General features: G+C 35.2%; 1 protein-coding gene across 2 annotated transcripts; it reads right to left on the reverse strand.

Moving 5' to 3' along the window:
* Positions 1–20,848: 20,848 nt before the first annotated feature.
* IBTK (inhibitor of Bruton tyrosine kinase) lies at positions 20,849–102,030 on the reverse strand. 2 transcript variants are annotated; one of them, XM_032484514.1, is made up of 29 exons: positions 100,463–102,030; positions 90,701–91,397; positions 86,647–86,743; positions 85,447–85,571; positions 82,170–82,280; positions 80,657–80,827; positions 79,364–79,481; positions 79,093–79,273; positions 77,057–77,180; positions 75,103–75,280; positions 72,314–72,488; positions 70,546–71,145; positions 69,378–69,464; positions 68,458–68,540; positions 68,337–68,374; positions 67,817–67,913; positions 63,075–63,176; positions 60,483–60,600; positions 57,942–58,002; positions 51,358–51,479; positions 49,613–49,725; positions 46,800–46,948; positions 45,247–45,410; positions 43,970–44,062; positions 43,283–43,426; positions 32,208–32,357; positions 23,365–23,436; positions 22,835–22,967; positions 20,849–22,134 (listed from the first exon to the last, which is right to left on the reverse strand). In XM_032484514.1, the coding sequence occupies exons 2-29, from the start codon at positions 91,019–91,021 to the stop codon at positions 22,003–22,005; spliced, it is 4,059 nt and encodes a 1,352-aa protein (XP_032340405.1). In that variant the 5' UTR covers positions 91,022–91,397; positions 100,463–102,030; the 3' UTR covers positions 20,849–22,002. The 2 variants fall into 2 exon arrangements, with proteins under 2 accessions (XP_032340405.1, XP_032340404.1); XM_032484513.1 differs by having other exon boundaries at positions 72,314–72,491.
* Between the last annotated feature and the right edge of the window lie 6,491 nt (positions 102,031–108,521).

The following is a 108,521-nucleotide window of genomic DNA, read 5'->3' on the forward strand; positions in this document are numbered from 1 at the left end:
GCTACTGCTTCCCGTGGCACTTCACCTGCCTGGAGTGAGTTAGCCAAGGAGTGGGATGCGATTGGCAGGGAAGGATGCCTAGGGTTCTGCGTGGTTGGTGGCAGTGCTCATAAATGTCTGTAAGGACAAGGAAGGGTTACCAGGCATGCTTTGTCTTGTCCAAGTATCCTCCCCGCTCCCCCTGGTGTGGCCCAGAAAGAGCATGTGACTGAGGGGCTTCCCTGCCCCTACCGTAAGGCCAGCCGACTGGCAGGGTCCTGGGAGCCCTTACCAACAGTGAGTGGTTCAGTGAGAGCTGGGAAAAGGCTTTGGTTGTTCCCAAGGCAACAGACCCTCTGAATACTTTCATAGAGAGTCCAAACCCTCCTGGCTCCTCGGTCTCTTGAGTTTCCTGGGTTTTCTATCAAGGTCATTTGCCAAAACTACCGTTACCACCATGCTTTGAGATTTCCATGCTCAGTAAACTTGGCTGGAATCTTCCACTTGACATTGTAAGAGGTGTGACATAAAGCCTCTAGGGGAGAACGTGGTTCTTTGTAGGAAGCCCTAACCCCTACATCACACCCCACTTCAGGCATCAGTCTTCTTTTAACTCACAACATCAGTGCTTCTGGCTTTAATTAATACCAGGAAACCACCTGCAGTCCTCACTACCACAGCCAAGTGCGTTAGCCTTCCCAGGGTTCTGCCGTGTTTTTCACCCATAGTAAATTTTGCTAAAACACCTAAATCCCTCACACTTGTAACACGTGTCTTTTTTGTTTGTTTTTGGGGGGAGTTTAGGGGTTTTTTGTTTGTTTCCCTCACACGTCTTAATGAGGGACTTGCCATCAAGAGGATGTTCTCTGAAAAGTAAAGCCATTCTTGACAACCTAGTGTGTAACAGCATACACTGGTGAACGCACGTTACTCCTTTGTATCACTTACCATGTTGCTTTGTCAATTATTGGACTGTGAGCTCCCCACAAGATAACTGTAAAGTATCTACTGTATGTAACCACCTTGGGAAGGGATAGATTAGAAGTCTGAGATTAATAGATACACTTTACTGTATTTAAAATAGATAACAAGGACCTACCGTATAGCACAGGAAACTATATTCAATTTCTTATGACATAACGGAAAGAATCTGAAAAGAATATATATGTGTATAACTGAATCGCTTTGCTGTACACATGAAACTAACATTGTAAATCAGCTACACTTCAATAAAAAATAACAACAACAACAACAAAAAGAATAACCCTTCTATAGTGACAAAGATGACATTGCTATATTACCAAGTCAGAATGTTCTACACTGCGCTGCCCTACTGATTATAAACATCTTTTGGGCAGAGTTAGGCCAAAGTAAGTTACCACAACGAAGGCTTACTAATGAAGACCAGTCCACTCCCTGCTTGGTTACTAAAATCTTTACTCAGTGCTCAGAACAATGATTGATTGATTCCCTGATGACTTTCAGAACACACACAGAATCCTTATTTTTCTTTTTAATTAAAACATGCATTGATTAGCAGATCTTGACAATACATCTTCAATCACTCAAATCTTTTTTTTTTAATATCGCAAAATGCTCAGCAGGCAAGAAGCATGAGACCAAGACTCAGAGTCAAATATAAAATGAGGCATAACTCTTAGGCATATTTCTTTTCTAATAAAAACATATTTTCAGAGCTCTCCTTTTGTGAAAAAAAAATTTATTGAAGTATAGCTCATTTACAATGTTAGTTTCAGGTGACCAGCAAAGTGATTCACTTATACATATACACACATACATATATATATTTTTTTCTTTTCAAATCTTTTCCATTATAGGTTATGACAAGAATTGAATTTTGTTCCCTGTGCTGTACAGTAAGTGCTTGTTGTCACAGCTCTCCTTTTGACATAAAGCGATAGTTTGGGTTCTCCTGGGAGATGGTTTATAATACCAGCTGGCTCCTGAGGGTTTCCAGTGCTCCTGGTCAGGGCTGGGCTCTGCTTTTCTACAGAGGAATCAGGGTAACTGAACGGCCATTGATAATATGTGCTGGGGGACTCTGAGCTATTCCTTACTGCCTCAGCCCAGAATAGCCTATTTGAGAATAGAAAATAAAAGCTAATTCCCACTTTGAGAGCTCAAAGAGCTTTGTGATTTTAAAAAACTATCTTTGATGGCAACTCACTGAGATAAGGAACAAGTTTTAAGCAGACCCTGTTGGAATGTTGCAGTGCTAGGCAGGAAAGGGCTCAGGGTGCCAGCAGGCAGGCTGCAGTACAGTCAAACAACTGGGGTTGAACCTCTGCACTAACTTCCGGGCTATGCGCCGCCAGCCTGGCTTCCTGCTGAATCATCACTTCATGTTTTCAGGCAATACCCTGACCCACTATGTGAAACTAAATGCGGAATCATCTTCCTGTTGGTGTTAAAACTTTTGCTAATTGAAATCCTGGCCTTTAGAGCCACTACTGTCATTGTTTAAAATACTGCCATAGTGATGTTTGGGAGTGCTTGGAATTATGTTCTAGTGGAAAAATCTATATGAAATAAATGCCCAGTTTAAAAGTCATAAGGGCAGCAGAGCAAGGGCATTTGTCACTGAAACTATGATTCACAGAGGCTCCAGGTTTTGCTGTTCCAAGTGTTCTGTTTAACTAGGAGTATATGCTTAAATGCTATCCTTCACTAATCCAAGATTTTGAAGCACTGTTTATTCAGTAGCCAATGAAGACAGGCCTCTCATCTGGGTGGGAAAATGGACTGTCAAATTGAATTTTTAATTCTTATTTTTTATTGAAGTGCAGTCAATTTACAATGTTAGTTTCAGGTGTACAGCAAAGCGATTTGGTGATACATATACATACATATATTTTTTTCAGATTCTTTTCATTACAGCTCATTACAAGAAATTGAATATAATTCCCTGTGCTATACAGCAGGTCCTTCTTGTTTATCTATCAAATTGATTTTTTTCAGTGTCCTCTGTGTTAAAGGCAGGCATTCTGACTATCATCACTGGAATTCAAATTAGGTCCTAAGAGTATTTGGATTGCGTGCCCACTACCTGACGTCTCTGACATTCAGATAGGCGCCGAGTCACAGCTGTGTGTGGGCAGACGGAGCGGAGCTGGGGCAGCTGCAGGGCTGTGGAGGTCGATCTATACAAAACGTTCTTCCTGGGGATGGGGGGAAAGGCAGAGATGCTGAACAAGACGACCAGCATTTATTCACGTGACCATTTACAATTCAGCATGACCATGTACAATTTGTGGGAACACAAACTCAGCCTATTGGCTTATCCCAGTATCCTGGGGTGCAGGGGTGGAAGAAAAGAGCAAATGACACTCCAGTTTACTATCCTGGAAAGTGCACAAGAGAGCTGCTTGGTCAGGGAAAATTTTAAGCTTTAGTACTTAAATGTATGGACATAGCTTTGTTGGGGGGTGCATTGAGATTCTTTTAAAAGCTCTTCTTTCTGGTTCAAAATAAAAAGCAAAGACAGTGTCCATGAGGCACACTGCCATTCAGAACCATCCCCTGTCCATAGAAACGGTATGACTTCAGTCCCCATGTGTGGTTTAAGTCTGCAGAAGTATAACCTTAATTCTTGGTAAAGCAGTATCTTAGTTCTATAAAAAGAAGTATAGGACTTTGCATTCATCTCCTAATTGAAAACATGTTTGGGAAATGCAATGGTAAAGGAAAGGAGGTGAAACTTAGGATCTCTGGGAAAAGGAAAGTGCCCTAATTCTCTGCACACTTGGACCCTCACTTGATTTCTGCCTGTGCTCTCGAGCCCTCACCATGATACCCTCTGTGAGCACAGGTCTGAGTTCCAGGGCTCTTCTGCCTCTGAACCCCACCCAGTTGGATTTGGTGATGTCACACTGTCAGCACAAGACCCACTGGCTCAGACGCCCTGCTGCCAAAACTCCTGGAGTCTCAGGCTGCCCATTCTTTCTCTAGTTTAGCCTCGTTTTCAGGATTGAGTCTCTGTCTACATTTCCCTTTATTTCTTGTCAGTTACCCTGTCTGCGAGGCTCCTGAGCCCAAGTGAATGGAGGTGGGGACCTGGTGGTTCTCACCAAGCCATGTCTGGAGATGACTCCTGCCCGCCCTGTCCTCTCGCCCAAACATGGGCAGATCATCCAGGATCACGACTCTTGTTTGCTGAGTCCAAGAGCCCAATTCTCAGTCTCTGGGCCGCTGTTGACTTCAGAGCTGTAGGACTATGTCACTTGTCACCCAGATGGTGGCAATAATCCCTCCCCTCCCACGTGCACTTTTTTTTTTAACTTTGTATTTTGAAATAATTATACGCTCACAGAAAGTTGCAGATATGATGGAGTCCCCTGTAGTTTTCAACCAACTTTATAATATCAAAAGTGTAGCTATAGAGGGGAGGGGATAGCTCAAATGGTAGAGCCCAGGCTTAGCATGCAGGAGGTCCTGGGTACCATCCCCTAATTACGTCCCCCTGCAAATGAATGAATGAATGAGTATAGCTAGAGTATGCCATCACAGTTGTAGGACAGTATATCGTGATACAGCACAATATCAAAACCAGGAAGCTGATGTTAGTATATTACTGTTGGCTGGACCACAGTGCTTACTCAGTTTTCATCACTTTTAACCTGTATTCGTGTATGTGTGTGTATGTGTACGTACAGTTCTGTAGTTTTATGCCATGTATAGATTCACGTAACGACCACCACAATCAAGACACAGAGCTGTTGCATCACCAGAAAAGAGCTCCTTTGTGCTGCCTCTGTGTGTCCGTGCCCCTCTCCCTCAGCCACCCCCTCCCCACCCTGAGTCTCTGTCCCCCGCCAACCACTGAGCCATTCATCTCTCTACTTCTGTCATCTTGAGAATGTTATATACATGAAATCACACAGTGTGTAATCTTTCAAGACTGATTTTTTTTCCACTAAGCATAAGGTCCTTGAGGTCTATCCAGGCTGTTGCTTGCATCATGAGTTTATTCCTTTTTATTGATGAGTAGTATTCCGTGGTGTGGGTAAGACAGAGCTTGTTCCGTTGAATGAGGCCTAGGAGGGTTATTGCTGCCACCTCAGAGACGAGCTACACAGTCCTCCAGCTCAGGGAGCACACGGTGGGAGACGTGGTTGAAGACTTAAGTCTCTTCCAGCACTTCACCCTTACAGTTACAGCGACTATGAACATTTGTATACAGGTTTTATGGAACATAAGTTTTCAGTTCTCTAGGATAGATGCCCAAGTGTGCAATTGCCGGGTCATGCGGTAAGTGCGTATCTGGTTTTACAAGAAACTGCTGAACTGTTTTCCAGAGTGGCTGTACCATTTTACATTCCCACCAGCAAATAAGAGACCCTGTTTCACCATGTCCTCCCTCACCAGCACCTGGTATCATCAGTATTAGCCTCCTTTTCATTGTAGCCATTCCAGCAGGCATGCAATGATACCTCGCTGTGGTTTGAATACGTTTTTCTAATGGTTACTGATGTTGAACAAGGATTCGTGTGCTAATTTGCCATCCGTATCTCCTCTGTAGTAAAATACCTTTCACCCGTTTTATAACTGGATTGTTCTTTTTTAAAATATTGTTCTTTATACGGCCTAGATGGAATCTGCAGCTTTTCTTTCATCCTCTTAACAGTGTCTTTCGTGGCTCAAAGGTTTGGGGTTGGTTTTTTTTTTTCTTTTCTTTTACGGTAGTACTTCTGATGTCATGTCTACGAACTCTGCACCTCCAAAAGAAGCAAAAACATGTGTTTGTATGTGTTTAATTTGCATAAAGGAACTGGAAGGACAACTGATCTAATAAAAGTGTGGAGAGTCTGTAGTGGGAACAGGAGGATGCAGGCGGGAGGAGGGGGTGTGACGCTTCATCTTTTTGTATTGTTGCAGTTTGTAGATATATGAATACATTAATTTTAAAAATAGAGCATGGGTTTTAGAGTCAGATCACAGCTACAGTCCAGGCTCTACAGATCCGCTGTTGGAGCTTGGGAAAGTTGTTTATTACTTCAGTTTTCTCATCTGTAAAATTGAATGTAAAAAATAGACATAATAATTCAACAGTTTTTAATGAAGACTAAATGAGATAATGCATGTGAAAACACTCACTTTAATAAGTGGTGAATCAGTTATGGAATCAAACTATGAATCATGAACCAGAGCAAAATTTGTATTTTATGTAAAATAGTTCAGACTTAACCCGTGACTTCACGTTGTCTTTGGTGACACACTGTGCAGTTTGCTAGGCTTGTCACATTCTGCCGAGGAATTCAGTGGCTGCATTTGCGATCTCTGCTTCTCCAATTTACGCTGTTTTGATGAGTAAGCATTTTTAAGTGCTTAGAATAAGCTTTGTTCTTTACATGAACTGGAACCTCTAATATTCCCATTAGGTAGGGATTATAATTCTTAATGTATAGGAAAGAACCCAGGGCTCAGAGAGGTAAAATGACTCACTAGTTTGTCTAATTGCAGAGTTTTTATATCTAACTTTGATGCCAGTGTGATTCAAAATATTCTCCATAGAACTCCAGTCCCTAGGGATATTGCTAAAAAAGAAAAAGAAAAGAGTTCATTGGTTAAATGAATTTACATTTTAAAATAAAGTAAATCATGTTACAAAGGTCCCTTCTTGAGAGTTTTCAATGCATAGTAGCAAATTAAAGGTCCTGAGACATCCTGTATTATTTAACCCAGCATTTTCCAAATTAATTTAGCCACAGGGTTTTTTAGAAATATATAGGACTATCAACACTGCTCAGAATTAGCATTTGCATAGAAAACATTTTAGGGAAACCTGCACTGAGCATATATTCTGCTGTGCTTTAAAATGATCTTTTTGTAAACTGTCTAATCCTGATTGTGATACCAAAGCGCTAAAGCTTCACAAGAACTCTACAGACAGTTCATTTATATGGTGCTATAGCATCTTACTGATGAAAGTAGTAATCCTATGGCAAACTTAGTGAAATTTTATAGACACACACACACATTTATATATGTGTATGTATACACACACACACACACATACATGAATACCCCTTTGGTTTCTGAAGATAACCCTAGAGGAGTAGCAAGTTTGCACCAACAACTCTAAGGGTAAATGATGTTAAAGAGAACAGAAATCTGTTTCCTAGTAAGCCTGCTTTTCACCTTGAATGGTGTGCACACAATTCTGAAAAGTCTAAGATAAGGTCATTTTGAGGCTCTAACTAATCCAAAATAAATGTTGTTTAACATACAAGCAAAGAACAAATTTATTTTCTTTCAGTCTCAGTCACTACTTTTGATTGTAGTACTTATTACAAATGTCTTCTCTTCTAGGCTCTCAGAACACTCTGCGTGCTGTTATTTTCCGCCACTCACCGCTGTCGGTCCCCAGACAGGAGACGCGCACTCCCTAATCCCTGTCCTTGACTTCTGCCCTGTGTGTAGTAGCCTTTTAAACAAGTGCTCAGTAGTGAATGTGATGGTTTTAGATACATACCTATGGATATACATCTAACATGAAATCATACTCAGTCCTCTTTACTACCCCTAAAAATTTTCCATTTCTAATGATGCAAAATGAGTCAAATACGCTATTCTATTTTATAGTAACAGCATCAGAGTAATGAGCAAACCCAGGCTTGTCACTGCTGTGTTATTCTTGGAAGGTAAAGGAAAATTCATCTTTTCATTCCAGCTTAATGTTCTTTCCATCTTGCTGGGATTGGAAATAAAAGGAATACTGAAGTTATAAAATTTGAACGTTTTTCTATTTTTATTGATAAGTGCAATGAGTAGTTTGTTTCAAAATTATTTTTAAAACCTATAAATTACGTAATTGAATCTAGTGACATATGTAACAAACAGCACTTTAGAGGTACAATAGCTATGAACTCATTTTCTCTAGGGTCTAAACTAAGCCATTTAATAGTATAAGGTATAAATTGTTAATGAATTGAACTTAAGATGCTTTATTTTCTATCGTATTAGTAAATAATTTTTTCTAGTGAGGGAATCTATTACTTCCTCTTTGTCCTAAACTACTTGAAGTATGCAAAATACACTTTTATAATATTTTAGGATGTATTGTTTCCTAGAACTTTAAGACTGAGTCATTAGACATAGAAAACCGACTGTGGTTACCAGTGGGGAGGAAGAGGGAAGGGATAGATTAGGAGTTCGGGCTTAACAGATACACATTGCTAAAGTAGATAAACAACAAGGACAGTAGCACAGAGAACTATACTCAATTTCTTGTAACGAGCTGTAATGGAAAAGAATATGAAAAAATATTTATGTATATATGTATAACTGAATAGCTTTGCCGTACACCTGAAACTAACATTGTAAATCGACTACCCTTCAATAAAAAGCAAGAATTTTTTAAAAAGATTGAGTCATTAGAGTAAGCTACACAGTGGTGTGTAGCAAAATTTAGCCTGATTTGAAGTACATGACTTGATTTACAAAACAAAAAAAGGGCTTTATTTTGCCTTCTGTTTAAAGCTTATTTGGCTCACAATAAAAAGAAAACAAAAATAGGTAATTGCACTTTGTGTAATTCTGTTTAAACATTTATCCACCTAGCAACTGTTCTCATACAGAATACAAAAACAAAAAAACAAAACCAAAAAAACCCCCAAAGAACTAACTGGTACTTTTTCAATTCTTAAGCTAACAATTGTGAAACAATTCACAACTTAAAATTCTAAACTAACATGCCATCTGTTCCCATGAATCTGAAAGATAGTGCCGCATTTGGAGACCTTTATTATTAAAGCATGACATTTGGACTTTTGAACTCCTGGTAACTTGCTTTAAAAAAAAGCTCTAATTTCTCATTTTGGAATATCTTTAGGATGTTTCATGTTCTTAAAACAGTGATTCCAAAGAAGAATCTGAGGCCCAAATGAAACATAAAATTAAAATCAATTTTTAAAGTGTTTAATAGAAATCAACTTGAAGCATTCATAAATTTTAAGTGATTCTCTTAACTTCCTGCTTTGGCTTTATCTTCTTTCCTGCCCGATAGTCCATTTAGGAAGACACAGCACTTCACATGCTTGTTAGGAAAGGGTTTATTCAAGTCTGCTTCTCTACTGCAATAACTACGTGGCATATACTGGTAATTTATCAGAATACATAATTTACCTCTCATCATATATTAATACATCATAATAGGATTTAAAAGTTTAATTTTACTTGAACAAATATAAAGAATATTCAGGGCCATGAACAAGATTGCATATGTGTAAATAATCCAAATGTTTGTTACATTCCACCACAGATTTCGCCTTAAAATACCTACTACAGTTACAACACAGACTGAAGACAGATATTTTATGCTTGGACATTTCCTGAAGTTGGGGCTTACTTTATGAAGGAAACTTGGCTGAATAATTAGAGTGGTCGCGTTAACCAAGTTCGGGTCACTTGCTTTACCCAGTCACAAATTTTCAGATTAAACAATCAATATTTAAATCAATATTTACACTGAACAAGAATTCATGTCTGGTTCTCTTTTCTGTGAAGCCGTATATCTACTTACTGCATTTTTGAGTTTATAGTTAATTTTACAATCTTTAAATTGTTATAAAAAAAAAATACACTTGCAGATTCTAGAAGTCAAACCCTGCTAAAAAGATTTGTGCCAAAAGTTGCCCCCTGGTCCTAGCTAAGAGATGATCACTTTCAGCTCGTTTCTTGTTTCTCTTTTTTCATTCAACTTATTCTTTGATTGCCATAAAAAGCAATACCTATTTAATGTGTACAACTTGATGACTTTGGGGGTATGAAAAAATCCATAAAACCATCATCCCTATCAAGGCTACAGACATACCCATCACCCGCCAAAGTTTCCTCCTGCCCCTTTATTAGTAGTATTTTGTATGTTGTGTGATAACAACATACAATCCACCCTCATGGCAGACTTTAAGTGTACGATCATTGCAGGTGCTCTGCTGAATAATAGATCTCCAGAACTTACTCATGCAAGGTCCGTTAGTTTGGCCCTTTCCAGTTGACTGAGGAAGTAGCATGTACGCGTGCGTGCGCGTGCGCACACACACACACAGTCACTGCAGGGAAAGAGGCCATGCTTTGTGAGCTGCAACATGGAAGCCCAGAGTAGAACTGATGGTGAGCCAGTGAGAAGCTGTTCTGTGGTCAGCCTGATGCTGAGATGCTCTGGGTCATGAGCAAAGCAGCATGCAGAAGTGTACTACAAGCCAGCTGACCCACCATTCCTGAGTTTCACCAACGTGGATGACCAAATCTAGCTGGAAAAACTTTGTTATCAAGGTATAATGGACATACAACATTATATTAGTTTCAGGTGTACAACAGAATGGTTTGGTATTTGTATATACTGTGAAATGATCACCACAATAAACCTAGTTAACAGCCACCACCATATGTAGTCACAAAAATTTTATAACAGTGCTGTATATTACATCCCCATAACATACTTAGTTTATAATTGAAAGTTAGTATCTTTTGGATCTCTTCACCCATTTTGGCCATCCCTCACCTCCCACCCCTGGCAACCACCAGTCTGTTCTCTGTATCTATGAGCTTTTTTCTTGTTTTGTTTGTTTGTTTTGTTCCAGATTACACACATAAGTGAGATCATACAGTACGTCTTTCCTGTCTAACTTACCTCACTTAGCACAATGCCCTCAAGGCTCATCCCTATTGTTGCAAATAGCAAGATTTCCTTCTTTTTATGGCTGAATAATATTCCACTTGTGTGTGTATGTGTGTCACATTTTCTTTATCTATTCATCCATCAGTGGGCGCTTAGGTTGTTTCTGTATCGTCACTATTGTAAATAATAGTGCAATGAACATGGGGGTGCATATATATTTTTGAATTAGTATTTTCATTTTCTTCAGATAAATACCCAGAAATAGCAGCTGGATCATGTGGTAGTTCTATTTTTAGTCTTTTGAGGAAACTCCATACTGTTTCACACCAGTTTCATTCCTACAAAACAGTGCACAAAGATTCTTTTCTCCACATACTCACCAACACTTATTTCTTGTTTATTTGATAATAACCATTCTAACAAGTGTGAGTGATAACTCATTGTGGTTTTGATTTCCATTTCCCTGAAGATTAATGATGTTGAGCATCTTTCCATGTACCTATTGGCCATCTCTGTGTCTTCTTTGGGAAAATGTCTATTCAGGTCCACTGTCCATTTTTAATCAAAAAAATTTTCTTTCCTACTGAGTTCTTTATACATTTTGAATATTATCCCCTTATCAGATATATAATTTGCAAATATTTTCTCCAATTCAGTAGATTGCCTTCCCATCTTGATGGTTTATTTTGCTGTACAGAAACTTTTTAGGTCGATGTAGTCCCACTTCTTTGTTTTTGCTTTTTTTGCCTTTCTCTTGGTGCCAAATCCAAATGATCATCACAAAGATCAAGTGTCAAGTAGCTTACCGCCTGTGTTTTTTCCCAGGAGTTTTATGGTTTCAGGTATTAAGTTCAAGTCTTTAGTCCATTTTGAGTTAACTTTTGTGTATGGTGTGGTAGTTGTCATGTTTCATCATTTTATATGTGGCTATCCAGTTTTCCCAACGCCATTTATTGAAGAAACTACCCTCTCACCACTGTATAATCTTGGCTCATTTGTAATCAGTTAACTTGCCAATGGGCGGGCCCTCTATTCTGTTCCATTGATCCAAGTGTCTGTTTTTATGCCAAAACCATACTGTTTTGATTACTATAGCTTTAAAACCAGGAAGTGTGATACTACTTTGTTCTTCTTTCTCAAGATTGCTTTGGCTATTCCTATTCGAGGAATTTGTGGCTCTGTACACATTTAGGGATTGTTTGTTCTATTTCTGTGAAAAATGCCATTGGAATTTTGATAGGGATTGCATGTGATCGATAGATTGCTTTGGGCAATATGGACATTTTACTAATATTAATTCTTCCAATCCGTGTACACAGAGTATCTTTCCATTTATTTGTGTCTTCTTCCATTTCACCCATATTTTATTGTTTTTAACAGGTCTTAGTTATATTAATCCCTAGGTGTTTTATTCCTTTTGATGGAGTTGTAAATGGAACTTTCTTAATTTCTCTAATACTTTATTATTAATGTACAGAAACATAACAGATTTTTATATATTGATTTTGTATCCTGTAACTTTGCAGAATTCATCAGTTTTAACAGTTTTTTGGTGGCATCTTTGGGGATTTACATAAATAATATGTTATCTGCAAAGAGTGAAGTTTTACTTCTTCCTTTCCAATTTAGATGCTTTTTATTTATTTTTGCCTAATTCCTCTAGTTATAACCTCTAATACTCTGAATAAAAGTGGTGAAAGTGAGCATCCTTGTTTTAATCCTGGTCTTAGAGAAAGAACTGAGCTTTTTCCCATTAAGTATGGTGTTAGCTGTGATCTTGTCACATATGGTCTCTATTATTTTGAGGTATGTTCTCTCTAAACCCACTTTGTTAAGGGTTATCACAAATGGATGTTGGATTTTGTCAAATAACTTTCTGCACTTATGCATATGATCAAATGGTATTTATCCTTTATTTCGTTAATGTGGCATAACAAATTGATTGGCCCATCTTTGCATCCCTGAAATAAATCCCACTTCTTCATGATGTATGATCATTTTAATGTATTGTTGAATTCAGTTTGCTAATATTCTGTAAAGGATTTCTGTATTTGTGTTAATCAGGCCAGTAGTTTTCTTTTGTTGTGACATCCTTGCCTGGTTGTGGTATCAGAGTAATGCTGGCCTTGTAAAATGAGTTGGAAGTGTTCCCTTCTCTTCTATATGCTGAGGGTTTGATGATTGGTATTAATTCTCCTTAAATGTTTGGTAGAATTCACCAGTGAAGCCCCCTGTTCCTGGACTTTTGTGTGTTGGGAGGTCTCTGATTACTGATCCAATCTACTTACTAGTTATTGGCCTATTCAGGTTTTCCATTTCTCCATGATTCATTCTTGGTAGGTTGTATGTGTCTAGGGATTTATTCATTTTGTCTAGGTTGTCCAGTTTGTTGGCATATAAATGTTCACAGTAATCTCTTATTATCCTTCCTATTTCTGTGGTATCAGATGTAACGTCCCCTCTTTCACTTTTGATTTTGTTTTGAGTTATCTTTTTTCTTGGGGAGTAAGTCTACCTAAAGGTTTGCCAATTTTGTTTGTGTGTATATATACACATATACATATGTGTGTGTGTGTGTGTGTGTATATGAACAGCTTAGTTTCATTGATTTTTTAAATTGTCTTTTAAGTCTCTAATTTATTTCCACTCTAATCTTTATTTCCTTCTTTCTGCTAACTTTGGACTTTGTTGCCCCTTTTTCTTTCTTTCTTTCTTTTTAGTGTTTTTGAGGTGTAAAGTTGGACTGAGATGTTTGTTTCTTGATGTAGGCATTTATTGTTATAAACTTCCTTTTTAGAACTGCTTTTGTTGCTTTACATAAGTTTTAGTGTATTTCTGTGTTCATTTTTCTCAAGCACCTTTTTTACTTTAATTTCTTCTTTGATCCATTTGTTATTCAGTAGCATGTTGCTTAATATCCATATATTTATGAATGTCCCAGTTTCTTCTTGTAGTTGAATTATTATTTCATACTAATATGGTTGGAAAAGATGCTTGATATGATTTCTGTCTTCTTAAATTTATTAGGGCTTGCTCTGTAGCCTAACATATGATCTATCCTGGAGAATGTTCCATGTGCACTTGAAGAATATATATCCTGTTGCTTTTAGATGGAATGCTCTGTATGTATCTGTTAATTCAATCTAGTCTAACATGTCTTTTAAGCCCAGTGTTTCCAAACATTTTCTGTCTGGATGCTCTATGGAAAAAAATGGTTTTCTTAATAGCAAGTATAATTAGAACTAGTGGATTTTAGGGCACCTAAGGAAATTTCTGAAGAAAATTTTAAGCCTACTAAATATTTAAATTTTTTTTAAAAGTAAGCAATTTACAAATATCCCCCTTTTGTTATCAACTAAGGAAAGCCCCCTCATTTGGTAATAAACAAAATCTAAGGCTTTTAAATTTATATAGCAAGTGATTTCCACTCTCTTCCAATTACAAACCTTTACTGCAGTATGGACAGTAATTCTGCCTAGATTATCAAGCCTAGGCATGTATCTCCACTTTTCTTTCACCTCATAGTATCTGTCTTCAGTGATGCGGTTTTTAAACTTCAGCATGCATCAGAATCACCTGGAGGGCTTGTTAAAACATTGATTTTTGGATCCACTCCCTGCATTTTGGATTCCATAGAACTGGAGTGAAGCTCAGTAATTACCATTTCTCATAAGTTCCCAGTGATGCTGATGTTAATGTGGAGAACTAACTGAGAGCCACTGATCTATGATTAGCCTCAATTCCTTTCCCATAATTTGAGAGAAATAAATAGTACTTGTTCTTCTTTCCAACAAGTTTTACTTTGTACTCGATTCCATCTTCATCCTCATTTTGCAGTTATTTCTTCTTTTCCCAGCAACTCCAGTCTCTTTCTATACACACTGAATTCTCACTTGCTTTCTTGATGCATAGACTTCCATTTTTTAAAACACAAAACAAGTGCCCCATCTACCATTTCTGTCTCATTCATCTACCTGTTAACTGCCAAACTTCTATATAAAATATCCTTGAAATAAAACCTCTACATTCTCTCACCTTTCATCATTACTTGGATCATCTCTGAATCAATTAGTCCCAGCAGGAAACAGACAGCACTCTCAACTTAGGCAAATTGGGTGAAGTGTGGGACAGGATGTAGGGAAACTACAACGGATAATGCAGTAACCTGGGTTAGAAACAATGGAAAATCTCCTGCCATTCCTAGATCTGAATGGGTGAAGGAAAGCAACATTGACCAGCATCTGCAGACAGGGTGCTGTGCGGAAAGTGAGCTGCCTGATAGGAGCTGTGACCTTCCTGTGAGGAGTGTAGCTCATAGCAACACCATGGAGGTGGTGATGTGTGTTTGCAGGGGGAGCTTCTTACTCTCCTCCAGTCTGTATGCTATTATGCTAGTGCTCCCAACTGGCTAACGTAACCAGAAGCCAGAGGAAAAATGAGCTGGTTGATGAAGTCCTAAGAGTTCAACCTCAAAAGATATAATGGGGAGAAGAACAGAACGGATCTGAGGTGCCAATAGACGGTATCCAGCATGGTTCACCCCTTTTGCTCTTCAGCATCTATTCTTGTTCTTTATTGAGGTAACAAATTTGTATCCTCAACATAGGAAACATACAAAGTCCTGTAAGCTACCATTTCATAAGGGGTTGATGTCAATTCAGTCATATTCTTCTCTTGAATACAATAAAACTTTCTCTAGGATAGACCATATATTAGATAAAAGATGTCTTAATACATTTAAAATTACTTGAAACAATACAAAATAAGTTCTCCAAATTTAATAAAATTAAATTAGAAATCAACAACAAAAGGATATTGGGGAAAATTCCCAAATATTTTGAAATTAAATAATACAACTTTAGAGTAATCCCTGGTTCAAACAGGAAATCAAAAAGAAATTTTTAAATATTTTGAACTGAATGAAAATGAAAGTACAACATGTAACAACTTAGGGAATGCAGCTAAAAAAGTGCTTACTGGTAAATTTACAGCTTTAAATGCCTAGTATTTGGAAAGAAGATCTTAAGTCAATAATTAAAGCTTAAACATCTAGAAAAAGAACAGCAAATTAAAGCTAAAGCAAGGAGAAAAAAAGGAAATAATAAAGATCAGGGTTAAAACAAATGGGAAAAAGACAAATAGAGAAAAGATCAACGGAAACCCCAAAGTTGGTTCTCTGGAACAATAAAGTGGATATGATCAAGGGGAAAAAAGGAGAAACAGACTACTAAAATCAAGAATGAAAGTGGGGACCTCACCACCAACCTTACAAAAATTGAAAGGATTAGATGGAAATGCTGTGAACAACTTTATGCCAACAAACCAGACAATTTAGATGAACTGGAAAAATTCCTAGAGACATAAATAATTGAAAATGACTCAAGATATAGAAAATCTTAACAGACCTGTAACATGTAAAGAGAAAGTAATTGAATTAGTAATTAAAAATTATCCCACAAAGAAAAGCCCATACTCAGATGGTTTCCTTGATTAATTCAATCAAACATTTAAATAAATAATGTCAATCTTTATAAACATTTCCAGAAAACAGAAGAGAGACTACTTCTCAATTCATTCTGAGGCCATTCTTTTTTTGTATAGTTGATTTACAATGCTGTTAGTTTTTAGTGTACAGTATAGTGATTCACTTATATGTATTTTTCCTAGTCTTTTTCATTATAGGTTATTTACAAGCTATTGAATATAGTCCCCTATGCTATACAGTAGGACCCTGTCTATTTATTTTATATACAGTATGTTGTATCTGCTAATCTCAAACTCCTAATTTATTCCCCCCCACCCCACCCAATTTCCCCTTTGGTAGCTGTAAGTTTGTTTTCTGAGTCTTTCTGTTTTGTAAAAAAAAGTTCATTTGTGTCATTTTTTTAAAGATTCCACATATAAGTGATATATGATATTTGTCTTTCTCTGACTTACTTCACTTAGTGTGATAATCTCTAGGTCCATCCATGTTACTGCAAATAGCATTATTTCCTTCTTTTTTATGGCTGAGTAGTCCATTGTATATATACAGCACAACTTCTTTATCCAGTCATCTGTGGGACATTTAGGTTGCTTCTTTGTCTTGGCTATTGGAAATGGTGTTGCTGTGAACATTGGGGTACATGTATCTTTTTGAATTAGTTTTCTCTGGGTATATGCCTAGGAGTGGGATTGCTAGATCATATGGTAACTCTATTTTTAGTGTTTTAAGGAACCTCCATACTGTTTTCCACAGTGGCTGCACAAAATTACATTCCCAGCAGAGGAGGAGGGTTCTCTTTTCTCTAAACCTTCTCCAGCATTTATCATTTGTGGACTTTTGAATGATGGCCATTCTGACTGGTATGAGGTGATATCTCAATGTAGTTTTGATTTGCATTTCTCTGATAATTGGCAATATTGAGCATCTTTTCATGTGCCTGATGGTCATCTGTATGTCTTCACTGGAGAAATGTCTGTTTAGGGTCTTTTGCCCATTTTTTTGCTTGGGTTGTTAGTCTTTTTGTTATTGAGTTGTATGAGCTGTTTCTATATTCTGGAACTTAGGCTCCTGTCAGTCCTGTCATTTGAAAATATTTTCTCCCATTCTGTAGGTTGTCTTTTTGTTTATGGTTTCCTTTGCTGTGCAAAAGCTTGTAAGTTTAGTTAGGTCCCATTTGTTTATTCTTGCTTTTATTCCTATTGCCTGGGTAGACTGCCCTAGGAGAATATTGCTAAGATTTGTCAGATAATGTTTTGCCTATGTTTTCTTCTAGGAGGCTTATCATGTCCTATCTTATATGTTTAAGTATTTAAGTGTATGGTGTGAGGGAGTGTTCTAACTTCATTAATTTACATGCAGCAATCTAGTTCTCCCAACACCATTTGCCAAAAAGACTGTCTTTTCTCCATCGTATAGTCTTTCCTCCTTTGTCGAAGATTAACTGACAGTAGGTGTCTGGGCTTATTTCTGGGCTCTTTATTCTGCTCCATTGATCCATATGTCTGTTTTTGTGCCAATACCATGCTGTTTTAATTACTGAAGCTTTGTAGTATTATCTGAAGCCTGAAAGGGTTATGCCTCCAGCTTCATTCTTTTTTTTCAGTGTTGCTTTGGCAGTTCTAGGTCTTCTGTGATTCTACATAAATTTTAGGATTATTCGTCCTAGTTCTGTGAAAAATGTCCTGGGTAATTTGATAGGGATCACATTAAATCTGTAGATTGCTTTGGTATGGTATAAAGCCATTATTAAATTGATTCCAAAGCTAGAGAAAGACAGCAAGAGGAAAGAAAACCACAGACCAGTATCATGAATTACAGAAGCAAAAAATCTTGCATGAAATATTAGCAGTCAAATCCAGCACCTCGTTCCAGGGTGCTATTAGTGGTCCACTTCTTACTAGTAAATTACTGAACTAAACATTTTTGTCTTGTGCACTTAATCTGTTTTGTGTTATGGTTCAAGATGTAAAAGATTTAAACACATAAGAAAGAAAAGAATGCCTAGTCTATGCCTTCAAAAATATAAATGATTTAGTAAAAGATAAAGGCTAACAGAAAAATGTAGCAGAGTATGACAAGTTCCCTAAAAGGAATAAAGTGTTAAGAGGAAATGGGAGCATAATTGATCCATGAATGCTACTGTCTTTATTTTATTTTTGAGGACATATGAGAAGAAAAAAGCCAAGAAAAACTTTATAAAGGAAATAGAACTGGGGTTGCCTTCATCATAAATGGGTACAATTTCAACAGGTGAGGAGAAAGAAACATTGAGGTAGAGATCTGCATGAGCAAAGCTTGAAGCCCATTTGGGAGAATCATCAGGTCAGATTTGGCTCAATCACTACATGTATAGATCCAAAAAAATTTTTTTTCGCTTGAAGGCGAAGCTGAGGAAGTATGAACTTACTTGAAGTATAGAGGGAGTAACTTAAATTTTCAGAGCGGGAGAGAGACAAGATGTATGCTTCGGGGGTATTAGCTTGAGATTAAGGAGTTTAACATCTTTAACCAAGGAGAGGGAGAATGGGGTAGCAGTTACAGAGCTCAGCAGTCAAGTGGTTCTCAACCACTTCCTCAGCCTTTCAGGAGCTGGAGAGATGGACACTATTTTCATAACAAGTTATTTGCGTTTTTCAATCTCAGTCATGTTTTCCGGACATATGTTATCACAACAGATTACATGCAGAAGCAGATGAGAATCTTAGGAGTTCTCTATTAAACCTGGCAGTAAAGATCTAAATCTAAAATACTGTTATGTATTTTTATATATGAAAATATAAAACAAGACCATTCTTATTTTGTAAAAGTTACATTTTCATTAAAAATGTCATTTATGTTAGTGTTGGTTTATGATTTTTAAGTGAATTGAATGTTTAAAGTTTATTCTAATTTGGAATACATTAATATGACTAGATATAATCAGTATAAACAAAAGCTCTTCAGGGCCCTCAATAATTTTAATCTGTATAAACGGGTCCTGACACTAAAAAGTTTGAGAGATTAAGGACATATAAGTATTACTATTACTCTAGTAATTATTTATACTACCTATTTATATTACTATAGTAATTACAGTAACTACTACTATAGTAATAATGATTAGAATGAAATGGAAAGAATTAAATAAAAGATATTATAGTGACAGAATTGACAGGAGTTGGACAGTAAATGTGGGGGCAAAGTGGGGAGGGACACAAAGAAGAATCCAAAAGTTCAGCCTGAACTCAGACTTGTGACAATGACAGATAAGAGAAATAAGAGATAAGGAATTGAGCTAAGAGAAAATAAAAAAGATCAGAGACTTTGAGGATGGCAAGAAAGCAGCCGACTAGGGACATCTAAGAAAATTAAGTATGTATACGGGGTCTAAGATAGACTTTGATGGTGATGTGTGCAGGAAAGACCGGTTGCTGTGGCATCTTACATGATTCCGCATCATCTCCTGCAAAAAAGATACATAAACATTACCGTGAATATCTTGGGTCACTTGTTCTCAGCTTCCTTGGTGGAAATTTGTTGTAGTTTATTCTGAAAACATCTTATACTGCCAATTCTGGGAGCTTCTGGGTTCCATTTATTTTTTTTACTAAGTGCTTTTTACTGTTTTCTTTGTCTTGGCTGAACTGCTATAGACAACTAGCAGTTTCTAAGAGGCAGTCTCCTGTAGTTGTAGGGGAACCAGACTGAAAAGACAGAAGACTTCATTCTCATTAATTACTTCCTCTTGAGTTCACTCACTTTCGTCAGTTTATAAACTAAAGAGAACATACAAGGTTAATCTATTAGACTTCTTCAGATTGAAAATTTTATGAATCAGATATCAACCCTCATAAACAAACCAAAAAATACATCCCAGCCTCCAAAGGAGTTATAACCAACCCAGATAATAATTAGCAGTATCTTTCTCAACTGACTGAATCTGATGTTGTTTCTCTATAAAGCAGAATTGTCTTAAATTTATTTTAAAAGCTACGTCTTTAGAATTTAACAGGAAGTTCTGAATCCTAGTATTTTGTTGGCAAATGTGACTTGACTTGAATGGTAGACTTCTCGATTTTGCAAATCTAAGCATATTTGCTCTGACATCTCTGCCCGCATGCCCACTTCCCCATCTAACCATCACCTTTCCAGGCTAAGGAGTTCTGTCATTGTTTTGGTCAATCTTGAAAACCTCTCTGTCCCACTGATCCCTTAAATTACCCATTTCTGGATTCTATTAAGTCTTGAAGTTATGGGATCAAAGATTAATTAATTATTGTAGGCCAGAATAATGTTAGGAAAAAACCCATCACTTTCCTGGGCTTTTTGGTCACAGTGTGTCAGGCTGCTATCTTCATGGGATCATTTATAAATTATAGTTTATAGTGGTGCTTACCTTTCATTTTACTAGAAAAAGAAAAAATTTTTTCAAAGGAAATTTTATATAATAGCCCAGTATGTAAAAGTCATTCAGTGCTCTGAATGAGGCTTGTAAAGACCTAAAGCCCACTCCCCCTCGCCACAGCAACATCAATAAAACAGTACAAAATTCACTGCTTCTCAATTTACTCAAACACACATAATATAAAAGTTTTCACACGTGCATTTTAGGAAAACTGCCCTTTTTTAAGCAGTTAAGGAATGGACAGAACCATCAACTTCAACAAATACTGGCTACAACATATGATATCAGGAGGAATCATTAGTAATTCCTCCTATAACAGATGTCAGCATAGCACAAGATAACACACACACACACCAGCAGCGAAATGGGTCAAAATGATTTTTTATTGCACATTTGCTTACAAGTTTGCTGCTCTTGGGTGGAGCTAAAGCTCAAGTGTTGAGTTAGTTTCAGCCGTATTTCCATTATCCTAATTATAGCAGTGATTTGCCTGTATGTTCTCCTAGGCTTATTATGTCCCAGAAACTACAACATTAACCTTCCCAATCTGTCCATGTACTAGGAGCACAGGCTTAACAATTAAAAAAAACAAAACTGAACCACTCAAAAACAACCCAAACAGCACACTGTAAAGAAAACAATGTCTATGTCTATTCATACAACCCAGGTTCAGGGAATTTCTGATTATGTAACATTGTAAAGGTATACACCAGTCTTCTTCCAGACTATTCAATTCTTGTATGTATAATTAAGCATTTATTTTAAAAAGTTTTAACACTTTGACAAAATGATTCTCTCACAATTTGGCTTTTATAAGGCCTCCTCTCCCCACAATAACTCCAAGTCTTATAGAAGAACTATCATCTTGGAATAGGCTGTTCAGAAAAGTGTTCTTATTTCCTTTCCACCATATTCCATAGTTTAATGCAAAATGGAGAATGTGCTGTTCAAACTGAAATATGGCATTCAAGCTTTAAACAGACTTAGAATTCTGTTCATAGCCTGATGAAAAGACTCAAATGGAGACATAACTACTATAGCAAACACACAATGCTGGCCATAATGCATCAGAAGTAATCGATGCTTCTACTGTAAGCTCATCAGTGTCCCATTAAAAAAAAGAAGAGCGACAACAGATATTTGGCAAAAATCTTCTAAATTATTTATCCCACATTCTCAAATGGAAAGTTATTTTTAACTGCATCACTCTTAAATTTTACACTGCAATCACTCATGTTTTCCTTTTAAGATTATTTAGAAGAAATAATTCTATTAAACTCAACCTAGTAAGTTTTTCCTCACACACTTTTACATAAAAAGTTACTAAGATCACAATTCTGAGGAATTTCTTTGTAATCATACAAACATTATATGCTTAAACTGCAGTAAAGAAATTAGATTCTTTCTTACTCTACCTAGAATGATCTGTTACCAAATTTGTAAGAACATTTTTTCCACAGCATTTCTTTGTAACAATCACAATTCATGAAAAATGTATCTCAACTCCATGGTGAACTAGCACCCATGCTTATTCCACATGGGCACCGCCAGTGGTCCCTGCGGTGTCCTCTCAACGACGACGAACTCATCAGGGTTGCCAAACGCCTCATAGAAAACCAGTAAATCCTGTATCGCGCGCTCCTCAATCTGGAAAGGCGGAAGGGGAAGGAAACTTCCTTTACTTTTTTTAATTATAAGCTAAGCAGGGTTGTGTTAGCTTTCCAGTTTCCTGCTGTGGAACTACCATTTTCTATGCATACGATACAGCGGAGTTAAACTAGACAGTCCCGCTAGCCCCTTGGTAAGGAAAAGGGCTGTGGCCTGAGCTAGAATAATCAGATACCCTACCTTCCTTTGAATTTTAATCTTGAGCAGAAGGAAAAAGAAACTGAAAATAGTTATTCAAATCCATTTATTCCAACAGCTCGTTGTGTGAGGTGCTTTCTATTACTGTACGAGTTTTCACTGTGAGTCTCACGTTTCTAAGCCTGGCTCTCTGCTTTTTCAGCTCAGCATCTCTCCAGTTAGCCCCTAAGTTCGCCTAAGTTGGTGTCTGTTGCCTACAACCTAAGAACTCTTACTGGTACAGAAGCTAGATGTACAGCTAGGTAATGCCAAGTTCTCTACTGATCACTTTTAAAAACTAGAACAGTCCAAAGCAACACCAGTGCAAAAAATATTTAGCATTATTTATTAGTTCTAAATTAATTATCCTGAATACTTTCAATTAATACTTGCTGAGTGCTTCAGTTTTTGTTTTACACTGTATTCACATTTTAATGTGACAAATATGTGCACCTATGCAAAGCAGTACAGTTCCTACCCTAAGTTTAGGCATGTTATTTACCTGAATCAAAGCCAAGGGTTTTTCCCGACTTCTGATAAGAGCTGCTTCCTGTTGTAGTTCTTCTTCTACAATAGATGCAAAAGTGACTGGAGCCACCACGGAAGGAGCAGTCAGTGAAGACGACAGCCAGGGGCTGAAAGGACAGTAATGATGAGTTTTCATTGACCTTCATAAATTTTTGCACACAGTATCTCCTCTGAAATACTCTTTAACAGTGTTACGTTTTTTTCTTGTGACCCACGACATAAGGGGACCTGGAAGCTTTTGCATTCCATTTATAGAACGACGTGGTGCGAAACAGAAACAAGGAGAACGATGTTTTATTTGATCACTGCTGTAAAGAGAACTTTGGAAACACCAAAAAGTGTAATGCAGTGAAGCAATATAACTAAACAAAGTTAACTCAAGCTAGACAGAGAAGAGTATTCAGCTCACTCTATTCAATATCATTCCCAATTTCTTAATATTCTCTCTCTGTGCTAAGCAGCAGTCTAGCTTTGGAGGTCCCAGAGCCAATCAATGAAACTTACTTGGGACTGTCTACAAGTGGCACATCCGAAATATGGTTGCCTTCTGGTCCTGGGGTACCATGAGTAGAGCATCTGCAAGACAAATAGCAAAACTGGAGATTAAAGCCCCTGGTAACATCAGTAAACCTGCTTATTAATAGAAATACAGAGGAGGAGTTGCCAAGGCCCTAACTCAGGAAACAAGTTAATATATGCAGTCAAACTTACCTTTAAAACTATAAGTGAACAAAAAAATCTGTAGGTAGCCTTAAAATCTTGTGTATAAAATACCATGGGGGAAGATCTTGCAAGAATGGTCCTTTTTTCCCTAATAATATTCATAAAGCCATTTACTGTAATCAACATATATTAGGAAATACAGCCAACTTTGTGAAGAATGTTTTACATTAGTACTATTTTATGAATAAAGTGACAAATTAGCACCGAGTTTCAAAATACAGAGAAACCAGGTAATTAGCAGCCAAATTTTGTGAGTGATTAATATATAAATTTGTAAGGGATTTAAATACAGTAAATATTTTGATACTCTCAGGATTATCAACAGGACCAAAATTCAAGACACAGTCTGTCTCCTAACTCACAAACTACATGAGAAAATAACATATAAAATGACATAATATACAACAGAAAAGAATTTTGGTCTTTTGAGAGGGCCTCATTGAGAAGATGATAAAAGGGCTATAGGATTGAGGGCGGGGGGCTGGTGGGGAGAGGTGGTAGGGGTAAGAAGCATTCCTGTAAGGAGAAGAATTAACAAAGGAACTATATGGATTGGCCTACTTGTGGAATTCTAGGCTTAGAAAGATACCTAGAAATTACTTAGATTAACCCAATGCCCTCTTTCAGCTATGAGGGAATTTAGGTCTTGCTAGGTTTAACAACGGAAAGTGAACAAACAGGACGTAAAATATTGACTTTTTGATTCACTTATGTGCATTTATTGAATATGTGCCAACACTATGGTACTGAATAACAGGCTGATTAAAACTCAGTCCCCTCCACTCAAAAAAATGGTAAGAGAGATTTAAAAAGGTACTTAGGCAATGATAAAACAACATGAGATTATATAATTGATATATTTATAAAAATATATATACAAAGTACTACTGATTCACAGGAGAAATTAACACCAGATGAAGGAGAGTATATGCTGCTAATTTCACTGAGGAAATGACATTAAAGCTGAGGACAGTGGCATGTGAGATAAGGTTTTGATTGTACAAATACACAGAACTGTTAAAGATTTTGATGGCTTAGGTAAAGGTAGGTTCTTCTCAATAAACGAAATGACTGGATTAACAGTACAAAATGCACTAAGAACTAAAATGTTGAGTCCTGATATGGGCAAACAAACTCACTAAGAGCATTTTTATACACATTATCTCATTTAATGTTTGCAATATTCTGTGAAGAAAACATGTATTGTTTCCATTATACTGATTAGGAAATTAATACTCAAAGAATATTAGAGAATTTGCCTGATTCACAACTTGGCTAAATGACAGAGACAGAACTCAAATCCAGGCCTTTTTACTTTTACAAAAGTACACTGTATTTTCCGTTATCACAAAGATACCTTTATTTCTACTATTCCTGGTGGTCTGGAATACAGTCCACTACAAGTGTGCTTCATTCTCTAAGGACTGGCTCAAGGATCCCCTTCTCTCTCCACCACAGCATTTTGACGACTATTCTAGAACCTCACACGTGGTGCTCTTGTTCTTTACATGTCTGTCTTAACTGCTAGATTAGTCTCTCAAGGCACAGAACTGTTTCTTTCATCTTTGTATATCAATGTCCAGCAGCCACCTGGAACATAGTTGTTTGTGAAAATAGTAACTAGAGAATAAATAAGTGAAGCAGAAAAGCCGAAGGATTTTAAGTATGGGACAGAATAAAAGCAGAGGGTTTTTTTGCTTGTTTGTTTAAGTTCTTTATTCTTTTGAATTACTGGTAACTTCTTTCTTCTAGATGCAGGTACTGAAATAAAAAATGAAATGAAAATAGGTATAGTTATTAGGTCAGGTATCCAGCAGGTTTCAAGTCATAAGACTTCATTAAACTAAGAACCTATGGCATCCAAAAAATAAGAGAAGTCTAAGAAGACTTGTGGCCAGAAGGAAAATGAGACCAAGGAGGTGAGCTAGAAAGCTGCTGGGATAAGCATGTGGTGAGATGATGAGAATCTAAACTAGAATGAGTGTAAAATAAATAATGGAACAGGATAACTACATTAGCCAGACTAAATGCAAATCCCCTTGGTTAAGTCCCTTGAAAGATCCGTAAGTCAGTCAAGGCTAGAGAGCAGAAACTCTAGGACAGGTATAACATAGCGTAGCAATGGCAGATCATGACTTAACTGGAGCTCAAAAATCGTCCTGGTGTCTAGGGATCAGCTAAGTGTTTCGACACTTTCAAAGAAAGGTAAAAATGATGGAGAACCAATTATTAATAAATAAGAAGCAGCAACTACAAACTCTTATCTTTGAAAATATGTCAACAGAACTGAATATAAGGACTAAAGTATCTTGTATAGGCCTGTTGAAGCAAAGTTAAGCAGTCACAGCTTATGTTATCTATGTAACATTTTATAATTTATAAAGTACTTTCATATAAATTATCTGATATATGCCTTGTAATAAACCTATATGATAGGTGTTACTGTTCTCATTTCAGAAAGGTTCACAGAGGGCTACTGTCAGCATTAAATTGAAACTGTTCGATAAGATTATAATGCTAGAATTCTTTCCCCTGATGATTTTCCAGTGGATAGTCTCATTAATTATAAATTTACTCAAACAACTTGAAATCTCTCAAAATCTCATCTTAGAATGAAGCAAAACTGTTAAATAAAACAAAACTATAATTAAATATAAAAAACACTGTAAGCTTTCAGATGATAAATATCAGCATTATTAGGCTTTAGGTATTTGCAACACAGAAATAGACATCTCAATAGATAATCTGTATGAAAGTTAGCTTTCTGAAAACAGAAACAACATAAAAGGGCTGGCTAAAATCTTTCAAAGAGTTTGTTCAAACTGAAGAACATTAATCTTGCCGAAGTCAGACTTTAAGAGAACAACTAAATTACTTTTTGCTCATACAGGTTACTACTTTTTAAAAATAATTTTGTATTTTATATAAGATTAGAGTTGATATAATGATTTTTGTCTCACAGGCAGTTTTTCCTACTAATTAGAAACACAAAATCTTATTTTCTGCCCGGAATTATATCGGGGGTACTTAAGTGAAAAGAAAATGAAAGAAAACACATTAGAATGAAAAAGAACACAGAAGTAACAATAAACAAACAGAAATGCCAAAAACCCTTCTTTTCACATCAGTAACAATGCCACTCTTGGGTTTCTCTAGTCTTGGGGGAAAAGAAAAAATCACATTTTCTACAATTAAAACAAGAATTTCCTGAGATGAGCCCTACATCGCTGCCACCCTGATTCCCTGAAGAACCATTAGCATTCCTGTCTTCTTGCTTTAATTTCCACTATTTCCTCTAATACTGCCCTTTCTCCTCTCTTCTTTTAAAAATCCCATCCTATATTCAAAAATGTGTACCAATGAAATCAGTATTTTTCTAATACTATTCGTATGACTATAAATATAATGATCAAATATTTGGGGTGGAATAGAAGTGTTTATGAACTAATAGAAGCCTTTCTTTCTCAACAAAGTTTTTCCCAACAACTCCAGTTGGTCATTTTTTCCTTCTCTGAACTACTCACACAACACTTAGTCATATATTGCTTCGTGACTTCATTAACACTGTCATATTTTACTGTAATTTTAATCCTGTTCTTTCAATTAACTTCCACATGTGCACATTTAAATTTACCAACTAGATTTCAAACACATTTAAGGCCAGGCCTGTGTATTATACTTTTATATGCACCCAAGAGATATCTCAAGTGTCCCATAATTTGATGACCTAATGAAACATAACAGATAAAGTGAAATATTTATTATTTCCTTTAAAAAGCTCTTATGATTACCTATTTTCTATGACAAAATTAAAAATGAAACTTAAGCTGTTTTTTCTCACTGATCAGATGACAGCACCCAGCTATTTAAAACATTAACTTCCACTTAATTACCAAACACCAAAACATACTATCAATACATGCCTTTAACTAAATTTCCAAAGAAAGCACACACAACTTTTTCTCAGTTAAGAGCGCTGATGTTACAGCACACTCTAGTGGTCAACTATGAAACCACAGATCCTTAATATTTTTAAAGTTCCATGATAAAAATATTTATCCAAGGAAAATAAAATTTTAATAATGTTAAATTAATGTTCATATCTTAAAATTTATACATTAAAGGCATTCAAAAGAACTCACTACATTAAAAAACAAATGTTACCTGAAACAGCTACAATTTTGTTTCATTGATTCATCCCCTCATTCGCCAAATGCTCACTGACCACCTACTACATGCTGGGGAAACATTTTCATCAGTGATGAGCAAAGAGATCAATCTTCCTTGCTTTCACTAAACAGACAGCTAAATATACAGACATTAAAATACTTGTAGTAGAAAACATTAAAGAATCACACTAGTAATAAGTTTATAGTAGCCCCCTTCCTTATCCACAGGGAATACATTCTAAATCCCCTGGTGGATGCCTGAAGCTGAACTCCACGCATAGTATGTTTTTACCCATATATACATATCTGTGATAAAGTTTAATTTATAAATTAGGTACAGTAAGAGTTATAATTGTTTTATTTTATTACAGTTATTATAACAATATACTGTAATAAAAGTTATGTGAATGTGGTCTCTTTCAAAATATCTTGTACAAATGTAATGCCTTTCCCATCATAACCAGGCACTTACGCACTGTGGCTGTAACTTCTGCAGTTTGAGGTACGATAGCAAAACTAGCATGAATTTCTCTTTTCTTCACAATTTCACGGATAGAAGATTCAGTCTTACCATAGATCTTGGCAACCTCAGCATACAATTTGTTTTCTCACCTTACTAGGCTGAGAACTTCCCATTTTTTCACTTAAAGGAAGCACTTTATGGCTTCTCTTTGGCACATCTGAACTGCCAACATCACTCCTCTTATGCTTTGGAGCAATTTTTTAAGTAAAGTAAAGGTTACCTGAACACAAGCACTGTGCATCCCAACAATAGATCTGATCACTGAGATGGCCACTAAGTGACTAAAAGACAGGATACGCCGGACCAACGGGTGATTCACGTCCCAGGAAAGATGAAGCAGGAAGGTGAGAGATTTTGATACACTACTCAAAACAGCACACAATGTAAAACTTACATGGAAAATTCCAGAAATAAGTTTTAACATTTTTAGACTACAGCTGACAGCAGGTAACTAAAACCACAGAAAGGGAAACCACAGCTAAGGGGGTACTACTGTAACTGTGATAAATGTGATGAGTGGGAAGTGCTGTGAAGACATAACAAGAAGCTGACCCAGTAAGAGAAGTCAGACACCTCCAAAGAGTAATAAGACTAAACAGAGATTGGAAGTCAGGCTCAACTAGTCAAAAGGTAGGTAGATGGGAAGAAGTAAATGGCATTTGAGAAACTAAGGGAAGGCCAAGTTAGCTAAAATACAGAGATAATGTTAAAAGATAAAGAAGTTGGAAGGCAACAGACTATGTGGGCCTTGAAGGCATATGAGAATTCTAACTCTTCTCATATGCGGTAAGATCTGCATTTTAAAAAGGACACATTAGTTCAATGTACTGTCGAAAAGTAAGAAAGGCCATGGCAAGACAAGTTAGGAGGCTTTTTCAGCTGACACAAGTGAAGGATCACAGTAGTCTGAAAGAGGATGGTGGCAGTGGAGATAAAATATATATATGGATTTGAGAAATACTTGAGAGAGAAAACAGGTATGTCCTGCTGATAGACTGGGTATTGCTGAGGGATATGGACATGTCAAAAACTTGCAAATGACATTTATCAAGGAAGAAAAATCAAGAAGCAGCTAGTTTTATGTTTTTCTGTATTTTTGTTTGATATCGGTATTATGAGAAGCCTACAAGGAAATCGTTAAGTTGGGTTTTGGACATAAAGTTTAAGATGTTTCTGAACGTCTGAACAGGATGGAGATATCAAGGCAGATGGAGAACTAAGTCTGAAGCTCAGATGACAGATGTAGGCAGGCAATTTAACTTGGAGTCTTTAGTGTATAGCTAATAACCGAACAAAGAAGCTCATGAAATAGCATACAAAGAACATAAGGTGAAATGAGAAGATGACCTATAAGTGAACTTCAAGTATGATGAGTCATATAAAAAGTCCGTGGTGTTGGCAATAATGGAGGTCACTGCTCAACTTAGCCTGAACTGTTCCAGCTTAGCAATGGGACTGGAGGCCAGAATGGATTAAGAAGTGAGTGGGCACTGACAGCTCTTTTGAGAAATATGGCTGTGAATGGAGCAGGGAATTGGTAATAATAGGACAATTGCTAGAAAAAAGCATGGGTGTTGCATGAGGGATTAATTATTCCATCCATTCCACATGAGAGAGACCTTAGCATATTCACAACCAGATGGGAAGAGTCTACTTAAAGGGAAAAGGCTGAACATCCACAAGAAAAGAGAGGGTAATTGATAGTTTAAGGCTTCTGAAGTGGAAAGGGGTTAAGAAATAAGTGCAGGTATAAAGCCTATCCTTAGATGGGAAGGATCACTTCCACTGCAGAACAAGAAAGGAGGGAAAGATGAATACAAATCCAGGCAGACTTGTATCCCTCACATTAGAAAAATAGAAAAGTTACATGTCTTCCTATTTAAAAGCATGGTCTATAGGACATTACTCATCATATAACTTACAAAACTAATGGTATTCTTGTTGGCTTTTTTTTTCTTCTATCAAAAATGACCATTACTCTCAATTTTTTAAAATACTATAATAGCTCATAGAAGATGACAAATTACCAATTTTTAAAACATTTTTTCTAATTAAAAATTTGTCTTAATAGAAAACCTTCATGATACATATACATGACTACTTTAGAACATTTTATAATTATAATTATGTATGTAATAGACACATCTACAAAATATGTAAGTGTGTATATGGACAAGTGGTACGCAAATGTAGTCTGGACATAGAAGGCCAGGAGGAGCTCATTTTTTTTTTTAGTCATTTATAACAACTTATTTCAATCAGGATTTTCTTAATTCTAGACAATTAAAATGAGAAGTAAATTGAATGTTGAGGCTGATAAACTTCCTCTTTGTCATGACTTGTACACATTTAACTAATCATTTCTGTAAGGCTGTTCTTCTCCTTTGGACTGTAAGGTCTCTATGAGCAGGGGCTATGCTAATTTTGCTCCCCAGTAACTCTTGTACCTACTGTAATGTCTGATCCAGAACAGCTAATAAGTATTTGTCAACTTTAAGGCTACAAATGTCTTACATTGCACCCAGTTTGTATTTATGAGCCCATCAAAACAGCCTCAACATTCTCACTTTATCTGTTTAGGGTTCCATGTAAGATTTTTACTTTAAAATAGCATTCCACTGCTAAAGTATCTGAAAAGTTAGACCAGATGACTTCTCCAGGTCCTTTCTGATCTCTGATTTTCTATACTGTAAGTAAACGGCTCAAGAACTTTGGTTGCAAATGTACACAGTTGTACTAAGAAAGCCATCAACAATAAAACTATGCTTAAATAGTTCATCTAAAGCCAGTAGTTTCCAGTGCTGTTCCAAGACTGACAGTCCCTCAGGAGTGGCTTGAAACAGGTAAGGTGAGGTTAAACTAGTATGCTGCCTGGATCGCTCTCCTCACTTCAGTCCGAGAAGTTTGTATTACCCGTCTGATATATCAGAATTGGATTTAAGATTGTATTTTTAAAAAAGCCTTAAGGGGAAAAAAGTTTGACAAACAGTGAAAAAATGTTTGTCATTATGAAAAACAAAACCATTAATCTGGTCACAATGGACATTTTAATTACATTTTTTGTCTAAAATATTCTAGGGAGTGTATTAATATCTTTGAGAGATGTCATACTAGTAGAAATAAAAAATTCCATTTAGTCAGCCAACTTGAAACAGTTTTTTCTTCCAACATTGGCCTACCTAACATTAAGAATGTTCACTTTTGAACAATGATTAAGAGAACTTACATACCAGGGTGGAAAAGCTAGTTATAGCAAAATATCAAAACTATATTTAATTTTCATGTTTCGTGTAGGCATTTAAAATATGAAACATCTTTTTAAAATACAATGGACTTTAAAAACCAGTATCAAATATAGCTAGAGAAAAAGCTGGAAACCCCCAAAGGTCCACCAACAGATGCAAATAAACAGATGGTTTTATATCTACACAATGAAATATCACTCAGGAAAAAAAGAACTACTGATACACATAACAACTTGGATGAATCTCAAAATGCGTGCTAAGTAAAAGACAGATTAAAAAGAAAGTACATGCTGAATGATTCCACTGATCTAAAAACTATAGAGTATATAAGCTAGTTTACACTGACGGGAGCAGGTTAATAGCTGAAGGGGAGTAGGATGGGGAACGAAAGACCACAAAGGGGCATGAGGAAACTTCTGAGGATAAGGGTTCTATTCACTGACTTGAATGGTTGGTGATGATGGCTTCACGACAGTATACATATGCCAAAACTTCAATTTGTATATTTTTAATACATACAGCTTACTGTAAGCCAATTATACCAAAATAAATCTTCAAAAAAGTAAACATGGTTAATTTTGAATTTAAAAGAATGTATAAAAATCTGCCTCATAAATTTTTAAAGATTATTTCAGAACGTAAAACCACCATAGAACATTTTAAGGAGGAAAATGTTTATTTTATTACCTTACAACTTTTGGAGCCTGGGAATTTTCAATTCCTTTAAAACACACTTTTTTGACATGATCTCCTGAACTATGGCCAGTAACAGATTTTTTTTCTTCTACTATGAAATCCCGGAATGACTTGGATGAAACTGAATGTGGAGAAGATGCCCTGTAAAAGACAAAAGAGATCATGTAAAAACATTTATGTTTTAAAAAGGTTGTTGCTGGAAGAGACAAGGGGACAATGGATGTATATCATTTAACCATCAATATAATTACAGTTTCCAATGTAAGACTGGATTCTTGCTGTCAACTGTAAACTAATTAAAACAATGTGATAAGAAAAAACAATCAATGGATACCAACACTGGCGATAACCCAGATGTTGAAATTAGCAATGTCTTTAAAAACAGCTGGTGTAATTATGCCTCAGGTAACAACAAAAAATATGCTCAGAATAAATTAAAGAATACATAAGCTCAGCAGAGGAAAGAAACTATGAAAAGAACAGAACAAATTCAAAAACTTCAATATTCAAAAACAAAATTGACCGGATGGATGTAACAACGAATTGGAAGAGTCTAAACTTGAAGGTAAATCAACAGAAATTTTTGAATCTGAAGAACAGAAGGAAAAGATTGAAAAAAAATTTAAGTGTGCCATGGTGAACTATGGGATAATATTAAAAGATCTATCATAAGTCTAATTTGGGGCCCAGAAGGAGAGGAGAGAAGTATGGCAGATAGAAGTATTTAAAGAAACAATGGTCAATAAAACATTCTCCAAATTTGGTGAAATAAATGTAGAGATACAAAAATTGTAGCCAACCACAAAGAAGATAAACACAAAGCAAGCTACACTTAGGCACATAGTGGGAAACATGCTGAAAACCAGAGATTAAAATTCTTGAAAACAGTTGCAGAAATACAGCACAGTATGAAAGCACCTACTTTATTATTAGAAACAATGAAGGCCAAAAGAGGAACAGCATCCTTAATGTGATGGAAGTGGGGAAAAAAACTGGTCAATCCAGAATTCTATATCCGTATGAGTGAGCATGGACAAGGATCCTCTCCAAATCAAGCTCTCAAAAAACCACAGCCCTGGATGAAGCTTGACTGCAGCAATGTGGGAGACCTCGAGCCAGATGCACCCACCTAAACATTAACCAAGCTAAGCCATACTGGATTCCTGACCCAAAGGAACTGGGAGATAATAAACACTGGTTATTTTAAGCCACTGTTTAGGGATAACTTGTTATAAAGCAATAAATAACTAATACAAGATAACACATGAGTTAAGAGGATGATAAAGAAATATTATTATAAATAACTAGGCAAATAAATTTGACAATTTACATGAAATGGATATATCCTGAAAAAAACAATTCAAAGATAAAAAAGCTATATACACCTATATCAAATTTTTAAAAATTGAATTATTTGTCAAACATGTATCTGACAAAGGACTTATACCCAGACTCTAAAAAGAAATCCTAGAACTCAAAAATTAAAAAACAAAAAGACAAACAGGACAATTTCAAAAAGCATGCAGGAAGGATCAGAATAGACAGTGCACAGAGGAAGACATGTTAGTCAAACACATGAGAAAGTATTCATTACCCATCAAGGAAACAAACTGAAACCACTATACACCCACCAGAATGGGTAACACTGACAATTCCAAATATTGGCAAGGATGTGAAACAACCAATAATCTAATACACTGTTGGTGGAGGATAAAATGATACAAATGATGTGGGAAAAGACCTGGTAGTTTTTAAAACAATAAACATAAACTTTCTATAAAATCCAGCAATTCTTCTCCCTAGTATTTACGAAAGAGAAGTTACAATGTATGTCTGCAAAAAAGGACTAAACAGGAAGCAGCTTTACTCATAAGAGGCCCAAACTGGAAAGAGTCCAGGTGTCCATCAACAGGAACAAACATAAATTGTGGTATATTCATACCTTGCATACTACTGAGTAATGAAAAGGAATAAACTATTGGTATATACAATCCAGATAAATCTGAAAACTTGCTGAGTGAAAGAAGCCAAACAGAAAAAAGTACATTATGTTTCACTGTAATTACATTAAAGTTCTACAACAGGCAAAACTCATCTATAGTCAAAAAAGAAAAACCACAAGAGTAGTTGACACTGGGGTGAGAGTGAGGCAAGGAGTAAAGAAAACTTTTTGAAGAAAATTTTCTGAGTTAATGGTAATGCTCAACAATTTATTAAAAAGGTTAGTAAACAATGACCAAGTGGGGTTTATGCGAGGTTGTTCTAATACTTGAAAAATCCATCCATTTCATCAGATTAACAGGACAGAGAAAAATCCTATGGAAAAGTTCCATGATCAAGTCAATGGATGCATCAAAAAGCTGAAATTTAGGAATACATTTTAACAAATCATGGATTCACATGCTATATACTAAACTGATATAGTGAAACTGTAAAATACTGCTGCGAGAAATTAAAGAGGATCTAAAAGATTCTATGTTTATTCTTGGGAGACTCAGTGACTCAAAGATAACCTGTCAATCCTCTTCAATTCATGTACAGATTCAAAGCAACACCCAACAAATCCCAGTAGACATTCTTCTTTTTGACAAGCCAAATCTAAGATTTATATAAACATGGTCAAAACTAAGAATAGAAAAAACCTGATCATTTTATTCCTAGTTATATACCCAACAGAGATGCAAATATGTTCAACAAAGACAGGAACTAGAATATCCACAGCAGCACTAACCCTAATAGTGGAAAAAAAAAAAAAAGCTACTCAAATGCCAGCAAGAACTGAATGAGTAAAATAAATTATATATATTTACACAATGGAATATTAGCACTAATTAAAATATGAATGAATTTATAAATATAATGCTGAGCAAAAGAAGCTACAAACAATAGTGATTCTATAGATAAAAAAGGAGAAATTACTCTATGGAAATAGAAGTAAGTATAGTGAATTGCAGGGGAGGGGACCTCTGATATGCTAGCAATGTTACTTCTTGATTTGAGAGCTGGCTGCACAAGATAGATACATTCGGTTTGTAAACATACAACAACCTGCACACTTATGATAACTGCACTTCTAAATGGATTATGTTTCAATAAAGTAATTCAAAATTTATATCTAATTTTACATGGATAACACAGAGGAAACAAAAATTAAGTTGATCTATGAAAAAAAATTAAGTTCATCTTAAATAATCAAAACACACAAAATTAATCACACCCATCAGAGTTGTAATACTTTGAGAATCAGTTAAGAGTGGAATGCACTTTAGAATATCCACTAAAAAACACGTAAAGAAATTAAAAATCACCTATACAGATTAATTTAGTTTCCAAAAGATTTCATGCTAAGATTTTTACAGTATCAGAATCTTAAATCAATGTTTTACTTTCCCATAAAAAATGTAAAAAGGATGTGCAGGATAGTAGTTAGGGTTAGGCACACTGGCTCTGCTGCTGACTGTGTGGGTTCAAATCCTGGCTCTGCCATGTACTAGCTTTGACCTTGGGAAGATACTTAATCTCTGAGTTTCAGTTTCTTCATCAATAACATAGAGATACTAACACAGCCTCCTTTGTTATCAAGGTTACGAACATCAAATATTAATTTATGGTAAAATATTTAAACAAAACCTGACACATAGAAATCCTATGTAAGTCTGTTACTATCCACAACTTTCAAAGCATTTAACAAAATTACCCTATTTTGATATAAGAGAAAGATAAAACAATGAGAACACAAAAGTTCTGACATGAATACAATTAGTTAGCAGGCTTAGTATTTCCTTCCTAAAGACTGACTTAGAAAAATTAATTCAAAAAAACCTTTAATTATTTTGTACACTAGACCACATGGTACCCTTAACATCATTTTCAGAACCCTTAATAATAAAATTATGAATAACAATGTAAACAGTTTCCTAGTCTACTAATTTTCTTCCATTTTATTTACTCAGAAAACAAAGTGAACACAAATGCTAACCAGTTAATTTCCCAAAAAGTTAAATTCATAAAAAACCATAAAATCCACACCCAGATTAAATTTATAAACTATTTGGGGTAACTTATAGAAAATTAGCAAGGACTTCTAAAATCCTGTATGTTGTTTGAATCTGTACCTGACCTAACCACCAAAACACTTTTATATGCATTGTCTCATTTAATCGTCACAATAACAATCCTTAACGGTAAGTACTTTAACCACCACCTAAGCTTAAGAGTACAGCCAAAGTTGAGGGATCGCGATGAACTTAAGATCACCAGAGATAAGGCAGAACTGGGATCCAAACCCAGTTCTTAATGATCACAAAACTCATGCTTTGCCATTTAGTCTACCATTGGCTTCAGTAAGAAATCAAAACAGTACTCCTTATAAAGTGCCAAAGATGACACAGATGGGAGGAAAATGATGACTCACGCTTTAATTTTATCAGCATATGAGCTAAACATCTACTCATAACAAAATCATCTAATGTTTACCAAATTTCTATCTGCTCTATAATCGAATCAATACGAATTACTTCACATAAGATTTTTCTTAAAAAAAGATCATCAAAAACTTAATACATGTTAAAGAAAACAGTTAATCATGTGAACATACTACCAATTAAGTTACAATTTAAGTCTATGATAATTGTTAATATTTGTACATTTGTGATTATACAACGTTGAAGATGCTGAGCTAATGTGTTCTCTTTATTAACTCAGTTCACTCTACATAATACCCCTGTGAAACAGGCACTGTGCTTAGCCCTATTTATGAACAAGAAGACAGAGAAATAACTGATCTAAGTTCACACCGCTACCAGGTAAACAGATCTACAATTCAAAGGTCAGCAAGGCTCACCCCAGAACCCAGGCTTAATCACTATTACTCTACTGCTGTGTCCACATTTAAAAATCCTTCACCAATGTAAAATCTTAAATCATATGAGAGAAATTTTCTTTATAGATTTGCCTCAAAAACATGACCCACTAAGATAACTCATTTTAAATATATTTCTTCAAAAGGAACTTACCTGTCTTTGACTTTAATCATAAAATTTCCCCCACAACATATGCAGAACATTAAAAAATTAAATACATATACAAAGAACTACTCCCCATGTCCACATCAACTCCTCCCCAAAACACATAAACTCGAAGGTTTCTATTGGCAAACAAGGTAACTATGGTGTGTACACTACAGTGTATCATTAGTCATTTGGGAACACTGTGGGCAAATAAATATTCTTGCCAGAAAATCCACTGAACGTCTTTTGTAAATGATTCATGTCTCTAAATACAGAGATTTCACAATGAGTCTGTATAAAAACCACAAATTGTCAGATTCATCCTAATCTGGCAGTAATTTGGCAGCTCCTAAATGTGGTAAATAATATACACCCTAAAAATATATTTCTTTAATAGCGACTTACAGCATCTCCTTAAGAATAAAGGTAACAGTGCTTATAAAATATCTTAAACTCAACATATTCCTTAATCATGCATAGCAGTTACCTACAAAATGTCTTACGAAGATTTCTTTAAATGAGTTCTCTTATTCTTTCCACTGATCATGCCATAATTTGAAACAGTGTCTGATTTCCCACGATTTTACTTTCCTAACTCATAGGCTATGGCTATTTTCCATTTTAGCAGCCAGAGAAACGAAGAAGCATTTGTAGCCACATAAAAATTAATCAAGATTTTGCTCCTCAACTACAGAAGCCCTGAAATTTTTGCTTTAATGAATGAAATTCCTAGCTCTAAAAGGTTTTGAAATTGAATAAATAATTGAAATTAGTTTATAATTTATGGGTTAGCTCTAAATGGAATTTGGGAAAATTTACATTCACATCAAGCCAGGCCACAAAGACTGTGCATTTTTCCACTCAAGATGACTTGTGAGAAATGTATTATTTCTCCAAGTAAAACACTTGATAATGAAAAGTGACCAACTCCCATATACACTTGGTGTTTTTGTATTAGATTTAAAATTCAACTGGTTAAAACTTCATTCTAATGCAGAAATCAGTTTATCTTTAATGTTTAACACTGCCACACCTAACTGCATACAGCAGGAGTCCAGCTGCATACTGGGAGTCATACAGACTAGATTAATGAATGTGTGGACAAACTAAGAAAATTCCTTACCAGAAGCAGAATCAGAGGGCTAATTTGTGATTTGCTAACGAATTGCATGTTAACCTTAGTATTAAGATCAACAAAGTATAAAAACATCTTCTAAAAAATAAATAAAATTACATTAGATAACTCATCAGGATGAAGATGTATCTTTGAAAAGTATTTAAAAAAACAAAGATAAATCACTACAATAATGAATACATTTTATAAACACAATCTGTAAATCAGATTAAAATGCTAATTTCAGATTAATTTTCTACTTTTTTCAAAGCAGAGCAAAGTTTAAATTCTACCAATTTTCTTTAGGCCAACATTTACAAGAGATATTCTCAGGAAAACAAATCTATTACTTTGTTTCTTCAAGCATATACCACATGTGTTTATATTCTATGTGTATCTGATTAAAAATAAACTGATATACTAAAGTTGTAGCCTTCTAAGGATTCAAGAAAGAAAATAATGACTATTTTCAATTATACTAAATATACATCAAAATTCAGGAATACCAAACACCAACCATTTTACATAAATATGTTCTTAAAATTTCTAGCAAATGTTTTCTGATCCCTGACATTAACTTATGATAAAATTTCCATAACTAAATTATATGCATATATTATATACATATATGCTTATATCTTACATGTTGACATATATACTAATATACACATATTGATATATACATGTAAGATATTGTACTGTTAGCCCATTATTTACTGCTTTCACTTATACTCAAGAAGTACATAAATGCAAAAGAATTTAGCAGATATGAACTTTAAAAGATCCTTCAGTTACCAAAAGGTCTTAAGAAGTCATAAAAGGGGTATAAACTATTAATTTTATGACAATTCTAGATACCCCTCACTTGGACAAAAATTCAGAATACAATTATTCATAATTGGTCACTTAGATAAATTTCTTTGGTCCCCTAAAATACCTAAGACCCATTACTCATTTGTTTGTATTTAAGTTTTCCAACTGCATTTTCATAAAATAAACCTATAATAAACATCACTTATGTTTCATAGTCATCAAATTACTTTTCAAAGAAATATACCGATTACATTTTTGGCCAAATTTTATGGCATTTTTCTTCCCACATTCCTAGAATTCTCCTTAATATGCCACAGTAGATTCCTTTTCGAAATTTAGACAGCCTTTTCAACAAGGGAGTCTGAGCTCGTGTTGCTAATAACCACTGGGGAAAGTTTCTTCCTAAATCGGTAAGTCAAAGTCTGAAGTTTCAGATAAACGATTACTTTAATCCTTTCCTCTGAAATCCCATATAAAGTGAACAGGAAAGTAGTCAGTAAGGCATAAACCCACAAAGGCCAAAGAATAAGGCATTAAGACAATGGCAGACTAAAAGTAATACACTAGCGGAGGATGGAAAAGAGCCAGAATGATCACTAATGTAGTGGAAATAAAGGAAAACTAATGGTTAACAAGTGGGGTGTGAAGCTTGGAACCCTGAAAAGGCTCATACATTGGAGACATCTCATGTATCAAATCCAGAAGTAGCCATGAATATGAAAACATGAATACTGGTTCAAAGATTACTTGTATAGGCGCTAAGAATGTCAGATGTCCTCCCTATCCCCACATGGTCAGATGACTGCACCTCCTTCACCTTGGTAGAAGAAAAATTTGATTGAAAATCATTAGTAACAGAGGCAGGTAGGATTGAACTGTTGTGTTTAAAATCTACACACTAAACAGCGAAGTATATGAAAATCTAAACCATACAGTGAGAATCTCAGCCTCAGCCCTAACTGCTTTGTCCTGATCAGCTTTCAAATTCTGGCAACTAAATATAAAAATGAAAAGGCTCCTCTTTAGAGAAACCTGAGACCAAGGAGAAAAGACACCGAGATAGTGCAGTATGGGGTCCTCTAAAGATACTGACAGGTCATCCTACAGTCACACTGAGTGGTCAACCTCTTCCACACAGGCACAGAGAGCTTCCAATCAGAACGTAAAACAACCAACCAAATAAAACAAAACATAGTTCAAATGAGCTAAAACATATAAAAAAGAGTGAATAAACATGAATGTAAGTCAATGATTATTTTTAACTTTTATAAATGGAATCATACAGTTTTCCCTGATCGGCTTCTTTTGCTCAATATTACATTGATGAGATTCATCCACAGTTGTATTTAGTCATAATTCATTTTTCATCATTGTGTAGTATTCTACTATATAAGTAAACTGTAATTTATCCACTTACTGCCACAAACATGTAGGTTGTTTCCAGTTTTGATATTTTTACAAATGATGACATAAACATTCTGATACATGTTGCCTGGTGCACATGTGCCTATATTTCTGCTTTGTATCCACTAGAGAGTGAAAAAGTTTACAGAGTACAGGTATCTTTAACAGCTGAATGTTGAACAGGATACTATTAAAAGAGCATTATCAGCAAACAAGAAAAAGAGCTCTTGGCAATTAAACATTTTAATAGTTAAAGTAAAACATTGTTCAGTAGAAGGGTTACAAGATAAAGTCTGGGAAATGTTCCAGAAAGTAGAATAGGAAGATGATTATGTGGACAATAGAAGAGCAAAAGTAAGAAAAATGAAAGAAGTCCAAGGAGAGCAATTTCCAACTCACATGATTTCTAGAGAAAACGGGAGGAAAGTATCACACGTACAAGACATTCCCAGGACTTTTTAAAGACGTGCTTTTCCCACTCAAAAGAGCCCATCAAGTACCCAGCATAATGTATCAAAAAAGAATCCACATCACTATGAAATTTCAGAACACTAGGGATAAAGACCCTTTAAGCATCCAGAAAAAAAGGAGAGGGGAAGGAGGGAGGAAACTGGTAACATATTAAGTGTTAGGAACTGGGATGGCATCAGACTTCCCAATAGCAATGAGAAAGAAAAAGGAACCTACAAATGATTTCCAACTCAGAATTCTATTCCAATCTAACTATCAGTCAAGAATGGAGAGAATAAAAATATCTTCATAGATATAAGAGCCCCAAAAATGTATGTCCCATGTATGTCCTTTATCAGAAAACTACTGGAGCTGTGCTCCATCAAAACAGAGAGTAAACTAACTAATAGAAAAACATAGTATCTAGGAAACAGGATCAAACACTGGAAGGAAGCAAAGGAAATTTCCAGGATGGCAATTCAGGGAAGTCTCAAGATGACACATTCCAGCAGGCCTGGGAAAGACCTAGTTCAGACCAGAGAACTCAGAACAGAGTTCTAAGGAAGATGCTTCCAAGAAATAAATAAAAGCAACAGATAACCTGCATACTGCAGAGAGCTATGTTTTAGAGAGTAGTGATGGGTAAGTACACAGCCAATAGGGAAAGCTGAGAGAATTACTTATTCCAGGAAAAAAAAGAAAAATATTTTTTAAAAAATGGAAATACAGTGATACTCACAATATGACTGCGGTGAATCTCAATTAACGTCACAAAATAGAAGGCTTAGGGCAGAGGACTACTGTCTTTCACTACAAGCCTTGAAGTATTACCATACTTTTAAATTTTTTAAATTATGCATTTTAATTTAATTTAAAACATTTTTTATTAGAGCTGGAAGAAACTCCTATATATGAAATAGATTCTGAACCAAGAGTATTTGTCCATTAGTTGGATTTCCTAATTTGAGTGATCACTGTTTTGTTCCTTCTTTTGTTCACTGATTTTTTTGTTTTTAAGGAAGCTGGTTGATGGCCTGGCTAAAACTGTATTTACTAAGCCCAAAGCTTCCTCATGTGCTTAGTTAATTCTCTGAAACTGCAATATATTTAGTATCTTGAGAGCTAATGAAGAACTTTTTCGTGTGTGTTTTCACTTTTGTTCAGGGAGAACACAAGTCAGTGTTCTAACAGCTACCCTTTAACCACTACAGAGGCAATGCTCCCGTCAGTTCTGTAAATCGCCTCACCCCCAGAAACTAGAACTGTGCCTTGCATGTAGAAGGTACACATCAAACACCAATGAATTAAAACATTTTACTCAACCCATTCTCTCAAGCTTTACTCTCTTTTCTTTTACTTGGGTTTTCTGACTTCTTGTTTTATTTTTTTCTGTGATCATGTTTTAGATCTACTAGTGGTTCTGACTGACATTAATTTATCCCTATTGGTGGCACTCAAAATAAAATGAGTTGCTACTCCCTTCAAAATAATTTATATTAAATTTGGGAAAAATATTCCCTCTTACAAATATAAAAAGGTACCATTAGAAGCAATGAAGCCCAAACCAAGGTTCGTCTCCAATACTCTCTTCAATGCTTGTGAGAGAACAGAACTCTACTGATCTTTCTTGCCTTTCATACTATCCATGTATTTTTCCTGTAAAATTGGTTTCCAATTAACGTATTAGTTACAAAGAAAAGGGAGGGTGGGAAGGGAGCAAGAAGGACAACCTATTTTACATATCTCAAAATTGCTATGTGACCTCTTTGGAGATTATTCCTATTAATGCTGCATAAATTATGGGTAAATTCTAATTGAGAAAAGTTATATAACAAAATGTTAATTAAGTAAACTGCTCTGCTTAAAAAGACAATGACAAGTATGATTATAACAATGTAAAGATATTCATGATGCATACAAAAGAACAAAGAAACTAAGGTGGTAAAAAAAGTTTGCTTTTATCAAACTTTTCTATGATAAATATTATTTCTTACTAAAAAAAAAAAAAGTAAGAATGCTCCTTTAAATTGCTCTAGCAACAAACATTAATGAGAATACTAAGAAGAAATTTTACCTACATATACAAAAAAAATTTGAAAATCATGATGTATTTGTCAACAAAATAAATCCAGTCTTTATTTCCCAAGGTCCAATTTTTAATTTAAAAGCAAAGAGGGGAATGAAATATTTAAAAAGCCCAGGGGGGAGGCCAGAAATACATTAAAAGATAATGTACAGATATATACTTAATTTAATAAAAAAAAATCAGAACATACCATGCATTTGCTGGTTTGGGGGCTCTTGAAGGAGCAGTTAAAGCTGATTCCATGCTATTCATTCCTGAATTATTTTCTTTGGTAGTCATTGCAATCATTTTTCGTTGCTTCTGAGAAAGTTTAACTCCATGGGAAATCATTTTTCTAGAAATTAAGTTAAACTAATCAGTCTCACTGCTTCTGAGAAAGTTTAATCCCATAAGAAATCATTTTGCTAGAAATTAATCCAATTAGTATTCATTTCTACTTAACGAAGGCTACGGGTAATTATCTTGCTTTCTGTTTATTTGATGAAATTTTACTACTACTAGATCAAAATGACCATGTAAGTTTCAACAGATTGTCACTGTATAATCAGTTTATACTATCAATGATCAAGAAATAGCTACATAAGCCCTCCTACTAACACACTTGCATCAGAAATAGTCCAATCATCATTTTAGAGGCAAATTTTTAGTATACAATATTATATTTCACAAGAGCCTGACTATCAGCCCAACTCAATCTTCAGCATATATTTAAGAGATACTTTTATAGAGGCTAAATTACCTAGAAAAGAGCTTATGATTAACTTTAATATCAAATGCAGAGTAACAACAGGAAAGGTCCAGTAGGTCTTTCCAGTTCCTTAGGGCAGAACTATATAACACAACATGGTCTTTACTTTTTTATGATTTTGTAACCAACCCCAAATTTGTCTTTGGTGTAGCTCCACACTTTTGTCTGCTTTCTTCAATTTGCATGATGGTTCTGAGGTCCATGACGGGAGGGCTGACAGGACTAAAAAACAACATAAAAGTTGCTTTACAACACATTCATTTATCCATAAAGTCCGACCCACAAACTTCACTGAAACTGCAAATTATATAAAAAATCATTAATGAGAGGATAATAGGTCTATTTTATCGGCTGTGGCCAACTTTAAAAAGGATTTTTGAATGAAAGCTACTTTTATACGTACATAGATAAATAATAACCAAAATGCATCCAAAGTCATAATGTTAAGTGATACATGTTTAATAATAGTCTAACATTAGTAATTAGAAGATGCTTCTAGGTGTTCCCACAAATATGTTTATTTGGGCAAAAAAATTGAGAACAGTGTCTGAACTATCTTTAGACCATGAAGCATCATAAACCGGGACATCATAATCTTTGTTCTAACTGTGTGAAATATAGCATATTTCAAAACAATTACACAAATGGTCCAGATGATAATATAATTAAGTCAATAAACAGTTTTAGCCTATTATAAGCCATACTAGGTGTATAAAGATGAAGTACAAGCTCAGTATTTGAAAAAATACTACGTTAAATACTCCTTCAGATTCAAAAACTAACTTTTCTAAATAAAAGAAAAAATATGAAGAGAATATAGGTTAAGTTAAGGGGGGAGGGTATAGCTCAAGTGGTAGAGCACATGCCTAGCATGCCTGAGGTCCTGGGTTCAATCCCCAGTACCTCCTCTGAAAAATCAAGTAAGTAAGTAAACCTAATTACCTACCCCCTGCAAAAAAAAAAAAAAAAAAGAGAGAGAATATAGGTTAAGTTAAAAGCACATAATTGTGAATAACAACACATTTTGTGAGATCTTAAATACCCCTTAATGTGCTTTAAAAAAAAAAAAAAAAAGCTAAAATAAGCCCTCAAGTGACAAAATGGTCTCCCTGAGTGGGATTTTTAACTAATATATACTAGCCATTAAAAAAAAAAAAAAGCTGCTATCAAGTGACTGTGTGTGTTATATAGCATTTACCAGAATTCACTGATGACGTTACAAGGCATCTGAATTTTGACGAGAAAAGAGCCTTTTAGCTGGTTAGGAATTTGTATACATTTAGGTAACTGTATATTAGAAATTTATATTAATAATTTTTGAATGTGCTTCATTAAAAGTTTTTGTTTAACTAAAAATGAACGGTATTTCTCAGACTAACAGGTACAGAACAAAATGAAAACTCTACCTGAAAGACCCAGAAACCCAACTGGAAGAGCTGGTAGTGTCAATTCTGTTACTGGGAATGGGCTGTGGAGCAGATATTTTAAGTACTGGTGATTTTTCCCATGGTTTTAAATCTTCCCGAAAATATGCAGACGGCGTACCATTAACATATGATTTACTTTTCCCCTGGGGGTAAGAAAAAAAAAACATTAAAAAAGTGACTAATGGACACCTCTAGCACAGCAGCTAACACACAGTTTATACTTAGGAAATATTGGTTAAACTGTATTAAAGAATAAAATCTTATGACAATCATCATCCAGAATTTTCAATTCAGTTCTTCCACTGAATTTTTAAATAACTGATCAATTCTCAAACCACACTGGTGACTATAACCCAATTATTGTAAGCTTTGGGAGAAATTTTTAGGGAAATAAGGTTGCATATTAAATCCCTATTTACACAAGCACTAAATTAAAATGTTAATAAATGAAAGTTTCTTAAATACGATATGAAGCAGTAACATTAATGTCCATGACTTTAAAATGAAACAGAATGAAAGTTTGGTATAAATGTCATATAATTCACTATGGGTATAATTAAAGGACTCTGAATAAAATTAAAGCCAAATAATATAAACACTTCAAAAAAGACCCTAAATTAACTATTGCTATTACAAAAGGTCAAGGAAGTTACTGAAATGGTATTTCCACTGCCAGGATAGACTCTTATACTACCGCTAGACATTCACAGCATGTCTTCAACCTTCCTTTAAACCTCAACTGTCTTTCACACCAACCTCAGTGCTAGTATGAAATTGCCCCCAAACTTCTACCCTGTATTAAAAATCACAAAAAATGTGTCAAATCAATCCTTGAGGCCTAGAAGACTCTAATAAGAAAGAGAAAATTTTCTATTGTCTCATAAATTTCTAGAAGTTTTAATACGTTCAGTGGATGTATAGAGGTTAGAAAAAAATTAGCTACTAAAGCAAACATTTTCCTTCCCTAATGATTAACAATTATGGAGTAAAATGTTAAGAGATGTCTAAAAAGTGGCCTCCCCAGAGTCGACCAGACTAGGAATTTAGCAACTCAGTGTCAGCTGTGCTAGACAAGGAGACTTTCACTCCAGCTGCGCTGCCCCAGCTCCCTCCATGGAGGGAAGACACCATACAGATTCTGAAATTAGGCTTACTTTCAAAAAGCATCTTCCTTCAACAGTTTTTAGCTGGTGTTACCTGACAGTTCACAAAATAAATTTCAAGTAATTTAGTCATAAATATATACTTCAGTATGTCTATACAGTATTGCTATATTTTAACATCAATATTACATTTTATTGCAGAAAGTTTAAAATTCAACATAATAAAGGGCTCAAAACTGCCACTGAAATCTTTAAAACTAGAAGTATTAGGCAAATTTGAGAAAACTAATACTACATGTCATTAAATTATATTTTCTTATAAACCAGTCAGAAGTGTTTTAAAGTTAGAGTAAAAATAATGAAAAAGTAAACTGTCTATAAACTAAAGTCTGACGAAGATAGTGCATTTATAAACAAATAAAAACAAACCTCAATCTTATCTGAATGAAATCCTGTTGTGAAATCAGGGGACTGTAAATCTCTAGGACTACCCACTCCTGCGTAGCTTCCTTCAGAGTCTGATGTCAACAGTTCTGGAAGAGAGTCTACAGAATTGGTCTTACCAGACTTTAATAATCCTAAAAGGTAAAACAATTTTAAATATTAAACACATATACATTACACATATATGTATTACATTTAATGAACTAAATAGTGCTAAAAACTTCCATTTATCCAGATTCAGTAACAATTAGACTCTCTGTACCAAAAGCTTAATAATTCAAGCTAACTGAAGAAATCAGTTGAACTGAAAACCTGAAATGGAGATTTTAAACAGTTTTATCCATTTCAATTACACATCAATTATACAGTGAACCTGAGGAATACAGTTCTTTGGTATCTAATTTAAGAAGTGATTCAGAACTTTTTCCCCCCTCATAAAAATAAAGAAGGAAGACAAAATTAATAAACTCCAGACCGCTCCCCTTTTGCACCTGCCTCTGCACTTATGCAGAAGGGGAGCAGCCCCAGCCTGTGCGGGAGGCTATAACGCTTCTGTCTGCCACTCATCTAACCAGCAGACTGACCCAGCAGCAGAGGCCTTGCTGAAGCCAACGGTGGCCTGTCTGAGTTTTCCTTCTGCAAAAGACCTACAGACGGAGAGCTATTTTCAATTAGCTTATCACCTAGAAGCATGAGTTGTTATGAAACGTGTAAACCATTTCTTCTCTTAGGCAAGATAAATACTTATCTCCCTGCTACACCTGGTCCAAGTTCTTTAGCAGATCAACTATTTCAAGTAATAACAGAGTAAAAAAACTTTTGCTTTGGTTCATGCATTTATTTTCATATTTAAAATGTAGTACAGTCTAAATGAAGTGGCAAAATAAACTCATTATATGAACTGTAACTAAAAGTTGTACAATTGATTTGAAAATAAATAAAACATATCATCTCGAATAAATTCAGTAAGTTTTGTTTTTTAAAGTAAATCACCTTGACAAGACACATGCCTTTTTTTGTTGTTATTGTTAAAACAGTTTGGAAATAACATCAAATATTTTTCCCCCACAATCTTTTAAATATTTTTAAGAGTAGCAATTTTTTATAAAAGAGAATATATTTAATACTGGAACGCAGTCAGTTAGAAATAAACCTAATGAATTAAAAAGATGATTTAAGTAGCCAACAATTATTTTTGATAAAAAACGTTTTCACAGAATGCCTTCTGTCTAACTTTAAGGATCGACACAAACTAAAGATAAGCCTTCACACGACTGTCCTTGATGAAATTTGCTGAATAGGTTTTTTGGGACCCCAATTAAATTTAACCTTTCAATCATTATTTGCTTTGGCCTAGAGAGAGTGGTACAGCAGGAAGAATACAGAATTGGAATCAAGAAAATAAATTATATTTCTGTCTGTTACTACCTCAAATCACTTAACTTTTGAGCTTGTTTCCTCAAATTTAAAGGAAGGAGCATAAATCAGTTCATTACTGTATTTTCCAGCTCTGAAATGCTAAGACTCTAAAACATGCGCTAACAATAACATCATTAAAAGCAAACCAAATATCCACTTTTTCTATAAATCTTTTAGGTATCTGAAAAATCACCGGTTTCACGACTGCCTGTCCATTTATTAATCCTTCCATCAACCCACCTATGCCTCCTTCTAATGATTAGAGGTAATTCATGTAACACAGAGAACATAAAATTACAGAATTTTAAACTTTAAAAGGTCCTAAAATAGGAATCAGGGGATACAGATGTAAAACAACTATTCTTGATATTATTTATTCCTTTCAGATTTATTGAACATGTCAAGTACCTCATTTGTAGTATCTTGTTAAACATAAAAATATGTTTTTCTTTGCAATGAATAATAGCTATTTTTTTTCACAGGGACAATGTGCACTTGTTTTTTTCAAAGTTGCTTGTATAAGGCTGACTGACTATGAACATCCTGCTGATAGAAACTGCACCAATTTGTGTTTTATTGTTAAAGATATTACTAGTTCTGAAAGCCACACTGTAGTCTCATTATTTTTTTGTCACACTTCAATTTTTGTCTAAAGAAACTTATTAAAATTTAGGTAGTTTCAATCTGGATCTAATCAGAGATATCTAGAATGTGGGAGAATCTACAGTATCACTGGCCTAATGATAATGGTACTGCGGTTGTATAGAAGAATATCCTTATTTTTAGAAGATTCATATTAGCAAGGGGGGGTGGGGGAGTCATGTCTTCAGCTTAGTTGCAAGTGGCTCAGGAAAAAGTAAAAAGTGCACGTGTAGAATGTTTGGGGGATGAGAGAAGACAGCATGCAATACAAAGCCTGCAAGGAAAAGCAAATGTGGTAAGAGGTTAGAAATCTGGATAAAGGGTATAAAGGTATTCGGGGTATTTTTCTTTCACCTTTTTAGTAACTTGAAGATTTTCAAAATAAAAAATTAGGAAAAAAATTTTAGAAAAACTACATAACCTTACTTTCAAACAGGCTCACATAATGCCTGATCCAAAACGTGTTGTATTGTACTACTGGATGGCACCTCCTTATGCACATCCCACTTGGCATCTCACCTGGATCACTGATACTTGTGTGTGTGTGTAAACTGAACCCACATGATAACAGTATCCCTGCCATGTTTTGCCTACCTCTAGCCCTCTATGTCACTAGACAGAGTGGTCTTTCTAAAAACATAAATCTTATTCAGTCACATATGTTAAATGAATTAGATAAGGAATAGAGATTTGAAAGTTTAGATCAGAAAATATACCCTAAAACACTTTCCACTCACCTGTAGATGGTGGACTCTGAATAATATCTGAAAGGTTATAACCTCCAGAACTATCTGATCGCTTACGTGGCTTCTTTTTTGCTTTTGTTTTTGTCTTCTTGAACATACTTTCCCTAGGAAAAGAGCAAACAAAAAGTCATTTAAAAAAAATAAGTTAGAGATGAAACAGCAGAAGAACGATGCCTTTTGAGCAACAGAATCTAGCATGCTGGTCAAACAGAGAACACAACAACATGGAAGGATATGCACGCTCTGGGACCATTTACCTATGTGGTGTGGAGCAAATCACTCAATTTCACTGAACCTCAGTGTGATACTATCACTTGTTCTAACTCTAGCATTTCTGTAAGTCAGAAACAAGTTGGTATATATGAAAATATTTTGAAAAGTAAAATACTGGACACATTCACACACAATCTATTATAAACTATGATCTTGAACTAGAAATATTTGATGATAATTTTTAAAGTATTTCAAGGGCTGCATAATTCCCTGAATTAAGTTTTACTGATTCAGGAAAGGGAAAATAAAATTATCTAAGAACTACAATTGCCTTGTTTCACATCTCATTATATAACTCATCCACAGTTACACAGGGTCAGCTGTGGATACTATTATTTTGTAAAGGTTAATAGATTTATGTCAATGTTAATTTTATTATAACTTTTAATATAATAATATGCCATACGTCTAAGTCAGATATCTATAAACTTCAACTATCCCAAATGGCTAATACCAAACTCTAGAAAAAGAGTTTAAAAAAAAATTGCTGGAACTAAAAAGTGAGCTACACAGCTGATTATTATGCACACACATATATACACACTCACACATATATATAGTAAATGACTTTAACACCCCCTAATTTTATTTTAACAGATCATTTACCAAATAGAAAAAAAGTAATTTTATAACCAGCTGGTAAGCGAGTCTAAAGTGCAGACTGGAAATTCTAAGCAGGACTTGTCGAATGGTCAGCAGAACGATCATGTAGGACCTGGGGTATTTTGTTGGAGGACTCCCAAACGCCAGCCACTGCAGGTACTCTCTCTTGAGCCAGTAGGGCTCTCTTTACAGAGGGATCCAGAGGAGTGGCTGATGCACTCCCCTTGGCTCACCCTCTCCAGAAGGAGACCCTCTAGTCTTTGGCCAAGACGGAAGAGGGGCAATCACTTGGTTGAATGGGCCTCAGGAAGAGACTGATGCTATTTGAAAAAAAATCTCAAAAAATGCTCTTTTCCAAATTCAACTACTTACCCCGGTCCTTATAAACCTAGTGCCTCTAATTCTTAAGCCTTTCCAGAATTCAGTTTTTCTATTTTAAGTCATTACTGCTCAGCTGCCACTTTCCAAGGTCTAAAACTGTTAACATCCGCTGACTGCCATTTACTCTTTTCCTGTTCTCTCTGCTTAAGCACAACATGCCTTTTTTATTTCTTTACTATAATCTCAGCAAGGTTTTAAAACATAGTTAACATGAACGCACTTACTTAACCCAATATACTTAACCGTAAGGCTACATTCCTTTCATATTTATACTTAATTCTGTTATACCTGCAAATATTAATTATATTTACTTCATATTTTATCAAGGCTAAGAATGAACATGAATATCTATTTTTTATGTCAGGTTTCTCACTTTTTCTTTCAGTACCAATATGAAAGTGTCAGTAGTGTAAAGACTGGGGATAGAGGGAGAAGGAAAGGAGAAAAAGAAAAAAACAAAAACAAAAAACAGAGCTTACGAATAATTTTGTTCCAAGTTTATTTCTTCTTTCAAAAAGACATCACCATCTTCTACATCCAAATAGCTAATATCTGGTCCATCTTGATATGGTGTAATGACTCTTCTATCCATTGCTGGAATCTATAGGGAAAAAGATGCCACTTTTTAAATACAAAATTTGCAGAGGAATGACATCAGCACCATGGTGGACTGAAAAGCTACCTGTATCTTTCCCCTTTAATACAACCACCATCCACCGCTAAACAAAGGAGCCTCTGCCCAACCCACTCAGACACCAGAGACTTCCACACATTTGTACAGCTAAAGATGGCTGGACTAGAGCACACAGAGTAGGTGGAACTGAGGGAACAGTGGAGTCGCCTGCAATTCTGGGCCTCTAACCATGGCAGCTGAGCCCACAGCTTCAGAGAACCCAGTAGCAGCAGGTGAGGTGGTGCACACAGCCCTGGCATCCTGAACAGAGCAGCGCTCATAACCACAAATAATTGGGTAGCAGTGGCAGTGTGCCCTGGAACCCAGCCCATGCCCCTGCCCACCATCCACAGTGAGAGTCCCCCAGCACAGTGGCAGAGCCCATTAACCTTACAACACTGGACACAGCAGAGGTACCTGTGCAACCTTGACTCTCCCCCCACCCCCATTATCCTCCTCCCTTCACACTGCAGAGTTTGTAACTCAAGGAATCCAGGACACTGGGGAAGAACCCACTATCCCAGTGATGACAGCAGCTGTGGGAAAAGAAAGGCAGTAAGAACCCTAGAGGCACAAGAAGCAATAAAGAAGGCACAGAGGCACTCCTCTTACCGAGACGATGGAGCCTTGAAAGTACCAACTCTCAAATATAACTAAAGACAGCTCAGGTAAGAGAAACCAAAACTTTGTGTTGTAATGCCACCTACTGGAAAGCAAAAGAAGTCTCTAACTTCTAACCTGTCATTAACTTCAAGTGCCCCTGCAGGGGAACAATTCATTGAGCACCACAAAGAAGCAGTTAACACTATACTACAAAAAGAAAATAACAATTCTCCAGACACCAAAATCATGACTACTGCTATCGCACTGATCAAGAATTCAACACAGCTGTCATGAAGGAACTCAGTGAGCTACAAGAAAAGTCAGAATGGCAGTTTAATGAGCCCAGGAATAAAATTAATGAACAGAAGGAATATTTTACCAAAGAGACTGAAACTCTAAAAAAGAACCAAACAAATGCTGGAGCTGAAGAATTCAATAAGAGAGATTAAGAATGCATTAGAAAAGCAATGGCAATAAAGCAGACCATGTGGGAGACAGAATTAGCAAGCTCAAAGGTAAAAAAATCTTAAATTGATACAAATAGAAAAGAGAAATAAGATACCAAAAAAACTGAGGAAATTCTACAAGAGCTATCTGTTTTAGGAAGGACAACACTGGGATAATGAGTATCCCAGAAGGAGGAAAGAGAGAGAAGGGAGCAGAGTTGTTTTTTAAACAAATAATAACAGAACTTCCCAAACCTGGGGAAGGAACTGGATATGCAAGTCCATGAAATTAAGAAAACACCTATTACCTCAATGCAAAATGACCTTCTCCAAGACATTATATTAAAACTGTCAAGTCAATGATAAAGAAAGAGTTTTAAAGGCAGCCAGGGAAAAAAGGATGATAGCCTACAAAGGAAACTTCATTAGGCTATCAGCAGATGTCTCAGCAGAAACCCCAAAGGCCAGGAGGGAGTGAAACGACATTCTCAAAATGCTAAAAGATAAAAAGTGTCACACAAGAATACTCTATGCAGAGAAGTTATTCAAATATGAAGGAGAAATAAAGGCTTTTCTAGACAAACAAAAAAACTAGATCTGCCAACAAGACATGTTCAAAGGAGCTCTCCTAATAGTAACAGAGGCAAAAGTACACACAACTTTGAGCAAGATGATAAAACAGAATCAGAAAATTGCAATTCTTTATCAGGTTTTTAAAACACTTTATTATAGCATAAAGGTTAAAGACAGAAAAAAAGTAAGCCGAAAAATAACTACAGCTATTTCTGTTTGGTAACAAACTCACAACATTAAAAGGGATAATTTGAGAAAAACATAAAACGGGATGAGGAAAATTTCTATAGGTAAATGAAGATAACATAGTATCAGCCAAAAAAAGACTATTTTATCTATGAGACATTTTGTACAAAGCTCAGGGCAATGACCAAACTTCAAGTTATAGAACAGAGAAACAAAACATAAAAAAAGAGGAAACTGAGAAAAATAAATAAAACGACCAAACCAAAATGACAGACAAAAGCACAAGGAAAAAGAAACAATGGAATATCGAGCAACCAAAAAACAAAATGTGGAATTTCAGAACTAAGTCCTCATCTATCAATAATCACCCTAAATGTAAATGTATTGAATTCACCAATCAAAAGACACAGTAGCTGGGTGCATGAAATAACAAGACCCAACTATAAGCTGTCTCCAGGAGACTCCTCTCAGCTTTAAGACAAACATAGGCTCAAAGTGAAGGGATGGAAGATGATACTCCAAGCAAATGGCAGCAAAAGAAAGCAGCTGCAGTCATACTTATACCAGACAAAATAGACTTCAAGCCAAAAACTTAACAAGAGACAAAAATGGTCAGTATATAATAATAAAGAGGACAATTCATCAAATAGACATAAAAGTGATGAATGTATGTATACCTAACATAAGAGCACTAAAATATATAAAACAATTATTAACAGAACCAAAGAGAGAAATTGATAGCAACACAATAGTTGGGGACATTTAACACCCCACTTACATCAACGAATAGATCATCCAGACAGAAAGTCAACAATGAAACAGTGGCCTTAACTGAAATGACAGGCCAGATATATCTGATAGATTTGAAAAGAACATTTCATCCAAATGCAGCAGAATACACATTCTTTTCAAGCACACATGGAATTTTCTCAAGAATAGATCATATGTCAGGACACAAAACAAGTCTCAACAGATTTAAGACTGAAATCCTATCAAACATCTTTTATGATTACAATGATATGAAACCAAGAAGAACAACACTGGAAAAACCATAAATATGTAAAGAATGAACAACATGCTGCACAACTATTGAGTCAATGAAGAAATCAAATGAGAAATAAAAAAATCACCTTAAAACAAATGAAAATGAAAATATGACATACCAAAATCTACGGTATACAGCAAAAGTGGTACTAAGACTTTGTAGCAATAAAGGCCTACCTCAAGAAACAGGAAAAACTTACACCTAAAGAACTAGAAAAAAGAACAAAGCCCAAAGTTAGTAGAAAGAAGGAAATGTAAAGATCAGGGAAGACATAAATGAAATAGAGAAGACAATAGAAAAGATAAATGAAACCCAGAGTCAGTTCTTTGAAGATAAGCAAAATTGATGAATCATCAGCTGGACTCACTAAGAAAAAAAGGAGAAGGCCTGATAAATAAAATAAAAAATTAAAGAGAAAAAAATAACAGATACCACAGAAATATAAAGGATTATTAAGAGAATACACAAATTGGAAAACCTAGAACAAATGGACAAATTCTTAGAATCATACAACCTTTCCAAGACTGACTCATGAAGAAATAGAAAATTTGAATAGACCAATCACTAGCACAGAGACTGAAACAGTAATCAAAAAGCCTTTAAAAATAAGTCCAGGACCAGACAGCTTCAGAGGTGATTTCTAGCAAACAAAGACCTAATACCTATCCTCAAACCTCCAAAAAATGAAGAGGAGAGAATGCCTTCTAACTCATTTTACAAGGCCAATATCATCCTGATACCAAAACCAGACAAAGACAACACAAAAAAAGAAAATCACAGGCCAACTGATGAACATAGATGCAAAAATCCTCAACAAAATATTAGCAAACCAAATTCAACAATACTTCAAAAGGACCATAAAATGATCAAGTGGGATTTATACCAGGGATTTAAGGATGGTTCAACATCCACAAATCAATCAATATGATACACCATATTAACAAAATTAAGGATAAAAATCATATAATCATATCAACAGATACAGAAAAAGCATTTAACAAGATTAAACACCCATTTATGATACAAGTCTCCAGAAAGTGGGTTACAGAATGGATGTATCTCAACATGATGAAATCTGTATGTGATAAACCCATAGCTAACATACTCAATGATGAAAAATTGAAGGCTGTACCTCTAAGATCAGGAATTAAGACAAGATGCTCATTCTCACCACTCTTATTCAATATAGTATCAGAAGTGCTAGCCAGAGCAATTAGACTAGAAAAAAAAATAAATAAAAGGCATCCAAATTAGAAAGGAAGAAGTAAAACTGTCACTATTTCCAGATGACTTATATATAGAAAACCCTGAAGACTCAACCAGAAAACTATTAGAAATAATAAACAGTAAAGTTGCATGATACAAACTCAACACACACACACATATTTCTATATGCTAACAATAAGCAATCACCAACAGAAATTAAGGAAACAATCATATTTACAATGGCAACAAAAATAAAATACCTATGAATAAAATTCAAGGACGTGAAAGACCTTTACACTGAAAACTAAGACATTGTTTAAAGAAACTGAAGAAGACACAAATAAATGGAAAGGTATTCCGTGCTCATGGACTGGAAGAATAAATTATAAAAATGTCCATATTACCTAAAGCAGTCTAATTCAATGCAATCCCTATCAAAATCCCAAGCACATGTTTCACAGAAATAGAACAAAAAGATCTAAAATATATATGGAACCACCAAACACCACTAGTAGTCAAAGTAATCCTGAGAAAAAAAGAACAAAGCTGGAGGCATCACACTCCCTGGTTTCAAACTATATTACAAAGCCATAGTAATCAAAACAGCATTGGCAGAAAAACAGATGCAAAGATATCTGAACAGAATTGAAAGCCCAGAAATAAACACTTGCAAATATGGACAATTAGTTTATACAAAGAACCGAAGAACATATAATGGAGAAAGGACAATCTCTTCAACAAATGATGCTGGGAAAACTGAACAGCCACATGCAAAAAAATGAAAGTAGACCACTAATTCACAGCTATACATAAAAATCAACTCATTCAAAGTGGATTAAAGACTTGAATATAAGACCTGAAACCATAAAACTCCTAGAAGAAAACACAGGAAATACACTCTTTGGTATCAGTCTTAGCAATATCTTTCTCGATATGTCTCCTCAGGTAAGGAAAACAAAAGCAAAAATAAACAAATAGAATTACATCAAACTAAAAAGCTTTTGCACAGCAAAGGAAACCATCAATAAAATGAAAAGACAACCTACTAAATGGGAGAAGATATTTGCAAATGATATATCTGAAAATAATTTATACAACTCAGTAAACAATAAAAACACCTGATTAAAAAAATGGGCAAAGGAGTTGAATATGTATTTTTCTAAAGAACACATACGGATGGGCCAGTAGGCACATGGAAAGATGTTCAGCAACACTTATTAGGGAAATGCAAATCAAAACCACAATGAGATATCACCTCACACCTATCAGAATGGCTATCATCAAAAAGACAAGAAATAACATGTGTTAGCAAGGATGTAAAGAAAAGGGAACCTATACACTGTTGGTGGGAATGTAAATGGGTGCAGTCCCTACAGAAGACAGTATAAAGATTTCTCAAAAAATTAATAACAGACTAGCATATGATACTCAGCTATAACATTTCTGGGTATTTATACAAAGAATATAAGAAACACTTATTTAAAAAGATATATGCCATCCCCATGTTCACTATAGCATTATTTATAATAGCCAAGATATGGAAACAACCTAAGTGCCCATCAATGGATGAATGGATAAAGATGTAACACACACACACACACACACACACACACACACACACACACACACACAGGAATACTATTCAGCCATGAAAAAAGATGAAATCATGCTATTTCCAACAACAGAGATGGACCTTGAAGGTATTATGCTAAGCAAAATAAGTCAAGAGGAAGAAAGACAAATACTATATGAGTTCACTCATAGATGGCATATAAAACACTAATAAACAAACAAAATAAATGAACAAACCAAAACCAAAACGAAACAAAAAACCCAAACACATAGATACAGAGAACAGAGGGAGAAGGGGAAGGGGAAAAGTGACAGGGGGTATAAGGAATCAACTATGGTGACAGATGGAAGTTAAACTTTTGGTGGTGAGAAAGCTGTAGGGTATATAGAAGTAGAAATATGTTGTACACATGAAACATATAATGCTATAAATCAGTGCTAACTCAATAAAAATAAATAATAAAATTTTTAAAAATCCATGTTTCTGCACCATCCTGATCTTTGGTAAATAATAACAAAAGACTCCAAAGCTTTCAATAACTTTCATTTATAAAGCAATTAAAATAGATATTATTTTATTATTAAATATCTTTAATTTTGATTATTATATTTATCTGTGGAATCTGTAGAGAAATTCAATATCCTCAGTTTTAAAAAATCCTAACGTATCAGAATTCATTAGGAAATTATTCCTTTGAGAAGTCTGACAAAATAAACTGCTTCAGTTGATATTATCACTGAAAACAACATAAACCTTACCATTTTTCGGTAATACACAGAAAGATCCTTCAAAACACCATCACTTAAAACATCAAGGGACCTAAGAGTAAGATATAAAATTCTATCTTAAGACTCAAGTAATTTAATACCTGTCGAGTTTTCCAAATGTAAAGAGACATTTTATATTGTTGAGTAAGTAAGTTTTTTTTTTTAAAGCATTAATATGCCAGTTGCAGCAAATTCTTCTTGGAAGTGTGTGTTGTTATATATTTCATACACATTAGACAACATCTTGAATAAAACTCAAAACAACTCTTATAAATAAGTGATAAAACCTTTACAGAAAGAATACTATATTGATAGAACGATGGCCTATCAGGTACCTGAATTCCATTTAGAATTATCACTGCTCCCAATTACCTGCATGACCTTGAGCAACTCACTGTATCTCTCTAGGCTTTAGTACCTTCACGTGTAAAATGATGTTAGGACTAGTTCAACTGCATTCAAAGCAGATTTTAAGGAACTCTCAGGTTCTAGAGAGGTACTTTGAGGCATCAGTAAAAATTTAAATCAAAGTTTACATTATAAAATATATTTCAAACCATTTTTACAACTCATACAAAACAAGCATATTCAAACCTGTACTATACAGGTTTTTTTTTTTTTTTAACATTTTAAAGATAATTAAGCTGTGATGTTATGTCAGTTTTGATGCCTTCCTTTCTTAGTATCTCTGTGCATATTTATTTACACTTCTAGCAAACACATATTTGATTAGACATGGTTATACTTACACAAATCTTTGTTTTAATGGAAGTTATGCATGAATACTTACATAGTTATTCACCAAAGCACCTGTGACACCCTTAAATATTAATAGTTCAGCTGACACTCCTGTCACAACATAATAACTGAACAACAGCAGTGTGACACATCATTTTCCAGTATCATATTTTAGATTGATTTGGTGCTTGTTTTACATTTGCGTTGATTCTTATCTAACAAATTGAGTAAGTTTAATTCGACAATGTAAGGTAAAAAAAATTGCTATGGTTAGAATTACTAATATAATGTCAGCAAAAAAATTAAATTTACTCTGAAACCCTAGCTAGGTCCGGACACTAAAATACCAGAGGCATTTTGAAATGATATTGTCTAATATCCTTTAACATTAATTTGCATTTGAAAGGCATTTTTCACAAAATAACAAAGTATTAAACTGTCAAAGGAATTTCCTCTAAACTGAACCCTTAAGTGGCAAATTATTAAGAATCTATGATTCACCTTTTAAAAATAGTAGAAAGCTTTTCTTTCAATCATGTTTTGCAATTAGTTTCATTAAACATCATCCTGACTTTGAAAGGTGAGTTATCAAAAAATTATTAAGATTTCTAATTCATTAAATGGATCAAGATTTTGATTATTTGGAAAAAAAGGTTCATGGGTTTTTTCATCCTCATATGAAGATATAATAGAATCTACTTCATAATATTTTCATGAAAATTAACTGAATCTATATAACACTTTTAGAATTCTGTCTGGCACAGTATTATGATTATTACTATTATTATGTAACTATTATATTACTATTATTTGTTATTACTATTAATAACTACTATTATGGCAGTAAGTGTGGGCTATTATTACAATTAAAACAAAATACAGAAGTACACTGGATATTGACTTTAAAAATGCAACTGACACCAAGACTGTAATCTGAAATTTCTGTTAACCAAAACAGACTCATTTTCCCGTCACTGACTTAAGTGAGTAAATATAATACAATTTTGACCTTATGCTAAAAAATAAATCTGTAAATTTATTTCATTAAAAAATTCTACTGCTAAAATAGATGAAAACAATGGAATGAAATTTCCAACATTTCTCTAATTCTAAAATGTTTATGACTCCTAAATCATTATCATTTACCAAATTATTTCCATCCAGGTAAACAATACAAAATATTGGCTTATAAAACAGGATATATATATTTAGCTAACTTTTTCACTTAAAATGTGTCATTTTTCATACACAATATTTCATTACTCATTGATTTCTATGTTAAGGCTTCAAGAGGCATATGAGCTTGTAATAAGACCAGACCAACTAAATTTTTAAGGCCATCTGCTACAGCCGAAGTTTGACCAAAGAATCAATATGTAGTACAGGAAATATCTTAAGAGTGAATGAATATAAAGCGAAAATAGAAATCAACCAGTAACAAATTATATGCAATTAAGTGCTGGCTTAGTTTCCAAATGCCACGGTAACAATTACAAAATTACAAAACAAGCAAAGAGGTATGAATACATATAAAAAATATACTTGTGATAATACTGTCCCACAACTTTTCAGTGTAAGCTCCACTGAGGGCAAAGATGTCTATTTGTTCACCACGGTATCTTAGCAATTGCTGGTATATATTAGGCATCCAAATACTTATGGAATCATTAAATCCCCTTACATTTTCACTTTTTTTCTATAAAGCTGGAATTTATCATTATTCACTTTTAAAGTACTAACATATCTAATATGTAAATAAGTGGTTTTGAAACAGTCTGTATGCACTCAACTTACCTTGCTTCAAGTAAAGCTGCCATATTCAGTCCTATAAACTGTAAACAAGACAGTTTCAATTGTTCAGCATTATACATTGCTGCAAATTCCAGTAGCATAGCAGCATTCTTAAGGGTGACTACAAAGAAAAAAAGATTTGCAAAATGAGATGAAAGGCATGTTACTACAGCAAATTAAACATACTTATTTCTCAAGCTGTCAGGTTTGAACACTTAGAAGAAGGAAAACTGAAAAGTAGTTTCTTGCCAAAAATAGCTTATACTAGGGCAAATGTAGAACTCATTTTCCATTCCAATATGTCAAAGTAATTTTAAATAATTCGCCCTGAGAGAAATGAACACACATAAAATTTTAAGCAAAAGAAAATACAGAAGGTGCATTACAATGTCATCTAAAAGCAAACACCTAAGAACCAACAATCTTCCAGCTAACCTTTTTGGAATATTTTTAACTTTCACTGATAAACAACATTCCTTTTCATTTATATAGTACAGAATAAACATTCTCTCTTCCATAAAACTAAAAAGATATTCTTAAGACTAAGAGAAACTGGTGGGGAGGGTATAGCTCAAAGGGGTGGAGCATGTGCTTAGTACGCACAAGGTCCTGGGTTCAATCCCCAGGACCTCCTGTAAAAGAAAAGTAAATAAATGACCTAATTATATCCCCACCCCACCCCCACCAAAAAAAAAGAATTTTCAAAAGACTAAGAGAAACTGATGAAATTCTATAAAATGTTTATGTTGAGTAATACATCAGACTTTACCTGGGTATGTTACATATATAAACACATACACATACTATATATTTAGAAAACAAGTACAACTAAATCTTACCATATTGCTTTTCATACCAGTACAGAATATGGAATACTGTACAGAAGATGCTAGATTTTGTTACTTTATATAACTTTATATATGAAATGTGTTTTGCTGGAGACAGTCCCAGAATACTCTACTTACTGAGCATATAATTTTGGCTTCCAAAACCTCTCTGTTCTTTTCCTTATTTATTCTGAGTCCCAGCCAACCGAGGAACACAACTGTTTTCTATACCTCTATTTCTTTTTTCCTTTCCCCTTGTAACTCATTCAAAAGTTGTAACTGCAGACAATAATGATCTCTGCCTCACTCTTGACTAACATGAAGTTTCAACTAATGATACACTCAGTCTCCCATTTCACAGAAATAAAAATGGATCATATAAAAATTTGAGAGTTGTGCAGTGGGGAACAAGAATTGCCCAATTATCAGAGATGCAAATTCTGCTGAACCCTTCTCTTGCGAGGTTCTAGGAAAGATCAAGGAATTCATTAATAGAGGCAACAGTGTAGCAGGAGCCAAGAAAGACTATCCAGGGGATGCCAAGAAAGTCAACCGAACAACTGAAAATATTAGTATTTTATACCTATTGCATGTTGTGTCCTTTATTTTAATGTACGGCTGGCCTCCATACCCGAGTTTAACGGCAGCATGTACAGAGGGCCAGCTATATTCACTGTACCACACCATTTTATATACGGGACTTGAGCATCCACGGATTTTGATATCCATAGAAGCTCCTGAAACCAATACCCCTCTGGACACTGTGGGACAGTATTTCCCTTTTCTGAATGGCTTAAAAGATCAGAGTCATTGTTCTCTTTTTGATAACCAAGAAGTAGATACTCCATTCAAGAAAAGTGAGTAAATAAGACAACTAGAGCAAAGACAAACTACTAGCAACTATAAATTCGAAACACTTGACAGGAAAACCTTTCACACTTGCTGAAGTGGCAATGAAAGAGACCAAAGATTAGAAAGCCAAGAAACCTTTATATCAGGCTAAGGAAATCTAACCTTTATCTTAAATATTAAAATTATAGAAGACATAAGTACTTCCTATAGAAAGAGTAAAGAAAGAGAAGTTAGAAGAGAGAAATGGGACTTAAAAGACTACGATGCCACCACACAGAAGGGATGGATAACAGTGATCTCCACTAGCACACGGACAGTGAGAATAAAAAGGTGAGGGAAACGCAATCAACGTAGGATGAATCAGTTTTGACAGCTGCAATTTGAGTTTAAGGAACAAAATAACAGAAGATAACTTTGGGCTTCAAAACTGAGTGTTAGGATGACAGCCATGTAATTAACTGAAATAATAAACAAAGAAAGAAAGAAAGAGTTTAGAGAAAAGAAATGTGTTTTGATCAAATATATTAATGGAGTGGTTACACAAAAGTTCCAGCAAACAGCAGGAAATGGGTAGCTAAACACAGACTTACAGCCCAGGACAAGGGTAAAACATTTCTGCCTTCAAACTCTCATCTTTCAAATTCCAAAATAAATTTCATGCCATCTTTATTAGTCAAGGTTTTATGGCATTTCCAAAAAAATTAATGTATTTCAATACTAAGATATACATGTTTTCATATATTAACACCTCTGAAATTTGGATGTAAATTATAAATAATGACACAAAATAGTTTAAATGTCTGTTTCATGATACAAAAACATGCACTTTACCAAAAGGCATCATAAAGTCAATAAAATACAGTGAATCCTGGATCAACCTGAAAACACATTAAGATTCTAATTTACAAACACTCACGTTTTTCACTTAATGCTACTTCACAGATCTCTTTTAATCGCGTTATGAGAAGCTGATCAGCCACCACAAGAACACTACAAACAAAATCCACATTTTGAGATTCTAAAAAAAAATAAAAACAAAAAGGAAAACAAAGGTCACTCTTTACTATTATTTTGTAAACATTACACCTAGGAGAAAAAGTTCAAGTAATTAAGACACTATGAGAGAGAGAACTGGATTATTTTCTAAATGTTGAAATGGCAAATATGACAAACAGTAATAGTAACATCAAAATACTTCCATCTTCTAGGTAGAGAGCAGAAAAAAACAACACCCAAATGCCCTGGGACCATAAAATGTACAACTTGAGTTGATCTTTTTCAGTCTAAAGGGCCACTGAAATGCTTGACTTATTTAAAAATCTCTCATGTTGTTAGACAAACATTTCTCAGATTAAGAGGGGAAAGTCAAATCTCATCATCAAAGGTAATACACAGGTACATGTTAAATAGTTACATGTATGTTAAGAACATACATATACATACAGAGGAGAGGGGAAGGAAGAAGAAAGGGAAAGGTGATAATGCTCTTAGGCTTCCTTGTTTAAAATAAAACTGGTCATCTAAGAGTACTTTTTTTTAAACTACAGTAATTCTTTAATTTAAAACAAACTTGGTCCAGTGTACTATTAACGACCTTAAGCAATGCCCTTGAGTTACTACAAGAAAAATAAGATAAATAGGAAAAAAACCCAGTACCACTACCATGTGAAGAAAAGAAAAAAAAAATGGTTAAAAAGGGAAAATGAAGTAGAAAAGCCAATTTTTAAAAAATGAGGGAGAGGTGAAGTCATTATAAATGGCAGGCTAACGACTACTTCCAAAATTCTTCTCCTCTACAAAAACAATGAGATTACAAAAATTATCAAAAATCAACTCTTGTAGAATTCTAGAAATTAGCCAATGACTTGCAATAATTTAGGGAACACTGAATCCAAAAAAAATGGCTGAATCTTGGTAAGAGAGTGAGCTTTGGGACTCTGTAGTTTCTGCTATGTAGATCCTCCTCTCCTCTCCCCCACAACAGTCTTGAAAACCATCAGTCCTGCAGTCACAGTGGAAATGAGCAGCAACAGAGGAGACGACAGAACAGCTGGGGAGCGACATTATCAAATAACTGTCATTATTTGACCTGTCTGACAGTTTCCTGGAAATCCCAGGTTTATTTGACCAAACTAAAAGCTTGACCAGTGTGAACAGCCTCAGTAAAGGTCATTTATTAAAAACAATTAGCAGCAACTGTTTAACATTCAAGCTACCTGAGACAATGACAAGGGACAGAGCCAAAAAGCAGCAGATCAAAAACACTTTAAAAAAAAAAAAAAAAGCTAGGGAAAAAGATGTTGTCATGACTGAACTGAAAGTGTCCCCTGAAAATTCACATGTTGAAGCTGTAATTCCCAGTGTGGCTGTTTTTGGAAATGGGGCCTCTAAGGAAGTGATTAAGGCTAGGTGCAGTCATAAGGGTAAGGCGCTGATCTGACAGGATTAGTGTCCTGAGAAGAGACATCAGGGATCTATCTTCCCCTACCAACCCCCTTCACATGGGTTCACCCTCTCACTTACTTTCTCTCTTTCTCCAAATACACCCACACACAAGTACTGAGGAAAGGCCATGTGAAGATGTAACACGGCAGCCCTGTACAAGCCAGGAAGGGAATCCTCACCAGAAATCAACCTTGTCAGACTTTGATCTGACACTTCCAGCCTCCAGAACTGTGAATGATAAATTTCTGCTTAAGCCACCCAGCCTATATGATTTGTTATGGCAGTCTGCGCTAATACTAATATCCATAGGGGGTTTTGAAAAATTTTAACATATTCCTGTGAACCTAGAAGGCCACACAAATGTGAAGGGCTGTGCAAATGCCCAGGAAAATACTTAAGAAATCCCAAAACTCTTACCTCTGGCTGAACTTGAGAATCTGCAAAAGCAGGAAATAAAAGCTAGGGCAGAGTTGTACACTGTGTACACTGCCTGCCTAAGAACTGAAGCCATGCCACAACACAAAGAGCCTCCAGGCAAATGCTGAGAGTTTTACTAGTTTAGGCCTGTAAGAAAAATTCTAATTATTAGCTGACCACTAAGCTGATCAAACAGAGATCTCAGTGGGCACATATCCACAAAGAATATCAATTTTGCAGAACTAGTTCCAAAGAGTCACTAAATGAACAGCAAAAACAAACTCTAGGGAAGGAGGAGAACCTGATTTCAACAGTTGCTACATTATGTCATTTAAATATGTCCAGTTTCCAACACAAAAATTATGAAAGATGAAAAGAGATGCAAGTATGGCGTATATACAGAAAAAAAGCAGCTAAGGGAAACTGTCCCTGAGAATGCCAAGATGCTGAACTATTAAAACAAAGAGTTAAAATCAACTATTTTAAATATATCTGAAGAACTGAAGGAAATCACATCTGAAAATCTAAAAGTACAACAATAATGTCTCACAAAATTAAGAATATCAATAAAGATAAAAATGATACGTCAATGGAGATTATCTAATCTGAGGAAGAAAAAGAATGAATAAAAATAAACTGAGTGTAACAGACCTGTGGAACTTTATCTAGTGTATCAAGATACATATAGGAGTCCCAGAAAGAAAAAGGAAAGAACATAAAGAATATTTGAAGAAATAATGGCAAAGGGGGAGAGAAGTAAAAGTGTAAAGGTATTTCACACAAAGTTGTGAATAACAGTCCAGAGATGGAATCAACCCAACCATCTACCAACAGATGAATGGATAGAGAAGATGTGTATGTATATACATACATACACACAATGGAATATTTACTCAGCCATAGAAAAGAATGAAATTATGCCATTTGTAACAATGGACCTAGAGGATATTATGCTTAGTGAAATAAGTCAGAGAGAGACAAGTACTCTGTTATTACTTATATGTAGAATCGTGGAATCTAAAAAAAATAACACAAATGAATGTATGTAACAATACAGAAACAGACCCATAGACACAGAGACAAAGTAGTGGTTACCAGTGGGGAGTAGGAAGGGAGAGGGGCAAGACAGGGTTATAAGATTAAGAGACACAAACGACTATGTATAAAATAAATAAGCAACAAGGATATATTATACAGCACAGAGAAACAGAGCCATTATTTTCTAACTTTAAATGGAATATAATCAATAAAAATGTTGAATCATTATGGTGTATACTGGAAATCAATATAATATTGTAAATCAACCATACTTCATTAGAAAAAGTTGTGATTAGTTTAAAATAGACTGTTAATATTATATTACATGTAAATCTTATAGTAACCACAAAGCAAAAACCTACAGTAGATACACAAAAGGTAAAGAGAAAGGACCCAAGGGTGTCAAGAATACAAAATGGAGAAAGGACAGTCTTCTCTTCAATAAAGGACATCAGAAAAAATGAATATCCACATGCAAGAGAATGAAATTTGACCCTCATTTTACACCATCCACAAAAGTCAACTCAAAGTACATTAAAGACTTGAATGTAAGACCTGAAACCATAAAACTCCCGGGAGAAAAAAGGGGAAAAGCTGCTAGACACTGGTACTGGCAATGATTTTTTAGATGTAACACCATAATCACATGTAACAAAAGCAAAATAAACAAGTGATATTATATGAAACTAAAAACCTCAGCAAAGGAAACAGTTAACAAAATGAAAAGGCAACTTTGAAATCAGAGAAAATATTTGCAAACCATATCTGATAAGAGATTAATATCCAAAGTACATAAGTAACTTCCTACAAATTCAATGGCAAACAAACAAAAACTCAATTAAAAAGTGGGCAAAAGACCTTAACAGACATTTGTTCAAAGAAGACATACAAATGGCCAAAAGGTAAATGAAAAGGAATCAATGTCATTATTTGTCAGAGAAATGCAAATCAAAACCACAATGAGATGTCTTCTTAGATCTTACAAGTGCTGATTAAGATGTGGCAAAAAGGCAAACTTGTGCCCTGTCGATGGCAGTATAACTGGTACAGCAACTATGAAAACTGTACGGCGGCTGCTTCAAAAATTAAAAATAATAAAACTACCATATGATACAGCAATTCCACTACTGATTATTCAGCCAAAGGAATTGAAATCAGGACCTGAAGACATACCTGCATTCCCATGTTCACTGCAGCAATATTCACAATAGTTAAAATATAGAAACAGCCTAAATGTTGCCCATTAACAGAGGAATAAAGAAATTGTGTTATACACATACCATGGAACACAGAAGTACACCACTCCTATGACTAAAGACACCTGGTAAATAAAACACGGTGTGTTGCCTGACAGAGAATATAAATGCAAAGTACACCATTCAGGTTCAATTATTAATTTCTTTTACTTCAGATATGTTAGCACAAGGGAAAAAATACGCAAGAAAGAACTTCTGTAGACTATTTGTCAAAACTATACTCCCTAATGTCAATTCTTCATCTCAACCATAGAAGTAGCTAGGTATGAAAATATTACATCTAATCTCAACCATTATTAGTAATTCTTAGAGAGTTCATTTTCACATAAGTAATGAAAATTTTCTTTTTCATTCCTTTACTATTAGTAATCATCTCTATTGCTTATTCTAAATTTAAAGCTGTTTATAACATATTTCAATTAGAGACGAAATTAAGATTCATGATTTTAATCATTTTCAATTTTATCTTAAATATCTAAAATGTCCTAACTCTTATTAATACCTTTTACCACCACAGCTTCATCAGTATAGAGGTAGTCCAAAATAACTTTCAGTATGTCAGAATGTATTGGCATTTCCAGAGCAGCACAACTGGAAGCCTAAATAAAATAAAGTAAAAGAATTAACTTTAAACTACAAAATACTACTACAATCCGAGGTCACTGGTATGATAAACAACAGAAATCACAAACGTAACATTTATAAAACACAAAATTAAAATGAGATACATTTAATTTTAAAATGGCTTGCAACATGAAAAAGAATCAAGAAAAACTGAGAAAAAAAGAAACGGACTGGTATTCAAAATACAAGTCCAAATAATAATAGGGGAGTTTATTTAAGTAGCTTTTGGCAACAATTTTCATTTCTAAATGTTCCTATCTTCTAGCAGGCTTAAGCATAAATAAAGTTCAATACAAAAGAAAAACTGAGTTAAAATAGTTTTGAATTTCTTTAGTATGCAATTTCCCAAAAATATGAAGTGTTATTACCAGCCTACATGGTTTCTACTTAAATCCTACCTCAATCCACGAGCTACTCAGCATACTATGAAAATATTCTGAAAGAAAAAAAAAATTCATTAAGAATAGTAAAATGATACTAAAACAAATAAATCTGCAACTAACTAAAACATGTACCTACCAAGTCTAGCACAAAGAACGCACTTATGACAAGGGAATTCCTTTCCATCCACTGATTTCATGGTCACATCACATAGAAACGAACTTAAAAAAAATAAAATTTAAGTGAAGCAAGAGCACTTTCTTCACATATTTAGCAAATAAGAAAATTCATTATAGGATCTGAAGCTTAACTTTTGATTTTCTCCTAATTAAAAGTGGCAGAGAATCAATAACATGAAGACATACATAAAAAAGTACTTCATCTCCTTTCACATTAGGAAAGACAAAAATGTCTTAAAATAAAGATACTATTTGAAAGGGAAACTATGAATAGAGATAAATACTCAGCAGTCTTTCTTCTGACTTTCCTTTTTCATCACAAGACAGGTGTTAATAATATGCCTAGTAAGCAACATCACAGTCAAAGGGCTTCAGTTTACTTATTTGTACAACCTATTCTGTGCTAAGTACTGTGCAGGCACCTTCACAGTTTTTTCTCCCAAACTTTTCACCTACAAAGTACAAATACCTAAAAACAAAAATTTAGTAATTAATATATTTAGAATAGTATGTTTACTATGGAAAAAAATTTATACTAAAGGAAATACCATTCTGATGAAGAGGCATAATTATTTTGTTTTGGCTTACATCATTACCTACTTATTAAAAAACATAAAATTTGGCCAAGAAAAAATATTAAAAATTCCTTTCATTAGAAAGTAATCAGAAAAAAATGAATTGTATCAATGTATTATTGAGCAGTTAATATTCTATTTGCCTTAAGAGCTCTCCAACATTTTCAGAAATGAGTAAGGCTAGTAAAATTAAGAGGCTATCCACCTACACATTTTGCTTCATATGTAAGTAAGGAGAGCTCTGTTTCCACACTTAGGTCCCAAAATCTAGATATGAAAAGTTTATCTTCATTTCCAAACTTACCATTTTTTCTGACTTAGCTTTTGTTTATTACCAGTTTTCTTGACAATTACATTAATTTCTTCATTTTCAAATCTGACTCCATCTAACCTATCAAGAATAGACAAACATTAACAACTGGTGGATATATTCCCCTACGAAAACAAACAACAAATTAGCTCACATATGAACATGATTATGTACTTTGTATCACTTAGAAAAGTATCTTAACCCCAATTCTGTGATAAAGAAATATCATACATTCTTTAATGTTCTTGAATATTCAAAATTATTAAATATTAACATCATTACTGACAAAAAAATAAATGAAAGCTATGGCACAAAGCCCTTTGTTGTTTTTAAACAGAAAACGATGTACACTCCCCTCCTCTGCTCCTGCCCCACAACTAAGGCTATACTGCCACGGGCAACATAAATACCTTAAACATGGGGAGAATTACCAAAAAATCTGGTTTATAATATGACAAATACTGTGTTAGGCACTTTACACATGCTATATGACCTAACTACACCAACAATATTAGGTCAGTATTATGCCTCCCTTTTTATATAGAGAAACTGAGGTTCAAAGAAATAAGAAACTTGCCTGAGCTCATCACAGTAGAGCTATGAGGCATATACAGGTCTTTCTAACTCCAAAGACAGTACACTTCCCAGAATACTACACCGCCTGCCTCTCCAGATCCATTATACAAATACCACTGAGAGTTCAAACCCACTAACAGCCTTCCCATCCTTTAATGTTTTAATCCAGGGAATCCCAGAGAGATAGCTTTACAGAAAATACAGAAACAGGTCTACGAAAAGAAAGAAGGGGGACGGTATAGCTCAAGTGGTAGAGTGCATGCTTAGCATGCATGAGGTCCTGGGTTCAATCCTCAATACCTCCATTTAGAAAAATAATGATAATTACATAAACATAAACCAAATTACTACCCCCCCAAAGAGGAGGTGGGGGGGCAAGGGGAGGGAGAAGGGAAGGAAGAGGTAGAGAGTGGGGAAGGAAGGGGGAGAGAGCAGCGGAGAAAGGAAGATAGAAGGGGGAGTGGGGGAGGAGAAGAAGAAGCAGGAGCAGCAGCAGCAAAGCAAAGCAAAGCAGAAGAAAAACAAATAGAGAATTTTTAAAAGGCGGACAGAATGAGGTACATGAACAGATATTAAGGAGTCATACCTACTATTCAAATTACTGAAACCAAATTTCCTTGCAACATTTTGCAACATTCTTACAGGGTCATCTTCCCCAACATTTTTCACTTTTTTGGAAGATCTGGATTTGCTTTTCTGCTTTTCACTAATTGTATGAGCTTGATTATTTTTGTAAACTTCAAATGCTGTCTTCTGATTATCTTCGTGGGAATTCATTTCATTCAAATGAGAATTTGGAGTGCCCTGATATTCTTCTGTTTTTTTGTTTAAATTTATTCTTGGTTTGAAGCCATGAGTTAAAAAGTCACAAGTATCTGTGTATATAAATTGTAAAAGGTATTCAAACAAGTCAGGGTGAACCTTCTCTACCACAAAGAGATGGCACCCTGCAGAATCTTCATCTTTCCGGTAAACATCTGTAAAGTCTAAAGTAGTACCATCTGAAAGAAACAATTTCTGGAAAAATTCAGAACGTACTGCCAAAATATATTTATGTGCAGGGAAGATTCTATTGCCAACTTGAAATGTCACATCATGGATGTTATCCATTTCATCTGTTTCCCTCAGCAGTTTGCCAAACTCTTCAAAAAAGGAGGATGAGGACACAGCTGGAATTTCATAAAGGCTAGAAATAAAACAAAAATTACTTTTACTTTCAAGAAAACAAAAACAACCCAAAAGTATCCCTAGCCAATTTTCCTTTTAAAGTGTAATTTCTTTTTTATTTATTAAGCTTAGAAAATTTTAAATTTGGTACTTCCAAAAACCTAAGACTATTACAGTCTTAGATACTGTTATCACTCTTTAAATTTTTTCTATTCCTTTATGTATTTTTTTTTCCTAAACTAAAATGACAATTAAGTTTTCCTCTGAAAGTAGTGTTTTCTAATTTCTGTAAGGAAATACTAGGATATAAATTCAAATGACTCACAGAAATTTTTTAAATGATCAAAAGCATAACTAAAAACATTCAAAAAGAGTAGAGTGCTCAACCTTTTCCTCTTTTATGTCCTTTTATTTCACAAGTGAAGAAACACATATACAAATAAGTGAGTAAACACTTCAGGCCCCAGATCAAGTTAGAAACTTAAGGAAGTAAAGAGAAATACACACAACACAGCCACATATCAGTCTGTAACCCCAGTTCTTTCAGTACTGTAAGAATGTCATCATACCTTCCCAATCTACATTTCACCCTTCCAGGTAGGGTGACCAACCCCTGCCCCTGGTCTTCCCGAGAGAGGAGACTTTCATTGCTAAATATGGGACAGAAATGGTCAAACCAGAAGGGGCGGTCACCGAGTTCCTAGGACTTTTTCCCCCTTTATTAATACCCTTGATACTTATCTTAACCTGTCATCTCTATACTAATATGACAGAAGAGTTGCACTGAGATTCTCAATGCCCTCTAGACGACTCTACACCACCTCCTCTTTTGTCATTTCTCATTGTATTCAAGGGTTAGAAATTTTTGTAAATTACACAAGTATTTATATTTCTTAGAATCTGAGAACCTAGAGTATACCACAAAGTACTAAAGACAAGAAAAATTTTGTGTGTATATGTATATAACTTCAATAGGTTCCATAAATATCAGTTCACCAACTAAAAGGAACACATCATTTCCAATACAACAAATTCCACCTTTGAGTTATCCTGGTAACATGATTATATGTCTAAAGTCACCACAAGACTTGGCAAGAGCTCTTCAAATTTTCTCCAGGGGCTATTGAAAGCAAAAAAAACCAGTGATTATTCCTTGTAAAAATGAAATTTAATATATACAAGCGTACCTTGTTTTAGGATCTGACTGCAAGACTGCAAAGTTGCATCCACTTGGATCTGTGCTGACACTAACAGCTCTATGGGCAAAAGTTAGTTTCTCAAGTCGAATTCTTTCATATACACTATTTATATCAGAGACACAAGATACATCTGGTGAGGCATTATGAAGGTTTGATAAGATCTCTGCTAAAAAGAAAAAAGATAAACTTCTATTAACCAAGGCTTTATTGACATTGTTAAAAAACAATTTAGGAGTATATGGAATAGAAAAACAATTGGGAGAATATGTAACTATCTTTTGTATGCATTAAGTCCTTTTTAAGAACTACATCCTCTCTCTCTTCAACACAATTTACACCCTATACATACTGGTTGTATTATAAAGGAAATTTTGGTGAGTCAGTTCTCAATTATCCATGATTTTATCCTCCACATTGCAACCAAAGGTCTCTAAAAAGCAAATATAGTGTTATACTACCTTTTAAAATACCTCAGTTTCCATTAAAAATATTTAAATTTAGCATCTTCATCTAATCTATTTATTTGCTCGCTCCCTTCCTTTCATTTATTCAGTAAATACCTGAGTGACCACCCTGTGCTACTGTGCTACAGTGATTATCAGTCTATCCCTAGTGATACAGCAGTGAACAAGACAGACATGTCCCTCCATCTTGGAGTATGCCATCTAGCAGAGAAGACAGATATTAACTGATTTTATCATTATAAGTCAGATCAAGGCCACGAGGAAAAATATGAAATGTGCATGCAAAGAAATGATTCTGCCTGTATGTAGTATGAAAAATGTTTAAAGTAAATAAAAATAAAAAAGATCCTTTAGGAAACTCAGAGTCCAGAGGGAAAAAAAGAACACTATAGACTGAAGTTGTAGCAATGAAACTAGGGAAAAGTAGAGATTTCAGAAATATTTGAGACAAAAGTGGCAAAACGTGCTGACTAATGGGATGTAGAGGGTGAGGAAACGTGCGGTGTCAAAGATAACCATTTACCATTTTCTTAGAAAACACTGGAAAGCAGATGCGGCAGCATGAGATCATGAATTCAGTTTTAGAACACCAAGTATGACGAAGACACGATTCTAAGGACTTCCAACATTTACAAGTTGAACCTGCATTCCGGTTACTCTCTCAAATTCATTCATTTCAGTGTCATGGGGGCTTTACTAATCTTCCCCGACAGTCAGTTATCCCAATTTCTGTGCTCTTAAAAGACTTATGATGTGCATATTAGTATGTCTCCATGAAACGTAAATTTGTATACATACCTACTGGCCCTGCAAAATCATGAATGTCTGAGGGGCCCATCTTATATATTTTTGTATAACTAAAACATAGCCCTTAAATGTTGACAGACTTAATTAATCTATAAAGAAATAAAATACAAAAAATCAATAAACTACCCAGAAATCATGCTTTTGTGGCTTTATAATTTTGAACAATGTTTATAATTTTCTGAGTAATTATAAATGCTCCTTATATGTCTTTTAGCATATAATAACTGATTTACTCATTCAACACAGGACTTAATGAGAACTACTATGTGCTAAAGATTATAGTGGAAACTTGGATTCTACAGTAAGGATATAAAGACCTCATACATAGTCCTTGCCATCTTACAGTCTGATAGGAGAGAAGCATTGGAAAAATTAATCACAAAGATAAATACATAAAAACGCATAACGATAGGCTGCATGATGAGAATACAAAGGGAACATTAAAAGTGAAACAGCATAACTAAGCTTAGATTGAGGAATCAGAGAAAACATCTCTGATGAGGTATAAATTAAGATGAGATGTGAAAAATTAGGAAAGGCCCTGGACAAGAATGAAAACCTGAAGGTCAGTGTGTCTAGAGAACAATAGTAAGTGAGAGGGAGAGAACTCAAGAGGAGTTCAGAGACACAAACAAGGGTCAGAGCCAGGGGCCTTATAGGCCATGTCTAGAAAATGAGGGAACCATCAAAGAGTTTTTAGACACAATAATATTAGGATCAGACAGTAAAAGCTCACTCTGGTAAGAGAACAGATAAAAGGAAACAAGAGTGGAAATAAGAAAGCTTATTTTTTGCAGTACACGTGTGATATGATTTGGGCTGGGGTGGGAGCAATGAGATGTAAAGAAGTAAATGAATTCTAGTTTTTCTGGAAGGAAAAAAAAATCAAACAGATTAACTTTAATTTTCAATAGTGGAATCTTAATTAAAGCAATCCTCTATATTAGTCAAGGAATGAATAAAACTTCTAATTATTCAGCAATTATTTAATAAAACTGGTACTTTTTAAAATTCTCAATGAACAAAAACATTTTATTCTTCCTGTGATTTTCGTCTAAGTCCTAAGATATCTTTTAAATTTTTAGTCTTATATATACAAATATGTAAAATAAAACAAAACAAAAACAATAACAGAAAAACAGAACATAAGCCACTCAATTCTCAATTTGGGGAGAGAAAAAAAAAATAGCTTGGAAGATGGTTCAAAACCATCTAGGGAGTTTTTTTTTTTTTTCAAGGCTAATGATTGACAATAATGAGCCACTGTTACTGAAGGGAAGGTACCATGACCTCAGGGCATACTGAGACAGATAAAAGGATGAAAAACTCCAGATTTAAGTGGCTAGAATTCCCTTTGTTTACCTGTACACACACAAACCAAAATCAAAAGAGACACAGGGGAAAAAACCTAATTATACTTGTCAATTAAACCTAATGGCAAATACTTACAAAATTAAACATTAACTAAAAGGTACCCTTATATGCCATTCACATACATGAACTAACCTTTCTTTTCAGAACTCTTTCTTTTTTCTTCAAACCATTTCCCTCTAAATCCCTCTCCATCTCGTGTGACAAAAAGAATTTCATTTCTACTTAAAGCAATATCAGAAATGAAGACTTGGCGTGGATAGGCCCATCGACACTGCTTCAGAGAACTGCTGACTGATCTCCAGCAAAATACCTAAGATAAAACCAAATTACATTGGAATAGAAAGCAATATAGCATCTGAACAACCAAAAACTGAAACCAAGAGATATTATCTCTAAAACAGAAGCTCTGATCAATATGTTCCAATGTTCATACTTTCATAGAAAAAGATAAATACTATAAAAGTCAAGATGGCTTAAGGAACTATGTCTTTCAGAAAGTGTACATCAAGCAAACATGAAGCACTAAAAATGCTTCAAAGATACTTCTCAAGTAATTTTCAGTATTACTCGTTTGGGGCAAATAGATCTGCAACAAGGCTAAAGAAAAACAAAAATCTTAATGCTAAAACTTGTTGTAATACCATCTATTTACAAAAGGAATGAAAATCACCGTATGAAAATCCAAACTTTACTTTCAATGGAAAAAAAAAAGAGAGAGAGCGAGAGATGTAGGCATAACTAAAATAACTAAGACAAAAATCTTAGAGATAGAAAAATCATCATAGAGTTCAATGGCTTCCAAGTGGTTCTGCAAAGCCTAGAGTTCCTGAGAAACGACTCAGGGGCTGCTGCTCAGGGATGGAGAATGATGGGAGAAGGGGGCTGGGCTTCCCAATCCAGCTTTATCCAGAGCAGCAGCCCTTTTATCTGCTTCACAGATTGGCGTTCCAAGTAAGATTTCATTTGAAAAATTAATACTGCTGATTTTTAAAAGTTCAATCCCCTTATAATTAAGAAACTTAGAGCACAGAATGATATCTGCCAAAGTCTCTCAAAAGTTAAAGGTACACAAAAAACAGATTATGCTGACTGATTCCTTAGAGCTTGATTTTCATTTTGACAGGAAAGTACTGAATTTTATAGGGAGTAAATACCCACAGGTATAAATAAGCTAGATCCTTATTAATGTAAATGAAATACATTCCAAAGTCAAATGTTTTTATATTCAACTTTTCAAATGTAATCCCATGCCTCTGGTTCCTTCTATTAGTACAAGTTAGATATCCACTTCTTAAATATAGTTCCCTCTAATAAAATGATCAACTATAATAGATTTATGTCTGTAATGTACCAGTAGATGCAGCTTTTTGATTAATCCTTCAATTTCTAAAATGTCAATTTTTATAGCACTTCATAAACCTCAGAGAACATTTTTTGTATGTTTCTATTTTATAAACAAGAAGCAGAAAGCAATCTGTATTTTTCTAGTCAGTGTAAAATTTTTTCAGTGTTTTTAATGTGTAATATACATATTTTTAATAATTTTATTAGATAAATAAAAATTAGAATTAAATTTAAATAAAAAGTAAGAGATTCTTTGTATAGTGATCTAAAACATTATCTCTTATATATGATAGTAATAATTTCTGCATATATATATTATGTGTATATCTGTTTAAAGCCCAAAATTTTCCAATTATGTACTGAATTTTTAATACTGTCAGCTCAGCTTTTAGTTTTTTTTAGGAGTAGTTCTATGACTCATATCTATGCAATTCAGTGTCATTTCTCAGTACTCAGTGTAATATTAAATAACCCACCAAAATCCCTTATTTCTATTTTAAGTATAGTAAATTAAACTACTGTTTAACAAAGCAGTACTGTGCAACATTCGTAAAATGTCATATTTTGCTTTGAAAAACCAGCTCCAAACTAATTTGGTACTGGACATCAAAAACAAGTAGGGAAACAAAGTCAACAGAATTTGTCACCATCACAACAATACATTTCCACATTACCAGGTCCCCTACAGTCATCAACTGAGAACAAGATTACTATGCTTTTGTGTAAATATATATATACTCACCCTTCCAGCACCATCCATTGCAAGAATACAAATTTTCTGACCCCCATTTTCTTTCAAATGTTCAGGATCAACCTTGTATTCCATATGCCCCCCAGATACAAGAACCTTTTTCAAGTTTAGTTGTCTGGGTGGAAAAAAAAAAAATCTAGATTAATATGCCCTCTAAAATACACAAGCTCAATTTTAAAGAAATTACTATTCAAACAATAATTCAGGGTGATTACTGTGAAAGGTGAAATTAGACAATTTGGCCTTCGGTATCCTTAGTCCTTCCTTTTTTTAAGTTTCCCCTACACAAGGCCACTTTTTTCTTTGGTAAGTCCTTCTTGCCCAAAAGCCTCTACCTACACAAATACACACATTAAATACCTAAAACCCCACTTGCTCATGTACACAGTCACTCTAGATTAAATAACTGATAAGCTAAAAGGCTCCTAAATTTATTTGCATTTTAACAAAAAATTTAAACCTCAACACTAAATAGAAATCCTTAAATTAAAATATGGAAAACCTTAAGTAAATACAGCTACCATAAAAATTTCAGTACTGCTAATTTAATAACTCATCCACTAGCCAACTCATTGTCATTATATCTGCATGTGATGTGCCTACAGCATGGTGTGAAACCTGCCTGCTACTACTCCAATAACTGTCCTCTTTTAGGTATACTTCCTGTATTTTTTAAAAAAGTTTTCTTTTCAAAATTACTGTTGTAGCAACCTATAACAAAAGAATTTTCTTAGTGAAAACTTGGATGTAACTTATATTTATGTAATTTAATGTTATCCAGACAAGTTTTAAATGTTAAAAACGAAACCTAACTTCACACAAATCACCGCATGCTCAGAAAAAACCTAGTCAGTTCTAACATGTATGCTCACACTGAACTGAAATATGGCCTATAAATGATAACCTTCCAATTGCTACACATAAAAGTTGTGTTGATTGATGGTTGACATCTTCTGCTCATGAGCTAACCTCATGGATGGTATCTGTTTATAAAGCTACCATCTCATTTGCATTAACAAAAGCACATTTTGTTGCATTTCAACTTAAATCACCCATAGTTTTAAAAGTTAGACTGCTACCCTCTAGAATTCCTGCATACTTCTGCTTCCACTAACTGAGCTATTGTATCTGTTCAAAGATCTATTTCTCTATTTGTATTTATTACTACAGTTATAAAGAAATACTATGTAAACCAATGAAATATTAGTCTGAAAAGAATATTTTCTATAAAGGCTGAATACTTTTAAATAACACTAAATATGAGAAGTAAAAAAAAATGCTGTCAAATCAGGTAGGATTAATCAACTATATTAGACTCAAAATGTATGAAAAATATAGGATTCTGCCCTTAACTTACTTCACAATTGTTTTTAAGGACTTGCTCCTTAAATCATTCAAAATGAAACCAGAGGTAACCTATTTTAAGTATGGTTTATGCACAAAAGACAGGGAACTTCAGCTGATGGAACTACCTAGACTTAAACCTTAAGTGTCAGGATTCCCTGCTTTAATTTAACTGACATTTTGATTAGACAGCCAACTGCCTGTTTACTGCATGTTACTACAGTGTGCTTTCAGATAATGACTGACTATACAAAGGTAAAAAATACACCAGTTAGGTATAAATATTTGGACTGAGTAGAGGGTCCACAGTATATGATTAACTATTTTTTTAAAAATTAGTGTATAACACATAAAAGACTACACAGGAACCAATGAGGATTGTGTCATGAACCAAGAATTACAATTAACTGAGTTCTGTGCACCTGAAGCATAAAAAAATGGGAACTTATAGTCATATTTAACCATTATTTGGAAATACTGTTTTATAACCCACAAAGATTTTTACATATATTCACTGGATGTTTGCCAAAAGACTAAGATTATCAAAGGCAACAACTGACTTTCCCACCATTCAATTTTCTCCATTTGACATTTCAGAGCTTAGCATAAAGCTGATACTCAGACAGCTGCCGGAAGAGTTGAACTATCATTAAAGTATGTTTCTTTCCCAGAAATACACATACTTAGAAGCCATCTTCTTGCACTGATAGTCTGCAAGTAAGTATATATCTCCCCTTGTGGTGACACAGACAGTGGCCCCATCACTGGCAGCAACCAAAGACAGAGCGATGTCCTTATGATGAAGGGCAGAGACTTGACGAGGAACAGTTACACATTTTTCTCCATTGGGATCTAGTAAATAACCTAAAAAAATTGCACAAATAAACAAATCACAAAGTATCTGTTTTAAGAATCCAATTTACTTTTCAGATATTGTCACCACAGATTTCTTACCCAGTTGTCCACCATTTAGTCCCATAGTGTAAACAGCTTCTCTAGTCCATAGCACTGTATGAAACCTGCCCGCTGCTACCCCAATGATCGTCCTTCCTTTCAGATATTTCGCCTGCATCTACTCAAAAGACAAATAAGATTTCAGATGACGTATCCAAGAACTAGTACAATTTTTCAAAGACTCAGTAGACTAGGGGAGCAAATATATGGCAAACTTGCTCCAGTACCCCCTCAAGTACTAATGGCATTTGTTGCCAGTAAATCTCAGCACTAACAATGAGACCCAGCTTTTCTCAGAACACAAGATATTTTGATGCAACCACTTCAAGGCAGTAGTTTTAACATATAAAAAACTGACGTGGTATAAAAACAAAATAATTAAACTTGTTAACAAGCAATACATAAAACAGGCATTCTCATACTTACTTGAAAATAGGGTGCTTTTAAATTTGACATATCTCAGTCTCTCAGTAGTGACACTACAGTCTGAACCAGATGATTCTCTGTGGGGGATTTTGTTGTGTATCGTAGGAGGTTTAAGCTGCGTCCTTGGACTCTGCCCACCAGATGTCAGTTGCACCACTCTCACCACTTCACCCATTTGTGACAACTAAAAATGTCTCTAAACATTGCCAAATGGCTTCTAGGGTACAAAACTGCCCCCACTTAAGAATACTGGAAATGTCCGTATCAACCCAGAGGTCCAAGGTAGCCACACAATGAGAATAAATATGGAAGTAAAATCTACCATTCCTAAAGAAGTCTACAAAATGATTAAATATCTACAAATTCCACAGCTTTTTGGGGAAAATGGATCTTCTAAAAAGTACCACAGATTGGTGACTACCTCTAATTACTGTGGAGTAATTCCTATTGATTCATTAGACATCCAGAATGGGAAAGTATTGGATCGTAAAGCTTCTTAATAATAATAATAATAATAAAGTATTTCTAGTAATAATTTTAAACCCAGAGGATTAAACCAGTGAAGAAATTAAACACCTGAAATGCAAAATTTTATGAGTTGAAAACACATTAGTTATGGGAAATGATTCTGCTTGAACACTTAAAAGTTGAACTGAAGGTGGTGTGGTGCCTAATTTCCCAGGTGCATTCTTTCTTACTCTAAATAAATGCTAATTTGTACTATGCTTAATTCCTCCTGGGAAAATAGATACCATTGAAATACATACCACGGAGTATAAGTAAAATACGTTGCTGTCAATACCTTCCATCTTTTTGTCCATATAGGTTTTATAACAAATGGTCATCTTACTGTTTAAAGAAGTTTACCTGTCTAGGAACACTGCAACTGGAAGGTGGAGGAATGATTCCTAACTGATGAAAAATATTTAGACCAAACGTATAAACACATCCATCTTCAGTTAGTACAACAGTATGATCCTTAGCAGCTGCCACTTGAGAACAATTATGACCACTCAGTCCTTCCACAAGCCTAGGGACCTACAAGATAAAATTAACTTTACTATATTACATTAGCCATTTATACAAAAATAGAATCTGATGATACCACGTCCCAAATGACATGACATATATGGCTGTCTATCATAGGCAAACTCTATAACTCAGCAAGGGGAAGATGAGTCTAACAGGATATGGACATTGCTTTGTGAGTAAAATACAAAACCCCGGTAAGACATTTCAATAAAATAATTTGATTCAACAAATGATTTTTGAGCCCTTATCATATATCATACACCAAGTGCAAATTTGTCTGGCATGAATAAAGGAGCTCTTCAGTCAAAGTATTCATTGGCAGAGTAAAGAAATAAATAAAAATACAGGAATCAATGCATCCCTTCAAGGAATAACCAAACATCCAATATCATATTCCTTTAGAGCCATCCGGACTGGGTTCAAATCTTAATTCTGTCACTTACTAGCTATTTGACCTCAAGCAAATCTCTTAGCCTCTCTGTACCTCATTTTCTTCATCTGAACAGAAAATAACAGTAATATTTTAGATGATGGTAAGATCAGTGTAAGGAGTAAGAGTTGGTAAGTACAAACACAGCAGGTCTCTGGCTCTCAGAGCAAGCCACTGAGAAATGACTGCCGTCACTGCTACTGTCACTGTGTGTAAAACGAGGACAGTAATGCCTACCGCCTCACAGGCTGCTGGAGGGCTGAAGCCAAGGGAATGACACTGCATGGGAAGCATGAACGATGCCTAGAACACAATATGCCCTCAAAAACTGGGAGCAATTATCACAGTTCCCTCTCCGTTTTAAAGCATCCCTTAATCAGTGATGAATGTATCAGTAGTCCCCTCAAAAAAAAATTATCGTAAAAATAACCCAGTGAGGTATTTTCTTGAATGTAATGATTATTAGGTCGCTTCCAATTAGCAGTAAGTTTCAGTAGCACAAGAGCCAATTTTGTGATTATACAATGAAAATACTGGCTCAATTTTTAGATCACAAATACCTTAATGAGATGTTAAAACCAAATAAAAACCTAGACTGCTGCAGGAAAAGGGTTTTACAATTAGTTTGACTTCAAATTTCAACCACAGAAATGTTTTAAAGCTTATTTATATACTTTCCTAATTCAGTATTTGTTATAAGATATAATTTTTCTTTGCTGCTTTAGAATTTTGCATCATATCTAAATCCTTAAGTTGAACATGATACATCAGGGAAGTAATCTATCTTCTAAAATCTATTATCAATTGGTATATTATTTTCTCCTTATAGTTGTTACAAAAAATTTTTAGTTAACTAAAGCTTCCAGTTTATCAAATTCTGCCAAAGTTACCTAAACTGTATAATGACATTTCAATTACCAAGCATGTCTGTTCATCTCCATGGCCTAAACGTCCTCCAGGACCATGACCACAGGTATAAACCTGCCCTTTCTGAGACAGAAACACCGAGTGAAATTTACAAAGCACCACCTATAGGAAAATAAGAGAATATTATTCAACTTCTCTAAATAAAATATCCTTTATCTTATAAAAATGAAATATAACAGAATATTATGACTTATTTAATCTAGATAATGGGTACATTAGGATTCATTATACTATTCCATTTCATATATTTTCAAAGTCTTCTGTAATAAAAATTTTAAATATATGGTGGTCTATCTTAAAACTATATCTAAAAATCCTCACATTGGGGAAAAAAAATTTAGAAGGAATTAAGCATGTGTTACCCAGAGAAGAGACTAAACAAAGGAAAATGTAAATCTTAAGCATTCAAAAACTAATAGCCAGATATTTTCCAATTTCATAAAATCCCAAACAAGAACAAAGTAAGTGAGAAATATAATGATTACCACTATTATCAAAGAAAAATAACAGAAATAGCTTAAGACTATTTTTTCAAAACATCACCTACAAACAGGCAGTGAGGGGTAAACAGTATGTCCTTTTTATATCTCTGATTTTGTCTATATTTAATATCATTGTATGGCTTTAAATAATTTTATACTTATCTTCAAGCTTTTCTCTCTTCCCCACTTCCTTTCTTATCTGCTTCCTTCCCAGAACCCTCCTTGCTCTCTAACAAAAACACTTCCATTCTCACACATTCTTACCAGAAAGGGTACGGAAACAGCTGAACTGCATCAGCAGAATGCAGTAACAGGAGACCCAAACAGTTTTAAACATGCATGTATTTACATACCTCACCTGCAGGCCACACTCTGCTATTTTTCAATGCATCTAATATTCAGTGTACTTATTTTAACTTAATACTATTTAAAAATTCCTTTTTTTCCCTCCTTTTTTATCTGCAATTGTATTTCTTATGCCATCCATAAATATTTCTAACTTGGGCTATTAAAAAGTCCTAGAATTATTTTCCAGAAAGTCATGATCCTTTGGAAATTAGAAGATTACAAGCTGAATTATAAGCCAAATTGCAAGCTCTATTTGCACATAACCTTAAACCACCTGTCGAGTTCTGTAAATACATGTGCCTATCATAGGGCAAAAAGTCATTATCTTATTTAGCTGTACCACAAATATCTGAAGTTTAAAAATAAAACTCAAAATTGTATTCAAATTTGTAATAGTTAAAATTTATAAGGGAAAAATTATTTTATGAAACCAGAAACAATACATTTTGTTCAATTCCATATTCAATACCAGAATGCCATTCTAAATTTCTGACTTCTATCAAACAACCAATACCAGAGTTTAAGACCTCCAACTTTAAAACCTCCGAATATTTTAAGGAGGTAACTGATCATGGCTTTTCATGTTAATTTTCAGGAATGTATTATGCTAATAATTATAATCTCTGTCCCATGGCAGTTAATTCATTTGGTACTATACTACAGAACCAGCCCTTTTTCAGTGACTAGTGGGGCTCCCTATATAACAGGTACTTATTAAACATTCCCATAAACTTGCTTCCCTTTTTCTGACTGAAAATTTACACTGCTTTCCTGCCTCTCAAACCCATCCACAGTGCTTGTGTTTCAACCCTCACTATGTGGTAAATAAAATTCCTTACATTCTTATCTTCTTCCCAAAATACTCTCACTTCCTTACCTTAACTGAAATGTAGCTTTCTCTCTGGGTATACTGTTTCATCCATAACCCTACCAACTGGAATATGCTCAATTCTTCTATAGCACATATACCTTAGGATCGAAAAGTACAATCAGCCTGTTTCCTAGTGCCACCATCATTTCTTCACTCTTGTGTAAAAATCTCAGCTCATGAAACATGACTATATCATGTACTAAGTTGGAAAAGGCAAACAGATGCCTTTCTAAGTGCCCCAACTCTGATCAGTCATTAGTGGCTGCTGATGGATGGATCCTGAGGACCTATTCAAGTTCTGTTTAAAACTGAGAGAAGGGGAAGAAGAGCGAGGGAGAGAAGGTGGAATGGAGAGAGCTCACAGGAGAGCAACAGTATGCTGTGCCCTTTTAGCCATGTCAACCAAAGACGCTGAACTAGGTGAGGAAAAGCAGCGAGCCCTGCTCTAACAGCATGCCTCACATTCATTAGAGACTCTTGTCCATCCCAAGTCCTTTCTGTATCCTATGTGCCCTCCAGATCTATGCAGATGGACAACCAGAATCCTAGCTTTCATGACACCACTCTAATCTCTTCTTCTCTATCACTCTGCGTTCCCATGTAGGCTCCTGTTCCTGGCCTCTTAAACTTTAATATTCTCTAGAGTTTAATTCTTCATTTCATTTTTTTAAATTGGTAGTTGTGATACATTAAGTAATGACTTGGTGTGAAGAACAGTGTTCTACAGAGCCCTAAATATGATGGCGACATGATTTATCATCCAAATAGCTGGGGGAATTAAGGGAGAATGATATTAACAATTACATCAGGGAAAAAAAATACACAGAAATTAACTCAATAGACATGTTTTGAGGTATAATTCTCAGGATTCAGAAACTGAGATTTATGTCTGCAAAAATTACACAATGTTTAGGAGTGGCAAAAATAGCGCTTCAGACAGTTAAATTTAAAAACTTTGAAAGAATATCCAAAGTACAACTGACATGAAGCTCAACAGAAAGGCTGAGGCTAGAGATAAAATTACACACACACAGCCCCCATTACAGTGGAAGATGAGTATGTCAACATTACCAAAGTCTATGCAAGTGGAACGTATCATCCAGAATAATGACTAAGACCAAATACCAAATATTTACAATTATCATTGAAAATTTTACAATTTACATTTAAGAACTCAGGTTCACTTAGCTGAAACTAATTAACACTGAGTTTCAACAACAAATTCACTTGAGAAACTATCTGAAGAACTCTAATGGAAAAAAAAGCTAGAAAATCAACAGAAGCTCTGTCCTTTTAAAATTAAATTAATATCTGTATATTGCCTTCTAATTTCTAACACTCCTTACACAAATATCTTATGGTTTTACGATATTTTTACAGTCTAAATATGATTAAGACTAGCAAAATCTAAAATAGAATTAATAAATTTCTGTTGATCAATTTCTTCATTCAAATACATTATCGCAGCTTCAACAAAGTTAACATAATCCAAATGAAAAGATGAGGTATCAAATACAAAAGTTCTTTTTAATCTCTGAAAGTACTCAGAATACACTTTAATATATACCTGCTTGATATAAACCCCACTCCTGGAGAACAGATCCACCAATTCTGGGTGATATTTGCTATTCTGGCTTCCGTGACCCAGGGTGAAATTTGTATTATCTCCCCAAGTGTAGACATCTGTAGGATCTAAAATGAAGATCAGTTTTTATACTCTTTTACATTTTAAAGCAAGTATCAGTATAGTTCAATTATAGATATACTCTAGTAATCAGTTTATACCTCAACATGACTCTTTACAAAAAATAATTTAAAGACCATATTTAGAAAGATACTACTGATACTCTCTTTTGAATTATGAATCTATTAAAAATTATGAATTTATTAACTTATTATATAACTCTAGGAAAAGAAACCAGAAAATCCATATCAGCACAGGCCTGTCTCAATGTAAGCAATATAACACTTGACTCTTGCTTCTTTACCAGCTGAAGTTTACCTGCCAAATGAGTAAAATGTCACCTGCGATATCCACTTAGTTTCCATGAAATAATATGTATACTTACTTAAATGTAAAGTGTTACTAAAACATATATATAGTTTGTTATTGATAGATGCAAAATCACACTAGGGATTAGGGCAATATCCTTTAAACTGGGATAAAACTTAATCACAGCTAATTATGATATAAACCTTCACTTCTATTTTGGAAGGCTTAGTTCTTGAATGGAATTGTAACTGTAACTTGCAGTATAATGCCCAAGGTAGAAATAAAAATGAAGAACGTGTCCTTTCTTAGCTTGCTCACTAGTTAAATCCAAATTACAATGCCTTCATTTAAATCTCTTCTCCTTTTCCACCATTTCCATTTCCAAAGCTCATAGGGCAAAAAAATTGGAAAGATAAGCGCAATCAGAAGAACATGTGGGTAGATGAATCACTTCCTTTTCCCCTCGACCTCAAAGACTGGTGTACTTTCCTGATGCACACTGACGACCTTACAGTAGTTACAATTCTAACTACCTTCCCTTTTTAATCTGTGTTTTTACCCTTATAGACATAAATGTACACTGAAACTGAAAAATGTAAAATGAATCAGAGTGTTCTAACAGAAAACCAAAATTATCAACCAACATATACCAAAATAAAAGTCCTTTGCAGATATCCACACACAAATTTTCTCAGGTATTAAATACAACTATCAGATTTCATTAAAATGTTCTAAGCTGTACCTTAATGGAATACATTCGTGGGATTTTCTTACCAGTATTTTTGAATACCACGTGAGTTGGTCTATCCTTCATTACAAGATCCAAAGCTGACAAGCCTTCTTTATCTTGAATATACAAACTAACGCCATGCTAAAAAAGAAAAAAATTTATGTGTGTGTATATATAGAGAGAGAGATATGTATGCATATATTTTAAGCCATTTACCGGTAATCAGTAATTTACTCCTATTTATCAGAAAGTCAGATGATCAAACCCAAACACATTAAAAAATAAACACTGAATAACAATTACCGCCTATGCTTATACATACTTTTTTCTCATATGGAAGAAAACAAAGAGAAATCAAATATCCAATTCTTGGTAGAATAAGGAAGAACCAGAAAACATGAAGAAATAAAATAAATGGTATTTAAAATCAAAATGACTAGATGTGAAAGTTTTCCATAGTAAGGCAGGTCTTGTTGCCTCGAAGGCCCTAGATCTGGGTCTGTGTCTGTGTACGTACGTACACACACATGCACACACACACATACATACACATACACATACATAAATACACTTTTTTTTGGATTTAAAAAGCCAAAATCCACATTCAGGTAAGGGCTGTAAAGATTTCTATGCAATGGTGAACAATACTTACACTAGTATTTACGGTATATAAATAAAATATGATCACCAATGCTCCATCTCTTTTTGCCCTGAATTCTACAGTATCTCTTATTGACACTAAGACAATTACATTCTTTTATTTCTATTCATGTGATATGCATTTTTATATTTTTCTACTTAAAATTTTATAGCATGGTCTCATCATTTGTAGCTAAATTGTATCTTTTAAAAAATCTGAGAATGCATGTGTGTGTGTTTTAAAGATGAATTTAAAATAATCTGTAGCTTTATATCTCCACAATTCAAATTCAAACATGAAATAAAACATTTTCTGTCCCACTTATTTAAGTCAGCTAGCACACCCTATGCCTTCACCGTACTGTCTTTTAAAATATGATGGGAGGAGGAGGGGACAGAAAGAAATGTTTAATTCATATTATTGTTATTTTATTACAGTTTTTTTAAAATACACAATGTACTGCTTTTCAAGAACAACTTTTAGGGCATTCAACAATTATTCAGACTTCTATTTTAACTGGTGTGAGTCATCACTGCCTATTCACATACACAGTTTACCTGGGTAGTTACAGGCTAAGATGAACCATGAAGTTTTTAAACTCTACCTGTAACATGCTGAAATATCCTGTTTGGGGTTACTGTTTTGGGTTACTCCTCTTAACTCATAACAACAGATTTTAATAAACTAAAATCAGTTCTAACTTCATTGTGTTTCAGATGGTTATAATACTAGATTTCACAAGAACTGTCAATGAACAAAAAACACTCAAGTCAGTGGGCTAACAAATAAAACAAAATTCAGGAGTAAAAATCTTAACACATTATGTTGCTTACTACTTTCAAGTTAGATACAATAAATCCATGTGAAATCTGAGCTTGGACTTTGTAAGAGAAAGAAGGGTAGGCTCCTGGGCAGAATGTCCCTCGTTATGAATGTGACAGACAGGTTCCCAGGAAGTTAGATTCCTGGAGAGTTTATTTTACCAGTTATATAAATTTGTCCTAAACTTTATATATGCCAACTGGACCCTTGTAAGACTACATACTAAGTATCCCCAACTGCATAAAGGACTAGGGACATTTTTTTGCCTTTAGAGCTCCCTAGATATTGGTGGTCTCTGACACTTTCTAATATGCTCATCTTAAACTCATTTAAAGGTAATAGGAGCAGTGTGTAGTCTATCTGATTTATTAAAGAGCAACTCTTTATATGTCCCCAAAATAGTATGTATATTCATTAGCTGATTAAATAGCATCTAAGTATAACAAAAAAGAAACAAACAAAAAGAGATTCTGTCTTGTTCGTTACAATGTCCCTAACACTTAGATCACTGCCACCACACATTAGACACTCAAAAAAAAAAAAAAAAGTATATCATTTAGTCCACACAATCCTATGATTCAGTCAGTGCTTCCATTTACAAATGGGGAAAATTAAAGCAAGTTCTCCCAGATTAGTAATGTAAGAAAACCACCAATATTAAAGAACAATGGTATAGCGATAACAGATACAGCAGGACCCACAAACATAAACATGCATCATGTCATGGAATCAAGGAGGTAATGAAAGGCTGCATAAGATGTGCTGTTTCTACTCCAGCTTTTGGTAGACAAAAAGTTTCTGCTGCGGTTTTTCATCTTTGGCAATCGGGAACTGATAGAATGGGTGTCAATTTATTGTATAATTTATTTTGACACTTAATTTTAAAATTTCATAGCTATAAAGTTTCTACAAAATGTGTTTAAACACATTTAAAATGTGTTTTTCTATATGGTCTCTTCCTGTCAATCTAACACCTTAAGTACCACAGTTGTCGCCAGAAGTAGAACTGACGTAACACCCCTATCACTGCAGCCCTTCTGCAATTCCCTCCCTTTAAGGAGTGTTAAAAGACCACAGGAAAGAAGTTTGTGCTAAACAAATGCAGACGGTTAACAGCAACACAACACGGGAATGCTAGATGGATGAAAGAGGTTTTTGTGGGGATACTGTCATTCCTGTGGTGGATTGGTGGGAATGCATCTACCACATTAGATGTCTATCACTGATCAGAAGGACTCTGATAATGAGAAAGTCAAGCCAAGAGCAAGGTGGCCCAGGACATAACTCCCTGTCTTCTCCTAGCCAAGCTGGTGAGGATGACTGGGGATTTCTAAAGGGAAATGAAACCCAAAGCAAAGGAAGGTCCAAAATTCAGACCAGACCCTATTTCAAACTAAAGCTCCAAATCGTAACACCTGAATGGCAACCCCTAGGACAGCAGAAAATCCAAGGACACTTTCAAGCTTGAAAGGACTGGCAGTCATCCAGTTTTTCCAGCAGAAACTGGTGGGAAATGGTAAAAGCAGAGCTGATAGATGCTTTAATGCTTACTAACCTATCTTTCCCAATAAGGGAATTAAACTGATACCCAAAGGCTTCAGATATAGGAGGAATTAACAGTACTATTAATAAACTTAAGAAAAATTTTTTCATCACTCAAACTCCCTGGGAGAAAAAAAAAATGAGGAAGGTACTTATATTATTCTCTTAATAGATGAAACTGAAGTTCAAGATTTAGTAACTTGCCCAAGATAAATCAGTAAGTAGTAACCTAAACAGTTTAGGTTCAAAGAAATATTTTGGTATTAATATATACTGAGAATTATTTTGATCAGTAAATGTTACTACCCAAAGACCACTATGTAAATAATTCTTCTGATGACAAAAACAGACACCAAAGATAAAGACACTGAAGATAAGCTCCCTAATGCCCTAATGTGATCACAAGTTCCTTGAGGACAGGAACTGCTTTGTTCTTCTCTGGGTCCTCCACAAACATGACAAAATGCCTATACAAAAGAAAATTGTTCAATTTAAAACTTGTGACTTCTGATAGTTTTTAATTTGCATTCATTAGTGAAATGACATCAGGGTATATTTCAAAACACTTCATATTATTTGGTTAAACAGTACAACAAACCTAGATACAATCTATTTGATGGGAAATTTAAAATAAATTAAGCTGATCCTAACTATTAATTTTTCTAAGAAATATAAAAACTTTATCCTAGCCAAAGAAAAACACACTCCTCAAAACACAGTGCCTAAGTGACCTCAATAGCCTTTTAAACTAGGGAATAATATAGTTATATAAATGACAAAAGGTCTGAGGTTTACTTTAAGAATAATATGGGATGGAGAGAAGTCAGTGGAGACATGCCTAACACAAAATTGGCCAATAATTCATTATATATTGTAAACTTTGGTATATGTTTAAAATTTTACATCATAAAAAGTTTAAATTAAAAGGATATGTGAGGATTGAATTCTAAAGATGAGTTACAATAGTAAAAGACATCAAACAATCAATGAGAACAAACTCAAATCTCTTTTGGAAAGTTAAGTGGAGTATATGAAAAAGATAAAGAGAAACACATGCCAGACCAAACAGTTTTAAATAGACAAATGACACTTACCTTCAATAGAGACCAAACACAATCAATATGTCCATAAAAAATGCTTCTGTGCAAAGCTGTCCATCCTGACTCCTTGTCTTTGACCAAAGGATCCACTCCTTTCTCAATGAGCCAATCTAACACTCCTTTCTTTCCACAGGAGGAAACAAGGTGGAGGGCATTTCTGCCAAAGGCATCCTTGATGGTTGCAGCATTGTAACAGTGACTGGAGAGAAAGGCCTTAATCTGGTTTTCACTCCCCTTGGTTACCACAGAAAGGACATCTAAAGCATGCTTCAGGGATCGACACTTTGATGTGCAGTCAGGGATGGAAGAATTCATCCTAATTGTTGTTATACAGCTTACTTTTTCAGAAGAGTCAGATAATTTTTAAAAAATGAAAAAGCCAGGACATGAAGGTGCTATTCAGAAAGTTTTATAGAGAATAAATGGCCTGTTCAGGATTATAATTTAAACCCTCGAGGCAACAGTATAAAACTATATAGATGTGCACAATTATTTGGCACTTAAATCAAAAAATTATAAATAGCTCTATAAAGTTTTTTTTTTATCAAATACAAGTCCTTTATTTAAAAAAAAAAAAACTTTCAACAGTTTATAAATTATTCCTGGAGTCAAGCACCAAGGGGGAGTGAGGAGGGGAACTCCCCCTCCACACTGTCTGATCCTTCTAAATATCCATAATTGCAAGGGTGACCTATAAGAGAAGAAAAGAGAAAAAGTGAAAAACACAAAATCTATCTCATACTCTCCTCAAATATTTTATAATACAATTACCTCCATATTTAAGTGCCCCTAATTCCTATTTCAAAAACAAAAAAGTGGGTCTATCAACTTTTCACTGATAGAAGAAACTTTCACACATTGAGTCACTCTGGCTTATACATGATTTGGCCTGAACTTTATGCTAACTGAAACAGCCTGTCTTATGGCCTGTCAAACATATCTTTCACATCTGCTTTAACCATAAAAGAATGTGACTCATTATCCAGTTACACAAAAGGTTAAGTCGCGATCCACTGCAGAAGCCCACTGACGGTGTGTCCTGAGGGAAATTCAGGATGGGAAAAACAGGATGAAGAATTCTATGCTTTAGATCTGCAAGCTCCTAAAGAATCTGGTTAAGAGACCAGATTCTTGCACCTTCCCATACATAGTAGAACACTATAACCATTAATTTGAGATATCTGTTCTCTGTGATTAGCAGTCATCTTTTGCCAAGATATATGCTTGACTACTTGTATTTCCTAGCCAAAAAAAATTCATTTTTATACTGGCTTCTCCCCTACCTCTTCAGAGTAGTCCCCTCAGAGCTACTGAGAGGCTGTTTCCTAGATTACAGTCCTGTTTGGTTGGAATAAAACCCTCTTCTATTCTTACTATAGTTTACTGGCTATTTGCATCAACATCACTTTCACACGTGTAGTATTCTGTATCTACATCAGTCATCCTCACCTCCTTTTTTCCAGTCTCATGTTTAAGGTTAACCTGCGTCTAGACTCTGGAGTCCACCTCTTTTCTTCCAAAACCTTCATTTCTTCTCTCCTGTATTTTTACACTCTATTAGTTATGCCCCCACAAACTATAAACATACCTAATCCACCATCTTTATAGGAATCCCACCCAAAATCTTTACCCCTTAAAACTCCATGATCATCATCACCACCACTTACTTCCACCTCCACCACAATAAACAACACTCTTGTCATTTAGTTTTTACTATAGTAAGTGCCAGACCCTGTGCTAACATTGTTCTACTCTGCCTGGAAGGTCCTCACCATAGGAAATGATAATTAAACAAGTATCAAAACAAGTAGAGAGCTATCTGGAGAAAAATAACTATAAACACTTACTTTATACCTTACACTAATATAAATTCCAGATGGCTCAAAGACAAACATAAGAAATGACTATAAAAGCACTACACGAAAACCAAGGAGACTCTTTTTTCACAATCTTAAAGTACAAAGGGCCTTTCTAAACATGATCTGAAATCCAAGTTACAAAACACCAATAAATTCCATCAGTCTAAAACGTATACAAAAAGATTTTAAAGACAAAAAAGGAGAAAAATCAATTCAAAAGAATAATTCAAAAAAAATTCAAAAGAAATACCAATTAAAACTATAATGAAACACCTTTTTTAATCTTTCAGAATGACAAAGATCAAAAAGGTGATATTAACTATGTATTGACAAGGTTGTGGAGAAATAGAAACTATTCCATTGTTGGTAAGTGTAAATCAGTATAGCCTTTATGGACAGCAATTTAGTAATATTTACCAAAATGTAAAATGCACATTCCTTCTTACTCAAGCTACTTTACTCCCAGGAATTTATCTTGTAAAAATATATCCATGTGTCAAATGGTGTAAGTACTAGAACACCCATTTGCATCACTGCATGGAAAAAACCTAAATAGTTGAAAGACAATTATGGTGTGTCCATGCAACCGAATAGTTTTCACGTAATGAAAAGAATAAAGCAGCTATATATTTTCTAACATGAAATAATCTGCAAGATATAGTGTAAAATGTCTTTTAAAACAAGATATATTTGTAATGCCAGTTATGATAAAAATGTACATGTATGTTCATGTTTATGTTTAATTATGCAGGAAAGATGTTTAGAAGAACATACAATAAAATGGTTAATAGTGGCTGCTGTAGGAAGGGCACCAATGGTTGGAGGCAGACTTACTTTTTACTACAAACCTCTTTTAAAAATTCTACCATGGGCATGTATACCTATTTAAAAGTAAACATCTTAAAAATATAAATAAATGCTAACATACCGATTAGAGAGGCCACAGGAAGTATAGAAAACTCAACCATCATACATGAGCCCCTAGGTTTTTTCCAATATGCTAACCTTTCTACTTTTCCCATTCAGATCTGGAGAAATGAATATCATTTGTCAACTACTTGATAAACTAGTAATTTTCAGCTTCCTCACTTCCTGTTGAAAACCACTAATATATTAGAAATTTTGTACCTAGAGTGGACTACTTTACACTAAGCATTTCTCCATCATCTTTTTATTTATTGTCTCCTAATTATTTACCCACTCCTTCAAGTATTTTTGTCCTAAAGATTTTAAATGAGTAGTCAACCCACCCATAATACCTAGATTTTAAAGCTTTTATAGTAGAAATTCTATGTAAATTCTCTTCTCCAATCTATGAAACTATCACAAATACTTAAACTCCTCAAAATATTCTTTTTCATTTAAATTTATTTTAAAAATACAGTCAGCCATCCATATCTGCAGGTTCCACATCCACAAATTTAATCAACCTCGAATTAGAAATAGTAAAAAATTCCAGAGAGTTCCAAAAAGAAAAATTTGCATTTGACTCAGTCTGGCCAACTATTTACATAACATTTACAACTACAGTTGACCCCTGAACAACAAGCCAGCTTTCCCTATACTAGGTTCCACTCACTCATGGTTCTGCATTTGCAGCTTCAACCAAAGGACAAACCTTATAGTACTGCAGTACACATTTACTGACAAAAATCCGAGTGTAAGTGGACCCATGCACTTCAAACCCATGCTGTTCAAGGTTCAATCATATTTACATAGCACTGACGTTGTATTAGTATTGTTAAGTAATCTAGAGATAATCTGAAGTATACTGGAGGCTGTATGTAGGTTATACGCAAATACTAATACATTTTACATAAGGGACTTGAGCATCTGTGGATTCTGGTATCTTCTGGGGTCCTGGGACCAATGCCTGACTGACACGAGAAGATAACTGTATTTATTTGAATAACAGAGGAAAAGCAGTTGTAAGATGACTATTTAGAAGATAATGAGTTTAGGTAACTGTATAGAAACAATTTCTGTGCACCAAACATTAACATTTCAAATCTGCAGTTTCCACTCCCATTTCAAATCATACTATATCAGAAGTCCTAAATCTAACTAGTCCTTAACTATTCTGATTTCCCTATCTGGAAATGATAGCATAGAACTAGATGACTCCTAATCCTTTCTAGCTCCAGTTCTGTTTCAACTAGACTATATGTTTTATAATTTGATATAATTCTTAAAAAAAAATCATCTCCAACTTAATGTGCTGATTTGAACCAAAAACAAGCAAGGTATTTGGTAGTTAGCTGACATAAAGAAAAAAGTACCAAAGCCTCAAGTAAATTAAAATGTTAAACTGGAAAACATGATATATGACAAAATAGTCATATGGAGTTAATTTTATTCCTTTGAGGCTCTAAAATTTTGCCATCTTCATGTTTTCAATGTCTTCTTAATACCTAAAAGGAACTGCTTATGTGAATCACTCAAAGTCTACATGAAAGAATTAGGTACAACAAAAGAGGATTCCCTAATTTGTTACTATACATAATTTAAACACTTAAAAGGGGGAAAAAAGAACACTAAATACAAGTGATACTGTACTATAATATATACAGAGAGAAGCACATACAGAGTACTATGAACATAAATATGGAAGTGACTAAGAGCTAGCATTTCTTAGAATCCTATATATTTGTATTCAAATATAGCAATGCCGGCAGTCACCAATTATATAACTCAAAAAGTTATATAATCTCTCCAAACCCTCATTTCTTCATGAAGAAAATGAAGACAATGTCACCAGCCTCACAGGGTTACTGTAGTCATAAAAGAAACTGCTTAACATGGTATCTAGCATTAAATATACATTTAACAAATAGTAGCTTTTATTAATATCATTTCTTCAGTTAAAAAAAGGTTAACAAATTTTCATCTCAAAGTTCATGTTTGGGCTTCAACACCTTTGCTATGTGGTTTCCACGTATTCCCTGGTGAAACAGTACACGCTAAGATTACCAATGACTTCCAAATTGCCAAATACTTTTGGATAATGTTACTTGACTTTCCTGCTTATGAGTTATTAATACCACATTCCCCTGAGGAATCTAGAAAGAGTACTGAAAGCATAAAGAAGCACTGGAGCTTTTAAGCATGGGATCTCCATCCTCAAACTTCTTCCAAAAGCAGTTTCTCTTCCCCTGACCTTCAAATGTTGGGATTCTCTCAGTGTTTCACCTTCAGTCTTTTTTTCTTCTCTAATTCATAGTCTCTCTGGATAATTTCAGTCTCTTCGTGTTAACTTTAACCTACATGCTCATAATCCCCAAATCTGTCTTCTGTTCTCATATCTGTCCTAAATTCCTGGCCCGTATTTCTAATGCTTAGTGTTCATCTTATTTATGCTTTCAACAAATGCTTACTGAAGGCAAAGAAAACAATGTAAATATTTATTAAGTATGTGATGTTTTACATCACAGAGAGGTTAAGTAAGCCCCCCGAATCACAGCACCAGTAAAAGAGGAGTTAGAATTCAAACACAGATCTATTTAATAGTAAAGTCCAAGCTATTTCTACAACAATATCCTGCCTCCTCAGTGCATCCACAGTAGGTCAAATGATACTCAGAATACAAAAACAAATAGTGTTAGGCAGTTAGGTATAAATGAGCACTGGGCAGGGGGAGAGGAAGGGGAAAGGAACAACACAGAAAATAAGAGTACGTCTGCGTTCAGGATAAGGGACTCCAGAAATTTTTACTTTCTCTAAGTGAGGGCCAGCAAAAGAAGCCAGTTAAAATCAAAACGCTTCAGCTGTGTATAAGAGAAGGCTCTGGCGTAACCTGAAACAATGCTCACTATAATGTAATTAACATTACAGTTTGAGCCCCCTCCCGTAGGTTTCTACATGTGCTTCACGGGTAAAAACCTGCCCCAAAGGGGATGGGCATGCCAGAGCAGGAGGAACCTGAGCTGTCAATCAGTTTGATCACTCAAAGAACCTGAGCCGTTAATCAATCAATCAATCACGAAAAACACCCTTAAGGCAAGACATAAGACAGAGAAACAAAGGAGTGTCGCCAAATTTCCTCTCTTAGATTGGCCTGCTCCCAATTCTCAGGAGTGTACTATCTTCCACTACCTTTTTACTTTACTAATAAAAATCTTGCTTATATCACGCTTTCTGTCTATCATTAAAAATTCTTTTTTGGGGGGTGACTAAGAACTGAGGTAATTCTTATTTCCCTTTTCCCAGTAACAATATTTTTGTTACCAGGGACTTAAATATTTTAGATAATATAATAAAGTACAAATCCATGGATAATCCTTGAGTGAAAATACAGCTCCCTTAATAAATTTTGTTCAATCAGTACAGCTGCTATCTATTACACAGTCTCTACCATCAACGGGTCACAGTTCAATACAGGAGAATGATTTTTATTTAAGTACTAAAAATATATCATGGTTATAAACCTATGGTAAAGATACAAGTGACTCTTAGGGATGGAAGCTGACAAGAGGGACATAGGGAAGATTTCCCAAAGGAGATGTATAAATGAAGACTTAAGATGAGTACAGGTTTATCTGATAAATTCAGGGTAGGGGGCATTTGAGGCAGAAGGAACAGTAAATATAAAAGCACTAAAATCATCTTGGTCCATTCTGAAAATTCCAAGTAATTCAGAAGACAGAAATGCGTAAGGCCTAATATATACACAAGGAAGAACCAGATTATAGGCAGCCTTATGTGCCTTTCTTTAGGGATAAAGAAAAGTGAGCAATTCAGAAACATATTTAGGACCTTGAATTGACAAGATGTGGTGATAACTCCTTGGTTTCTGGCTTGATTACAGACAGGGCAGCCAGGAAGAAAAGTAAAGGGTAAATACTTCGGAAATCAGAAAAACAAAACAAATTTAAACAAAGGAACAAACAGAAATTAAAGGTGAAAATTTCTGTTATATACATGATGAATATGAAGTGTTGATGAGGGACTGAGTTGGAGAAATGTAGCCAGCTACAGGCCAATTGTTAACCCTGAAGACTGGTCCACCCCAAAGGTGCCAGCCAGTAGAGGCTGAGCCCTCCACAATGGCTCACAATCCTATTCATTCTTGGTTAAGAGTTCAGTTATCTTCCTAAAACACAAATCTGACCATGCTATTCTCTGACATATCCAAGACCAAAATGAACCAGTATCTCTACTTCATGTGTTTATAGCCTTGTGACCTCAAGAAGAGGCTGCTAGTTAGACCTGGCAACCATGCAGCATATAAAGTTCAGGCTCTGAATTCAACACTAAGCTAGTAACCCAGGTACACCACTAATTAAATGACCCTAGGCACATCACAATTGCTTCTCTCACTTGTAAAAAGGTAATAACTATTTATTTCCTGAATTGTTCTGAAAAATAAATGAGACAATTCATTCAAATGTAAGCACCCAAGAAATGTTATGAAGCAAAAAGGAATATACTGATACATAGGTCAGAAAGTGGGATAACTATATTAAGAGTCCTTCCTGCTTGGAACGCTTTTTACCCAAACTTGACAAGGCTGCCAACTCGCCCATGGCTCACAAACATTACATCTATCATCTTTTGAACTTTCATATGGACAAGCAGAGTGCTTTCCATAAATTAACTAACTCAATCCTCTTTCCAGCCTGTATTGCCCTGTATATACTGTTACCCTCATTTTACAATGAGAAAATTGATGTGAAAGTTTAGTAGCCTACCTAAAATTACACCGATAGAAAACAGTACTCTAGATCCTACCTATTCGACTCTACCCAACCTGCTCCATCAAAGTGCACTTTGGAAAACTTCAATGAGAAGTAGAACAGTGTAGCAGAAAAAAATTACCCTTATTTGTAGTAATAAGAATTGGTTTCCTACTATCTGAAACCTTGGTCAAGTAGCTAATGTCTCTAATCCTCAATTTCTTCATCTGCAAAATGATGATAACAATATGCTTTATAAGTGCATACCTTGCCTACACATAAGACTTTAAGCTCCTTAGGAAAGAAGGGGAAAGAATGTCACACTTACTCATATTTCTCACAAAATACATGCATTCGGTAAGTAGGTTCATTTTTTTAAGAGCGCTCTAAAATTAAAATATCTTCCCTATAAATTTGTATCTATATTAAATAAAAATAACTGGTACAAAGCTACAAATTATACTGATTCATAATTGAAGAACTTTTAAAATTTTTAATTCTTTCTGTAAGCCCTGAAAAGACTTCATATAATTTTAAAACATCAAGACTCACTACTTCAGGAAATTAATAATTTAGCTTTATCAATATTATATTTCATTCTAATGTTTCCTCAAATGTTCTCTGGGTCCAAGAGGTAGAGGCTTCAATATTTTATCTGTGCAAAACCCATTTCACAATTGAACAATTCCCCAAATTTTAGGAATTTTGCCTCTACATGTGACAAAGAATTATTGCCCAACTAATGACAGTAAACTAATTTTGACATAATTTATAATAATTAACCAAGTAATATTGAGCACCTTATGTAATATGGTCTTTTGAACTTTACAGTTACAAAGCATAGTGGGGGTTAAAATATAATAATTTCCTTACATACAATTTAGCATACTAAAACGGTTCAAGTTTTTAAAATACTTTTCAAATAATGGAAGAGCCATTTTTTAAAAATTCCTTGAATCAAACTTCTTTGATTCAAGTTTCTGCAAATATCTGTATTGTAATTCTTTTTAGAAAACAGCTCTTTCTAACTTATGGTAACCAGGGGTTAAAGGGAGTGGAAAGGGATAAATTGGGAATTCGAAATGTGTACCTCTTAGAAAGTGATGGAAATGTTAGCTATCTTGATTGTGGTGGTGGTTTCATTGGTGCATACATCTATTAAAATTCATCAAATTGTACATCTGAAATATGTGTAGTTACTGTATAGGAATCATACCACAATAAAGGTGTTAAAATAAAATGAAATAGGTTCATTGGTTCTTTAAAACAAACAAAAAAACCCCAGCTCTTTCTCCCCTTACCTACCCTATGAGTCTCAAACCAATAAAAATCAAGCAATTCAAAACAGAAAAAGCAGTGAAAAGATCGAGCTATGGAAGGGTGTGAATTTGCACATCACGGGCACAAAAACACCACCACTTTTAAAAGTCACGTTCTTCCTGATTTCTGATAAATTTCAATTTTCAAACGCCCTACTTTCCAGGCATGAGAAAAAAAAGGGTGGGAGGGGGCGCTACATCAATCCCTGCTTCCTGAAAAATATCCTACCCGGTTAATACAATCGATTAACTTGATTAAACACACTTGATTAAGTTTGATTAACTACGTTGGAAATCAAGAGTCACAGGTATCCTGGGTTGCTTATTTCGCTTTTGAACTACAGCTTTCTAGAAATTGGCAACATACGATACATGAATAAAAGGCCTCTATATAGTCTCCCCCGTTCCTCCCGAAAAAGAACGGGTCCTTTTGCACACAACAGTCGTTTCACACTGAACTTTAGACTTAGTATCCCCAGAGTGGACTAAAACTTACGGGACGCCGCGGAAGGGACAAGAGACATGGGCAACTCGAGGAACGGCTTCAAATACTAGGCTCGAGGGGAACTGACAAGAGACAACTATCAGAAACTAACTAGCAGCGCAACATCGCTGGAGGGCGTGTCGCGCGGGACCGCAAAGTAGCACGTCGACCGCACTGGCCATTCATTAGCCCGGGAGGCTGCGGGAGGCGGCCGCCGAGACCCCGGCCACTCGGTCTGCCCGCGAAGCCCGGCAGCCTCCGCGCCGCTAAACCCCCTCCCCACGGTCCAGCCACGGCCTCCCGCACCCCCCAGAAAGTGAACACTGTCTCGTCACCACCCCCCCCCGTCACCTTCCCTCCCCCCGCCCCGCTCTGGGGACTCCGCCGCCCGCTCCGCACGGCTGGGCGGAGCCCTCCCTTACCAGTCGCTAGATGAAAATGCGCCGGTGGTCTCCACGGGGTGGGCATACGGCCGCGCAGAGACTCATCCTCAGTGAAAGCAGCAGAAGAAACCGAACGGCGCCAGCGGAGGCCGGTCCCCAGGCCCGGGTCAGCTCCGGATGCGGCTGCACCTACAGCCGCGACTATGGGCGCCGGCAAGCCGAGCAGGGAGAGAAGGCCGGCCTGGGCGGGACCCAGGAATAAGACGGGCGCTGATTGGCTGGGGCTCGTGTATGCCTCTTGAGGATTGGCTGCTGTCTGCCCAGAAGCCCTCGCGTGGCAGCACCTGAGCTGTGGCCTTTCCCCAGCGCCCTAAAGGAACTTGACCCCACCGGCCTTGGGGCGGCCAACGCTACCCGGGGGCGGGGAAAGGTAGCAGCCGGGGACCCTAGGCCAACGCGGGTGGTGGAAATGTCCCTTCTAGGGTCAGCCTTCGCCCAAGAAAAAACGTCGCTCTCCCCGCAGCTAGAGACTTGGGATTCAAGATAAACTTGGGTGGAGAGACTGAGTTCTGGAGACCTGGACGGATGCCTTAGGCAGCAGAACCACAGACGTAGGCATCTTGCACCTAAGAAGAGTTTCCTCCTGTCTCCCTACCGGGGTGGGGCACTGGAAAGCCAAAGGAGTCCTCTCGCAGAAACGCAGCCTTGCCCCTCCCTGGCTCGCTTTACACCCGGATTATCTGGCGGTCACTCCCTGGGTAAGAAGGCAGTGACGCCTGCCTTCTTAGATCACTGCTGCGGAACCAGCTGCCGAACCAGGTCACGGCACTCACCAGGTCACGCCACTCGGTGCCTGACACCAGGCTTCCACGTAACGCTTTCCGCCCTTGCACTCTGCATCCAAGGGCCGTTTTAAAAATGGTGGAGTGAAAAAAATTTGAGAGGAAAGAAAGTAGCCAATAATCGATACTAGCCTAGAGAAAGGGAAACATCCTGCCCTCCGCCTGATACAGGAGGCGCTCAGTAAATGTTTGTTCAGGGAGGGGTGGTGTGACTCCGAACAAACAAAACAACAGTCAGGAGGTGGCTGTGCAGCTCTGCCACGTGGTCAGTTATACAAGCCACTCAGTCTCCCTCATCTGTAAAACGACGGAGTTGGACTAGATGTCTTCTTAGGGGGCGGCCCGTTCAGCTTTACTCGTTTTTTTGGAGACTGCCCTGTGGAAGCCCAAGCCACACAGCTGGTTAGTGAAGGGGAAAGGGAGAATAATAACTAGCTCTCCTGCTGTCCTTCCCAGTGTTCTGTCTCTTTGCACCTGGTGCCTACTTCCTTCTTTGACAGGTAACAAGTTTGTAATGTAAAACTTGAGTGGGTTTGAAAATAAGCTATGTATCTCAACTTTTATTTTCACAAAGAAGCTAGGAATGGCAAGTGAAGTCAATAATGTAAACAAATGCATTGACCTAAGTTCAAATCTTTTCATCTGTCCCTGGGCAAGTTAATTAGTTTTTCCGAAGCCTCAGTTTCCTCATTTGTAAAATAGGAGCAATAAATTTTAGTATTGTGAAAATGTAATTACGTAGATAGAGATAACTACATAAATACACTTAGCAGAGTGCCTGCCACACAGTAACACTTCTTAAATGGTAAATGTTACATGTTATAAATAAAGAAGTATTTCTTTAATTCTGGGGAATTATTCCAAGCAGTCATTCATTCATTTTAACAACAACCAAGTTTAATTCTGGTAAGCAGGAAGGATCCAACAGTGAGCAAAACACTTACAGACCCAGATAATCCCAAACATAAGAATAGTTTGCAACTTTTTCAAGACCTATCAATAGTACTATGATAAATTTAACGACCCAAAGAAGTGACACGAACTGGAGGAATGAGTAAGAATTAGATGGTGCAGGAAAGAAAACACTGCAAGCCAAGGAATGTGGAATTGTTCCCCCTTTCTCTGGAAATTAGTTGCCTTCAAAGATACTGGTAATTTGCAGGACAGTATTGAAATGATTAGGAAATAGTACAAATGAAATACAACTAAATTAAAAGTGCTTTGTAGGTGTGGTAAGTGAAGGAAGAGATCAAATTAGCCATTAAAAAAATCTGTTTACACATAGAAGAAAGGAGAGAGAAAAATATACCAATAGCTATGATTATCTTTGTGTGGTGGGTTATGGATGATTCTCAATTCTGTCATTTTGAATTTGTCATTTTTATTAGCAATAACTAAAAGTTACTTGATTAATTTTAAAAATCAACGTTTAGGAAAATAATGGTCTGGAATTTCTAAAGTTGGTTAAAGGAAGAAATAAATCTAAGGATGGCTTTAGAAGATTGCAGTGATTTAGATAAGAAGTAGAATAGTCCAGGCAAAAGGAGCAGAATTTGAGATGAGGCCAGAATAGAGCACTGCAAAAAAAAAAAAAATGTTTAAGCTACACCACTTGCAGTAAACTCCCTAAATGCCATTTTTCCAAAATAAGTTATTAGTGCTATCCTTCATGATTAAAATGTATTGTGATACCACTGAAGGTATATAGAGATAAGGAATGCCAGTGCCACCAGCTTCAGCTGGTGACAGAAGAAAGAATATCAGAACTTGTGTGGCTGCGATGGATCAAAACCCAGACCTGTTCAGGTTCTGCAAAAATGGTTAATCGCTACAGGGAAATCAGCAGTGCCAGTTGGCCCTCAGATGACTAGAATCTTATCGTTTGATCTAATTCTCTTCTCCAAACTGTCTTCCAAGTGAGGACACTTGGCTGGAAGCAGCTTTCTGACACACATCTCAGCTTTAGGTTAGGGAAGACAGCACTGAGCCCTCTGCCTCAAGCACAGAAATCCCAGGGGCCCCTGATATACCCTGATATTGACTCCGATTAGGTGCGGAGTCAAGGGTATTATGATTGACAACCTTTATTAGAGTCAAATGATTGAAACAGAGTGACAGGTGTTCCCCAGAAGACATGGTGTAGAGCAGACAAAACAATACACACTATAGGGTATTTCCATACTATTATATCCATGGGATATGGCCCCAGCTGCATTCTTCCTATGTAATGACTATCCTTCCAATTCTCACTTAGAGGAGGCCACCTCCTCACCAATCTGTCATGCCTTTCTTCCCTGATGCCCTTAACTAACAGTTATCCCCTCTTCTCTACTACTTATTCCTGTATCTTATCCCTATTACTGTGTCACACTGTATTGTTTTCAGATATATTAGTTTTACATGCTGGTGCAGTAAAAACAAGGGTTCTAAAATCAAACTGCCTGAATATAAATGTTTACTCCTATTCTTACTAGCTTTGAGACCTAAGGCAAGTCACAGACCCCCTGAGGCCTCAGTCTCCTCAACTCTAACCTGGGATTAATAGTACTTCCTTCAGAGAGTTCTTATGAACTGAAATGATTTGATATATGTACAGCTCTTAGTATAGCTGTTAGCACCTACCCCAACTCTTCAGGATGAAGATATTTGCATGAGAGAGTTTGAGGGTTGGGCTTGGGAGACACAAGGAATGACCCACAAGATGGCAGTGTTTGAATATAACTTTAGAACTATATAAGCTTGAAAGCAGAGTCCACCAAGAAATCTAAAAATTCAAGGCAAATGCTGGAGAATTTCAAGACAAATTCAGAGCCTACATGAGACAAGCAAAAATTGTGAGAAATCAAACCTATTCATTTGGCAAGCTTAGCATTCTTTCATAATCAGAACAAACTCTAACTCCCCTTTACTGTGAGTATTTGATGTTGTTAGAATTTCTTGTGTTCCTTCTTTACCTAACTACATAATTAAATCAGGTTGTTATCACCACTGCTTCCTTAAGGAGAAGGAGAGGGAGGGGAGAGGGGAGGGGAAGAGTGGGGGAGAGGATGGGGGAAAGAAGAGCAAGTTTTACTTTTTTTTAATTTAAGTATAGTCAGTTTACAATGTTGTGTTAATTTCTGGTATATAGCATACTGATTCAGATATGTGTGTGTGTGTGTGTGTGTATATATATATTCCTCTTCATATGCTTTTTCATTATAGGCTATTACAAGGTACTGAATATAATTCCCTGTGCTATATACAGTAGGACTTTGTTGTTATCTATTTTATATATAGTAGTTAGTATCTGCAAATCTCAAACTTCCACTTTATCACTCCACCCATCCCTTGCTCCCTGGTAACCATAAGTTTGTTTTCTATGTCTGTGAGTCTGTTTCTGTTTTGTAAATAAGTTCATTTGTATCTTTTTTTTTATTCCACATGTAAGTGATATCATGGTATTTGTCTTTCTCTCTCTGGCTTACTTCACTTAGTATAATAATCTCCAGGTCTATCCATGCTGCTGCAAATGGCATTATTTTATTCTTTTTATGGCTGAGTAGTATTCCACTGTATAAATATACCACAACTTCTTTATCCAGTCATCTGTTGATGGACATTTAGGTTGTTTCCATGTCTCGGTTATTATAAATATTGCTTGTATGAACATTGGGGTGCATGTATCTTTTCGAATTAGAGTTCCCTCTGGATATACGCCTGGGAGTGGGATTGCTGTAAGTCTATTTTTAGTTTTTCAATCTTTACACTGTTTTCCATAATGGCTGCACCAAACTACATTCCCATCAACAATGTAGGAAGGGTCCTAGAAAAGCAAATTTGATTGAAAATGGCAGACTGGGAACATATTACAGCCTTTTCTCCATGCCACAAATTCCTAGACCTGGTGGTAAAATTGATTTTTTAAATTCATAAATTCACAAGTGCAATGGAAAACAAGAACTTTAGCTACTGATGGTCTAAAACTTAGGAGGATTCCCTGAAAGATGTATAGCAGGCTGGATTGGACAGGAGAAAGTAGTAGCAGCCTCAAGCCACAAGAAGACAAGACTGCTACAAAAGGCAATAGCAGCACCGAAAGGGTTCCACATCTACAGTTGGCTTTCAGGAGCAGGGAGGAGCCCACATTAAGCCACAAGGTAATGAACTGGAGTATCACCGCAGGAGCAGGTAAGCCCACTGAAGCTTCCTTATCCCCCCATCCATCATAGCAGCAGAGGTATCTGTCTCTAGGTAGAATATAGGACCTTCAGTTCAATTAGATGGGACAGTGTCCATGTGGCAGGTGAAACCTGGAATAATCAGGAAACTCTTCCACCAGTTCACTAGCTACTAGCTCTTCCTGTTCAACAGCATCCCCACCCCTTCCTCATACCCCTAAAGAAAAACAGGTGTTCAGGTGGCGGCCCCAGTCCTTATTCCTCCTCGGAGGGAGAGTGTACAACAGACACAGCCTACTCCATAAACACTTTTAAAAACATCTCCTGTGCACAGATAAGCACAAAACCAAGAATCACCAAATATTTGAGGAAAACCAACAATGTAAGAAACATAACTCTACATCCAAAGAAGCTCAGCAAATCCTAGGCAGGTCTTCAGCCTGATGGGAATGCTGCCAGATGGAAACTCAGAATTTCAGGAAGGAAGGAAGACAGTGAGAAATGGAAAATAATTGAGGAAATACAGTCAACCCTCATCATTCACAGAGTCCATATTTGTGAATTCACCTACTTGCTAAAATTTATTTGGAACCCCCAATCAGTACTAAACAGTGCTTTCACAGTCAGTCAGGGACACATGCAGAACAGTGGAAACTCTGAGTCACCCAGTGCGCACATTATCCACACATTCCCAGATGGGCTCAAATAAGCCAATGCTCTGCCTTCCTGTTTTAGCTCTTGTAATATAAACAGATGTCTTTTCACTGTCTATATATTGCCACATTTTTTGCATTTTTGTGCTTTTTCTTGATGATCTTGCTCTTTAAAGTGGCCCGCAAATGCTCTGCTGAAGTGCTGTTGGGTGTTCCTAAGCCCAAGAAGTCTATAATATGCTTTATGGAGAAAATACATGTGTTCGATAAGCTTTGTTCAAGAATTAGTTATCGTGCCATTGGCCATCAGCTCACTGCTAATAAATCAACAATATATATTATATGAGGTGTCTTTAAACAGAAACATACATACAACAAGATTAGGTATTGATCAGTTGACAAAAATATTGTGACCAGAGGCTTCCAGGAACCTGTCTGTATTTCTTCTGGGAGTAATGGTTCAGTATTCACTAATTTGGTGTTTGTGTCGACTTTACAGACATAACTACTGTAAATAATGAGGATCACTGCGTATAAAAGTTTATATTTTCCTGTCAATGCCTTTAAATATATGTGACTTCAAAGCAAAAACTATGTTATTGTCTGTAGGCTTACAAGGTATGTAAACATAATACAAATGACAACAACAGGGTAGAGGAGGTAAATAGATGTATACAAAGCCAAAGTTTCTATATTTTATGTGAGTTGGTACAGTACTAATTCAAGTAGGCTGTGGAAAGATAACAATGTATATTGTGATACTTAAAGTATCTAGTTAAAAAAATTAATGCAAAGGATTACTATAGCTAAAAAGCCATACATAAATTAAAATGGAATTATTTTAAAAATTCAAATAATCCGAAAAAGGCAAGAAACCAGAAACAGTGTAATAAAAACCAAATAATAGAAAATGAGCAATAAAATAATAAAAATAAATTCAACCCTATCAATACTTGCATTAAATGATTAAGTACTAAAAACTCTAATTGAAAAGCAGAGATTGTCAGAATGATTTTTTTTTAAGTCCAAGTATATGTTGTCTAAAATAGACTCACTTTAGAGCGGAGGGTATAGGTTAATGGTAGAATGCATGCTTAGCATGCATGAGATCCCAGGTTCAATTAAAGACTCACTTTAAATATAAAGATTAGACTGAATGTTAATGGTGGGAAAAGATGTACCATAAACATAATAAAGCAGGATGGCTATTAATAATAGCAGAAAAATAGACTTTGAGATAAAAAGTATCATCCAAGATAGAGAGATTTAGGAATGATTAGAGGATCAATTTCTCAGGAAGAAATAATGTGTATGTGTCTAATCATGAATATGTATGTGCCTGATAAAAGAACTTCAAATATGTGAAGCAAAAATTGACAGAACTAAAAGAAGAAATACACAATTCCATAATCATAGCAAGGGATTTTATCTCTCAGCAAGAGATAGAACAATTAAACAACAACAACAAAAAAAGGAAATCCATTGGTAATTCGAGCAATACTATCAACCCCTGTGATGGTTGTTGACATTTGTGATGGTTAGTTTTATGTGTCAACTTGACTGGGCCACGGAGTGCCTGGCTGTTTGGGCAAGTATTATTCTGACTGTGTTTTGAGAGCGTTTCTGGATGAAAGTAACAATTGAACTGATAGACTGGGTGAAGGAGGTTCCCTCCCTCATGTGGGTGGGCCTTGTCCAAACCTTTAAAGGACTGAATAGAAGAAAAAGAGTGAGTAAGAGAGAGTTCCTCCTGCCTGACTGCCTTAGAGCTGGGGTACAGGTTTTTCCTGTCCTTCTGACTTGAACTGAAACATCAGCTCTTCCTGGGTCCCAGGCCTGCTGTCCTTCAACTGGGAACTTACAGCATCTGCTCCCCAGGTTCTCAGGCCTTCAGACTCTCAGGTTCTCAGACTTCAGTTCTGTTGGTTCTGTTTCTCTAGAGAATACTGACTAATACAACCTCACTGATGTTTAATGGACCCCACATCCAGTGACTACAGAATACATATGCTTTTCAAGTACACACGGTTCACTCAGCAAGATAGACCATACACTGGATCTTAAAACAAGTCTTAATAGATTTAAAAGAATTGGAATCCTAAGAAAGTTAAATAGTATTTCATACTAAATAAAAATAAAAATGCAACATATCAACACGTGTATGATACAGCTCATATACAGAAATGTATAGCTTTCAATATTTAGGTTAGTAAAGAAGAGAGATCTAAAATCCAATCAATCACCTAAGGTTCTACATTAATAAGCTAGAAAAAGAAGAGCCAAGTAAATTAAAGTGGGCAGAAGGAAGAACATAATAAAGATATGAGCAGAATTCAATTAAATTGAACACAGAAAAACAACAGAGAAAATCAGTAAAGCTGAAAGCTGTCCTTTTAAAAGATCAACAAAATTGATGAACTCCTTGCCAGTTAGTTGTCAAGAA

Source organism: Camelus ferus, chromosome 8 (assembly GCF_009834535.1).
Source record: "Camelus ferus isolate YT-003-E chromosome 8, BCGSAC_Cfer_1.0, whole genome shotgun sequence".
Classification (NCBI taxonomy): domain Eukaryota; kingdom Metazoa; phylum Chordata; class Mammalia; order Artiodactyla; family Camelidae; genus Camelus; species Camelus ferus.

What these genes read in the sequence shown, in the direction of transcription:
- IBTK (XM_032484513.1), bottom strand. Translation starts at nt 91,021, where the DNA reads ATGAATTCTTCCATCCCTGACTGCACATCAAAGTGTCGATCCCTGAAG. An exon ending in GTTGCAGTGTTCCTAGACAG is followed by an intron (nt 79,482 to 80,656) that starts GTAAACTTCTTT and finishes TCTTTTGAGTAG; the next exon opens with ATGCAGGCGAAATATCTGAA. An exon ending in CTGTGTATTACCGAAAAATG is followed by an intron (nt 51,480 to 57,941) that starts GTAAGGTTTATG and finishes TTTTCCCTATAG; the next exon opens with ATTCCAGCAATGGATAGAAG.